This window comes from Manis pentadactyla, chromosome 15 (genome assembly GCF_030020395.1).
Source record: "Manis pentadactyla isolate mManPen7 chromosome 15, mManPen7.hap1, whole genome shotgun sequence".
Lineage (NCBI taxonomy): Eukaryota > Metazoa > Chordata > Mammalia > Pholidota > Manidae > Manis > Manis pentadactyla.
In genome coordinates this window covers 10,123,641-10,263,069 of record NC_080033.1, presented here as the reverse complement: position 1 = coordinate 10,263,069, position 139,429 = coordinate 10,123,641, and the positions used below count along the sequence as shown (strand labels likewise).

At 48.4% G+C, this 139,429-nt stretch overlaps 7 protein-coding genes and 1 pseudogene across 21 annotated transcripts in view; 2 read left to right on the top strand and 6 right to left on the bottom strand.

Moving 5' to 3' along the window:
• The window catches only part of ARHGEF1 (Rho guanine nucleotide exchange factor 1), a 19,907-nt gene extending 11,728 nt beyond the window's left edge, over window positions 1–8,179 (bottom strand). For 3 of the 6 annotated variants that reach the window (XM_057492748.1, XM_057492749.1, XM_057492751.1), the window contains exons 1-8: window positions 7,857–8,008; window positions 4,595–4,739; window positions 3,508–3,549; window positions 3,336–3,419; window positions 2,787–2,900; window positions 808–906; window positions 559–601; window positions 101–347 (exon numbers count right to left, since the gene is read on the bottom strand). In XM_057492748.1, coding sequence (XP_057348731.1) covers window positions 101–347; window positions 559–601; window positions 808–906; window positions 2,787–2,900; window positions 3,336–3,419; window positions 3,508–3,549; window positions 4,595–4,615 — 650 coding nt within the window. In that variant the 5' untranslated portion in view covers window positions 4,616–4,739; window positions 7,857–8,008. Of the gene's footprint in view, window positions 1–100; window positions 348–558; window positions 602–807; window positions 907–2,786; window positions 2,901–3,335; window positions 3,420–3,507; window positions 3,550–4,594; window positions 4,740–7,856 lie in introns of all 6 variants that reach the window. The other 3 variants (XM_057492747.1, XM_057492750.1, XM_036896529.2) reach the window with 2 other exon arrangements.
• Window positions 8,180–9,097: 918 nt separating this feature from the next.
• On the bottom strand, window positions 9,098–12,587 carry CD79A (CD79a molecule). The gene is made up of 5 exons (XM_036896536.2): window positions 12,430–12,587; window positions 10,597–10,905; window positions 10,249–10,367; window positions 9,652–9,720; window positions 9,098–9,497 (listed from the first exon to the last, which is right to left on the bottom strand). Exons 1-5 carry the CDS (start codon window positions 12,503–12,505, stop codon window positions 9,384–9,386), a joined length of 687 nt encoding a protein of 228 aa, XP_036752431.1. The 5' UTR covers window positions 12,506–12,587; the 3' UTR covers window positions 9,098–9,383.
• A 3,014-nt stretch (window positions 12,588–15,601) lies between these two features.
• Window positions 15,602–23,656, bottom strand: RPS19 (ribosomal protein S19). Of its 6 annotated transcripts, XR_005026979.2 has the most exons (7): window positions 23,576–23,652; window positions 23,040–23,110; window positions 22,678–22,778; window positions 17,114–17,297; window positions 16,889–17,014; window positions 16,532–16,586; window positions 15,602–15,666 (listed from the first exon to the last, which is right to left on the bottom strand). XR_005026979.2 is itself a non-coding variant. In XM_057492825.1 (6 exons), the coding sequence occupies exons 2-6, from the start codon at window positions 23,108–23,110 to the stop codon at window positions 16,031–16,033; spliced, it is 624 nt and encodes a 207-aa protein (XP_057348808.1). In that variant the 5' UTR covers window positions 23,576–23,656; the 3' UTR covers window positions 15,602–16,030. The 6 variants fall into 6 exon arrangements, 5 of the variants coding, with proteins under 5 accessions (XP_057348808.1, XP_057348809.1, XP_057348811.1 ...); XM_057492825.1 differs by lacking the exon at window positions 16,889–17,014 and having other exon boundaries at window positions 15,602–16,137; window positions 16,532–16,692; window positions 23,576–23,656; XM_057492826.1 differs by lacking the exon at window positions 16,889–17,014 and having other exon boundaries at window positions 16,532–16,692; window positions 23,576–23,655.
• A 5,850-nt stretch (window positions 23,657–29,506) lies between these two features.
• DMRTC2 (DMRT like family C2) lies at window positions 29,507–39,462 on the bottom strand. The gene is made up of 11 exons (XM_036896557.2): window positions 39,421–39,462; window positions 37,106–37,326; window positions 34,881–36,240; window positions 33,465–33,692; window positions 33,225–33,382; window positions 32,865–32,941; window positions 32,431–32,602; window positions 32,156–32,282; window positions 31,345–31,405; window positions 31,014–31,188; window positions 29,507–30,055 (listed from the first exon to the last, which is right to left on the bottom strand). The coding sequence occupies exons 3-11, from the start codon at window positions 35,123–35,125 to the stop codon at window positions 30,009–30,011; spliced, it is 1,290 nt and encodes a 429-aa protein (XP_036752452.2). The 5' UTR covers window positions 35,126–36,240; window positions 37,106–37,326; window positions 39,421–39,462; the 3' UTR covers window positions 29,507–30,008.
• On the top strand, window positions 36,902–40,698 carry LYPD4 (LY6/PLAUR domain containing 4). Its single transcript, XM_057493348.1, has 5 exons — window positions 36,902–36,916; window positions 38,478–38,607; window positions 39,350–39,463; window positions 39,983–40,228; window positions 40,466–40,698. Exons 1-5 carry the CDS (start codon window positions 36,902–36,904, stop codon window positions 40,696–40,698), a joined length of 738 nt encoding a protein of 245 aa, XP_057349331.1.
• A 17,522-nt stretch (window positions 40,699–58,220) lies between these two features.
• Window positions 58,221–64,362, bottom strand: CEACAM3 (CEA cell adhesion molecule 3). The gene is made up of 8 exons (XM_036896596.2): window positions 64,154–64,362; window positions 63,790–63,964; window positions 62,571–62,930; window positions 60,558–60,678; window positions 59,845–59,897; window positions 59,489–59,520; window positions 59,042–59,083; window positions 58,221–58,775 (listed from the first exon to the last, which is right to left on the bottom strand). The coding sequence occupies exons 1-8, from the start codon at window positions 64,262–64,264 to the stop codon at window positions 58,686–58,688; spliced, it is 984 nt and encodes a 327-aa protein (XP_036752491.2). The 5' UTR covers window positions 64,265–64,362; the 3' UTR covers window positions 58,221–58,685.
• Window positions 64,363–67,119: 2,757 nt separating this feature from the next.
• On the bottom strand, window positions 67,120–96,095 carry CD177 (CD177 molecule). 5 transcript variants are annotated; one of them, XM_057493069.1, is made up of 10 exons: window positions 95,933–96,095; window positions 93,451–93,547; window positions 74,715–74,855; window positions 74,280–74,462; window positions 73,684–73,803; window positions 73,367–73,483; window positions 70,706–70,846; window positions 69,826–70,011; window positions 69,564–69,698; window positions 67,120–69,298 (listed from the first exon to the last, which is right to left on the bottom strand). In XM_057493069.1, the coding sequence occupies exons 3-10, from the start codon at window positions 74,794–74,796 to the stop codon at window positions 69,057–69,059; spliced, it is 1,206 nt and encodes a 401-aa protein (XP_057349052.1). In that variant the 5' UTR covers window positions 74,797–74,855; window positions 93,451–93,547; window positions 95,933–96,095; the 3' UTR covers window positions 67,120–69,056. The 5 variants fall into 5 exon arrangements, with proteins under 5 accessions (XP_057349052.1, XP_057349053.1, XP_057349051.1 ...); XM_057493070.1 differs by lacking the exon at window positions 95,933–96,095 and adding an exon at window positions 93,681–93,992; XM_057493068.1 differs by lacking the exons at window positions 93,451–93,547; window positions 95,933–96,095 and adding an exon at window positions 74,933–75,202 and having other exon boundaries at window positions 73,684–73,764.
• A 3,309-nt stretch (window positions 96,096–99,404) lies between these two features.
• On the top strand, window positions 99,405–138,976 carry LOC130681039 (zinc finger protein 541-like; annotated as a pseudogene).
• Window positions 138,977–139,429: the final 453 nt, after the last annotated feature.

Below are 139,429 nucleotides of genomic sequence, written 5' to 3'. Positions count from 1 at the left end.
ATGAACTAAAGGGCTCGTGCTGGGGGACCCAGACGTCAGGGAAGAGCCCGCATGCTGAGGACAGAATGACCCCTGGGCAGGGGACGCCGTCCCCACTCACTGCATCTCCTCCAGCTGGGTCAGCTGCTGCTCTGCCAAGTGCCGCTCCCGGGCCTCGAAGCCCAGGCGGTCCCGCCCAGCCCAAGCCTCCAGCTGGGCCAGCTCGTGCTCCCAGGGCGTCATGCCCATGAGCCGCTTGGAGCGGAAGTCCTCCAGCTGCCGGCTGAGCACTGCCTGCTGGCTCTGCCACACCTCCTGCACAAACTGCCGCTGGAGGTCCTCAGAGATGAGTTCCGGCCGGGTGCGGTCTGCAGGGACAGCGGCAGGGGCTGGGGCCGGTTCCTTGGGCCTCTGCCATCCAACCACCCTTCCCTGCGCTCCAGTGGCCACACTTCCTGTGGCTGCTATCCCGCTGCCCATGGGAGCATGGGAACGTGGCCTCCCCTGCCCAGGGCTCCCGGGGGACCTGGTCCCCGCTAGAGACCTCACTCTCACCCTGCAGCCCCCTCTACTCCTTACCAAGTTCAAAGGCAACTGTGGCAGGGACAGGCACCCGCAGAAGCTGCTTGGGAGAAAGCAGGGAGTAAAGGGGAGGACCTCAGGCCAGGGCCCGCTGGGGAGGGAGCGGCGGAGGGACAGCGGGCTGGCGCAGGGGCTCCCCAGGCCCGGCCCCCTTCACACTGCCCTCAGTGCGGTGGAAGCTGGGAGGTGCGGTGGCTCTCCAGGGCCAAGGGGCAGGGGGCCTGGGGCCACTCCAAGGTCTCTCACCGCCGTCTTGTCCAGGAAGCTGTGGTAGAAGTCGAGGAAGGCCTTCTTGGCCTCCTTGGTGCCCAGGGAGCCCAGCACGTCCGCGTGCAGGTAGCACAGCTGGGGAGACAGAGGGTAACCAGTCCTGCCACCCACCCAAACCACACACCCCTGGAAAGCCTCCGGGCTCAGATCCTCTGGGAAGTGCTCCCTGGTCTCTACCATCCCCACACCCAGGTGCTTGCCTCCTTGGGGCCACCACGGGCATTTGCCCTTTTTCTGTTCTGTGAAATGGTTCCGTGTGGTTCTGTTTGCTCCGTGCTACGGCTCCCACCACTAGGCCAACCACTGAGGGCTACGCGGACGCAGGATGCTGTTCTGAATCCTTTATATACGTTAGCCTGTTCAATCACAGGGAATGTCGATATCCCATTTTATAGATAAAACCAAGCCCAGGAAGCCTGCACAAGGTCACACAGCCAGTAAGGGGCAGAGCTGGGATTGGGATCCAGGCAGGCCGTCTTGGTCACACTCCACTGACTAGAAATACTGTGAGCAACCTGAGGGGGTGTGTGTGTGGCTCGGATTCCTCTGTCCCAGACAGCCCAGTGCGCAGTGAGGGCTGGGAATAAACAGGTAGGCAGGTGGGGCGCACTCCTTCGTTCATCAGGCAGTCACAGAGGCGGCCTGGGCGCCAGCCCTGGGCTGGACGATTCCAGCAGTGCAGTGGGGACTCCAGCCTGTCGCAGCTCCTGGGGGGGATCTTGTCGGGTGAGGGGCACAGTCTGTGTGCTAAGGCCTTGCCCAAGTGGGGGTGGAACTCTGTTTCTCCACTGTAAACACTTTCAACAAATCTATGCCTGCACCCCCATAAAGTGAAACTCCACAAAAGGCCAGGAGGAGGCAGCTTGCGGGGGCTGCAACTATCTCCCAGCTGCTCCCCCAGCCGATGAGATGAGGGAGAGGCATGGGGACAGATCTGAAAATGCTGGAGGCCACCTGTGTCACCTCAGCCAAGCCGTGGCCCTCACCGGGCCTGTTTCCACATCTATACAGGGACATGGCAGTCAGTACCACCCTGGGCTGAGTTCCAGAATCCCCTAGGCTTAGGAGGAGGACCACGGAGAGGGCCAGGGCATCCATGCCCTAGGGGAGGGGAAGCCAGTTTTCCAGAGAGAAGGCAGTTTCCTGATTTCCTGCCAGTTTCTGAAGCTCTGGTGTCAATCAACTGGCCCTTTGCTCTGCATCCCCCTGCATCCCACCTGGCATTTCTATGTCTCCTTATTTTTCTGGAGGGACCCGCTATGCATTCTAGCACAATGCCCTGGGCCAATCTCCACTCGTGGCCTGTGCTGAGCTGTACTGGGTCTCCGTGGGATGGGACCCTTGTCCACAGAGTCCCCTCCAGCCAGAGTCATGGCTTGCTCCTAAGTCACCTGCTGGGTTCTCTAGACTGTGCAGGTGTTTCTGGACAACACGACTCTCCACCACACCTCCCAGGTATTTTCTGCCTGATACGGGACGTCTCTGGGTCAGTTCCGTTCTCTCTGCCTTGTGGGCTGGCCTGTGGTGGTTTCTTGTTTCTGGGCCGGGGCCTGGTGAGCCGTCTAGATCGGAAGGCTAATGGCTTTCTCCCGAGCACCGGCCCTGAACGACTGACTGGGCACATCTGCTGAGGCCGCACAGAAGAGGATTCCATTTCCAGAGTCCCTGGGAGAGGGTGCCATCACTGATGGGTGACACTGCCATGGACACAGGGATGGGGGCATGGTTTCTGCCAGGCTTCTGGATTCCCCGTTGCTCTCTGTGTGACCCTGCCCTGTGTTCCCTCCCGTCCTGCACTCGCTGCTCCCCGTGTCGCTGTCTAGATCACATAGCAGGCTTTCTGGCTCTAATTCTAGAGCTTGGGCTGTATGTTCTGGATGTTTTCCAGACCCTCCAGGCTCATCCCTGCTGGTGTACCCCGCTGACTGCTGTGCGCTGTCCCAGCCCCCCCTCACCAGGGGTCCCGGCTCAAACTGCAGGGCCACATGCTGCAGGAGGGCCATGAGGTGGGCCGGGCGCCGCTTCACCTGCTCCAGGCTCTGGAACTGGCTGTTCTGCTCCTCTGTGCTCTGAGGGGGAGATGAGAGGGAGACAGTGGGAGCAGATGCGGGGCCCTGGGCTTGACCTCTCTCTTCCCCGGCAGCCGGGACAAGCCAGGTGATGATGGTGCTGGGGCAGATGTCAGGGGCAGTGGGTGAGCCTGAAGGTCATGATCTTGGTGATGCGGACAAAAACAGAGAGCTGGAATGGGGCCCGTGCTGTAACTGGGGGCAGTGGTAAAAAGTGGGGTTTGAGGGCTGTCATGGGGCTTCAAGGATGGGGTGTGGGCTGAGGAAAGGGGGTACAGGAAGAGGAGGGAAAGAGTGGGCAGTGAGGTGAGGCAGGGGACAGCATCTGAGGGCCTGAGAACTGGACCTGGGTAGAAGGGGACACTGAGAATGGGAATTGAGGGCTGGGCCCAGAAAACCAGGGACAGGAGCTTTTCCACCCCGTCTCCCGCTCACCGACTCCAGCTCATTCTCAAAATCCTCATCCTCAGCCCCGATGATACTGACTGGCACCAGGCCGGGCCGGGCGGGCCCTGGGGCCTGTGGAACGGGAGGGATGGCTTCAGCCCACAGCGCTCCCCGCCTTACCGCCCCCCAGGCCCCTCACCCCTGGGCTCCCTCCACTCACCACCCCTCGGGCGAAGTCCTCTGTCTCCATGGGCTCGCAGGGCTGGGGGGACAGGAGGGGCCACGGTCAGGGGGTGGGAGGCGGCACAGGGCAGTTACTCACAGATTCCTGGCCCAGGTGTGAAGGTGAGTAAACAGCCTCCCCCCATCCCGGCCTCCACAGCTCAAAGGGGCCTCTGTGTGGCGACAAAGAGCCCTTCAGAGGCCAGCTAGGGCGGGGAGCCCGAGGACAGGGAGCCTTGTTGTGGGGGAGGCTGGAAGCCCAGGAGCCCGGGTCTGTGACAGAGCTGCGGCTCCGAGGCCTGTACTCTCGGGTCCCTAATGGAGGTGGGGATTGAGGGCTCAGACTCTTGGGTCTGAGGGAGGCTGGGCTGGGGGCCTGAACTCCTGGGTGTGAGTGGGGAGGACGGGCTGGGGGCCTGGCCTCCTGGGTATGAGTGGGGAGGACGGGCTGGGGGCCTGGCCTCCTGGGTGTGAGTGTGGAGGAGGCTGGGGCTGGGTCCTATGAGGCAGGTCTGGAGGCAAGGAGAGCTGGAAAATTAAAGGGGAGGCAGGTGGGAGCTCACTGGGGTATAGGGGGCTCTCCTCTGATCTGTGACAGGCTTGGGGCAGGATGCCACCTCTGAACCCACCAGCCCTACTTCCTGTGACAGGAAATCACAATGACAAATCCCTCAACCTCCAACTCTCTTCACATAAGAAAACAAAACTCTGAACCCTTCTCCATCAGGGACCAGGAGCTCCCGAGTCCAGAAGCTCTTTCCCCCAGGGACGTGCTATCTTTCTGGCTTCCAGTCCCAGCAAAGAAGGGATGGTCCTCAGAGAGCTCAGCCCGGGTGGGTCTGTCTCCTGCTCCCTCTGTCCGTCTGTCTCACAGGCTCTTTCCCCAGCCAGGTCTCCCAGGCCGTCTCTCTCTTGAATCGGCCTTTCTTCTGGTTTCCTCATTATTCTCACTCCCTTGCTTCAGATCTGTCCCACTCTGCTCACCGGCTCTGCCAGCCCCCCCAGCCCCCTGCTCCCTGCTCCCTGTCTGTCCCCTCTGCCTCTGCCTCTCTTCCCATCTGGTTCCTGCAGCCACAGGCCCGCACCTCTCCGAGTCGCTGTCTCATCTCTCTCTCTCCCAGCTTGTCTCCCTCAGAGTCTCCACTTCTCCCTGCGTCTTCCCACCGACATCTTCTGTGTCCTTAATTAGTCTGACTAATGCCATGAGAGCCCGTGTCAGGCGGGAAGGAGCTGTGGAAAGAGGGGTGGGGTGGACCAGAGCGGGGGTCTCTCCCTATAGCCCAAAGCTCTTTATAATCCCAGTCGCTGGAGACCCACCCTTCTTCCTCTTCCACAGGCCTCCCTCAAGCTCAATAAATAGTACCTACGACTTTGATTACGATCATTGAACAACAGTGCTTTCTGGAGTGTCCAAATGCCACCCTATAGGTTCAAGCACCGGAGCTGGCATCGTTTTTATTACTTTCCATAAAGTGTATCTGCCCAACATCCAAGGTTGGGTAGTTTATGATTTGAGCACTGTTTAACATTCACGTAAATAAATTTGCAAGCCAAGGCCGAAAAATAATAGTAATTATTTATTATGAGAGCTAAGCTTACATAGCACTTACAGGGTGCCAGGAATTGCTCTAAGTGCTTCCCACATATTAGCTCACTGAACCCTCATAACCACAAGCACCCCAAAGCTATTGGTATTCCCATCAGAGATGGAAAACCTTCATCAGGCCACCAGCTGCAACTTCTGGGCTGGAAAACTTAACCACGGACATGGAGGGTTCAAGCTCATCCTGCTTAGCGGTGGGAAGTTTGACAGAGCAGGGAGATTCCAGAGGGACAAAGGAGAGGACACATATTATTTGAGCGAATGCTCAGTGCCTGGCAGGCCCCAAATCAGGCACTTGTCATGCATTATCTCCTTTATTCCTCACCACAATAGAAAATAAGAGCTGGCACTTAACGTGTACTACGTGCCATTAAGTATGTGCCAGGCACAGCATTACTACTTTATAAGTATTAACTCATTTAATCCTCATAGTGACCCTATGCGGTTAGAATTATTACCATACCCATTCTACAGAGAAGGAAACTGAGGCACAGCTCAGCTTCAGACCCAGGTAGTCTGGCTGCAAAATTTAGGCATTTAATTACCAGAATGTGCTGTTTCAGACCATGGGGCACTCCAACCCAGCCTTAGAAACTAAAATCTGAACCAAAGCTGAGACACATGAGGATTCCTTATGGTGTCTGGGAAAGTGAGGGGTATGTGGGCACTGTGGCCTGGGCAGGACCTGCAGGTTGGATTCAGCTGCTCCACAGAGCCCTGGGGCTCAGAGAAGATTCTGGCAGGGAAAGTTGAGGGTTGGATGCTTAGGAGATGTGGGAGGAGAGGGGTCCACAAAGGTAGGGGAATTAAAGGCTGAAGCTGTCAGATGTATCTACAGCAACTGACAAGGCATGGGGTTCTGGGGGGTCAGGGCTGGTTTAGAGAGTCCCTAGGGGTGGTGGTCCTAGGGCAAAGTGGGCGTGTGTGGGGGAGTACATAGGTGCCTGGGTTCTATGCAGGGCTCAGGGTCTTTAAGACACTGAGTGGATGACCCTGGTCTCCAAGAACCTCCGGGAGCCTTAAAGAATCTAAAATACAGAGTAGTCAGGGTGAGTCTATAAAGGGCCCTTGGAATGCATAAGGCCCCAGATTCTATTTGACACATGGTGACAAATATGGATCTGCAAGGATCCAGGGATTACATAGGATCGTGATTCCACAGGGGTAGTAGCCAGTCTATAGGACCTCTGGAGATTTAAAAGGGGACTAGAATTCTACAGGGGCATGTGTCATGTGTTGGTCCCGAGAGCCAGAATCTACTGGGGCCCCGGATTCTAGAGGATGCTATTGACCGATGGAGTCCCATATCTTTAAGGAGCCAAGTCTCCCTGGGGAGGGGGAGGTGGGGGCGGGACCGGACATGGTGGGTCTGCAGTCCCTTGAAATATGGAATGTGGCGGGTCTACACGAGCCCCAAATCATACGTGGGACGTGGCGAGTCTACACGGGCCCCAAATTCTACAGGGACGTTGCTATGTACAAGGCCAGGGATGCTGGGGCGGACATGCGGAGTCAGGGCCTGACGCCCGCCAGAGGACGCGTCCCTCACCTGCTCAGAGTCGGAGAAGGCGGCACGGCAGCCACCAGAACCGAAGACTCCGCGCGCCGGCTCCGGGTGCCCCCGCCCCCGCGTCGCTCTAGCTGCCCGAGTAAGTCTTGGCATACAGCTCCACTCCTCCCGCCAGCCGCTCTAGCCCGACTCCAACTAGGCTACTGCCCCAGCGACTCTACTCCTCCCGCCAGCCGCTCTAGCTCTCCACCGCGCCACGCCGGCCAGATAAGGCTGCTCTAGCCTGTTTTGGAGGTCTGGCGTTTCCATATCTCGAGTGCTCCCGTCACTCTCTGGGGCCCCGCCTCCTTCCTCCGCCTTCCCCGCTCCCTCCCCGCCCTCGGTGCGGACCGTTCCAGCCCACTCCGCCCGGGCTCGATCCGAGATTTTCCAGTCCCCGGCATGGGCTCTCCGGCCTATCTTGCTCCCCTAACTCCGGAACCAGCTGAATTCCGAAAGCTCATGTATTAATTTTCACCGCACCCCGCACAGCCCGCCCCCGCCGCTGCACACTTCCCGCTGGGGCTGGAAAACAAAAATTCTGGGTTCCAGCGTACCTTTCCCTGACAAGCTGTATAACCTGGGGGCAATTACTGTACTTCTTCCCGGGCCTCAATCTTCCCGTCTGTACAATGGGAGAAGATCTCAAGCTCTGTACCCTGCAGTCCACCTCTCAGGGTCGAATTAATAGCCCCCCAAAAGAACTTTTTTCTGTACAACTTTCAGCTTCACAGAGGCCTTCAGCTCTGTTACTGTTGTTTTTCTTTTTAGGTGGCCCTAAAGCATGTGGGTTTGGAGAACCGCGCCCGGCGGAAAGCACCTGCGAGTTCAAATCCCAACTCCACACGGTCTCCGTGTGTGAGTGCCCCAGGACGAGTCGGTTCGGCTCCCGAGCCTCAGTTTCCCTACCCGTACAATGGGAGTGATCATCCGTTCTCCGTTAGACTGTTGCGAGGCCCTGACCCCGGCCTCGCAGCCCTCGTCCCCACTTACTGGGCACTCAGCAGGTATTAGTTCTCCTCTCTGTCCCCCCTTTGACAGATGGGAAAACCGAGGCTCAGGGAGGGGCGGCCGCTGGCTCAGCGGGGCCCCAGGAGGCCCCTCCACTGCGGGCAGCGCCCCAGCCCCTCCCGCCTCCTCCTCACTTCCCCTGGCGGCCGAGGGGAGGAGGCGGGCGGGGCCGCGGGTGGTGTACCTGGTGTCCGCGCGGGGAGGTGACCGGCGGGGCGCCCGGGGTCGGGCTCGGCGATCCCGGGCCCTGCGTCCCGGCTCCCGCTTCCTGGCTCTGGCGGGGCAGGAAGTTGGGGCGTTTTTCCGGAGCCCCCGCCCCGCCGCCCCTCCCCGCTTCCTGCCCGCGCCCCGCGCCCGCCCGGCACCTCCGCTTCCTTCCCCTTCTTGCCGCCCGCCCGGCCCCTCCTTTCCCCGTCCGCCCGGGCTCCGCCCCGGCCCCGCCCGACCTCTCCCGGCTTCGTCCGCCTGTCAGTCGGTCGGCAGGGCGCGGGCTCCTCCGCTTCTCGCCTCTGCCCAGTGTCCATCGTCACCTCCCTGCGGGCAGCCCGCCCCGCTTTCTGTCTCTGCGTGTCTCTCGCTCTTCCTCTCTCTGCCTCGCTGCGCGTGTTTCTTCTGTCCGTGTCCCTCTCTCTCTCCCTCCCCTTCTCCGTCTGGGTCTTTCTCTCCCGTTACTGGGTCCTTGCTTCTCTGCCATGTCCGTCCCCGCACCCCGTCACTTTGTCCCCCAAAGCCCTTCTCTTTCCATGTCTGGGTCTCTATATCTGTATCGCCATCTCGGTCATTTCCCCTGTTGCTTTCTCTAGAGTCTCAGGGGTCCACCTCGCCATGCCCACTTTCCTATGGACCCTTCTTTCCTTTCTGTCTCTTCTGCTGTCTCAGTGTCCGTGTCTCTGATTCCCCGTCTCTTCTTGTCTTTCTTCACTTGTATTGTCTCTCCACTACGATCGCTGTGTCTCAGTCTCTCTCCCCCCTCTCTCAGAAACTCCGCATCTCTCTGCCTCTCTGCCGCTGACCCCTGGGTCTCTTCACCAGCCCCAGGTTAGGGCCACAGACTCTCCAAATCCCCTTGCCACAAATCTGCTCTCGGGGAACAGGTGCGGCCTGGCTGTATCAGCCGCACCAGATGGGGACCAGTGTGTTTGTGGGACTTAAATATGCATGAATAAATACAGTTATAAATAAATATGATTGCCTCACCTGACTCCCTCCTGTACCCCATCCCCCAGAGACAAGGCTCATGATGGTCCTCCCCAAGACACTTCCTGTTTCTCTCGGGGGGCCGCTGACTGGCTACCTGGTCTCGCTGTGGGAAGTGGGCAGGGGCTAGGGCCCAGAATCCGCGGTCTGAGGGAGGAGGGGGTCTGGACTCCAGCGTCCCAGGGGAAGGGGGCAGTCCCTATGAGATCCATGACTCCTGCCAAGGTCTGCAATTGGGAGGGATTTATTATCACTAAGTGGCCATGACAGAGCAGGGAGGGGGCGGGGTGACACTAACGAGGCTGCTACAATCAGCTCCCGTAGAGGCAGTGATCAAGGGCTCATTACCCGCTGCGGTGGGGGACTGGGGAGGCCGCAGGCAGAGGACTGTATTAGGGGATGACAGTCTACAGGGAAGAGCAAACACACCCAAGGGGAAAGTTGAGTCAGGGCACTCCCAGGAAAGATTATGAGAAGAAGTCGAGTTTGAGTGGCAGGCAGAGACACGATGCAGTCACGGCTTCTCCAGCTGGACGTCTCCGATGTGGAGGTTGCCCACGTCCTGGTAGGTGCCCTGGAGGCCCCGGGAGATGTCCTCATACATGGAGCAGTCGTCCAGGTTCAGACCCTGGAGTGGAAATACGGTGGAGGCCCTGACACCTGGCTCCTGGCCCCTGGCTGACCCCTGGGGTGGAACTCCGTGAGACGCCCCCTAACCCCCCCCCCCCCCCCCCCGGCTCCTCCAGCGCACCTACCCCTAACCTGTCCCCACCTCCCCTCACCTCATACAGATTTTCATCTTCGTAGTCATCCTGGCCGTCGGGCCCAAACTTCAGGTTCTGCCACCGTTTCTGTTGGGACATGGGAAAGCCTCAGTAAGGGCGATGGGGGAGAGTATGTCTTCAGACCCTCCTGGAAGGAAGAGGGTAAGGGATGTGCCCAGAGCCACATACCAACTAAGTGGCAGTTCTCTCTGGGTCCAAGTCAGTGTCCTTCTGGCTGTTACCACTGTCAGGCTCGCCACAAGGCACAAGAATAGTAAATGGCAATAGTTGCCCTGTGACCTAAAGAGAGGCTGGTGCAGGTCCGAGCCTCTGGGAGGACCCCCAGACCCTGTTTTCCCTGGCCTTGGTCAGTTCTGGAGGGCCCAGGGGAGGATGAGGACAGCCCTCGGATGGGGCATTGAGGACAACCAGGGTGGGGCGGGCGGGGGTGCTGGTGAGGACAACCCCGAGGGGAGGCTGAGCCAGGACCACTTAAAATCCTGTCCCTATTAATTCGTTCACCCGCTACGGCCCCCGAGGTGGGTGCTGTCATTCTCCCAGGTTTCAGGTCGGGACCCTCAGACCCAGAGGGCCCTGCCCCCCCGGGGGGCTCACCCTGAACAGCAGCAGCGTCCCAGGCACTACGGCGCAGAACAGCAGGATGATCCCCTCGGCAGTGATGATGTTGTTCTTGGTGCCCTCCCCCATGTCCAGGAAGGGCCTGGGCGGTGGCTCTGTGAGGAGAGGGTGCTGCTCAGAGCCTGGGCACCTCCTGCCCCCCTGGCCCCACCCACAGCAAGGCCTGAGACCACTTGAAGCTCCCCACTCCGCAGATGAGAAAATTGTCAGTGTGTGGGAGCCACAGAGTGAGGATGCCCACGACACGGGCCCTGGCTGGGTCCCCACTTCCCCGCTGGAAAGGGAGCGTCCCTAGCGCAGAATGGAGCCAGGGCCGGAACTCACCGCGCACGCGGAGGTAGGTGCCGCAGGACTGCTTGGATTCTCCGCCATCCTCCTCGATGAGGCACCTGTACAGGCCCATGTGGCTCTTGTTCACCTGAGGGATGGTCAGCTCGCCATTGGGGCCCTCGCCCACACTCCAGAGCATAGGGGACCACGTGGCATTGCCTTGCAGGATGCGCCACCACGTGACTTTGAGGTGGCTGGCTGGCTTGCTGCTGTTGTGCAAGCACAGGAGGCGGGCCTTGTCTCCCACACTCACCGTCACCGATGGCGGGCCCCCATCTACCCACAGGGCTTGGCACCCGGGGCCTGTGGGGAGGCAGGGAGGTCAGGGACTGTGGGAGGGGACACAGGCCCCAGCCCTGGTCCCCGCAGCTGCAGCACTCCTGGGTGTGTGGGAGGGTATGAGGACGCCCCTGGAGGAGGAGCGAGAGGGGAGAGGATTTCAGAGCTGCGAGCAGGAATGAGGCTGCCTCTGTGGGGCAGAATCAGGATCAGTACATGCAGTGTGGATGAGGGGAGACAGCCCTGGGGGTGGGGACATCCTGGGGGAGAAGAGTAAGACGCCCTGGGTGGGAACACGCTCCTGGTGGTCCCCACTCACCTCTCCAGCACCCCTCTTGACACCCTCCCCACACCCACTCTATGCTTTGGTGGCACTGACCTCACCACATTTGGATATTTGGTTCCCTCATGCTAGAAGTGCCCCTTTCCAGAATCCATCTGGGCATCGGTCCTCCTGCAGGCTTTCCTGGTCCTCTTTCCCAGCCCCAACCCCGGCCAGGCCCTGCACCTGGCACTCTATCTTGTGTAACCATTACATACTCTTAGAAGTAGGTTCTCTCCTTATCCCATTTTGTAGGCCCAGGGAGGACACGTTGGCCGCCCAATGTCAGCAAGGCAGTGGTGGTGGCTCAAAGGTTCAAACCCTCGGCCCTGCTGGGCCTCTTCTGGTCAGTCTTTGGGCCAGCCTTTCCCTGTGACCCTGGCCTGGACCTCCTTCTCTGTGACTTGCATGTGTCCAACTGGGGGTCAGGGATGAGTCTGGTCAGTGGCTGGGCTGGCGGTTGGGGAGGGCCCCAGCAAGGTGGTTGGAGGGAGGGAGTCGGTGGTCCAGCTGGCAACTGGGGAAGCCCAAGCTCTCAGCACTCCCAGGCTAGTCCACATGGCTGGCTCTGCCATTTCCGGGGGCAGGAGGAGGGAGGTGAGGAAGAGAGGAGGAAGAGGTGAGGAAAGGAGCAGCAATCTCAGGGTCAAGGGCTCCAGTCGTGGCTCCAAGGGTAACCTTGCGTGAGGGACAGCCTCTCTGAACTCCGTCAAGCAGGGTGGTTACAGCCCTGCCAGCTGGCATTGTGGGGGTGGCGAGGGCACTGTCAATGAGAGGCCCCCTCCCGCTCCACTAAGAAGAGGCTTCCTGCTCAGGGTGACTGAGATTCAAGGCAGAGAAGGAGAAGGCTTTTCACCCCTCTGAGGCTGAGCCCTACATCCACATCCCCTCCCTGCCCCCAGCTCTGGAGCTCAGTCAAGGGCAGCCTTAGTGCCTTCTTCTGACCTGTGGGGTCTGGGGAGTGGGGAAGGCATCTCTCACCTCTGCCTCCCTTCATGGGGCTGTGGACACCCCCTTGACTTCACTGAGGCCCCTCCAGCCTCCCTTCAGCCTGCTTGGGATAGTCTGACAGACAGATGCCCTTTTAACTGGGCTTCTCCCAGCTCCGCCTCTTGCTGGCTCCTCTCCCCTACCCCTGAGCGTCCTTTCCTCACCTGGGCCCTCTCTCCAGCTACCCCAGTTCGCCGCCCCACCAAATCCCCAGCCCGTGCCTATTAGCCACGCACCCAGGCCAGCAGCGGAGATCAGGAAGAGGAAGACGGAGGCGGGCAGGGTTTGGAGGACTCCAGGACTCTCAGGCATCTTCTCCCAGTGGGTCGGTTAGTCTGGGTTGCCGCGGTCCTGGGGTACCAGATTCCACCTGGCCAGACCCCAAACCCCGCCCCACTTCCTGCCCAGCCCTGCCGGAGATGGGCTCCACTGGCCCCACTGCTGCGCCCTGTGCTGTTGTGCCAGGGGCAGCCCCTGCTGGCCTCCTTCAGGCCCTGGGTGGAGAGGAACTAGCTGCTCTCTGCACCTGTGGTGGCCACAATTCCCTGGGGCGAGGCTGCTGGGCTGGAGGAAGAGGCCAGCTTAAGGCCTGGCTCCTCACTAGCCAGACTGGGAAGGAAGCCAAGGGGAACCAGAGTTGGGGGTGCCTGCTACATGCAGGCGGTCAGGGTGGTGGTTCCGAGCTTGGTTTCGGCCCCTCACTGGCCTTGGACAAATCTTGTCCCTTGTCTGAGCCTCCATGTTGTCACTTCTTGGGGTTGGAAAAGAGGACTTTAGGGGCCGTGCATACATGGCACTGAACACATGGCCTCCCACACAGTAAATGTTACTGTTAATGCTCCCAAGGAAGAAATAAGGTGGGCCAGCCAGCTCCATGACTAGGTACTGGTTTCCTTTTCTGACCCTCAGCATTTTAAATCTGAGAGATGAGGATAAGACTATCTCCCTGGTGTTATGACCTGGGATGATGGTCCCACCACCCAAATGTGTGCCCATGTTCCTCTGAGCATTTTAGGTCAAAGGGGAGAGAAATGAGGTCTGAGGGGGTGGAGGTGGGGGGATGACATGAGGTTGTTGAAATGTTATGGGACCATCACACAGGCAAATGAGGTATGACATATAGGGAAAAATTCATCTCAGGAAGATTTTTGGTACCACAAATCTCAGAAACAGATAAAAAGCCCGTTTGCAGGAGAACGGATGCACGGACTGTGGTAGTTAGCCAACAGGGTCACATGCAGGAGACAGGCGGAGCTCCTGTTGATACAGCTGTCAGAACCGCAAATATGTGAAAGAAAATGTAGCATATCTTGTTGACTTGATTTCAAAAGGCAAGACCACACCTTGCATTTCCACTCACGTCTGTAATGAAGGCGTAAACCCGCACAGGGGAGTGACATCCAATTCCTGAAAGGGGTTCCCTCTCAGGGAAGCAAGGTGGGTCGTAAGTGGGAAGGGTACACATAAGGCCTTGTCTGAGTTTTCTGCCTTGTTTTACTTAAGCCAGATGGCGGGTTCAGGTGTTTGTCACAGTCACGCATGCTGTTAAGCATGCTTGAAGTATTTCCTAATTTACAAAAATGCAACAACTATCACCCCCACAGAGGTGCACGGGCCTCAGGAACTGACGATTCATGGGCTTGAATCTCAGTTCCACCAATGGACTGGTCATTTGAGCCTGTTTCTCCTCCTGTAATCTGGCCACAGCTGCCTTACCACGAGGCCCTAACATTACACCGTGCTTAGCACTGCTCCTAGGATAGCTTTCCTTTTCTGGCCCTGGCCCCCAACCCCTTTCCTCCAGAGACCCAGGTGCTCTGTGGGGCTCCTCGCTGGAGAGCAAGCCATTCACCCTTCTGGCATCATTTCCTCCCCATGACCTCCACCTAGGAAGAGGCTCAGCCCTAGGAATTCACCTCCTTGGCATCCTTCAGCTGCTGAGCTGGCTTCCAGGCCCACGACTACCCCCCAGTGGCTGGAAGCACGGCCACCAGGTTGCCGTCTGAGCACCTCCACCTTGCACACACCCCTGCTGTCAGGTGCCATGAGTGTTTCTTGCATTATTTCATAACAACTCAACCCAAGGCTGTGCCCGTAAGTGTAGCCTTTGGGCCTTGTTTCCCATTACCCTCACTGGGGAAGAGCGCACCTTCGTGGCTGAACCCAGGCTGTCTGGGTTCACATGCTGGCTTTGCCAGATGCGACACATCAGGCAAACCACCCAACCCATGGCGTTCCGCGATTCTCCAAAACACGCTTTTGGTCCCTACTTCACAGGGTGGCTGAGCATATGACACTTTAATGAAATGCCTTGCACTTGGTAGGTTCTAGGCGGTCATTCAGCACAAAATCTTCCAGCACTGACAGCTTCCCCACCTGTGTAGGACTGATTCGATACTTCTCATTTGGAATATCCTGGTCTTAAATTTGGGTAACTGGTGGTCTGCCGCTCTGAACCAAGGTGCCGTGTGCGGGCTACTTCCCTGAGTCCCTCAGGGGTAAACAGCGTTACAGAGCAGCAGCAGGCCCAGAGCGTGCTCAGAGCAGCACAAAACTAGGGGCCGAGTTGGAATCTGAGCCTCATCATTTAGAGTTCAAAGTCCAAGTACGCTTGGCCCTGGAAGATGGGACTGAGCTGCGGCTACCTCGGGGGCCTTGGCCATTCTAGCTGAGGTTCACCATTAGTGTCCCTCAGCCAGGTGGGTCTAGTCATATGGACTGTAAAGGGGCCCTTCCAGGCTTGTCCCTCCAGTGGTCTGCACGTGCCCTTTGGATCTCTCACCCCAACCAGGGATCCAATTGCAAGGCAGAGCTCCCATCCACTGGTACTGAGTCAACTGCTGTGCAGGGGATTCACACAAATGGAGGGTTGAGTGGCAGCGGGCACCCCAATCCCTCTTCAGCACTCCACCCAACTTTGGGGCAGACAAGCAGCTCCATCTGGAAGCAGGACCCAAGGCCATGGAGACCCCTCAAAATGAAGGCTCAGGCAGGCCCCCCCTGCCCGCGTATGAAAGGAGGTGCAGACCAGGCCCTCCCAGGAGGGCTGTCCCAGGCCACCTCCTCCCAGACCAGCATCTGAGCCCTGGCCCCTCCTCCCTGTTCAGCTGGGCCACCACCTGAACAGCAGCTCCTTTCAGTTTCTCATTTTCTGAGAACTGTAAAGGCAGGATGTGGGGGAGGTACTGGGGCCCATGAAGCCCAGCCCCACCCAACCACTGCCCACTGGTACATCTGGCCTCCTTGGGGCAGGACTGCTTCAACTGGGAAGTCTGGGTCTCAGGCTTTGGCAGCTGCAGGGTGCACAGCACCCAGGGATCCCTGGCCCCTTTCACAAGGGGAGGGAAATGTAGGGTTCCTTCCTCATGCCTGCAAATGGACGAGGGCCAATTAAGTGAGACCCAGGACTACGAATGAGGCAATTTATTAACCCAGCATCATTTGTTCTAATGCTTCTTGTTGGCAGCTGCCACCTGTGGGGAAAAAATGGAAGAGTGAATAACCAGCTGTGGGGCCTGTAGTCAGGCATTTCCCTGTAGCCACCCCACTCGCAGGTGCCGGGCATCCAGATTTGTGGTGTCACTTTTCATCTCCTCTCAGCCCAAGGTATCTCATTTTACAGAAGCACCCTCTGGGACTCAAGGAAAGGGGGTGTTGGGAGTGGCACATGCCTCCAACCCTGCCCACTGCCCTGTGTCCACCACACAAATGTCTGCACCAGGCCCTGCTCTGCCCTGGGAGAGCTCACCATCTCCCTCCAGGCCACCCCCGACTCCCAGAGGGCCGACACCTTCCATTCTTTTCTGATACCTAAGTGACTAAACATTCCCAAGGCTCCTAGGAGGCCTGAACCCACCAATGGGTACCCTCCAGGCCCAGGTGGCTCCTGCTGCAGCTCACTGAATCCTCACACCACCCTCCAAAGCAGGCAAGAGTAGATCCCTCTATGGACAGGGAGACGGGCCTCAAGAGAAGAGCTCTGCCCCAGGGTGTCCAGAGAGCCAGTCACTGGGAAGGAACCTGAGTTCTGAGCCCACCCACCTCCCCATCTGATGCTCAGAGTGAAGAGGATGGAGGAACACCACAGCAGTCTGTAAGAAGGCTGACCTGGGAACGGGGGTCGTGTATGCAAAGCATGCCTTGCGTGAGAAGGGGGCCTGGCTGCACCCCAGCTCCAGCATCAAGTCAGGCAGAAGTGTTCTTTCTCCTGACTCTTTGGGAGGCCCTCCTCTGCACCCCCTGCATCCTGCAGCCTGGGCTGTGCCCTCCAGGTGAGGAAATTCTCACCACCCAGGCAGTGTCTGAGGGACAGAGCCCTGGCTCACCCCAAAGCCTCACCTGTCCGGCGATTCTGTCCAGATCTCTCTGTCCCTGAGGTGTCAGTTTGCGGCCCCTGCAGGAGGGAAGGGTCATGCATCCCGTGGTGAGTGCGAGCTCTCTGCCTTGGCCCCACCAAGCTCCTTCTGGACGTGAGCCAGGGTTCCCAGGAAGGTATCTGGCTGCAGGACCACATGACGCCAGCTGGCTCCTACTGAGGCCCCAGTTGGCTGCATTCTAACAAGCTGGGGGCAGGGGTGGGAGCCCCCTGGGAGCTGATGGGGTGTCGTTTGTGCAAGCATTAGATCAAAAGCCCCGAAAAATCAATTGGGAAAAGTTAACGAGCAGGCTAATGAAAGCAGACAGTCGCTAAATTACCTTCCTGGAGCTCAGGGTAGTCAGCCAGAGAGGTTGGGGCGAGGCCCCTCACTGTTCGCTTTCTGCAGAATCCCTTGCCTGCCTGAGGGGCAGGTGCAGACTACGCAGGACAGACGTGGCACCTCTCTGCACGGGGGCAGTAGATGCTCCTACACAACTTCATCATAGACGATCTGCCCAAGACTCCTCCATCATCCCCTCTCCCAGCTTCCCTTCCCTGCTTACCCATCTTGGTCCTTCTCCACCATTTTCAGCCCCTCCAGGGCTTGGAGGACCCGGCGGGCCACACTCTTAGAGCCTCTGCTGAAGTGGCTGGGCATGACGCCATTTCTCTGACGTCCCCCATAGATCTTTGTCATAGAGCCGACCCCAGCGCCGCCCCGGAGGTACAGGTGCCGTGCTGTGGAAGCTGGGTAGGGTGTGAGGGAGACTTGAGGACCCTTCTCAGGCAGAGAAGACTCCTCTCCACAGCTGGGGTGGGCTGTGGGCAGGGCCTCACTCAGGTCACACGTATACAAACCGCAGTGGTAGCTAATTCTTACCATTCTGAGAATATATGCCAAGACCCAGCACCTGACCCCTCCTACTGTCCTGTGGTCGAGCTGCCTTGCATTCGGGTCAGGCCTAGGGGCCTGGCAGGAAGCTCACTGCCCCTGCCACACTGCTATGAGGCTTGGGCCTGAGGTCCTGAGGATAAAGCCCACAAATATTTAAGTCATGACTGTCCATCTCCATGTGCCTGAGGGGCAGGAGTACAGGGACTTTCTGCCACTGGAGAGCAGCAACCCTTTGAGCCCCTCAGCCCCGGAGAACTCGAGGTAATAGTGAGGGCAGAGCTAACACCCCAGGCAATAGTTGTTCCTAACCTGGAATGTGCACTGTCCCCTTTCTTGTCCTTAGCATGGCATGGGCAAGTCCCTGATACGTACGCACCCCACCAGCCTCCTTGGAAATGCTCACACTTCTGTTCAACGGAGACACTTGTCTGCCAGGCCCTGTGCAACCTGCCTCTCACATTCTCTCCTATGAGGCCTTAGGAGCTGGCCTGGTGGTGTGATTGGCAAATCATCCTTCCTCATCTGAGAACCAGGAGTGACAATCTCTTAGATGAGGACTGCTGTGAGGACTCCGTGGTCTGTGTGAGTGCCATTCTTCTTTACAGAAAAGGGGCTCCGGAGGGTACTTGCTGGTCTCATGTCACCCAGCTCTGGGGGACAGCCCCTCCTGACTCTTCTGGTTTTCTACCTCAGGAGGCCACAGAGGTTTGAAAGAATTGGGGCCCAAGGTGCAGAAGTACCAGACTTCAGCCATCACATAACCCTGCCTGGCTGGGAGCACAAAGGCAGAGACTCAGGCTACCGGGAAACCCCCGAGCCCAGCACATTAGGTTCTACTGCTCTTTCGATCTGATGATCAGCCAGGGAATCAAGGATTCACCCCTTCATAACTACTCACTGCTAAGAGCTGGGTGCCAGGTGGTACTGCCCAGGGTAGGTGAGTGCCTCCTCCCCCAAGTGGTCCCTTCCACAGCAGCTCTTCCACACCATTCGTTCCGTTTCCTCCTGCCCTGTCTCCAGATAAGTCACTTATCAGGAAGGGCTCCTGGGGGCCAACACTGCAGCCCAAACCCTCACCTCTCAGGACCACTGTGCAGCCTCCCCCTGGTCTCACTGCCTCTGGCCTCTGCTCACCTTAAACCACTCTCCTTGGTTCTTCCTGTCCCACCTTACCCTTCAACCCATCCCCACACCCTGGCTCTGCCCCTCCTCCAGGTATCAAGCCGCCCACCTTGTACCAGGATGGAGATGCACCTGCTATAAGCTACCCCCACAATCTTTCTATCAGTGGACTGACATCATTGGAAACCTCCACCTTTTCCGACCAGTTCAAATGCCCAACAGCCACCACTGTCCCTTCTGCACCCTGGCCCTTGGGGGGGATCTGCCTTCCCAGTTGGGCTGTACCAAGGGCCCCCATGGCTGGGGAAAGCAGGACAACCTCAGAGAGGAGTTAGATGAACACTCATAAGCACAGACACCCAGGAGAGGCCTTGCACCAGGAATGGGGTGCCCAGCCTGGGTCAGTGCTCAGCCTACTCCCGGCCTGGCTCGGTATGGAAAGGGGTGGCCGGGGCCTGAGCTGTCCGCGAGATGGGGTGCGAATCCCAGTACTGCTCATCAGCTATGACAGTCTACGCACCTCCAGGGACCTGTGTGCTGGTACTAAAGGGGACAGCTTACTTAAATTCTGAGCAGTGACTGGCACGGTATAAGCTCCAGTAGTGCCCAAGTATTAGTTTCTTCAAGGGGAGTGGGTTTACATTTTTCTCTCAATACCTTATGAAGCTGTCTAGTGTGGTGCCACACATTACAAGTTCCTCCCCCACCACCCCAGTTGGCAGTAATTATTTTCCTGGCCATCAGAAGGGACAGGAAGAGTATTAACTACACAATTTGGAAGCTTTAACAGTTGAAATACTGAGTTGTACAAAATACTGACCTCTTTTTTTACCCCCCTCTCCTCAGCCCTGAGGACCCAGGCCCAGCCTCACCCTTTGCACTGGAGCCATAACCACGCAAATCCAGGCCATCCTGACTGGTGTTGGAGGCCTCAATGAGCCACGTGCCACCACAAACAGCGTCTCCATCAGTCCCTCTGAAAGCTGCCTGCTCCTCTCCTGCATCCTTGGGGTGGCCACACACTCCTCCTGGGACACCCTGCTGAGGAGTCACTCCTCACCTTGACTTAAAGGAGGGGCTGTGTCGCCCTACCCCCACTGAGAAAACCTCTCTAATTCTCTGGGCCAAGAGGGGGATGAGGAGGGCCCTGCTGCACTTGTGTACAGGGCACGCCAAGCAAGTATCTGCACAGCTAACTTCTCAACGGCTGGTTTCAAGTTCACATTGGTGGCCCCGTCTTGACCTACTGAGTCATAAGGTGGAGGAAGGAAGCCTCCCAGACAAATTTTGCCCTCAGCCCTTCTCTGACAAACTTCCAAGGAATAAAAATCACTTCCCTGACTTTTGTGACCCCTTATCTTACTCCTGCAAAGGCTCCCAGGCCTCACTGCTTCCACTCGCATGGCACAGTTGGGCACCCAGCCCTGCGCAGGGTCAGACGGACCAGTCTCCCTCCATCCTACCATAAAACGCATTCAGATGTTCCATTTGGGCAGTTGTTCACTGCCAGTCACCTAACAAGACACACTGGAATCTCACTTTCTCCTCAGACAGGGCCTTGAGAACTGAACCCAGGCCACTGTACCACCCCCTTCATAAAGCCTTGTGTCCCTGCCCCGCCCCTCAGAGCAGGTCTCCTCCTGACACAGGTTCTTTCTAGATCTACTTCATCCCTCACCCTAACCCCTCTACGCCACCCTCAGGAGGCCCTGGCCCCGGGATCAGGATCAGGATCTGTCCACTCCTTGCTGGCTCCAGAGTGCCTCCAAAACACCTCCACTCCCTTCACTGCCCAAGCTCAGCCCCCCAGGACAGGCCACTATCCCATGGCACTTTAGCCCTAAAGCCTTTGGGGGGTGCTGAGGGGGAAGAGGCTAAATCCCCATGATCCAGAGAAGTAAAAAGCAAACAGAGCACAGACCTTGGCTCCAGAGTTGGCCTGCCATCCCCTCCTAGGGACACCTCACCTACCCATGCCTCAGCCCCGCCTCTGTAAATGAGTATTTCCTATGACTCAACTTGTTCAGAGTATGAGCTGACCATGAAACCAGGTGAGCACACTCTAGAACAGAGACCGGCAAGCCTTCCTTGTAAAGGACCAGACAGTTAAGTATTAGGCTATGTAGACCATGCGGTCTGTCCCTGCATCCTTGCCTCTGCTGTGGATGTATAAACAGGTGGGGCTGTGTCCCAACAATAACGTACACAAGAGCTTGGTCTAGAACCACGACCCTACTACACCACCAGGGCAGCTGGGAAAGCAAGGCCAGAAAGGAAGCTTTGGAAACAAGAGTAAGGGTGGCCAGCAGGGCATGCAGAGGATGCACACCTGTGTTGGGAGGTTGGGGAAGGGGCATGGTGAGCAGAAAGGGGCCAACTGTAAAGGTGACCAATAGGCTCACCTAATCTATGGGTTTTGATCCCACTTCCAATAATTTTTCCCAACCTAGAAAAATAAGGTTCAAATGTAACAGGGAAAGAGAGCTGGAGTCCCCACCCCGTAAGATGACAAGAGTTGGGTGGACTGTGGCATCACTAGCTGGTATATCCCAAGGATGTTACTTTGTACTTATCTCTAAAATCAGTCCCATTTTAGAGATAAGGAAACAAAAGGTCAGAACCTTTTGACGTCAATCATAAAACAGAAACCACCAGTCCTACTGGGGAGGTTTTTGATTATGTGCAGGATTAAACCAAATACCTATCTTCACCTGACTAAATGGGCCGTTATTATATCCTTTCTCCTTATTTCAGATCCAAAGCTGCCTTGACCTACTGTTTTTGGGGCACTGCCAAGAAACATTCAGAACCAGGTAGCCTTGCTTCCCAAGATGAGTGGATGGGGTGGTGGTCTCATCTAGGTCCCATCACTGTTGGGTGTGCTCTGCTCAGGGAAGCCAGCTTCCCTGCACCAGCCCATTCGTTTTTTTTAAAGCACAGCAGTGGGTGGGCGGATTGATCTGCCACCCACCCTACCTCCCTCAGAGAATTGACCTTTCAGTGTTAAGGGGTCAGAGGCCGCAACAGGGTAATGTTGCCCTTGTGCCCAGTGGAGGGCTTGATATTGAGTGGACCCCATGGACATTCAATGAGTGTACCACCAAGCTACCAAATACTTCATGTTCTGAAGTGCTGGACTACTTGTACCAAAGCCAACTCTTTTCAAAGTCATTCTGGAGTTTTGTCCATTTCCAAACTGCTTCCCACCTACTTCCTATGTAGAGACAAGCTTTGGCAAGGATGGAGCTCCCACTTCACAGACAAAGGATGAAGGCAGCAGAGGCTGAATCTTGACAATCTAGCACTGACCCCATCCATAAGTTAGGCCTTCATGCGGTGACAGCTTGCATAAACGTGCAATGTCAACGATACGGGAGAACTAGGACTGAGCAGTGTTAATCCGCACATAACTCTATCCTTCCAAGTTATTCCTGGAAGACTAATAAGAGGGAAGGCTGGTAAACAGTCACATGGTGACGATAAGGGTTTTTCTTTTAGGTATTTGGGATCTATTGAGATTCAGAGTAAGGAGTGACCTGGCCAGATCCCCAACCACTTAGAACAACTTGCTAGAAACGGAGAAAATGATCTGTGCAATAAAAACAAGACAGCCGACTTTTCTCAAATGATTTCTCTCTAACAAGAATGTTCTCAGACATTTTAACTGTATTAAGCTCATTCGATTCTATCACCCCCCATTTCTACAATCAGCCCCATTTTAGAGATAAGGAAACAAGAGGCACAGACAGATCAAGGCCACACAGCTAAGCGGTAGGGAAGGATGTGAACTCAGGGAATCTAGATTCCATGGACATAGAATGGCAAATGCCTCTTCCTAAAACAAACCACCACTAAGCAAAATTGGAACACTCATTTGTCCATGGGTTTCCCTTCAGGCACAGAGAAGCCATGGGTCTTCACATAAACCTCTTAACAAAGATTCACAGTATGAGATTTTTGAGAATCACACAAAGCATGCAATGACAGTCAGAGGTTTCTCCTCTCTTGCAATCTTGGGGATCAAGAGCTCACAGACCGAACACCAGAGGTATGGCTACACCAGGGGTCACCCAACTCCCCTCTTCCCGGCCAAACGCTCCAGTTCCTCACCAGCTCGTGTGTAGAACCAGTTCTCATCATAGGGAGCCAGCTCTTTATGCTTGGCCAGCTTGACAGTGTCCACCCATTCAGGGACTTTCAGCTTCCCGGACCTGGGACCAAGATAGAAGAGCACAATTCAAGAGTATGCACAAACTCATTCCCCAAATCCCTTCCCCTCAACACAACTGCAGGTTGACAGGAGCCGGGTATGTCCCACAACACAAATACGCTGAAACTCAAACAAACCCAGGCCTCATGCATAAAGAGTGGACTCCACAGAGACCCCAGTCAGATCTCCCCGACTAGATGAGAGAAACGTTGCTGGTCCTGAGGGATCAGGTAAAGACGACAGCCCCCGTTCACACACTCACTTTTTGAGGAAGGCTGCCAGGGCTCGGACGAACTCCTGCTGGTTCACGTCTTTTACAGTAACTCCAGGCATCTGCAAGCCAAGGATCAAGCGTGTGAACACAGGGCTGCTGAAGACGACTGACAGAGGCGGGGGCCCTGCCCCAACACGACCTCAACGGCCGCACGCCCGTTTCTTCCGAAGGCCCCACTTCGACTCCAGGCCCCAAAGGCCCCGGCGCCTGTGGGTCCTGGAGTTCACCAGCACCCACGGTCTCTATGGGTCGCACAAACACAGCTCGTTCGCGTTTGTGGAGACGCTGTAGGGCCCTAGCCCCTGATTCTGAGGGTCCCCAGCATTCCCGCTGCCCACCAGGCCCAGGCTCGGTTCCCAGACCGCGCCGACCGGGCATGCCCGGGCCTGCCGTTCGCACGTGGCCGCGGCCCTAGGGGGAAGGGCGGCCCGCGCAGCAGACCCAGAGCCCCGAGGCATGCGCCCTGGGCTGCGGAGTGGGGCCTGACGCCCCGCGCCCAGCCCGACCGGGAGCGCTTGCCTCACCGTGCGGCCTCCGCGCTGCCAGTCAGGGGAAAGGGAGCAACAGGGTTTCCCGGGCGCACAAGTCGGGCTCAGAGTCTCGCGAGAGTTTCAAGCACTCGCGAGAGCGAGATTAGAAAAGGGAGCACCGCCCTTCGCAGGGCGGAAGTGGCTTCGCCTCAGCCAAGGGGAGGGAGTGTAGTGACGGTGCGGCTGAGAGGCAAACGGGGAAACGAGGGGACGGCGTAGGAGGCCTGTTTCCAACCCGGCCTTCCTCCTCCCGGACCGTAATGGAGAGAGGAGGAAAGAGCGCCCGTCTTGAGCTGGGAGCATCTGGTTTCGTTCCTCCGTGGCTGGAAAAAACACTGGCGGAGACTATGATTGTGGAATTTATGCGGTATTTGGGTGGATAGGAAGAGACCGGGCTCCTGCCAGTTCCCCCAGCGGAACGACCCCTTTTCCGCGTAGAAGTGGCTTTTCTGGCCGGAAGTGGGATATTAAGGGCGGAACTGTGGCGGGAAACCCGGGGGACGTGCAAGGAAGAAATGTGGGCACCACTTTCCCTCTTTTGCATACCTATACTCGCGAGAGCAGAAGGAAAGGAAGCTCCACCCTTCTGAGGGCGGAAATTGCTTCACCATGGCTCAGGTACCCAGTGGGAATGAGGCTCTAGAGACGGGCGGAAAATAAGGGCGGGGACAAAGGAGGAGGAAAGAAGTTGGGAGAAGTTAGTTCAGCTCTGCCTCCTAGTGCCTGAATCTGTTCGCTCAGCCCTTACTTAGCCTTATCTTACCCACTTAGATTTACTTACCTCACTTACTGACCAGTGTAGCTTTAGGCTGTCCATTTACCCTCTCAAGGCTTCAGTTTCCCCATACAAAAAGAAAAGAAAAAAGAATTTAAATGGAGACACCGGTAGCCCTTTTATTTGCACCTAAATTTTAAGTGGCTACTCCTGTACATGGTGCATCACATATTTATTCCATCAACAAATGTTTTTTTGTGTGCTTACCCTGTGCCAGGCACAGGTACACATTATGTAGTGTTACATCCATGATCCAATTTAATCCTTATAAGGTCCAACAACCAGGACCATGAGGGACACATCAATGGCCCGTTAAAATTGTTAACTTGTTGCAAAACGGAAACATTTAAATGTGTGTATCTCTTATATTGGAAACTTTTGGGAGTTTAAGACTTCAGAGCAAATAATATTGTTTTCCACAATTAGATACAGTGTATGCAAAATGCCTTAATTAGTAGTAAGCCAATATGTTATATCAATACCTGTTTAAAAATCTAAAACCATCAGTTGGTTCCTGCTGATTTAACAAAATACCATGGACAAGATGGCATGTAAAGAACAGAAATTTATTTCTGACAGTTCTAGAGGCTGCGGAGTCCAAAATCAAGAAGCCAGCAGATTTAGTGTCTGGTGAGAGTCTGTTTCCTGGTTCATAGACAGCCATGTTTTTGCAGCCACCTCAAGGTGAAAAGGGGCAAGGGAGTTCTCTAGGGCATCTTTCATAAGGGCACTAGGGCTATACCCTCATGACCAAATTACCTTCCAAGGTACCACCTTTGGGGATTAGGTTTCAACCTATGATTTGGGAGAGACACAGACATTCACTCTGTAATACTAACCACGCTTCTAGCACGATAATCCATGTATTTACTTAGGGGCCTTACATTCACATAGAATGTTGTCAAAACCCTTTTTACACTATTTTTGACACCTGAAAATAGTTTTAGTATCTCCAACTGCCCCCTCCCCTTCAACATATGTGTTTGAATATGTACTTGTCTGCATGTGTAATATAAATGTTCATATGCTTGGGCAATTAATATTCACTTTTTATACATTCCTGATATTAATGATGAATCATTTTAGTTTAATTTACTTGAGTCAATTCACTAAATATTTCTTTAAAAAAAAAGGAAAGGAGAGCTCATCAGAGGAACTGTGCACTGCCTCATTGGAACAAAAGAAGAGACAGGGTTAATACCGAATTGGGAAGGGTGAAGATTAGGTAAAACTTACATTAAGCAGTTTTGATGGACTCAAGGCACAGCAGGCCCTATGTAATGGAGTTAACATCATGCCTGGGCTGAAAAGCAAACACAGGGTCCAGTATCTTTGCAAATGACAGGGATAAGTTAATGTACAATGCTATCTCCAGAAATCCTTTCTCTGAAGCTCTGCACCTGGGTTTGAGGTCATGACTGCTTCTCTGTGTTGAAGTGACTTAGACCCTCCAGGTGGGAGTAATATTTCTCATTCTCCCTATTGCTATGATTTCAAAGCGCAAACTTTCCAACAGTCTGTTGTTTTAGATAATATGGTTTCTCAACACTGCATCTTTGGTGTTAATTTTTTTTCTTTGGTGTTAATTTTTATAGGTGTTAGTTTTTATAGGTTTGGAATCTTAACAACTCTTTGAGGTGGTTACAGACCAGACAACTGAGGCCCAGAAAGTCAAGTCCAGGTTGTGGGATTTGAATCCACAACTGACTGATGCTCAACCTCTTTCAGTGACTCTATCAACAGAGACTTTTAAAATGGTTAGAGGCTGTGGTACATCCAAACAATGGAATACTACTCAGTGGTAAAAAGAAAGGTGCTATCAGGCCATAAAAAGACATGGAGGAAACTTAGGCGCATTATTATTAAGCAAAAGAAGCCAATCCGAAAAGGCTATGTTCTGTGTGATTCCAACCGTATAACATTCTGGAAAGAAGCAAACAATGGAAATAGTAAAAAGATCAGTAGTTGCCAGGGTTTGGGCAGGGGAGGCATGAATAGTAGGGCACAGAGAAATCTTAAGGCAGTGAAACTATTCTGTGTTGATACTATAATAGAGGACATGTCATTATACACTTGTCCAAGCCCATACAATATACAACACTATGAGTGAATCCTAATATAATCTATGGACTATGGGTGAAAATGATGTGTAAGTTTATTGACTGTAATAAATGTACGCCTCTGGTGTGGGATGTTGATAGTGGGGAAAGCTGTGCTTCAAGTGGGGGCAGGAGTATTATGGGGGGATTATTTTCCACTCAATTTTACAGTGAACCTAAACCTGCTCTAAAAAAACAACTCTTAAAAAAAGTGGTTTGAGGATGGGAAGTAGTCTGTGTTGTGAAGAAGGGACAGGGAGCGTGAGAATGCATTAACATTGTAAGAAAAAGAAATTCCTAAGGAATCAGAAAAATGTTTTATCAGTCATTTATCCTGAGACCCCAGAGAGTAATTGACCTCAGGCCCTGTCTCCTGAAAGTACTTGGGGTAAGAGACATAGATGGATAGAGATATAGACACAGCTCAGGGTTATCAGGCTTGTTAAGTAGGGGCCAAGGGTTCCTAGGGAACCCTGCCTGAGGGGCTTATTATAGACCTTATTGTAAGTCATGAAAAGGATGAATCTTGCCTTCAGGAAGAGCTCAGGCTCTCATACGGGTCTATGCAGGGCATCAGTTATAGGACTTTGTCTATGTGAACATATGTTTGGGGCTGCAGAGCCCAAGGTGCACAATGGGATAGGGGTACAGAATGAGGCCTGCATGGACCAGGCAATGGGGGTCTGAGTAGAAACTGCCTGGGAGTGGGTGTATCATGTCAGTTTTACATTGCAAAAGGAGTATGGTCAGGAATGGACCAGGTTCATATAGGGCTGAAGTTAAGGAAGTATGGATTCCCAAAGGGCAGAATGTGAAATGAGCTTCTGAAGTAAAACCTGGGTGGCTGTGGAAGAGGAGTCTTGTTTGGAGAGAGGAGCAGGGATGGTGGTTCAAATTTGGAACCTCATTGGCTGTTTCTGCAGACTGTCAACACAGTACAGGAAGGAAGCTTGGAAGGGTATGATTTACCCTTTTGGACCCTGGCAACACCTTTCCTTGCCCTGCAGTGGGAAATGGGAAAGGGGATTGCATATGAAACAGTGCTCACAGTCCATTGGCTGTAATCCAAGGGCTGGTCAGAGACCAGGGGCCCACTGGCTCCCACCCCTGGAGGAGAAGGTTGCTGCACCTAAAGAGGCAGCGACGTAGGAGCATGAGCAATTCTTAAATCTGCCTTTTCCCCCAAGGATGACCTCTGCAGGGCCTCTGCCCCTCTCCCTCAGGCACCAACAGGAAGCCCTAATGATGTGACAGACAAAGTAGGCCAGCTAGTGGTAGGAAGGGCCGTGCAGTGGCTGGGCCTAGCAAGAAGGGGAGGTGGGCTGCAGAGAAATGAGAAGGGCCTATAAAGAGGGGTTGGCCCCCAGCTCCTTCCCCCAGTCTCCATCACTTTATCCTTTCTTCCCTTTCTCATGTCATTCTTTCACCCCAAATTATAATTTCTCTTTTACTCTTTCCAGCTGTGACCTTGGTATACTGGGGACCCTTGGTCAGCCCTGAGTAGCAGGGTCTTAGCCACACCATATGTTGCAATGCTTCCCTTCTCCATGATTATGTGGGCTTGGTTGTCCATCACTGGGAGAGCATGGCACAGCACGGCTTAGGCAGGGCTACCATATATCTAAGATTAAGGGGCAATCATATATCTAAGTTATATCAAAGGGAGGGAAGGAAGGTGTGAAACCAACTTTGGTCCTTTGATTATCTTGCCCTGAGTCCTGAGCAGTGTTGTGGATTTGTTAAATGAGTAGGACAAGCCCACCTTCTCTAGGCCCCAAACAAGAAAAAAAAGTTGTAATTAGATGCCACCGCCATCAATTATCTCAAATAAAAAGAGGGGAGTAGGTAACATCAGGAAAAAGAATCAGTGATCTGGCATGTCTTTTGAGCTTTCTGTCTGCCCCTTCCAAGGGTGGGAATGGGGATGGGGGCCTCCAGGTCTTCATGTCTTTGGAATAGCTCAAGTCTTCCCTATGTTTGGAAGGGTGCAAGGAGAAGGACTCAACAGCAAAGGACTAAGAAACAAATGCAGGTAAGATCTTGTTATTTAATGATGTCTTGAATAGAAAAATATCTTGAGTTTTGAAAAACTCTTGGGACTCATGTCTGTCTTCTGGAGTTCTAATCTTTGATTCTGTGTTTTATAAAAATTACCTACTGATTGGTTTGGGACTGGACAAGTAGAAGGAATCTTCCCCCTATGTCTACCTAGAAATTTTCCCTAAAATACTTGGGCAAGTCACTTTATGTCTTTAAGCTTATTCCTTTATTTGTAAACTGGGAGTAATCATGCATAACTTAGAGTTGCTGTGAGGACATAGAGTGGGTACTCAATAAAAGGTAATAATTGTCTCTAACCTTTTATAAGTCCCTCAAAACTCAGACATATAAACTGCCCGAGTCAGGAAAAACCCTTGATGGAGACTCACTTGATTCTTCCTGCCCTATGGGCCTCAGTTTCCCCATTTGAAAATGTTATGTTAGATTAGCATTAAATTGGCATTCCACTGGCCAAAGCTGGTGTGAAGATACATTTACTATGGCCTACATAGGCTTTAAAGAAGAAAACTAAGCCAATGTTTGAAAATTAAGACATTTTACATGAAAATCTAGTTTTCAAGCTTCTTTTGAAAAATCAGAAGATGTGGCAAGATCAAGCCCCTCCTGCCGGGCAACAATCCCTGAGTGCCGAAAGAAGGCTGCCCCCTTGAAAACTGCAATTTCCAGTTTTCAACTGCACTCTCAGTTTTTCTAGGGTTATCTGACCTTCCTTCCTCATTTAAATGATCTGCTTGGTCCTGTAGGCATTTCAGTTTATGGCCCTCAGGACACCTGGAAACTGTCTATGCCTGGCACAGAGCAGGCACTTAATTACTGAATCAATGAATCTCCCACCAACTCTCTCTAACACTCATTCTTATCTGGCAATAGTTAAGTCCAAGTTTGTATTTATCTGTGGTAGTTACTGAAACTGTCACTTTGAGAAGTAAATTGAACAAGTCTCTTATGTTAGTCAGGATAGGCTAAGTTAGGCTGTGGTAACAAACAACCCCCAAATCTCAGTGGCTTAAAACAACAAAGGTTTATTTCTTGCTTACTCACACAAACCTAGTTCACAGGAATGGAGACAGACACGAGTGCATGAGTATGGACAGAATCACATGACAAATAAATACTCTGGAACATGAACTCATGCAAAAACGCATTTCGACACTGGCTAGCTTAAACTGTACATCTCTCTCTTTGTTGGGGATTTGAAAGACCCAAGGACCCAGAGTGGGTAAGAGAATATCCACCTTTGGCCAAAGAAATGCCCATGTTACAAAAGCAACCAAAGCTAACAAAGTATCTGAAAGCTTAAAAAAAAAAAAAGCTTGAAGTTTGTACTACATTAAATTCCATGCATAAATCCAGAAGTAAAATACCAAATATGTAGTGCCTGTAGGCTGTTACCCCCGACCCCAGTGAGGTCTCAACCTCTGGGCTTCTAGCTTAGGAGGGAGATGGACCCCAGATGCCCAATATTCAGAGCCACGGAGGGAGCAGGTCTGGGTCAGAGAGAGGGGCCCACAGACTGGGATCCTCTTCCTTCAGCAGGACCTATAGGCAGGAAGGAAGAGGGCAGGAATAGGTCACGTTCATTTCTCCCCCCAGAAACCCCTCTTTTCACCCTGTCCAATCCAGGCCTCATCCTGTTCACCTGGATTACAGGAAACACTCCCTCCTCCTGATTTTCCCACCTCCAGTCTCCCCTCCTCCGATCCCTCTCTCACAACTACCATACTTGTCTTTCTAAAGCTCAGAGTCTCTGAATATGTGCCTGCCTAGTTCAGAAATATTCCCTGGCTCCTCTTCATGCACAGTTGCTGGTCTAGACTCCTAAGCCTGGCATGCCAGACCTCCATGAGCAGAAGCCTCTCCAGCCTTATCTCCTTCTGTTGCAGCAGTTCTTCTAGGCTGGTTTCCTCCCCCTGACACACCATGTCCAATCCACCATTTTGGACAGGAGAATTCTCAGGTTTCCCCCGGTCCCTCTGTCCCCACAGGTGTTTTTCTTTCCTCAAGATTCCTCTAGTTCTCTCCAGGTTTGCCACTGAGCTTTTGTGAAGGCATCCAGGTTCCCCAAGTAGAACAGAAGCTCCTTGAAGGCAGTTATCAGATCTTTCCAGGCCAGACCCTAGTTAGTTCTTTAGTTCCTCTCCAGACTTCAGCAGGCAGCTTGGATTCAGGGAGAGCACCTTGTGCTGAAGTCAGGAGACCAGGTTCTGCCACTCTTGCTATGTGCCCCTGGGCAAGTCCCTGCCTCTCTCAGGGCCTCACTTTACTTGACATCAGGGCACTGGACATTTGCTTTAAAGCACAAAACTGATAAAATGACCCACTGAACAACTGTCAACTGCAATCCTAGGGGCTAAGTTGAGAAGCTCAGGGCCTGGGCCTCAGGATGTCCAACCTGCTGCTGAACCTGAACTGCCTCTTTGGTTAGTCCCTGCATCCTCCAGTACCTCCACTTCCCAACCATCCTTATCCCATTCTCTCCTTTCAGGGAATAGGTTACCTGGTGAGTCACAAGGGTGGTGCGGGGAGATCCAGGCAGGGTTGGGGAGCACAGAAGGGGTCAGGAGAGGAGCCTGGGATGAATCTTTCAGCCCCATAAGAGCCTCAGCTGCCTCCTGCTGCAGCTGCCGTTCTGAGAGCTCAGAGGTCCCAGCCAGGTGAGAGGCTCTGGAGACCTGCAAAGGAAAGGTAAAGAAGCAGACTGCGGATTCCCACTTCTGTCCACCCTCCAAGTGCACCCTCAGCCCCTGGTTACTTTGCTACTTCCTATTCTTCCCTTCCCCAGGCTCAACTTCCTCCCAGGGCCCCAGATCCCACTTCTTTCCCAGGACCTGCGGCTGCAGCAGAAGAGAGTCTGGGGTGCCACGGGGTTGGAGTATCAGGGTTGAGCATCTAGAAACAAGGAGAGAAGATGCCAGGGAGATTAAACGCAGGGACGGACATGTACAAGTGAAAAGAGGGGCAGGATTGTGCTATATTCCAATCTGAGAATCTGAATACCTTCTGGATCATTAGGCTTTGTGGCCTTGGGCAAGTCCCTCACCCTGTCTTGGCCTGCTTTGTGTTCTGTAAAGTGCAAATCCTTGCCAGCTTATTCCTCTCAGGGCTACTGAGGATTATGGGAAGTCATTGGTGTCAGTTTTATTAAAAACTGAAAAATCACCCAGAGGGAATGGGATGACTGTTCCTGCCGTTCCAGAGCCTGGTTTCCCTTCCCTTAGTCCCCCAATCCCTACGGAACTGAGGAGCACCTTGGCCCACCTTTAGGAAGCTTTCTCTAATGGCTTCTGGACTCTCTACTCCGCCCCTCCCCATTTCAGCAGGGAATTTGACCCCACCTTTTCTGTTTAAGCAAGTTTAATAGCCACTATTTGTTCAAGGTCAGGGCCTGTGCAACGTGTATTCCATACGTTATTGCTAATTCTCATGACAACCTAAGAGGTAAGTAATAGCATCTCCAATATCCTGACAGAAAAATAGGCTCAGAGAGGTAAAGATACATATATAAAGGTTCACAGCTAGACAATTAGTCTTAGACCCATTAGTCTTAGACCTTTCCTGTTTCTCTGTCACCTACTCTGGTGTCCAGCACAGGGTTAGGCTAGGCACATGTTAAACACATATCCTTCTCTTCCTACTCACATTTGGGGCAGGGCAGGGGGCCCTTGTGATTCTCCAGAAAGAGGAGCCATCAGTATCTGATGAAATCCTGGGCAGGTTGGGAGGGGACCATGAGTAGGCAGTCGGAGAGAGGTACCAGTGTTGACGCCTAATAAAGTGAAAATGCAGAGTATATAGAGTCAGAGGTCATGGTTTCTGTACTCCCTCTTTCTGCCCTGTATCCTCTTCTTCTCTTTCTGATACAGTGGTATGCTGGCATTCAAATATCTGTTGAATGAATATTGAATTCATCTTACCAAGGAAGGGATGATGCAGAGGGATAGCAGTTTCTTGGCATAGCAAGCGGCATACCAGTGGGGGCGGCATGGAAAGGCCTGGAGGGGCCCGAGGGCCTGGAGGCACGGGAGTCCAGGACAAAGGCAAGGCTTCCAGGGGACGGCTGAGTAGCAGCGGCCCCCGGGAGTTCTCCTGCAAGGGCACAGGTTGGAGTCAGGTACAAGGCTGGGGAAGGAAGGGGCATGTTCCAGGATGGGGTTAGAGCCCCCAAACTTCAGAACTTGGAGGGCTGTAAAGTCCTACCCCCTCGTTTTGCACATGGAAGAAAAGTGATTTGCCCAAGATGACATAGCAAGTCAGGGCTGGCCTAGAACCCAGGTGTTGAGGGTACAGAGGAAGGGGTCTGGGCAGGGGCTAGGGAAGAGTCACTCCTCAGGGCCTGGGCTCTCCTCACCTTCCCAGGTGGCGTCAGTGCCGGTGGGGCTGCCCCATGGGGAATCTGAGGCTGGGGCGCTGCGTTCTCCTTTCCAGCTGTTGAGGGGTCAGGGAGAACCTTGGTGAGCCGATTCTCCTCACTCCCATGTCACTCCAGCTGCAGACTGAGTTCTTCTCTTCCCGGACCCTTTTCTACCCCAGATCTCACTGCATCCTCCCAATACTTGATCACACTTTCTAGCTGGTGAGGCTGAGATCAAGAGGGTAGCAACACCTTGTCCACAGTCACATGCCAAGTCAGTGGTGGGACTGGGACTCTTTTCCCTACTTATGCTTTTCCACCCAAACCCCTTCCCCCTCCCTGGCCAGAAACACTCACATGGGACTCCTGGTTGAGTGGCTCCCTTCTTGACACAGCTGGGAGCTTTAGGAGGGGCTGCCCCTCTCTGCACCAGTCCTTGAACCAGGTGCCTCTTTACCTGCGCCTCCTGCTGCCTACGCAAGGCCACCTGGGCAGCCATGACCCTCCGGCGCTCTCTAAAAGAGGGGTCATGAGTCAAAAGGCAGCCACCCTTCAGATGAGGCCCATCCTCCTCCCTTCCCTGGATCTCATACTCACAAGATGAGGACACATTTGTGGCACTTGCAAGCCTGGAAGAGGCAGAGGCGCTTGTGGCCCTTGAGGTGGGCAGTGACACCGTGGTTGCGGCAGCGGGCACATGTTGGAGAGCGACTGATGGCTCTCCTGGGGATGAGCACAGTGCCCTGGGGGGCTCTGGCCTCATCCCCTGTGGCAGAGTCTGAGGGGCAGTGGTGGACAGCAGGCATTTCATCCGTTTCCATGGATCTAGGGGCAGGCGTTGGGGTGAGGCTGGTCTCGTGGGCCCTCACCTGACCAGCCCCTGCCTCTGGGAGGCCACGCCTGCAGGCCTTCACATCGTGATTCTCTCCCACCCATTCCCCCTCTCAGGTGCATCTTCTTCCCAAGAACGCCTTTCCTCTGTCCTTCATGTATTTTCAACTCAAACATTATCCTCTTCTGCTCACCTGTACCTTCCCATGTACAGACCCCAGTTTTTGGTGTTCACATGCACTCTCAGGCCCCCTCAGAGAATTCTACACCCCCTTTTCACCAACATCCCATTCCAACAGTTTCTCTAGGCACCCTCTGCAACAATTATCATCCTTCCCTCCTGCCTAAATCCAGTTCTACAAATATTTTTATGCTCCCCGTTGAGGTCTCAGCCTCGTGTATGCTCTGCAGTTCAATTTCCCCATTGCACCCCTTTTAATCAGAACACTCTCCTGCGTCCCCAGTACTGACATGATTCCCAAGGATTCCTTGCCCCACTTTCAAGAATTACGTTCCTTCACTCAACAAATGTTTGCTGAGCCCAAGACCCAGCCCTGATCTAGGCCAAAGGTGCTCGCTCACGGCCTCACGAATTCCTCTCCTGCACGAATATGCCCTCCAACCCCTCGGGCACACCCTGCAGCTCTGAGCCCAGTGCTTCAGGTGCCCTTGCCCGCTCCCCCCCAACTGAGCTGGGGTATTGCCCATGGCGCCTCCCCGTAGAGCACCACCTCCTCGTGCAGCTGTTTCTGGGGAGCACTCCCTTCCAGCAGCTGCGCCCGCCCTGCTCCAGGGCCCCAGGGAGGGGGCAGGGCAGGGGGGCGCGGCGAGGAGCCTGGGTGGGGGAGGGTCGGGGAGGGGCGTAAGGGGCGCGAGGGGAAGATGGTGGGGGTTGGGGGCGATGGGGGTTCAGCGCCAGAGAGTCCGGGAGAAGCGACAGGGAGTAGCAGGGCCGTGTTCGCGTCGTGCCCGCGGTTACCACAATCTGAGGCAAGCTGAGTCAGACTCAGTCAGGATGAGGTGAAAGACCAGAGTGAGGTAGCGGCGTGAGGAACGGCTCGGCTCGCGCTGGTTTTTCCCACCCCTTCCTACAAGGACCAATGAACTTCAAGCACTGCTTCCCGCCGCTGCGGCAAGCGACCAATGCGCTTCCAGATTCTGCCCTGACGACCTGCCCCTTACCTCCAGCCTGCTTCGCCTTGCGTTGGACTATCAGGCCAGCCAATAGCGCGTCGAGTTGAATCTCGCGCCTCCTTCCCCTCTCCCTGTGGCTTCTTTCCCAGAGAGTTCTTCCCTTTTTGTGGGAGGTGGCCAATGGGACGTCGAGTACTGCTTCCCGGAAGAAGGTGGCGTTGCCTCCCAGGAACGACTGCCCACCCCGCCCCCAGGCATAGGCGGGGACTTGTGTGCGCGTGTGCAGTCTCCATCGGGCCTGCCAAGTGCAGAGGTGCCTCCTGCACTCCTGGCCTCTACTTAGCTCTGTGGCTTGTCTTTGCTGTGGGACACCCATGTTTTCTCTCCCTTCTCTCCTGGTGCCCTAACCCGGATCTACCCTTTTATGTGATTTCCCTGGTTCCTGCCAGGGTCCCAACTTCTCAGGTTGTTCCCCTTTCCGTATCTCTTGTCTGTGTCAGGGCTGATTTTCCCAACGTCCTTTCTTGTTCTCTCAGAGTCTCTGCCAGTCCCTTCTGCCCATTTTTGGACCCGCTTTTGCCACGTGTGTCATTCCTTTATAGCCTGGCCCCTTTCCTCCTTTCTTCCCCTTGCTTCCCTAGTGTTTCTGTCTTTTCAACACTTTCCACACTCTGTGTGCATCCTTCTGGATTTCACCCGATTCTCCAGGCTCCACTCTAATCACCGCCTTCTCTGTGTATTTCTAGTAGATGCATGTCGCAGTTACCCTCCCCATCCTCTCTGTTTGCCCCCTTTTCTCAGAGCGTCCCTCCCTCGCTCATTTTCTGTTTTATCCTCTAAGATTGTAACTTTTTCCCCAAGACGCCCGTCTTTGTGCCCCACTCCTCATTTTCCTGCTGCTCTGGTTGTGCGCTCGCTGCTGGTTCTCCTTTGTCTCCCTGCAAAGTTCCATTCCATCAGTTTGCATCTCTTTCCCTGTATAGTTTCCCTCTGACCATATCTCTATCCTTTTTTTTTTTTTCTTGAGGATTTCATTCCGCTCTTTCCCGTTGTGTCCCCACTTGTGCTTAAATTGTCTGGCCCTGTGGTTTTGCATTCTGGGCTGGTGTATGCCATCTCTGATCGGCCTAACCGCTGTGTGTGATCCTCTGTCAGCCTTCACTTCCCCTTCCTGTGTCCCATCTTTTCTGAGGGTCTTAGCCCCTTTGTTTGCCACAGATTTCTGGGTTACAGAGCCTGTGTCAGGCATTCCAGACAGAAAAGAGTGGCAGAAGTGGCCTCTAGTTGGACTTCTCTGCAGGGGAGCGGCACTAGACAAAGCTGGAAAGGTTATTTGGAGCCAATCTAGGGGCGGCTGCGTGTGTGTTGTGTGAGGCTCCAATGCCAGTTAAAGAGGTTGACCTTGATCCTTTATAGATAGTGGAGAGAGAGAGAGAGACAGGAACCAACGTTTATGGAGAGCTTAGCACTTGCCTGGTGCTTTGTTTATCTTACTAATTTTCAACAAAGACATGATGAACATTGTCAACCCATTTTATAAACGAGTCCAACAAATTGCATAAGATAGTGCAGCTAGGAATTGGAGGGGTAAAGATTCCAACCTTGGTCTACCTTTTAGTCCAAAGCCTATGAACTTTGTACCACTTACATTGTTTTAGTTACTTCTAGTGATCCCCATTCCCCACTTTCATTCCCTAACCTTCTCATATATACTCACTGCAGGTGGCTAATGCCTATCTTTTGCTTTGTATGTGTGCTTGCAAGATGTGCACCATTTTATGTGGATGAGGTTTGAATTTATGCAAGTGATGTGCTATTTATTATTTAAACTAACATTAGCACTGTACTTTAATGATTGATCTATGTACATGTTATATGTACACCTAATCAGTTGCTTCTAACTGCTGCGTGATATTCCATGATGTGCCTCCCCTGCGTGTTGTGCATTCACTAAGTCTCAGGGAGGGTCCTTTACATTGCCTTCAACTCACTGTCACCACAATAATGCTGCATTCTCTTATGTGTTCCTTTGTAGATGATGGTGGAAATCTCTGTTACGTGTACCTAGGATGTACCAGAAATTGGTATGTGTAAACCTAGTTTACTTCAGTATTGCCAGACTCCTCCCTGTAGCACTGCTGTGGGCCTGAGACACTGATCAGAACTCTCAACCCCTCTGTTCCTCAGAGGTTGTTCCTGTTCCTACTCCCCCCACCACCAACAACCCCATGAGCAGCTGTCCAAAAAGGTCCCTGGATCCCCACATTTCCTACCAAATGCTTGTCTTTTTCCAGCTTTCTGATCCTTCACCAGTCTGATAGATGTATAGTTTGACAGACTGCATTTCTCTGATGGTTGCTGAGCTTGAGCATCTCTTCACATGTTGGTCAGCCTCTGGTTTACTCTACTGACAATCACCTCTTCATATGCTTACCCATTTTCCTTACTGGGGTTGTTCTCTTGTCAATTTGCTGGAGATCCTTGGACATTCTTGCTAGTTTAAGACATTGCATATACTCTTTTGAAACCATTTTGGGGGCATTTTCTATTATTTTAGAAATTTATCCATTTGGTCTGGGTATTCAAATTCATAAATGTAGAGTTGTTAATGATACTTTCATTTTTTAAAAAACATCTGATGTCTGTTACTTCCTATTTTTCATTCTGTATTTTATTTGCATCTGTTCTTTCTCTTGATTAGATATGCTGGAGAATATTAATTTTGTCAAAGCATGAATGTTACTTTTTGGTTTTTTTGTTGTTGCTTTCTATTTCATTGATTTCTGCTGTCATCTTTATTTCTATCTTTTTTTGGAGGGAGGATGATTTGCTGCTCTCTATACAATCTTTTGCACTAATTCATGAGCATATATTTTTTAACTCTCCTTGTTTCCTGATACATGTATTTAAAGCATACATTTATTTCCAAATATTGCTTTAGTTGTGGCCCAAATTTTGATGTGTAGTTTAAAAGAAGACTTGATTTTGAAGTGATTATCGGCTCACAGGAAATTGCAAAAGTTGTAACCCGTTCAACCCTCCCTCCCACTTTCCCATAGGGGTATCTTATATAACTGTAATAGAGAAGTACAAAATTGATGTTGGTACAATACACTTAACTAGACTACAGACCTTATTCACTTTTCACCAGATTTTACATGTACTGTGTGTGTCTGTGTGACATGTAGTATGTTCATTATTATTTAGTTCTAAGTATTTTTTAATTTCCTTTTCGAACAAAGGGTTATTTAGTAATATGTTAGTTAATGTCCACACACATTTGTTGTTCTGATCTCGGTTTCTGGCTGGAGAACACCCTTCTTCAGTAATAATAGTGATCCTTTGAAGAAGCCAGCATTTCTGCTCAGCATCATGTCCAATGGGAGAACCTAAGTAGAGTGAGAGTCACTAAATCACCTAAGTAGATTTGAGAAGCTAATGTAGTGGGTTTGGGCTAATTTGGAGGGGAGACTACAGAAATTGGAAAACCTGTGTTCCTGAAGGTCTCAGGGATCCTATGGCACAAAAACTGACAATCAATTTTCTGCTTCAGAAACAGTGACCTAGAGGCAGGAGGACTTGTCAGTGACTGACAAGAGCTGAGCTTGAGACCTAGATTGCAGTTGGTTTCAGACTGACGTCTAGCATCCAGGACCGAGACACAGGACCACGGGACCCCAGCGCTTGAGCCCTGTGCGGCTGATCTGCCTACTAGCGGCCATCTCCATCCTGCCTCGCATGTCTTGTGGGCTGGATGCTTTGGGACCCCCAGAGGGTGGGTAGCTGACTCATAACTAGGGGAAGGGGGGCTGGTTATGTGGGTTCCTCAGGGGACTGGATCTGGGGAGGCGGAGCTCTTAGTTGGCAGATCGGGCTGAGAAGGCAATGTGAGGGGCAGATAACTGGTAGAGCATTCTCTCTTTAGAAAGGGCTGGGGCTCTTTTGTGCTATGAAGCAACCTCCTCACGCTTCTGAGCGGTTTCTCTCCACAACTGGAAGTGGCTTCTGATGAGGAGCATAGTATGTAAGCTGAGGGAGGGCTGTGAGGAAACACTGGTGCTCCTCGAGACAGGTGAAGGGGAGTGACCTTAATAAATGTCATTTTTCTTGCTCTTCCGAGAGCTCCATTCCGGGCATCCAGGGACTCTGAACTCGAGTTCCAGATATTTACCCATTATATCTTTGGGAATAATGTCAAGACCCTGGCAGGAGAGGGGCAGGACCTGGGGCAGCAGGGTGTGGTGTGGGCTCGGTAAGAGGGCGGAACGGAGGTGGGCACATCCCAGCAGGAGGGGGGCATTCTGGGAGAGAGGAAAAGAATGAGACACAAGGGAGAGAAGTGAGGACAGACAGACGGAAAGCGGGGATCTGAGCCCGTGCAGCTGCGGCGGGGCTCCTGGGGGAGGGGCGAAGTCGGTCGTGGGGCGGAGCGAGCGGGAGGAGCAGGGCGGAGGGCAGAGGGTGGACTAAGGGGGCGGCCAACGACACTGATCAGCGCTCTCTAATCTGCTCCTCAGGGACCAGAAGGGCAGTTGTGGGTTTTAAAGGCTGCACCCCAGCCTCGTCTTACTCCCCGCAAGTTTCCTACCTCGTTTCGCCGCCCGGATTGTCCATTGCCTCCTATAGCCGCTGTTGGATTTTTCCCAGAGGAGAGCGCCGCCCCAAATCACTCACAGAAGGCGTCTCTTGATGCAATAAGCAAGAGGAATTTATTTAGAGACCAGCTAGCTGGGGTCCAAGTGTCAGCCCGACGCAGCGGGTCTCAACAAGGACCCTGAGCACTTAGAGTCAGAGGTTTTTATAGCATTTTCAAAAAGGGCAGTATTTTTCCATAAGCACATCACATTGTTTTTCCAAAAAACACATACATTTTGGCTGACGCCACATCCTGGGGGTCGGGTGAGATAAGATCACCCTCGGAATGTTGGCTGACGCCACATCCTAGGGGTCTCTGGTGAGATAAGATAAGCTTGGTATGTATGATTAACTGATTGAGGTTGGCTAACTAAAGGTCACTGCAATTAACGCTGGCTGACTAACTTGTTTTTCAAGGTTCTAATATTTTCCTATTTTCTTCCTTCTAGGTTAGAAAATGGTGTCTAAGCTTTTTAAGATGGCTGTACTTATGCTAACTTTCTATCTTCAATAAGGTTGGATTTTTAGTGAAGGGTTCTACAGCCGCGTCTGCCGGAGGTATCTCTGCAATAACCTCACCAGCTTGGATCCTTTTGTGAATATCAAGGCCAACTCTCTTGTGTCTACAGCATTTCCTTCCGAGAGCTGCCCAACCTGTGTGGGCCTGCGCTCTACGGATTGCCTCCCAAATTTTGTTACCACCGATTCTTGCCCCCACGGTGCCTCTAAGTGTCACAGTTCCACCTTAAAATTTCAGTCAGGTGAGAAGAGAGAATTTATCAAGTGTCTGTTCTGTGCCAGGCGCAGTCTGGTGCCTTCCCATTACGGAGAGAGGCTGGTGGGATCGAGAGAAAGGACTGGGGTTGCAGCGACCAGGTGTATAAATTCCAAGGCAGAAGGAGAAGGATGCCTGGTGTCCAAGTCTTTGGTGGGAGAGCCAGTGATCTGGTCTGCGAGGGGTGTCTAGAAGGAGGGGCAGGGCACTTGAGTCTTGAAAGTGTCCCTGACCCTCCCCCTCTCCCTTAGAGGGTCTCTCAATACCACCTTCCTTCTCATGGGCTGTGCTCGTGAACACCGCAAAGTGTTAGCAGATTTTCGCCATATTGGGAGCATCAGAGTGACTGAGGTCCTCAATGTCTTAGAGAAGGCCCAGGCTGCTGGGGCAGAGCTCTCCAGTCGGCATCCTGCCTTGGGCATCCTCTTAGGCCTTTTGCTCGCCCTCAGGCACTAGCCAGACTGGACACACACCCACATTCCTTCACATAACCAAATAAAGTCATGGAGTTGCCTTTCTGCTTTGTCCTGTGGTCCATGTGGGCTGTGGAGGCATGGAAGGTGTGAGGAGGGCCAAACCCATCCAGGGAGGTGGAGGGGAGGCCCACGCGGCGGGTGGTGTGGGGGATGAAGTGAGCAGGGGGTGGCGAGGAGGCCGCTGCCATAGTGACATGTCATTCCCAGCAACCAGGAGGAACCCATATATTTCTTTTCTCCTCCACTTTCCTTTGGGGACCTGAGTTCTAGCCTGGGTTCAGCCACTGACTCAAGGATACTGGACAAGACCCCTTTTCTGGGATTTAGAATCCTTGCCTTTAAAATGAAGGGCTTTAGCATATGAAGAAAACAAATCCTACCATATGCAAGAACATGGATGGAGCTAGAGGATGTTATGCTCAGTGAAATAAGCCAGGCAGAGAAGGACAAGTACCAAATGATTTCACTCATTTATGGAGTATAACAACGAAGAAAAACTGAAGGGACAAAACAGCAGCAGACTCACAGACTCAAAGAAGGAACTAGCAGTTACCAAAGGGAAAGGGGTGGGGAGGGAGGGAGAAGGGTATTAAAGGGCATTATGATGAACACACATAATGTAGGGGGGTCATGGGGAAGGCAGTATAGCACAGAGAAGACAAGTAGTGACTCTACAGCATCTTACTATGCTGATGGACAGTGACTGTAATGGGGTATGTGGGGGGACTTGATAATAAGGGTGAATGTAGTAACCACAATGTTGCTCATGTGAAACCTTCATAAGATTGCATATCAATGATACCTTAATAAAAATAAAAATAGGAAAATGAAGGGCCTTAGGAATTAGGGCTGAGGCTCAGCAAGGTGATTTTAAAATACTGTTACTTCTCAAAAAACTCAAAATAGAAATACCATTTGACCCAGGAATTCCCTCCTAGGAATTTACCCTAAGAATCCTAAGTGTCCATCAATAGATGAATGGATAAAGAAGATGTGGTACATATACACAATGGAATATTATTCAGCCATAAGAAGAAAACAAATCCTACCATTTGCAACAACATGGATGGAGCTAGAGGGTATTATGCTCAGTGAAATAAGGCAGGTGGAGAAAGACAAGTATTAAATGATTTCACTCATCTGTGGAGTATAAGAACAGAGCAAAAACTGAAGGAACAAAACAGCAGCAGACTCAGAGAACCCAAGAATGGACTAACAGTTACCGAAGGGAAAGGGACTGGGGAGGATGGGTGGGAAGGTGGAAAAAGGGGCATTACAATGAGCAGACATGGAGGGGGGGCACGGGGAGGGCTGTTCAACACAGAGAAGACAAGTAGTGACTCTATAGCATCTTACTATGCTGATGGACTCTGACTGTAATGGGGTATGTGGGGGGTACTTGACCATGGGAGGAGTCTAGTAAACATAATGATGCTCATGTAATTGTAGATTAATGATACAAAAAAATCTTATTTTAAAGAAATAAAATACTGTTACTTACTGAGCTTGGTGGGTGTCAGATACGGTGCTAGTATCTGAACTAGGGTTTCATATCTAGCAGCTCAGTCCTCACAAGACCTCAGTGAGCTAGGTCTCTCTCTGTATTACAAAGAAAAAACTGGCTCTAGAAAGTTGATACCCACCCAGAGTAGAATCCTTCTTGCCTTCCCTGAAGATTGCTGTCCCTTCTGAGGGAATCTTAATTGAGAAATTTGGAGACCTGGGCTGCTTTCCTCTGTCCAGTATTTGTTTCCTTGTGTAGGTTGATGAATAAGGAGGAAGGAGGAAAGAGCGGCGCTGGGGGTGGCTAGCTTTCACCCTAAATTCAGGTTCCCAGCTCCTAGGAGAGGAGGACAGTGTAATTCCTCCCTCTGGACATAAGGGGGCAGCAGATAAACGACCTTGCAACTTCATGCCCTCAAGTTAGGCAGAGGCTCCGAGCTCGTATAGGGGAGGAAGATAGGGGAGGGAGGGTCTAGCTGGGCCATTTACATGTGTGATCTCAGTTTAATTCTCTCCACTCTCCTGTGAAATGGGGAGGCAGCCTTTTACTGTTACCTCATTTGCTCTTACTACAACCTTATTAAATAGATATATCACTTCGGTATCTTCTGAGGCCCCAGACCCCACCTTTGTTAATAGCTCAGGCACGTGGGATCTGACGTACAGGTGCCTACAATTGGCCTCAGAGGTGGGACTGGGCGTGAAGACCTCCATTTCTATGAAGAGGCTTTGGAAAGGTAGCTGGGGAGCCAAAGGTGGCCATGGTGAGTGGAATAGGTTTGGGGGGAGACCAGAGAGCCTGCGGCCAGAGGCTGTTAGGTAATAGTTTTATGGGTGAGTTTTATCAGTGGGTTTCTGTACGTCTGACCAGTTGGGTGAGTAGACAGTTTTAGAGGGCTGAGCAGATGCCTGGGTAGGCCTAGATTCCCTTAATTCCACTGGCCGAGGTGGTAAGGACATCAGTAACCTTCAAGGGAGCTGGGAAGTCAGGGGAGGTGGTAAGCTTAGGTGTCCCAAGTAGATGGCCCCAATCGTGATACCAGAGATAGGACAGAATTACTATGTGCAAATGATTATGCATAACAAAAAATGTTGGATATGGACTGTGATTGAATGAACCCCACAAACATATCACTCAACCTAAGAAATAGGGTATAGGAAGTAACTGCATCTTAACCCTATGTTCCTTCTCATCCCATCTCTTTGCCTCGTCCAATGAAGTACCTACCACCCTACATTTATGTGGCTTGGATTTTTATATGCTTTGATCACATTTGTATACTATGTTTAAAAAATAAATGTTTATCTGTGGCATCTTACTATGCTGATGGACAGTGACTGCAATGGGGTATGGGGAGGGCCTAATAATATGGGTGAATGTAGTAACCACGGTGTTTTTCATGTGAAACCTTCCTAATAGTGTATATCAATGATACATTTATAAAAATATATAAAAATAAAAATTAAAAAATGTTTAGATTTGATTGCTTTTGACCTATGCAAAAATTGTTTATTTCACGTAGTTTTCAGGAACTTATTTTTTAAAAACTCCTTCATGTTTCTATCACTCATCCACGTTCTAGCTATGGTTTTGTTCTTTTCACTGATGTATCACCTCCTATTGCATTATTGTATCACAATGCAATTCTTGTCAATCACCTTGGCTTCTTCTCCTCAGTTTTTTAATACTTAAGGCCATGGCTGCTATGAATATTCCAGTACATGTCCCCTTGTGCTCATGTGTAAGACTTTCTCCTGGGTACATACCCAGGGGTGGAATTGCTGGGCTGTAAGGTTGGTTCTGCTTTGGGAGACAATGCCAAGTTGTTTTTCAAAGCAGTTGTAGTATTTATACATTACTGGTAACAGAGTAAAGAATTCTTGCCGATGCACATCCTTCCAACTTTTCAGACTTAATCAATTTTTGCTATCTGGTTGGCATAAAATGGCATCTCACATGGCCTGCATTTATATCTCCCTGATTACTCAGTAGGTTGAGCTTCTTTTCATACGTGCGTTGGCTGTGCTTCTTTTGTAAAATGCCTATTTATGTTTTGATTTTGGTCTCTTTATGGGGTTGTTTCTTAGTGATAGGTAGGAATTCCTTATGTATGTTAACATATACACTAATCCTTTGTCAGCTCAATGGTTTGTCTTCATTTCTTATGGTATCTTTTGAAGAACAGACTTTTAATGCTGACTTTTTCAATCTTCCAGTTTTATGCTTGAAGGTCCTGTGCCTTGCTTAAGAGATCCTTCTCTACCCCAAATCCAAAAGGTGTTCTCCTTTATTTTCTCCAAAAAAGTTGGCTTTTCACACTTAAATTCTTGATTTATTTAGAGTTGATTTTTATTTATCTCTGAGGTAGGAATCTTTCATATTTTCACATGCTAACTATAGCCCAGCCCCTTTATTGAATAATTCTTTCTTTCCCCATTACTCTGCAATGGTATTTTGGTTATATACCAAGGTTCCATATCTGTATGAGCCTGTTCTGGGCTCCATATTTTCCCCATTGATCTAATCTATTCCTGTGCCAACACTACCCTGTCTTCATTTTTATAGTTTGTAATAAATCTTTATACCTGATAAAGGAAGTTGTTTCTCCTACTCCCAATTTGTTCTTCACCTTTAGGAGAATCTTGGATATTCTTGAACTTGTGCACTTCTACATGAATTCAGGATCAACTTGTCAAGTCCCACAAAAATCTTGTTGGGATTTTAATTGGAATTTCATTGGATAATAGCTGATTTAGGGAAGAGCTTGTATGTTTGTGAAGTTGAGCCCTTGAATCCACAAGCGTGATCATCCCCATTTATTTAAGTCTGCCTTAATATTCTCCAGTAAAGTTTTTTATTTTCTGTATCAGGATCTTTTGTTAATTTATTCCAAAATTATCTATATTGTTTGCTACTATAAATTATATCTTTTAAAAATTACATTTTCTATTTGTTTCTAATCTACTATTCTGATTTTATAGAAGTGCATTTGAGTTTTGTAAAGTATATTGATCTTAAAGCTAGACATCTTGCCAGACTCTTCTATTATTTCTAATAATTTGTTTATAGGCTTTTCAGGGTTTACTGTATAGAAAATACTTGTGAATAATGACAGTTTATCTGTGCACACTGTAATGCTGGGCATCCCCGGGTTACTCTTGACTTTAAATGAAATTCTTCCATTTTCCAATTAACAGTTTGCTGTTTGTTTAATTTTGTCTTTGGCGGGGGTAGATGCCTTTCATTTTTTTCCCAGCTTTATTGAGATATAATTGACATATAATAGTGTAAATTTAAGTTGTACAATGTGATGATTTGATACACATATATTTTGCAAAATGATTCCTACCATAGCATTAGCTAACATTTCCATCACATCATATAGTTACCATTTCTTGTGTCAGTGGGATTATTTAAGATTTACTGTCTTACCACTTTGAAGTATACAGTATAGTATTATTAACTATAATCACCATACTGTACATAAGACCCCCAGACTTTATTTATCTTATTCAGGAGCCCCCCTTATTCATGAAGGATTTGTTCCAAGACCTCCAGTGCCTGAGACTGTGGATAGTACCAAAGTCTATATATATACTATTTTTTTTTCCTATGATAAAGTTCAATTGATAAATTAGGCACAGTAAGAAATTAGCAATAATAATAAAATAGAACTGTTTTAACATTATATCCTGAGAAGTTATGTGAATGTGGTCTTTCTATCAAAATATCTCATTGTGCTGTATTCACTCATCTTGTGGTGATGTAAGATGAGAAAATGCCCACGTGTTGAGATGAAGTGAGGTGAATGACGTAGGCGTTGGGACATAGCTTTAGGCTATCATTGACCACGTATCAGAGGAGGATCATCTGCTTCCGGGCGGCAGTTGACCACAGTAACTGAAACCTCAGGAAGCAAAACCATGGATAAGGGGGGAACTGCTGTAACTATAAGTTTGTACCCTTTGACCAACACCTCCCCATTTCCCCTACTCCTTCACCCCCAACCAAGCCCCTGGTAGCCACCACTCTACTTTCTGTTTCTATATGTTTGGCATTTTTAGATTCCACATATAAGTGATACCAGTATTTGCTTTCTTCGTCTGACTTACTTCACTTAGCACAATGCCCTCAAGGTCCATCCATGGTGTCACAAAGGGCAGGATTTCCTTCTTTCTCATGAGTGAATAATATTCATTGTATATATACAACACATCTTTATCCATTCATCCACTGATGGACACAGGTTGTTTCCTTGTGTGCAACAACTTGGCTATTGTGAATAATGCTGCAATGAACGTGGTATGCAGATACACGAAGATGCTCTTTAGCGGGCTAAGGAAGTTCCTTTCTATTTTTAGTGTAACATAACCTGATGGCAAGTGTTATCAAATGATTTTTCTGTATCTTTTGAGATGATCGTGAGTTTTCCTTTTGGTCTGTTGATGCGGCAAATGATGTGGAATTTAAAAACTTTAAAAATTGATGTGTTACTTATACAGAGAGATGTGTACACATAAGTGTACTGCTTAAGGAGTTTTGAAAAATCGAACACACCCATGTGTCTAGCAGCTAGATCAGGAATCAAAACACGTTGCTAACACCCTAGAAGCTACTGCCCTCTTCCTTTTATAGATTCCAAATGTTAAATTACCTTTGCTTTTCTGCGATAAATAAAACTTAGTCATGGTGTATCATCTTTTTTAATACATAGGAGAGGGGCAGGTGAGGTCGGCAGAAACCAGCAGGCAGCCAGTTGGCCAAGGAGGTGCAGATGCCCTGGCAGCAGGAGCGGTGGCCACAGTGACTCTACCAATAGTTCATTAATATCAAATATCTATTTTGTGTTTAAATTTCTTCAGTTGCCTCATGATACTTAAAAAAATAGTTTGTTTGAATTAGGATCCATTCAAGGTTCATGCCTTGCACTTGGTTGATACATTCTGTAAATCTGTTTAAATCTCTTGCTATTAATTTGTTGAAGAATTGGACATACGCCTTCAGCTCCCTATAGTTTAAATACAGTGGTGTCCTTTAGCATATTTTCTCTCTCTTTTCTTTCTTTACCTGTGGTACTTAGATATGGAGCCATGATTCTCAACCTTGGTTGTACATTAGAATCACTGATCCTAAAATCAGAATCAGGTATTGATATTGTTTTTGTGCAACTCCACAAGTGATTCTGAATTGACCAAGGTCAAGAGCCAGAGATATAGATTAACCAAACTCAAGGCTTGATTCTACAGTAAGATTTCATTGTTGATGGTGTATATTTGGAGCCACACAGAGTTTGGTTGTCTTTGGGATGATTTCTTTGTGGGCAGCTTTTCAACCATTGTTTCAACTAGTTATAGGACTACTCAGGTATTGTATTTACTTGAAGTTAATTTCAGGAAGTTCTAGTAATGTGTTCATTTTGTCTCTTTCCAAACAGTGTAGTCGTTGCTATATCAGTAGCTAAGTCCCCCCACTTTCATTCATAATATTTTACTTGTCCTTTCTATTTTCTTGATCAAAATTTCTGGAAACCTATCAGATTTATTTGCTTTTGCATAGACAATCTTCTGACTTTGTTGAGTCTCTCCATTGTGTTTATTTTCTATTTCATTGATGCCTATTCTTCATCATCCCTCTCTTTTTATCTTTGGGTTTATTCTATTATTCTTTAGATTTTTAAACTTCTTTCGTTGGACACTTAAATCACTGTTTTTCTGTCTTTCTTCTTTCTTAGTATAAGTTTTTGTGGCTATAACTTTCCCTCTAAGTGTTGTCTTTGTCACATACGTAAAGTCAATTTTATTTTTCCTTTTTTTTTATTATTAAGGTATTATTGACAAACATTCCTATGAAGGTATCACATGAAGAACAATGTGGTTACTACAGTCACTAATATCATCAATTTAAATTATTTGATGTGTGAGTTAATCGAAGTGCACTTTAAAATTTCTAAATGTATGGGGGTATAAAACATCTTTTGTTATAGGTTTTAAATTGATTTGTTTTGTGGTCACAGCATGTGGACTCTATTGGTACTATTTATATGAAATTTAATGAAATATGCTTTATAACCTAGTACATTATTAGCTTTTGTAAATATTCTATGTGTAGTTGAGAAGGAATCTGCATATCCTACTTGGTGGGTATGGATTTTCACATATGCTCCATTAGATCAAGTTTGTTGATTGTGCTGTTCAAATATTTTAGACCTTTAATATTTTGCTTGACCTCTAAGTATATAAGAGATGGGAGAGAGGTCAGACTTTACAACAATATTGGATATAGGAAGATGATAGCATCTTTAGAGAACTGAAGGAAAATAACTTTGAACCTAGGTTTTTTTTTTTATATTTAGTCAAACTGATATTAAAACAGGGCAGCATTAAAAAATATTCTCACATAAATACTCTTACTGAAACCTTTAGGAGAACTGCTCAAATAAGAGAAACAAACAGATGCTAAGATAGAAATGTGTGAATAAGGGTGGCCTTAAATTTGTTGTCTTAAAAAGCTAAGACAAAAGAAAAAGTATATTCCCAGCAACTCAGAATGCGAACAAGGTGGAGGTATGGGACACTGAGTTATGAAAATACTAGCTCATGTGACAATTTCTAAATCTCAGTGGCTTAACCCATGTCTATTTCTCACTCATATGATGGAATTGAGATCTGAGGGCCAAATGATGTTCCTGACTGTGGTGATCAAGTGATGCTTCAGGGACTCAGGGTCCTAGTTGTGTCTTCTCCATTTTCAAAATGTGGCTTCCAAAATCATCACAGTGGGAGAGGGTAGCATAGAGGACCATGTGTGACAGGTTTTGTGGAACAGCTGTGTTACCTGGGTTACTTCAGTTTTTTAATAGTATAGTTTTCTATATACACATCTAGATTGCTTTGTGTCCAGATGTTCCATCACATTATCTACCATATCAACTACTGTATGGCCTTCTCCCTGCTGACCTCCCTCCTAGAGTCCTTCATCCTCCTGCTTCAGTCTGGATTAGTTGTTCTCTAGGTCTCTTATGTAGCAGTCACTCTGGAACTACTCTACTGCTTTCTGGTTGGGATCCCTTGTTTTCAGCATCACAAGTCTTTTGTAGGTTTGTTCGTTTGTAAGTTTACTTGCTCATTTTGCTAGTGGAGCACATCCTCCAGTAAATTCCTAGGGAGGTGCAGGAAGCTCCATGTCTCAAATGTCTTCACTACACCCTCACATCTAATTGGTAGTTTGGCTGGACATAGATCTCTAGGATATTTTGACATTATTGGCTCTATTGTCTTCTGACATCTAGGGTTGTTTTAAAAAGCCTTATGCCATTCTGATTTTTTCCTTTCAATGTGATATCTTTCTTCCTCTTGGGAGCTTTTGCAATCTCTTCTTCACCTCTGGAGCACTGGACGTCATCAGGTTGCCATGGTGTAGACCTTTTGAAAATGTCTTTCAATTCTGGGATTTTTTTGTTTGTTTGTTTGTTTTTGTTTTCCGTTGTTGCTAATTTTGTCCCCTCTATTTTCTCATTTTTTTCCTAGAACTACCCTTAGTCAGATGTTGGACTTCATGTCTTTTGTATTTTCTTTACTTTTGCTTGTGTTTATTACTCAAACCTTTTTTTTTTTTTCCCTACTAAGGGTAGGCACTGCCTGTTGACATTCTGTGAAAGAGAGTGTGGAAATGGGTCTGACTTTGTATAGACTTTCTACTTGTCTCTCTATACACCCCCTGACTTTTCTTACCTGGGCCTTTCAAATTCTGAGCCTTTCTGGGTTTGGGGGCTGTGTGATCATTTCTCATTGCTGTCCCTCTCTGACTGCACTCTAGGTTATAGCTTTCCTCTGCTAAATGAGTTACCTGCTCTCTGTTTCCTCAAAGTGTGTCTTTTCCACTGATATCACCTCTTTCATTCTTCTTGTTTTTTTTAAAATTCCTTTTATCATTTTAGTAGTGGTCATGGATAAAAAGTAAATAAAATTGTGTGATCAATTTACTGTCTTTAACCAGAAGAACTATCTTATTCTCTTTAATGACTACATAGTATTCCATTGCAATGCTATAACATTTATTTATTTTCTTCTTAATGACCATGGCAGAGACTGTTTCTGCTTGATGTTTGTTCTCCCCTTCTTCCTTAAAAAACGAATACGCTGATTCTGATATGTGACCATCCAGGACTAAAGCTTCACTTTTAAGCTTCTTTGGAAACTAGACATAGCCTTACAACTAAGCTTTGCTACTGGGATATAAGTGGAAATGCCATATATGATTTATGAGTTATATGCTTAAGGGAGGAATGTGTCTCCCTTTCTTTCCCCTTCCTCCATCCTGTTGGCTGGAATGTGGATGTGATGGCTGGAGTTCACACAGTCATTTTGGGTTGTGAGATGTAAACCATGTATTGAGAATGACAAGGGAACCACAGGAAGGCGTCTAGGACTCTGATATCATAAGTCGCCATAACACCTGTGTTAGTTTCTCGGGCGAGTATAACAAAATACCCTAGGCTGGGTGGCTTAAACAACAGAAACTTATTTTCTCACCATTCGGGGGCCTGGAAGTCCAAGGTCAAGGCATAAGCAGGGCTGGTTTCTCCTGAGGCTTCTCTGGTTGGCTTGCACATGCCTGCCTTCTCCCTGGGTCCTTAAATGGCCTTTCCTCTGTGTGCACATGTTCTTGGAGTCTCTTTCTGTATTTCCTCATTTCCTAGGGACACCAGTCATATTGGATTAGAGCCCACCCTAATGGACTCATTTTAACTTAATTACCTCCATAAAGTCCCTATCCCCAAACATAGTCACACTCTGAATACAAAATTCAACATATTAGTTTTGTTTTGAGGGGCACACAACTCAGTCCATAAAAAACCTACATATCTCTGTTTATATGAGAAAAAAGTAAGCTTCTAACTTGTTTAAGCCACAGTTATTGTTATTATTATTATTTGTTGTATGTATTGGCTAATCCTAAGCAATACAACGATCACTTAGATTGTTTTGCTTTTGGGGGCTGAAAGCCGTTAGGAAGAATTGTGTGTGTGTGTGTAGGGGCAGGAAATGGCTTCATATTCTCATTTATATTTTTCTCTAGAGGTAGGCTATACATTTGGATCTGAGCTGTCTAGCAAAGCTAGACACCTTCTTTTTTTTTTTTTTTTTTTTACCAGCTTTATAGCTTTACAGCTTTTCATCTGTCCCAGAGAAACACAGGTGGTCCTGGAATTGAGATCTGAGGGCAATTTCCCCATAAAGTGGCATTGTAAAGGTCTGTGGGGGGCATCCCTGATCACATTCTTACCATCAATGTTCCAATGGCTCTTCATGCGGTGTCTCTCATTGTTGGCAGATTGCAAAACTGGGCTGAAAATGTCAAGAGAAAAATGTCAGAATGGACTTACATGGCCTAAAGATGTTCCTTTACAAGTGAAAAGGGGGAACTCTTACCCCTTTAAACTTGGTATCACATGGGGAGGAGTAACAACAAAACAATGATGGCAGTAATAATACTGACAAATATTGAGCCTGACTCTGTACCTGGCACTGCTCTGGGCACTTTAATTTTCTTAATTCTCACAGAGACACCAAGGGCTAAGTCCTGAAATCTCCCTCATCTCTCAGAAGATGAGACCAAGGGGGACTTACTCATGAGTTATGTATCCACAGCTCTTTTTGGGACCCCTGAGCATCAGTCCATGAACTTGTTTTCCCAGGTTGCTGCTTTGTAACCATCTCCACTTGCCTCCCACCCCACAGACCTTTGCAAAGGCCTGGGCCTGCCCTTCTGTAGTGCTGTAGGCAAGCGGTGACTCGATGGACTGTTCCTGCCTCAAGGTTCTCCTAAGTTTGGTAATTTTTAAATGTGTGTTATTAGGCAGCTTATTTACTTATTTATTTATATATATTAAGAATTGATATATAATCTTATATTAGTTTCAAGTATACAACATAGTGGTTCAACAGTTACCCATATTATTAAATCCTCATCCCCACTAATACAGCTACTATCTGTCAAAATAGGAAGATTTTACAGAATCATTGGTTATATTCTCCATGCTGAACTACCATCCTTGTGACCAACCTATATTATGATTGCAGGTTTTTGTGCCCCTTTATAACTGTCAACCTCACCACCCACCCACCCCAATCCTTCCCCCATGGTACCCACCAGTCCCTTCTCTGTGTCTAAGAGTCTGCTGCTGTTTGGTTCATTCTGTTTTGTTTTGTATTTATATTCCACAAATAAATGAAATCATATGGTATTTGTTTTACTCTGCCTGGCTTATTTCACTGAGCACAATACCTTCTACATACATCCATGTTGTTGCAAATGGCAGTATTTCTTTTTTATGGCTGAATAATATTCCATTGTGTATACGCACCACATCTTCTTTATCCATTCATCTGTAGATGGACACTTAGGTTGCTTCCATATCTTGGTTATTGTAAATAATGCAGCAGTTAGGCAGCTTCTTTAAGGAATGAATCGATCAAATTCATTTATGGAAACATAAAAAGGTAGTTGAGTAGTGTGGTCAGAAAAATAATGATTCCCAAATGATGTCTTAATTCCCAGAACCTGTGATTATGATACTTTACATGGCAGAAGGGAATCTGCAGATCTGACTGGGTTAAGGACCTTGAGATGGGGAGATAATCCTGGATTACCCAGGAGGCCCAGTCTAATCACATGAGTCCTGAAAATCAGGGAACCTTTCCCTGTTGTGTTCAGAAGGAGCAATAACGATGGAGGAAGTGTCACACAGATACTATTTTACTGGCTTTGAAGATGGAAGAAGGGGGCCATAAGCCAAGGAATGTGGGCAGCCTCTGCAAGCTATAAAAAGCAAAGAAATGCTCCCCCCACCTTGCGCTTCCAGTGAGGAACACAGCCTTGCTGACACCTGGATTTTGGCTCAGTGAGACCACGTCAGATTTCTGGCCTCCAGAACAGTAAGATGATGAATTTGCGTTGCTTAAGCTACTAAGTCTGTGGAGATTTCTTACAACAACGATAGTAACTAAGACAAGGAGATGACCTGGTCTTCCCATTCTGGAACAAGTTTGCTCCCTCTAAACAGACACATTCATCCCTGCTCCTCTCCTCCAAATACAACTAAATTCCTGGGAATTATCCAACAAACATTGGTAAAAGAATCCTGAAAGCTGGAAAGAAAAAGGCAGCCAGGTAGTGAATTCCTTGGGTTTTCTTTTTTATCTCCCATGTAACCCCAGTGACGTGCAGAAGCCTGAAAACTGGAACTGCCAGAGACATAGAGAGGCAACCCCCAAAGCCTAGTCCTTTTGGCCAAAAGACTAGGGGCGGCCTACCAGAGACCTAGCAGACAGCCCCCCAACCTCTGCCCCACAACTGAGGCACCTGTGGGATGGAGGTCGATTTGGTGCAGCTGCAGCAAGAAGTTGGGCTGTCCCAGCCCCCACCTGACAACTGGGCAACTGGAAGTGGTTTGACCCAACTACCGGGGCCCCAGGTTGGAGCCCTGTCTCTCTCTGTCCTCCTTCTAGTGGCACAAGGAAACGCAGGCCTAACAACTGCTCCCCCACTTCCCTGGTGGCAAAAAGTGGCCCAGGCAGCCAAGGGAGACCCTTTCTCTGCAGGGAACAAACAGGGATTGAGTGGGAGTTACAGCGGTGCCAGAGAGCAAAGCAGGCCAGGATAGCAGTACCTGGGCTCCGAAACTACACTGTCATGGGAATGAAAGCCTGCAAACGTAGGCCAGAATCCACTGGCACGCTGAACTGAAATAGGGCGACTGCCTGCTGAAACTGAAGATTTGATACGATCACGTCTACTAGCACAACAACAAAAGGTCCAGGATGCAATAAAAAAATATATCACTTGTCATACCAAGAACCAGTAAAAACCACGATTTGAATGAGAAAAGATAATCGACTGAATCCAATTCCAAGAGGAATCAGATGTTGGAATTATCCGACAAGAATTTTATAAGGCAATCAGTATAAAAATGCTTCAGTAATTGATTATGGATTCTTTTGAAAAAGACTGAAATCCACAGTAAGAAAATAAAACTTATAAAAAAGAACCAAATAGAAATTACAGAACTGAAAAACACAACTGATGCCAAAAAACCTTATAGACGGACTGAATACTATAATATAGATAGACAAGAATCAGTGAACTTGGGGACAGATCAATAGAATCTACTACTTCTAAAAAATAGAAAATAGATGGAAAGAAAATGAACAAAGTCCCAGGGATCTGTGGGACAATGACACAATGGCCTAATATTTGTACCACCTGAGTGCCAGAATTAGAGGGGAAAAAACATGGACCCAAAAAATATTTTAAGAAGTAATGTCTTCAGAAACTCAATGAACCCAAAACAGGGTAAACCTAAACAAATTCCACTAAGACGTATAGCAAACCCTTGAAAACTAAAGACAAAGGAAACAAATCTTACAACAGCCAGAGAAACAATGTATTACCTACTAAGGAACACTAACTCAAATGACAGGAGATTTTGTATCTGAAAACATGGAGGACAGAGGGAAGTGGCACATTTTTCAAATGCTGAAAGGAAAGAACTGTCCGCTACGAACACTAGAATACAAATACTGTATCTGGTAAAATTACCCTTCAGAACTGAAAAGGAAATACGGAAATTCTCTGATGAAGGAAAACTGTGAGAATTCATTGCTAGCTGACCTCTCCTTAAAGAGTGGCCAAAGGAAAGAATGTCCAATTCATCCTTTTGTTGCTTATGTTTGATGTCCTATCTAAATCTAACCAATACTAAAATAATCAAAGTCAAACAGAGTATGTTCCCTGACAGCAATAATCAAACAGAAAGACAACTGGAAAATCTCCAAAACAGCATGTATCTAAATAATCTAAGAGTCAAAGAGGAAATCTCAAAGGAAATAGCAAAAACACCAAAATTAAGTTAAGTACACTAAGTTAAAAAAGCAAAAACCAAATGAGAAACACCCAAACTTTGTGAGATGCAGCTTATGCAGTGCCCAAAGGGGAATTTTTTATTTTGAGAGGGCATCTCTCATATTTATTGATCAAATGGTTGTTAACAACAATAAAATTCTGTATAGGGGACTCAATGCACAATCATTAATCCACCACAAGCCTAATTCTCATCAGTCTCCAATCTTCTGAAGCATAATGAACAAGTTCTTACATGGTGAACAAGTTCTTACATAGTGAATAAGTTCTTACATGGTGAACAGTGCAAGGGCAGTCATCACAGAAACTTTCGGTTTTGATCACGCATTATGAACTATAAACAATCAGGTCAAATATGAATATTCATTTGATTTTTATACTTGATTTATATGTGAATCCCACATTTCTCCCTTATTATTATTATTATTATTATTAATAAAATGCTGAAGTGGTAGGTAGATGCAAGATAAAGGTAGAAAACATAGTTTTGTGCTGTAAGAGGGCAAATGTAGATGATCAGGTGTGTGCCTGTAGACTAAGTATTAATCCAAGCTAGACAAGGGCAACAAAACATCCACGGATGCAGAAGATTTCTCTCAAAACAGGGGGGGTGAGGTTCTAAGCCTCACCTCTGTTGATCCCCAATTTCCCCCCTGCGACTGTGCCTGTCTTAGGTTGTTCCTCCCTTGAGGAATCTTACCCAAAGAGGAATTTTTAACCCTAAATTCTTTCAATTTAGAAAAAAAGGAAATAGCTCAAAATCAACAACCAAAGTCCCTATCATAAGAAAGTAAATAACACCAAAATGAACGCAACTGAGAACAGGAAAGAAATAAAGGTAACAGCAGCAAGGTGACCTTTACAAAGGCACCTCGCATGGACACACTGGACCTGAGACCCCAGAAAGGGCAGGGCTGGGTCTGTATAGTCAGACTGGTTCTGTGGGTAGAACATAAACAGGAATGAAGAAGATGGGGTGGCTGTGAAGGCCCCAGTCTTTTCTCTTCTCCTGGGGTTAAAGTCAAGTGGAGCCCTTTGGTTTGGGGAGATTGGTCCTCACACCACCCTGTCCCTTGAGAGGTAAACGGGCTCAGTGGGGAGACAGCAGATGGGAAGGGCCTCTTACACCAGGTGCGGGGCTCAGCCTGGAGGAGCTGGAGGGCGACCTTTCTTTGTTGCTTATGTCTGATGTCCTACCTAAAATCTAATCAATACTAAAATAATCAAAATCAAACAGAGTATGTTCCCTGACAGCAATAATCAAATAAAAAAACATAACAGAAAGAAAACAGGAAAATCTTTTTTGGGGGATGCTTATGCAACTGGCTGCTTGGGGGTCTAGGCTGGGTCTCAGGGACCAGAGTGCTAGGTCAGGGGCTGCTCCATGTGAGTAACAGGTGTGTTTCCAAGGTCAGGACCGAGGGCCAGAAGCTCATCACAAACCCTTCCTTGCCGTAGATAAGACAGTGGACTGACTCTCAGGGGCAGAGAGATTTCCTGAGAGGCCCCAGCAGGTCCTCAGCCTCCCCAAGGCCTTACTACGGTGCAGCGATCAGCCATGCGGGAGTTGTAGTGGACGTGCAGAGATTCCTGATTTACAAATCAGAGCACAATCGGGTTCTCCCTGTAACACAGTCTGCCTCCTGGTGTCTGGTGTCCCATAGAAATGGGCGGCCTTTCCAGCAGCCCCTCCCAGGGTGTCCTCCCTGCTGCAGCCATGGAATGACAAAGCTGCGGCGCTGTCCATGGTGCTGACAATCCCGCTACCCAATGGCTCAGGGGACCCGATGGTCCAGTGGGGATCAAGGCACTCTTTCACCTTAGCAGATGAGGACTAATGACAAGCAAGAGGTGCACAGGGCTTCAGGGAGCGTGGACTGGCTCTGTCTCCACCCCTCGAGGGCAGTCAGGGGCTATGGGCATCACCGCAGGAACTGCCCCACAGTCGGGGTGACCAAGTCCAGGCTGCCCAGGAGCAGTTAGGCCAGCAAGATGATGAGCATGGACTTGAGAGGAGCAGAGGACAGAACATGGGCCCTCAGTGACATGCACAGCCTGGTCCCCCACATGTGTGAACATGTTGCACAATATTACACACTGAATTCAGGCCAGTGATTGGCAGGTTGCGGTGGTTTACCCAGTGGGCCTGATATAGTTACAAGGATCCTTTCCTGTAGGTGAGGGAGGGAGATGGCAGTGGGAGAGCCAGTAGGAGACGTGGGATGGAAGCAGATCACAGCCTTCAGGCCGCTGCACTGCTGCTCTGAAGAGGGAGGAAGAGGCCCCAGCCCAGGAATGCAGCTTACAGGCCAAGGAAATGACTCCAGAGAGAATGCAGCTCGGGGGACATCTCCATTTGTGCTGAACCGCACATGAAGTTTGTCGTGATTTGTTTCAGTGGCAATAGGAAATCAACAAGACGTGTCGCTCTGCCTAACCCAACACCCGGTGCATCGGGATAAGGAGCATCTGAGCTAAATGGGGATGTGACACTTTGTAGGTCATTTCCTTACCTCTCCCCTTATGCAAGGACGCTCGGGCAATGGGAGAACCTCCTTGGAGACTGTGGGTTCTGCGCCTTGGTGCTCAGACCCTACATGGGAGCAGCACCCGCCCCAGGTCCTCAGGGAAGGACTGGGAACTGCTGGCCCGGATGTGTGGTAGGGGCTGCAGCTGAGGCCTGGTGGGAGGAGGCCCATGGCCCAGGTGGAGGAGGGAAACTGGCCCTGTGCCGGGAAGCCCAGGAGGGTTAGTGGGGGAGCCCTCCCTCTGGGACATGGGCCCACATATGTGGTTGGAGGCATGTCTCAGTGAGGTCCACGTCAGGGAGGAAAGGGGAAGCGGATGGGAAGCAGAGCTGGGAGCACCATGCTCAGGGCAAAGAGAAGCTGCCAAGGGGAAGTGTGCAAAGGTGTGGGTCCTGCCCATGGCTGCTGCCCGTGGCGGCTCCTCTTCCTGCGGACATCAGATGGCCCCCTGTTCTGTGTACCTGAGACCCAGTGCGTGTCTGCAAAGGGGCAAACACTGGGAGGGGGCCACAGCCCGGGGTCCTGAGCAGGCTGCAGATGGGGGGATGCACCCCTGGCTGGGTCAGCTCTTGTGATCTCTTCCTTTCCTGTTAGTATGGCCCTGCCCCATATGCACCCCTCACCCTCCTCCTTCCCAGGAACAGAGATAAAATTACCCCTGTGTGACTCAGGAGAGAAGGGACCAAAGTTTCAGGTGAATTTCTGCTAGACATGTTCCCATTCAGAGCAAAAGACAAAAGAGGTGAAGGGTCCTCTTTATTCACACCCTCTCAGGTGGTGGAGGAGGGTCAGGTCACTGTCCCTGGAAGCTCCCCCACTTCCTGGGGGGATGGGAGCCTTTGTCTGGCCCACCCAGGAATCAGGGCAGCCCTTCGGGGTCTGCAGAAATCAGGAGGGTCGGGAACCTGGCCTCGGGTCCCTGAATATGCCCAGGCTCAGAGCTGATTTTCTGGTTCAGGCTCCAGCTTGTGACCCTAGCCAGGGAGTGGGGTCAGGCGGACCCTGCCACAGCTCTTAAAGAGCAGCTGATGGAGGAAACGAAGAAGCCGCATCTGCTTTATGGTCAATGCGGCAGTAAATGTTCGTGTCGGGGTGTGACAAACACTGTAAAAGAAGAAGAGGCCAAACACTCACCAGGAACCTTCGCAGAACCTGTGCAGCACCTGCCAGGCCCTGCGTCCACCTGGGGCTGCTCTAGGCAGGACCGGGCTGGGCCAGGGGGTTTGACCCCAGAGCCCTCCCTCCTCCCATCACCTTCTGTTTCCCTTTCTGCCGTCATTTTCTGAACCTGGTAGATCAGCAGGGGGTGGCCTGGGGGCATCTGGGACCCTTGGGGCTGTGGGACCAGAGCATTCATTGCCCACACTCACCTCATAGATGGGAACAGCTGCCCTGGCATCAGGTAGTGGGGCCTGGAGTGGGTGGAGAGCAGGCAAAGCAGACAGGGACGGAGCATCATTTCTTTTCAGCAGTGACCAAATCTGCTTCCACTGGAGCCAAATCCTAGCCTGTCACCCCATACACCAGCTGCAGTCCACACCGAGCTCCACCCTGACCTTGTTGACCTGGGACCCCTGACTGAAGGCCCTGGTAGACTCCAGGGTTCTGTTCATGCTGACTGAGGGGACCAGTGGGGCTCAGGACAGGGTGGGGTGTGGTCGCCCCCTGACAAGGGGGCCATGTTGATGGGATGGTGCCCATCTTGTCCTGGCTGCTCCGGGGGTGGGTTCACTGCTGTGCTTTAGGTTGGCTGAACCCCTCCCCAGACTGTGCAGCCAGGACCTCGGGTGAAGGGCTATGGTGGGGGATGGGCTTACCTGTGAGGTGGAGCTGCTGGAGGGACTTCGGCCTGGGAGCAGAGACAGGAGTTGGCATCCAGGGGTGTGGGGAAGCCGAGGCCCACCCTCCCAGGAATGGCTGGAATCTTCAGCTCCCACAGTACCAGGGGACAAGAGCGCCTCTCAGAGTGAGACCCTCTGGACACGGAAGGGTCCAGTGACAGCCGGATGGTGACCTGGGACCCAGAATGCACAGGTCCAGGCTGGCTGGCCCTCAGGGTCACTTGTGTAGAAGCCCCAGATAAAGGGTCAGAGCCCTGGGGGTGCCTGGTGGGACTGGACACTGTGCTGCAGGGCCCGGGCTCCCAGCTGCTCAGGGCTGAATGGACACTCACCAGGGGTGGGTGCTGGAGGGCCAAACTCTTTGTGTAAACACTGGCGACTGGCCCTAGAAAAGGTCATGCTGTTAGGTGAGGGGCTCTGGGAGAGGCCACAGCTTTGGTGTCAGAACAAGGGACACGGAGGGACTCTTTCCCATCAGGGGGCAGAGGCCTCCTTTCCCCTGCAATGCTAAGAGCGGCTGGCCCAGTAGGGGGGCTCCCAGCAAACGCCTCAGGAGCCACACGGGTGTCGGCCCAGAGGGGAGATGTGCAGGCCAGAAGAGGATTCGGAGAGGGCTGGCGGAGAGGGCCCAGGACCCGGGAATGGAACCAAGCCACAAGGCTGACTGGGTGGAAGGGTCACGGCCCCGAGGGAGAGCAGGGGCCACCCTGTGCGCAGGACCCTCAGGCCTGCTGGATCCCGTTGAAGGTGGTGCCCCTATGTGACTAGGCCTGTCCCATCAGGCCAGCACTGCTGCAGGGTTGTGGAGGGAACTAGAACCACCCTGAGGGGTGGATCCTTAAATGGGCCTCAAGTCAGGGTGAGGGAGCTGGTGGGAGGTGCCCCAGGTCAACATCTGGTGAGGGAGGGGTGGGTGGAGTCAGAGGAATGTCCACAGGGGGTCTGGAGACAGGAGAACCAGCCCAGCGTCCCAGGATGGGGTCCCCTTCTTGCCATCCTGGGGTAGCTGGCGGGATGGGATCAGCTTGGGGAGATGCCATCCTACCTTCCAGTCTTCTTGAGGAACAGGAAACACCCTAGGGCAGCTGCCAGTGCCACCCCGACCAAGACCCCAATCACAGTGCCGGGGATAGTCCATGGGGAGGACTCCGAGGCTTTCTCATTTGCTGAAAGAAGAGAAATTGTATTAAGTCCTCAGTAGTTTGCAAGGAAACTGGAGGGATCTTGGAGGGCAGTAGCCTGGTTATGGAGGAAGGAAATGCCACTGAGTCTGTGTGTGGCTAGGGTGTTGTCACCACATCTTCCCCATAACCCCTGCTGAGTTGCATCATTTTCTGTGTCTCCACTGAAACCTTGGACTCACTCTAACCCTTCACAGTCCAGTCCCCTGTCTTGTTCACTTTCCTTTGAAGGCCTCTTTTCCTCTTATGTTGCGCACTCCCCCGTTCCTTCTTTTCCATCACTGTCCACTGTGTGGAGGGCAGGCGACTGAGTGGGAGTGACCTGGGGCCTGGGGCCACGCTCCTTCCACAGAATCTCAGCCATTCACAGCCGCAGGGAGCTTTGTAAAGGTATCCCGGATCATGGCCCTGACCGTGGGAACACGGCTGTGGGTTTTATTCAGGTGATGATCTGCAAGGAGAGGACTGCTCCTCCCTGACCCCCTGGTCACCCCAGGGGGAGCCCTGACATCTCTGTAGTACTATTACCAGGAGCCCCATCTCAGTCCACATGTGACACACATGGTGAGGTATTTTTTTCCCCAGTGAACTCTTGGGTGACTCTTTTGCGGCTTTTGTGACATGAATACTTCAGGCCCTGATCCTTGTACACAGTTCTGTGTGTGTTGGAAAAGGCAGATTTGCCAGCCCTGTTCATCTCTGGGGCAGGGCAGCTTTACGTACAATAGGGAAGGCATTTACTTCAGGTTAAATAATTTATTAGGGAATGAGGATGCCCTGCCTAGTAACCTTAGGAAATCAACCATTTCCAGTCTAAAGGAAACTCTAGTTCTGAAGAGGACTTTTACTTCCATGTCTTGAATTGAATATTGCAGTGAAGGAAATCTCTAGAAAGGCATGGTTGCAGTTTTAACAAAATCTTGGCATTCTTAGGAATAGAAGGAAACTACTGCAACATAATAACGGCCTCATGTGACAGGCCTGCACCCAGCACCACACTCAAAAGTGGGGCACTGAGAGTTTCTCCTCTAAGATCAGGAAGAAGACAAGGATGTCACTTTCAGTGTCCCATTTGCATAGTAGAAAAGCCCCAGCCATAACAATCAGGCAAGAAGGAGAAATGGATGCATCCAAATCAGAAAGGAGGAAATACAGTTATGTACATATGTTTGCAGATGGCATGAACTTATATGTAGACAACCCCAAGGATTCCACAAATCTGGTAGAACTAACAAACGAATTTGGCCAAGTTGCAAGACACAAAATCAACATACAAAAATCAGGTGTGTTTCTCCACACAAAAATGAACTATCCAAAATGGATATTAAGAAAACAATTGAAATTACAATAACTTTGCAAGGAATAAAATACTTAGGAATAAATTTAACCAATGAGGTAACAGACGTGTATAGGGAAATCTAGCAATCATGTGGAAAGAAATTTACAAAACCACAGATAAATGGAAAGACATCCCATGTTCACGAATAGGAAGACTCACCATAGTTAAGATGACAATACCACCAAAGAGACACACAGATTCAATGCAATCCTTTCCAACATTCCAATGAAATATTTTGTAGAGAAAGAAATTTCCAAAAACTCACATAGAATCTCAAGGGATCTCAAATAACCAGTTCCAGACTCAGGCCCCATAGAGGCAGGTGGGGCATTCTGTCCTGCTGTTCGATAATGACTGACCAGACACACTGACCCCGTGAATGGCACTGCAGGGACTAGGAATCCAGAAATGAATGAGGGGGGCAGGCAGGGAGCAGGGGGTGGTGAGTACGTGAGGGAAAGCTCTACCAGTCAATCTACTGATTGTGAAGTACAGTTCACCCCACCCAACACCCAGAGGTCAGAGAGGAATCACTCACGGTAGACACCAAGCTGGACAGCTGCTGTTGTACTCTTTAAAAGACTTCCGTGTAAGGCTTGTAGGGTGTAGTATCCTGTGTCCTCCTGGGTGACATTCTGGAACAACAGCGATCCATTGGGGTATATTGTCTCTCGGCCGCTGTATGTGATCCCTGGGGTAACTGCTTGTGTGTTTATTACATATGATACAATTGTAGAGTTGAAATTTACACGGTTCCCTTTGTACCAGACATAGCCTAGAAGACTCTCAGGAGGATTGTGAGCAAGCAGACGAACATCCTGCCCTTGGACAGCATTGGGCGGCACTGACTCCACAGTGAGCTGGGCAGTTGTGGGCAGGTTCCAGGTTAAGAGTGAGACTAGGAGGGAAGAAGGAGAGATTCATCAATATGGAGACCTATTATTGGGATAGAAAGATGAGACCCTGGTTCCTGAGCAGGGCTCTTCATCCCTCAGCCTTGGTATGTGTGTGTGTGTCTCCTACTGGTCAAGGTCAGGAGCACGACCACCATGACTTCAGCCCCTCGGCCCCTCTGTTTCCAATGCTCTTCCCAGTGTCTGTCCGGTTGGGTCCCACACACACTGAGGGCATCCTTGGGAGACACCTGCCCTGACCACCTCCTCTGAAGACCCTCCGTCTCCACTTTCTGACCGGCCCCTGCTCTGTTCCCTCCACGGTCTTGTCTGCCCCTGACAGCACATCCTAGATCTCCCTGCGTGTCTGCCTCCCTCCCCGTAGAACGTGAGCCCCAGGCGGCAGGGCCCGCCTGATCTGGCTGCACCCAGCGGGGGAACAGGGTGCAGGTACCCAGGCGGCAATGAATCAATGTTCCCAGGCCCTCCGTGTCCCTCCTGGCGTTTATATGACAAAATCTGAGGTTGGTGAGAAAGGGCGATATTTATTAGCCTTTGGTTATGGTTTTATTTTTATTTTAGTGTCACCTCCCATTATTTTTCTTCTCAGTTTTCCTAATTCAATACTCAGAGATGAATAACCTGTAAACCTCACAGCAGTTGAGATTTCCCTGCCTCTCACCACTTCCGGACCATGAACCCTCCTGCTGCTGAGCCGCAGCCCCGCCCGCCCCTGTGCCCCTGTCCCCGCCGCTCAGGCGCAGAGGGAAGCCGCTGCCCCTCTCGGAGCCCTGTCCGCCCCCGGAGACCCCAGCCGCTGTCTCCCATCCCGCCGCCCTCTCCCCGGGAATCGTCCCTTCTCACCTGCCAGCAGGAGCCCCTGCCAGGGGACCGGCCCTCGGGGGGCAGGGGCTGCGGGGGGCGCCAGGGTGTCCACTGCCGGTCTGTCCCCGCCTCTGTGAGAAGAGCTTCTGCTCCGGAGCCGCTCGGACCACTGCCGTCCCCAAGTGCCGGCTCTGCCTGCCTTCCTCCCTCTGTCCTCCTGGGGTGGAGCGCTTCGCGGGGTCACGTGGGCCGGGGGCGGGGTCTAGCCTGAGACCCTCCCTCTCCCCGCCCACACACACACACACACTCTCTCTCACACTCACACAAGCACGCCCTTGATGGATAAGCACAAGCCTGTGGCGTTGGTTTGGGCGCACAGTCAGCCTCCCCTCAGTCCTCACACCTCCACATCAGGCTTTTCCTTCCAGAGCAGGAGCCTGGGGGCTACATCAAGACTTCTTGTCACAGGATGTTCCCGCTGTGCATCGGAATCATCCGTGCGACTTGAAAACATTTCCAGATGCCCAGGTGACAGCCTTAGAAATGCTGCCTTAGGAGCTGCTCAGGTGACGTGGATGCTGAGCGGGGCTGAGGCCCTGTGATGTGCGCCGCGGGACAGCATGTCCCCTTCTCCTGCGCTCAGGGAGGCTGTGCAGACCCCGTTCCAATGCAGATTCTGACTCGGCAGGTGCTGGGGGGACCCGAGTCTGTGTCTTAATAACCACCAGAGGATGCTGGTCACATTGATAACCACACTGTGGATAACAAGGTTGATGGAGACCCCCTCCCCCTGAGAGGACAGCTCGCCCACCCACCCCGGTGTGACCTCTGCTGTGTCCTGACCTTGGTTCTGTCCACACCATACACACAGCCCCAGGAGTCCCCAAACCCAAGGGATTATTTCCCTTTGAACACAGAAATAGAGCTGGTTACCAAGGTCTTCCCACTGATCTTAAATGCTCTGGGAGACGCCCAGCAGGCAGGTCACAGAGAGGAATGCAGGGAGAGAAAGGGGCCAGCTGGGTGATGAGAGGGGAGAGGTCCCACCCTCTGTGCCTGGGCGTCAGCAGTCTGGCCTCTGACCCCGGGCACAGGCCCAGGACCCGGTGTCTGAGGAGTGCAGGTCCTGGGTGTGAGGAGGGAGGTCCCCTGCGTGTGGTGGGAAGAGATGACAGTTGCGGGAGTTGGGTGGCTGGGGGCTCACTGTTCCTGGGGGTGAGGACCGAGGGTGACCCTGCCTCTCCGTGGCTATTGGCTGAGCCGTGGCTCTAGAGCCTGTCGTGTGCTCCCGGGACATGCTGGGCAGCCCGCGTCCTCTGCCTGGTGGACTTCCCTGAGGTCACTCACCCTGCCTTCCCCATGGGTGGTACCAGGTGAGGTAGGGAGCTGCACAGCGTCCCCTACGACGGAAGGGTGCTCCCAGGTTGTTACAAGGACCTGGCTGGACAGAACAGGCCTGTGGGAGGGTCGTGCAGGTTCTGTTAGGAAAAGGGATGTAAATGAGGCTCTTTGTCCACCTCTTTCATCAAAGCCAGATTCCTGTGTCGTCTTGGATTCCGATGCTGCCCCCTGGAGGGTACGAGGAGACCTGCTGCCAATGTCGGGGCTGCACCAAGGAGGCTGACCAGGCTCAAAGGGATGAGGCAGCCCTGAGTGCTGGGCAGAGATGGGCCACGACCCCTGGAGGAGGGGCTGGTCAGCCGGGTCCTGGTCACTGTGGGTCCCCAGGCTGCCCAACTCCACCCCAGTCAGGCTGAGTCCAGGGAAAGGACAGGATTTGTGCAGAGAACTGACCCACTGTTGGGTGACCAACCCCACAGGGGACTGTGCTGCCTCAGGAGAGACTCTCTGTCCCTGAGATTTAAAAGGAGGGCCTGGTGGGGTGTCTCTTGAAACCCTTGGGGGAGGGCACTGGCCTGGGGGACTGGGCCCCAGAATGCCCTGTGGTCCCTCAACAGAGCCCTGGGAGGCTCTGTCACCTGCTCTAGGCCTCCTCCAGGGCCCAGGGCTGGAGCAGCTCCTCCTGGAGACTCCGACATGGGGTCCTGGGGCTCCTCTGTTAGGGGAAGGGAGGTTCCCGAGGGTACCCCCAGCCCTTGTAAGGTGGAAGCAAATGCAGACCCTGGGTTCTCCCGTCCCATCCTGCAAGGGACGTTCCTCTCATTCCCCAGGATCCTCAGGGGACCACAGCTGGTGTCCCCACAGACAGGGACCCCCAGGATGGGGCGTGGCCTTTGTGGTCAGGGTGGGGCTCTGACCTCCCGTGGTGGTAACTCCCCCTGGGGTGGAGGGCCTGAGTTTGTGGGAGGTCAGTCACTCCAAGGAAGAGGTGGGGAGGGGGGCCCATTTTCTGGGAATGAATGTGCATTGAGCCCTCACTGTTGTGCAGCCCCCATCCTTCCTTGACTCTACAAGAGATAAAGACCCTTCCCTAGGACATGGGCAGGCACCTGCTGGCCTCCTCCCAGGCTGGGGTCAGGGCTCCTGGGTCTCAGGGAACATGGTCTCTCCCCAGGTGTCACACAGGTGGTGACATGCTTCTAGTATATGGTTTCTCTCATCCATTTAATGGTTATTTACTGAGCATCTGTGACATGTCAGGCCCTGGGAACTCCAGAGAACAGGACACACCTGGGCCCTACACTCATGGAATCACAGAACTGAGGAGTTAATTATAATGGGGAGAAGGGCCATGGAGGAAAGTGTCTGGAGCATCCGGAGCATGGAATGGAGTCTCACCTGATCTGGAGGTGCATGGAGCACCCCTGAGAAAGGGACCTTCTGGCAAGACTAGGAATGTGAGTGGACATTTGCCCCTTGAAGGAGGGAAGCTGTGGAGGGAGGAGCTGCCCGCAGAGGGACCCGTCTTCGGGTGGGCAGATGCCTGGCTGGATGGAGGGGCTGACAGCGTCCGGTGTGGGAGCTTGGAGAGCAAGAGGACTGTGGGCTCAGTGAGGCTGGCACGGGTCAGGCCTGCTCTGACGAGTTTGTTTTCCTTTTTATACATCCTTGAGGTGTTCACGTTAGGGTCTTTATTTCAGATCATTTTCTTTTTAAATGTAGGCATTTATTGGTACACATTTCCCTCGTAATAGTGCTTTTGCCCAGTCCCATAAGTCTGGGTATGTTGTCTTTTTGTTTTCATTAGTATAAAGGTATTTTCTAATTTTCTTTCCATGCTGCGGTGGAGGGGTTGTTTTCACAAAGACAGCTTCTATGATATTCTGATACAAATTCTTTGTACGTAAGTGTGCATTTTTGTACAGTATATAGCTAGGGATGGAATTGCTGGGTCATTAAGGTATGTGTATCCTCAGCTTTATTAAACAGTGACAAATTTTGTCCAAAAGTTAAATCATGCTTACTCTATTCTCTTTTTTAAATTTATTTTTATTAAGGTATCATTGATATACACTCTTATGAAGGTTTCACAAGAAAAATAATATGGTTATTACATTCACCCTTATTATCAAGTCCCCCCATACCCCATTTCAGTCACTGTCCATCAGTGTAGGAAGATGCCAGAGTCCCTATTTGTCTTCTCTGTGCTATGCTGTCTTCCCCGTGACCCCACACACACCATGTGCACCAATCATGATACCCCACAATCCCCTTCTCCCTCCCTTCCCACCCATCCTCCCCCACCTCTCCCCTTTAGCAACCAAGTCCATTCTTTTTTAATATTTTCTGGCTTCTGCCTTGGGGAGGTAGAAAACTCCCCAAATATAGCAGAGTCCTTTACATGCTGGGCAGCTAGAACACGAACTGTGCCCATCATGAGAATCTCCCCTGGGCCCTCCAGGTGGCGATGTCCAACAGGGAGCGGGACATCCAGGCCTGGAGCTCAGGAGCCAGGTCCTGCTAAGAGCTGGAGACTTGAGAGGCACGTGCTTACGGAAGAGCAGTCATGAACGGGGAGCGGGGGGCTTGTGGGCAGTGAGAGGAAGGAGCCGGCACAGACCCTGGGGAACAGCCACATTTAAAGGCTGGTGAAGCAGCTGAAAACAGGAGTGACGGGCAGGATGATGTCTTCCAAATTCACCAGGTTGGGGGTGCCAGGAGAATGTGATTAAAAGGAAAGGCGCCTCTCAACCCCCAAACCCTCCACACAGGTAGAAGAGGGAATCAAAGGCAGTTGTATGACTGACTGAGCATTAAAGCCAGAATGGGATGAGCATCACAGGCGATCCACTAAGAACTACAAAGACAGAAAGAAAGCTGACCCCTTATGTGGCCAGGCAGACAGAAGCCATTACACACACGCTCTCAAGATAAACAACAGCTAGTCCTCAAGTAAGAGGATTGGACAGCACCATCTGTCACCCGTACTTCATCCTAAATTCACCTGGTAATGGGGTGGCCGCCTGTGTCAGCTAATTGGCTTTCTCCAAAGGAAAAGTGAACTTCTCATATTTTGATGGAGATAGTTTTGCAACTTGGAGGGAGGGGCCCGCCTGACTCAGGCTCCTGCCCCCCCCACCCTGGGAGACAGGGGCGGGACCTTCCTTGCCATTACATTTCAAAGCTGGCAAGAGGCTATTTAAAATTTTTAGAAGATTTCCATACACCTCTCAGAGATAAAGAAGTTCAATGATACATTTTTCTATAGAAAATGCTCTGAAATAAAGGGGGATCTCTTTCCCTTTTTGTGCCAGGGAAGATGAAGTTTTCTTTCCTTTTTGATTTGCATTTACCCTTAGGGGGCTGATGCCAGGAAAGAAGTACGGTGTTGGGTCAAATGCCGCAACACCAGCCTGAGGAGCACCGGGCAAGTGTAGCAATGGAAGAGGATGTTGGTGACTTTGGTAAGAGGGATGTTCGAGAAGGGGGCGATGGAAAGCGGGAAAGGAAGGGTGAGTGGAAGGTGAAAAAATAGAAGCAAAGAAATGTATCCAGACAGCTGAAGATATGTGACTGAGAAGGGAGGAGGCGGTGGGAGGAAGAATAAGCCAGGAAGTGAGTTTCTTTTTTAAAGTGGCTTGGGAGGACTTGTAGGAAGGGGGACAGAGCCAGTGCCGAGGGGAAGGCTGGCGACCTGACCCACTCTTAGATCTCTGGGTGCCCTGCCCTCCCCTCACGTAGAGAAACCCTGTGTTGGGGGAAAGGATGGTGTGTTATCAGACACAGGTGGCCACTGCTCGAATGTCCATAGGGCAAGTTCAATGTTCCCAAGCCCCTCCCTAAGTGGTTATCAGGTCATAAAGTGTGTGGGGATAATAATTCATGGAGAGGACTGGGAAATTCAGCATCCAAGGCTGTTCCGTTATGAGTTCAAGGGAGGGTTGGTTGCGGAGGTGTGGCAGGGGCTAAGAATCATCGGGAAATAGGGTCAGCACGGAGGGTTCCCCATACCAAAGGGCTAAAAATAGCCCAAGGCCAACCGCCCAAGCCAGATAGAGGGGAGGGGCAGCTCTGGCTTGGGGGAGCGTTTCATTCCCATCAGAACTCTCGTATACAGAGAAGACCCCAATATCCCAGGTATGGTTCAACAAGGAGCCGGAAGGCTGGGTCATGCAGCCCTGAACGTTCACTGTGTAGGACGCCCCACCTAGAGAGTGAACACTGAGTCAGAGAGGACTCAAAGTGGGCCACTGAACCTCCTATGGCCTGGGAGTCCCAGACGCTCCCCCTCCAGCCTCAGACCAGGAGACCAGACTCTCAGTCCCCTCCTCCCTGAGACCTAGACATTTGGGTTCCCAGCCCCCTCCACCCACAAACCCACGAGCCAGGGCCTCATGCACCCTCGCACCTCAGGACCAGTGAATCCAGGACCCCAACACCTTTATCTTTGGAACCTGCCCTTTGGTACTCACCTCCGCTGAGACGAATGTAGCCACTGTAACATTGAGTGGTGCCCTTAGGACAGGTGATATTTTTAGAATTTTCTGCGCAGGTCCCAGAGACCTCCACACAGGCAGGACACTGTAGGTCTCCTGGGGCAGGCACAGCTGGGGAGCAGAGAGAAAGCTGGGGGTGCACAGCTCTGTAGCCACCTACCCTGAGCCTTGGAGTCTCTGTGACTCTGGGGCCCATCGCTCTGTCCTTGGCCCCAGCCGTCCCTCTGGGATCCCATACCTGGATGGGGGAGGGAATTCAGCAGGACGCTGGTGCTGTTGGCCCTGTTGCAACCATCAGAGGAGCAGAACTGGGCGTAGGAGGCAATGAGCACGCCGGGCGGCCCCGAGTGTATGGAGATAGTGGGGGCAGGCTCCGTCCAGTCCAAGCTGCAGCCTTTGCTCCCCAGGATGAGTGACGTGTGTCCTGAGGGTGAGACAGCGAAAGCTTGGCTGGGAGGGAGGCTGAGCCCCAGGTTCTTCATCACCAGCAGGCAGGCAGAGGGTGGGCTCAGCATCCCTGATTACAAGAGAGTGTCTGAGTGTGGGGTCCAGGCTGGGGCCAGTGCCTGAGTCCTCTGCGAGCTCTGCCACCTCTCACAGTGTCGCTCAAATGTCACCTTCGGAGTGAGCCCCCCCGAGCACCCAGTTTCAAATCACAGCCTTAATCTCACTCTCCCTTTTCCCTCGCTGCTGCGTTTCTCTCCATAGCTCTCACCTGCCCATCCATATCTTACGTCTTTGTTCTTTGTTGTTTTCTGCTATCCTCTGTGCTTAAAGCTGCAACGAGGCAGGCACAGTGGGATCTGAAGTGCCTACAACATGCCCTCCATATATTAGGTGCTCAGTAAACCTTGAGTGAAGGTTTACTTCACCGAGGTTACTCTGGTGGGTGGCTCTGTGCTCAGCCCTTCCCCTGGACCGGCCCCTATATCCTCACCATCATCCAGCCAGGCAGGAGGTATTCTTGCCATCACCTCGCCCTGTTTTCAGACTGGGAAACTGAGGCACAGAAAGAGCAAGAGTTGGGCTTAGAACTCCTGGCCTAAGGGGAATCGGGCAGGAAATGCATGGGACAGAATCCAGGGTGGGGAGACCCCAGGCTTGTCGAGCAAACTCACCTACATCTATGAGCAGAAGCGTCTCCTGACACACCTCCACAATATCACAGGTCTGTTGCCTCTGCGTGGGCCATTTGACAGGTTCATGAGACAGGTTGTGATGAGTCCACTGCATGTTTCCCTGGTGACAGGTCAGTAAACCTGAGGAGGAGGAATACCAGGGCCTGTTCCAGCCAAGGGCCCAGCCATGTCTGTCCTTCCTGGTGTCATGCTTGGGAAGGTGATCACATCCTTGGGTTGCAGTCCTGGTGACCTGGCCCCAGTGTCCCCGAATCTCACATTGATAAAACATCGGAAGGCAGAGTTCCACTCCCATCCTTTAGGCTGTTTTTGTTCAAACACCCGCAGAGAACTTTACCTGATGCTGCTGGAGGAAGGCTGCTTCTGCCTTTGGGATGAGAGAAACTGTGGCTCTTTCTGAGCCTGAGTCTGACTAACTTGGCTCCCCTTCCCGGACATCAAGGTCCTCACCAATGAGGACAATGAGGAAGGTAGCCTGATGCCATGTATCTTTTAATGGTAAACACTATATTCCTAACGAAAGTACTCCATTGCCACATGTGCACTGGGCACTTCCTTGGTGCCCAGCTGTCCCGCTCCCTGGCTTAGCCCATATAAGCCTCCCAAGGGGCTCACTTCACCTGGACTCCATCATTCCTCACAGCCACTCCCATCGTCGTGCCCATTTTCAAGATGGGAAACAGAGGCAGAGGACGGTTACGGTGCTTGCCCAATGCCCCACCACTAGTCTCTGGCAGAGCTGGGCTCAGAACTGGCATTCTGGTTCCTGGGGTGAGTGATGGGCAGACGGGCGGATGACCAGCCTCGGCTTCCTCGGCCCCTGTGGGCCTCAGGAGCACAGTCGCAAACCCGTGAGCCGGGACCTTGTGAAGGCCCCCCCATGAGCCCCAGGCAGGCGTGCCCCGGTGCAGAAGCTCCTCACCGAGATGTACCAGCTGCAGACGTGTGACCTTCTCAACAGCCCCATGAAGGTGGCCACTCATTTCCCCACTTCACAGACCACAAACTGGCCCGAGCCTGGGGCGCGCTCCCCAGCCCCCATCTTCCCCATTTGGGCCACAACACCTCCTTCTTGCACTTGCTCATGGAAACTGCTGGAGCTCTGGACAGTCCCTTTCCCTCACACCCCACGTTGCACCCATCAGCAGATCCTTGGCTTAAACTGCAACATACTTCTGGAACGACTTAGGAACTAAGTCCGCGGCTTCCTCCAGGGTCCCAAACCCCTTGGATCTAAGGTGCTTCCTCCCGAGTCTCCCTGTGGGTCTCCCACCCTCTCCCACCTCCCCAAGCTCTGTCCTCCACAAAGCAGCAGCCAGAAGGATCCTCAGAAAAGGTAAGGCGATTCACGTCTCTCTGCTCAGAAACCTCCAGTAGCTCCCCATCCCGCTCAGAATAAAAATTTTAAGTCCTTAAATGACCCCTAGGCCCTCCTTGCTTGGGCACCACTACCTCTCCATCCACACCCTGCTCTGCTCTCCTGGTGACACTGCTGGAGCCACTCTGGCCTCTGCACTCTTCCTTGAACACACAGCAGGCACTCGCTCACCCCAGGGCCTCTGCATATACTGCCCTGCCCCCAGCTGTCTGGATCATCCCATCCTCCCTGAACTCAGAGAGGTAATGATCCCCAGAGCCCATTCAGTAAGAGCCCAGCCAGGAACCGCATCTTTCCAATCCAGACACTGGCTTTTTTGGGAGGCTGTGCTCTCCCAAACTTTCACCCCACTGCTCTCCTGGAACTGCTGCCCACATCCACAGGAGGACAGTCAAGGCTGCCCACGATCCAGGCCTCGGTGCTTCCTCAATGGGCTCCCGCCTTGGCCTGTTTTGGGCAATCTGAGCTCTTGCACCGGGCCTTCCCCGACCCCATTTCCTTGGCAGGAGCTGTTCTCCCATCCCCCGGAATGGCTGCCTCTTCATTTGCCGGGGTTTGGGGTGGTATGGGGTATGTGTTATGTGCCTGGTACGCTTGTCTGCTGAGTAGAGTGTGTGTATGGCCTGTGAGCAGTTGTGTGTGTGTGGTGTATGTGGTAGATGTTTGTTGTGTGGGTATGGCATGGTGTACAAGGTATTGGGGGCCCTCCCGGTGTCCCCATTTGGCTGCTGCTTTCCCTGTCACAGTGAGGCCCTTGATTCTCTCTCTGGTCTTCTATTCTATCCCCAGGAGCAGCCAGTTCCCTGGGTGGGGATGAAGCTGTGGTGGGGGCAGGTGAAGGGAAGTGGAGGCCCGGAGTTACCCAAGTCAGGGGTGAGGAGAGGCAGGACCAGCAGCATGGAGGGATTCCCAGTCTGAAGCCAGGAGCAAGAGCTCCTGGACTCGCTCGGGCACCAAAGGGTGGGGCATCTGGCCCCCTCTGCCCCTCTGCCCTCCTCCCTGCTCCCGCTGCCCTCCCACTGGGACCCTGGGCTCCGTCCTATTTATCTGTCCCCTGGGCCACACGCCTCACCCTGCCCCTCAGCTGGACACCTGCACTGGCACCCCTGGAGAAGTGCCCACCAGGAGCATCCTGCCCTTTGCCTACGTGTCTAAGTGACGTGTGGCTGCTGGCCTCGGGATGGGTTTGAGGGCAGGCCTTCTCCAGGGGCCTGAGCCTGGCTGCACTGGGGTCACGGCCCGGCTTCTTGTCAGGTCCTCACCTCTAGGAATGCAGTTCTCAATCATTACCAAGGGCCCGATATGCTGAGTCCCTTTAAACAAGTTGCAGCCTTCTTGAGGCACGCATCCCTGGATGCTGACACTGGTTCCGATGCCCCCTGGGGAAGGAGGAGAGAGGGAAAGAGGGAGCCGCTGCCCCTGGGACCATCTAATCCTCCGCAGGGGCCGCAGCACCTGGAGCCAGGCCTGCCCTCCCCCAGGCCCCAGGTTCAGCGGTCCCCCTCCCCAAGGCCCATCTTGGTCCCCAGAACCCTTCCCCTGCCCGTTAGTGCCCGCAAGGACCTGAATCCTGGCTGACCTCCGATAAACACCAGTTCCCCACTGTAGCAGTGTGTGGTCCCGGCTGGGCAGGTCTCCTCTCTGGTAGACCTACAGCTTGCTGGGGACAAGCAGACTGGACACCTCATGGACGCTGGGACTGGGGGTGAGACAGGACGGGAGGGCTGAGGGCTCTGGATCGGGGTCGGGGGCCTTTTCCCCACCTGCCTTTTGCTGGCCCAAGAATCAGCTTCCCTCTTTCACCCCAGAGTGCCCACCTTGGGCTCCTGTCCTGCCGGCCTCAAGCTGGGCATTAAGGATGGCTGGCTGGGGAGGGGCAGAGAGGGAGGGGACAGGAGGCCTGGGGAGGGGCACCTGGGACTCATAGCACATGAGTGAACCAAACCCAAAGGCAAGAGAATGGGCGCAGACACCAGGGCCGTGGGTGGAGTCTGAGCAGCTGGTGGGACATCAGGGTGTCAGCACTGGTGGGGGCTCAGGACTGACAGGAGCTGCACTCAGGGAGGGAGTCTGGGCAGCGAGGGCGGGATGGAGGCAGGGGCGCAAGGACCTCAACCCTCAGCCCAGGTGCTGCCTCCCTGACGGCCCCCTCCCCTCCCCCTGCTCCCTGGGCACCTGTGGGGGAGGGCAGATCCCAGAGAGGGAGGGTGGTGGGGAGGTCATTGCAGGCATCCTGGCGGCACACGCGGGTGTAGGAGATGACAGACACGCCAGGGCCCGGGTTGTGCTTGGTGATGCGGGCCTCGTGATCCGTGGCCTGGGTGCAGCCCTTGGTGAGCACTATGTACACCAGAGGTCCTGGATGGGGAGAGGGGGACATGCCACTGGGACTAGCCCTCGTGTGGCCTGGAGGGAGGCTCTGCATCCTGGCCTGGGCTGAGAGGCTGGAGAGGAGGAGGAGGCAGCTGGGCACCCACAGGGGGGCCCCTGCTGGGGAGGCAGACAGCTCTGGGAATGAGGACAGGGGTCTCGAGTCCTGCGCAGAAGACAGGTGAGACCGGGCAGGGCGGCAGAGGGGACCCTGGCGTGGGGCCCGAGCGGCCTTCTCACCATTCTCGATGAGCACCAGCGTGTCCTGACAACCTTCATCTCCCTCACAGACTCTCTCGCCAGCTGTCCACTGGAGGGGCATTCGGGACGTATATTCCAGAGCCTCGAATGTCCCCCATTGACAGATCAGGGCCTGCACTCCTGAGATGGGAAGGGCAGATCCATCTTAGCGCATCCTGCAGGGAAATGCCCTCCCTAAGGAGGGGGTCCTCACTCACCAGGCCACATGAGGACGGCACCCAGGAGGGCCAGCAGGGCAGGGCTCATGGTCAGGGCTGCTGGGAACTCTCCAACCTGCTCTTTCTCCCAGGAAACCAAACCCTTTATATCTAGCCTCACCCAGGGCAGCCCAGGAAAGGGTGGGGAAGGGAGGCCTTGCTAAAGGAGGCCTGGGCCCACCCTCTGAGTCTCAAGGGCTTAAAGGCCAAGAAATCTGGGCCCTCCCCCCTTCTCCTACCCAGGAGCCCAGCCCCCAGCCCCTCCACAGACAGAAAATGTGGCCTCCGGGCCCCCAGCCCCACAGCTCCGGCTGCCCAGCCCACCTTCCTCCTGAGCCTGCCATCAGTTACAGCGGGGTTTGAGAGGGCAGTTTCCTCATCCCTCATAGGAACCTGGCCACCTTCTGGCCCCAGGTGGGGAAGTGGCCCAACCGCCTGTGAGGACACTGTGCGGTGGGCATTGGCCTCTTCCTGTGTTCCTGCTCCCCTAACCTCTGCCCGCCGGAGTCCTACTTCTCCTTCTTTATCTTTCCTGCCTATATTGCTCACCTTTTCTTTGGGTTTTCAGGAACTACTCTCGGGCTCTTTCCTCTGCCCTCCCAGCACAACTAGGACCAGGGTCTCTACTTGCCTCCACCCAGGAGGGGGCTGGAGGCTGACTAAATACTTATGCAAGACTTGGGCTATTCCTTGACCAAGCCAAGTGTCTTTGCCAGAAGGAGATGGAACAGCGTATGCGAGAAAACCAGATTTTCAGAGAAGAGCATCAGCAAACCCAGCCTCCTGTCTTGGCCTATTTCTGTGGCGTAAATACTCCTACACTGTCTCGTCTTAAGCTACCAATAGTTCTACAAGCAGCCTGGAAATGTCCTAAGTATTTAACAATCGGCCTTTGCAAACCAGGGCAAAGCAGCTCTAGCTCACTGGGTAGGGGAGAGACAGGGCAGGATCTGGGGCACTTGTCAGTGACGGCAAAGGCTGGATGTGGGGGTTGCAGGAAGACAGGGAGAGGAAAGGGCGAGGAGAGGGGGGAGAACAGTAGTAAATAGTAATGAACAGGTATTGAAATGTTTTTTTGACAACTCCATGCTTTCTATTTTTGTGTTTGCAAGTTTAAAATTTGCCACATAAAAACATGTTTCTCTTCTTCACTGTATCTATACTAACCAATGTGAATTTAGTGTGGTCAGTAACTATATATTGAATGAATGAATGAATGCGGAGGAAAAGACGACCACAGAGCCCTCAGTAAGTCTGTACACTGTTGCTGTGTGAATGGCGCCCTCCAGAGGTCTGGGTGGCCTTGAGCTTGTCCCTGGTGGAGGAAGGGAAAGGATGGGAACATAGGCACATAGGGTCCTAGGCAGTCAATGAAGCATCTTGTTTTAGTCAATAAATGTTCCCTGAAGCTGGACTTCGTGCCAGGCACTGTCCTAGGTGGAAAGATACAGGAAGACCCTCAAGAATGAGGCCACTGCTTCTGTTGGGCTCACAGCATACTGAAAGAGACCAACACTAATCAAATACATGAGCACAAAAGACAGTGGCTGGGTTCTGGGTGGAGAGTGAGAACCAGCTGATGGGACAGTGACTGAGCTGGGATCAGGGAGCACCACCCTGAGGTGACATCCGAGCTGAGAGCAGAATGACAACGTAGAGCTTGACCTGGAAAGGCATGTGGGAAGAGCATTCTAGCCAGAGGGAAGAGCAGGAAGAGAGTCCCTGAGGTAAGATCAAGTTTGGCTTCTGTGAGGACTAGAGAGAAGGTAGGTAACTAGACTGTAGTGGAGAAGAGGAGAGTGAGTGATTGACGGTGAGTGGAAAGGCAGGCCGGGTCCAGCAGTGTAAGGACCAAGTCAGGACATTAAGGCAATCTTCCTGGTGTTCTGGCGTATTTCTAGTGGCAAATGCAGAGAGGCTGGGTGAGAGGCTGTTTAGCAAAAATTCCAACAGTCCTTGTTGTGTAAGACTGTTTCCTACCAGGCCGGATTCTGTGGCTCCCTGATTGCATAGCCCTGGGTCATTCACTTCCCTTCTGTGGACTTCTTCACCCTCTTCTGTAAAGCAGGCATGATGACTATCTGCACTTTTTGGACTATGGTGATTATATGTATGTAACCTAAAGTACGTTCTCAACAAATGATATAAATGGGATATTCTGAGCCCTCACTCTGTCCCAAGTCCAGACACTTAGTGTATTTCAACTCAATCATGACAACTACAGGGAGATCCTATTGGATCAACTGGCCAATTAGCCCAATTTTATAGGTAAAGAAACTGAGCCCCAGAGGAGTTAAATAACTTGCCCAAGGTCACACAAAGTGGCAGATATAACTGCCCAACAAAGATTCATGCTGTCTTCAGGATGCAGTTATTACTAAGAGGAAACTGCCCAGCCCCCCCTGCCTCCAGGTAGACCATGTGACCACTTTCCACCAATGGAATGTGGGTGGGTGGAATCTGTCCAGCCAAGCTCTGCACTTCCCAGCCCCCACTTGCCTCTAGGTAGACCATGTGAAGAGTTCCCTCCAACCAGAAGTGGGCAGAAATGACAGGGTGGAGCAGAATGAGGGTCCCCCAGGCCAGGCAAGGACTTTGGCTCTACTCTTGAGTTGGGGAGCCAGTGAAGGTGGAAAGAGAGAAAAGGGACATGAGTGACCTGTGTTTTGTCTGGATCCCAGTGGCTGCTAGGTTGAGAGCAAGGATGTCTTATACTTCATTCCCTGTTAAAATACTTGGAGTAGCTTTGAATTCTGTCTAGTGTATTTTCCACCCCTTAGAATCAGTGGGGGTTGGAGAATTGGAAGGTGGGCACTGCTTTCTTCCACCCAACAGATTAGAGTCAGAAAAAACCAATTATTTTGAGGCAGCCATTCTTCAAACAGAATCAAGTATTTATTGAGCACCCAGGTGTGCCAGGCAAAGGCTTGTTGGGCATTTTGCCTGAATTTAATTTTTGTGGTCATATGCCAGTGATGCAGGTATTTATGCCAAATGACCAAGACCATGACCCTTGGAATCCCTGCCACATACTAAATACCCTTCTGAGCACTCAGCTTTCCCATTGCAAGATGGGGATAAAAATTCCCATCTCCTAGGGTCATTGTCAGGGTCAAGTGAGGTAATGAAAGGAAAGCATATTATGTGGAGTGTATTATGCACAGAGCAGGCCTTGCTTGATATAAGGGAAGTGGGTTTGATTTGAAGGCTGTTAGTATCAGCCACCAACTTCTTGAGCACGCTGCATGTATCACTGTGTGTGCGTTCTCTCATTCTCATTCAGACTTCCTACTTATTTCCAGAGGACTTTGAATATTTACAGTACAGACCCATGTGGCATGATAAGGATGTACACAGAGTATATGGGAACTCAGAAAAACGGCAACCAAACAAGGGTTGATCCAGTCTGGAAACACCTGAGGTGGCTTTCTGGAGGCAGTGACATTGGAAATGTTGTTGGCAGAACTACAAGGGGAAAAACCTGGATGAGAGAGGATGCTTGGTAGATTTAGAGGATAGAGAAGAATGGGTAGTGTGGAAACTCATAAGGAAAAAGGGAGTGCACAGAAAAGGAAGTGCACATGATCCTTTATGTTCAACCCCACCCTTACCAGGAGAAACGCATACTACAACCACACAGAGAATGTTTCATTAATCAGCTTGGCAGAAATTGAAGTGTGCTAGCCCCTCATGTACTGAATCTACGGAGAAACAGTGGCTCTTCTGCACAGCAGGTTAACAGTACATATCGGTAAAATCCCTGGGGAGGGTAATTTGGCAGTTCCCATCAAAATCAAAACTGTACTTACATTCTGATAACCAGTCCACTTCTGGGAATTGAAAGCATATGAAATTACATCCGTGCAAGGCTAGTCACCTCAGAACTGTTGGTATGGTCAAACACTGAAATGTTTGTGAACAGGCAGCTGGTTAAATTAGCCACTGTCTGTATCATGGACTCCTTTGTGGCTATTAAGGAATGAGAGATCTCTCTATCTTCAGATACAGAAATACTTCCAGGATATGCTATAAAGTGGGGAAACAAGAGGCGGGGCAGTGTATTGTGTGCTATGTTTTTCATAAGTAAAGGGGAAAATGAGAAAATAATTCTTTAATGGCCAATAAGCATATGAAAAGATGATCAACATCACAAGTCATTAGGGAATTTTTATTGGTTTCCAGACCCAGTTCCAATGTTGATGGGGGTGTGTTCCCCAACACACACACCAGGCGATTCTCAGACACTAGTAGGATGTCCAAGATTCCAACTCAGTTTCGACACATAAGACAAATGTTGCATGATTCCTGTTACATGAAGTACCTAAGGTAGCTAAATTCAAAGAGATGGAAAGTAGAAAGGTGGTTGCCAGGGGCTGGTGTGGGGTTATTGATTAAAGGGAACAGAGTCTTCAGATGACAAAGTTTTGGAGCTGGACGGTGACAGGGGTTGCACAATGATGTGAATGTACTTAATGCCACCAAACTAAAAAATGGCTAAGGTGCTAAATTTTATGTTATGTATGTTTTACGACAGTTTTTAAAATTCTTATTTGACTTGCATAAAGAAACTATAGAAAGCTTTGTAATTTGCTAATAGCAGAAATCACCACTGGGGGCCCAGGCAGATAGGAAACGGGATGAAACAGAGACTTTCGTGCTTTCACACATATATCATTTTTGAGCTATGTAAGTATAACATCTCTTCAAAAAATTAAGTTGAAAACAGTAATGTAATATAACTGAAGAATGGGGTTAGGAGGGCCAAATCATGCAGAGCCCTGTGTGCTTTGGATAGGGTCCAGTGGACTTGGGGAACTCTGGAAAGGTAACCAGATTGGAGAAGGACCTGAGAAAGATCATCTCAGCCAAAGGGAAAAGAAGGGACTGGAGGCTAGTGGGCACCGGTGGTGACAGGGTGGCCAGGGGAAGGCCATTGCCTAAATTCAAAGAATTGATGGTGGTCAGAACTTGGGTAGCAGTAAAAGAGATTTTAGGGTACAGGAGGGCCAGGAATGGATGCTGAGAGCAAGAAAAGTGGGGTGACTGGGTGCACAGGGAGCCTTTCCCTAAGAGGGACAACCAGGGACAGGAGCTGATTTGGGAGTAAATAATCCAACTCACTCCAGCTGGTAGAAGCAGAAAAGGAATTTACTGAAGGACACTGTAGAGAGATCACAGAACTCCCAGGGAATCAGAGAAGCAGGCTCGAAGGTCGTGTGGCCCAGGACAACTCCCAGGTGATGGGCCAGGGACAGCCTGGGTCAAGCTCTTTTGACCACTGTCAGGCCCAGAAACTGCAACGCACACTGCACTGCTGAAGCTGGCCCTGGAGTCCAGAAGCTTCTGCACCACCACCACCACTCACCCTCGCTCAGACCAACCAAGGTCGTGTGCCCTCTGCTTTGTGGTGCTGTTTGCTTACAAGCCTGTGTCTTGCGGGTGCCTCTGACTGGACAGGCCTGGGTCCCATGTCTATGTGATTCCTGTAAGGGATCCTGGGAGAAGTTTTCTGGCTTTTGCCCTGGAGAGGCAGAAAACTCCCCAGATACAGCAAAGGCATTGAAGACATGCTGGGCAGCCAGAACATGAACTGTGGCCACCACAAGATTTTCCAATGGACATCCCAGTGGAGATGTCCAACGGGGAGCTGGACATCCAAGCCTGGAGCTCAGGAGCCAGGTCCTGCTTAGAGTTAACAGATTTGAGAGGCATGTGCTATGGAAGAGAAGTCATGAAAGGAGAGTGGAGGGCTTATGAACATGGGGGTGGAGCCAGCACTGGGCCACAACCACATTAAAAGGCTGGTGAAGCAGCCTAAAACAGAAGAGCGGCTAGCAAAATGATGTCTTACAAATTCACCAGGTTGGGGGTGTCAGGAGAATGTAATTAAAAGGAAAGGCGCCTCTCAACCCCCAAACCCTCCACACAGGTAGAAGAGGGAATCAAAGGCAGTTGTATGACTGACTGAGCATTAAAGCCAGAATGGGATGAGCATCACAGGCAATCCACTAAGAACTGCAAAGACAGAAAGAAAGCTGACCCCTTATGTGGCCAGGCAGATATAAGCCATTACACAAATGTTACACAACAGCTAGTCAAATAAGAGGACTGGACGGCAACACTTGTCACACAGTTTATCCTAAATTCACCTGGTAATGGGGTGGCCGGCTGTGTCAGCTAATTGGCTTTCTCCAAAGGAAAAATGAACTTCTCATATCTTGATGGAGATAGTTTTGCAACTTGGAGGGAGGGGCCCGCCTGACTCAGGCTCCTGCCCACCCTCACACACACCTGGGTGATGGGGGCGGGACCTTCCTTGCCATTACATTTCAAAGCTGGCAAGAGGCTATTTAAATTTTTTAGAAGATTTCCATACGCCTCTCAGAGATAAAGAAGTTCAATGATACATTTTTCTATAGAAAATGCTCTGAAATAAAGGGGGATCTCTTTCCCTTTTTGTGCCAGGGAAGATGAAGTTTTCTTTCCTTTTTGATTTGCATTTACCCTTAGGGGGCTGATGCCAGGAAAGAAGTACAGTGTTGGGTCAAATGCCCCAACACCAGCCTGAGCAGCACCGGGCAAGTGTAGCAATGGAAGAGGATGTTGGTGACTTTGGTAAGAGGGATGTTCGAGAAGGGGGCGATGGAAAGCGGGTAAGGAAGGGTGAGTGGAAGGTGAAAACATAGAAGCAAAGAAATGTATCCAGGCAGCTGAAGATATGTGACTGAGAAGGGGGGAGGCGGTGGGAGGAAGAATAAGCCAGGAAGTGAGTTTTTTTTTCTTCAAAAAGCTGCTTGGTAGGACTTGTAGGAAGGGTGACAGAGTCATGCAGAGGAAGTGTAACCTAATAGGGGTCCACTGCCAAACTTGCACAACAACCCAACATGGGGCATTGGCTTTTGCAAAAGGAAAAACCTTTTTTGCAAGGTGGTGGAATAAGAAGACAGGAGGCAAAGTCCAAATTCATCTCCCCACTCATTAGCAAAAGAGGCTTTTTAAGGGGCATGGTAAAGTGGGATTGTTTGAGAGTCCTACTCAGGTTTCTCCATCCCACAGTGATTTATCCTCTGATCCCCCTGCTGGCCATTTTTAATGTATTAGGTAATTACTGGAATTAGTTGCATGCTGATTTGGGACACAGTTCCTCATAAAAAAGGCCAATGACTGGGCAAATGGGTTTATCCTGGGCATGTTCTAGTTGGCTCCACCTGGATCTAGCAGGTGTCTGGTGAGAGCCTGATGGGCTTGGAGGCTTCCAGTTGTTCTCTGGAAAATAAGGGTTGTCCGTGACTGTTACCCTGCAAGGCATAGTTTCAGGGGAAGTGGAAGGCTGGCAGGGCACAGGCTGCCTCACACACTGTTACTCCGAGCAGCACTATCTCTGGGGGTGAATGGATGCTTGCAGAATGACTACTTTAGGTTCTTTAGAGTTCAAGTCTGCAGTGCAAATAACAGTCAAGGCTTTAGGGTTAGGGGTCAGGGCTCAGCCTGGTCAGGGTAAGGAACTGGTTATGAGAAGATCTTTATGGTCAGAATGTGGGCTTCGTGTGGGGTCAGAGTTAAGGATCGCCTGATTCTAGGATCAGATCAGAGGTCAACATCCAGGGGAGAAGCTGATTTTCAGTTGCCCTAAACCTGGACTTCATCCTGTCTCTACTTACTTTTTCTCCTTTATTTTCTAGCCAATCTGCTTTTGCTACTATACTTCATTCCTCTCTCTCTCTGTCTCTCCTCCTCTTTTTTCTTCCCCTACTCTTATCTTTGTAACTCATTCTGGCGGAATTTAAACACCTTTTTAAAAAGTTATTATTAAAATGTCATTAATAAACAATCTTATGTTGGTTTCAAATGTACACCACAGGGGTTCATCAGCCCCTGAGATAAATTTATATTTTGATTGCAAATTATTATGCCTCTTTATTCCCCTCCCTTTCCTACTTGATAACCACTAGTCACTTCTCAGTGTCTATGAGTCAAATGCTGGTTTGCTCCTTCTGTTTTGCTTTGTTTTTGTATTTCACAAAGAAGTGAAAGCACGTGGTTTTTGGTTTCTCCACCTGGCTTTTTTCACTGAACATAATACCCTCTAGATCCATCCATGCTGTTGAAAATGGCAGGATTTCTTTTTTATGGCTGAACAACATTCCATTGTGTATATGTACCACCTCTTCTTTATCCATTCATCTATTGATGGACACTTAGGTTGCTTTCATACCTTGGCTATTGCAGATATCATGGTGATAAACCTAAGGGTGCATATATCTTTTTGAGTCAGTCTTTGGGTAAATTCCTAGGAGTACTAACAATTGGCCTTTGCAAACCAGGGCAAAGCAGCTCTAGCTCACTGGGTAGGGGAGAGACAGGGCAGGATCCGGGGCACTTGTCAGTGACGGCAAAGGCTGGATGTGGGGGTTGCAGGAAGACAGGGAGAGGAAAGGGAGAAGAGCGAGGGGGGAGAACAGTAGTAGAGTAAATAGTAATGAACAGGTATTGAAATCATGTGTTTTTTTGACAACTCCATGCTTTCTATTTTTATTTGTGTTTGCAAGTTTAAAATTTGCCACATAAAAACATGTTTCTCTTCTCCACTGTATCTATACTACTAACCCATGTGAATTTAGTGCAGTCAGTAACTATATATTGAATGAATGAATGAATGCGGAGGAAAAGACGACCACAGAGCCCTCAGTAAGTCTGTACACTGTTGCTGTGTGAATGGCGCCCTCCAGAGGTCTGGGTGGCCTTGAGCTTGTCCCTGGTGGAGGAAGGGAAAGGATGGGAACATAGGCACATAGGGTCCTAGGCAGTCAATGAAGCATCTTGTTTTAGTCAACAAATGTTCCCTGAAGCTGGACTTTGTGCCAGGCACTGTCCTAGGTGCAGAGATACAGGAAGACCCTCAAGAATGAGGCCACTGCTTCTGTTGAGCTCACAGCGTAGTGAGAGAGACCAACACTAATCAAATACATGAGCAAAAAATACAGCGCTGGGTTCTGGGTGGACAGTAGAACCAGCTGATGGGACAGTAAGTGACTGAGCTGGGATCATGGAGGGTCTCCCTCAGGAGGTGACATTTGAGCTGAGTGAAGAATGAAGACTGCCCTGGAAAGATATGTGGAAAGAGCATTCTAGGTAGAAGGAAGAGAAGGTACAGAGACCATGTAGTAAGACCAAGTTTGGCTTCTGTGAGGATTAGAAAGAAAGCAGTTAGCTAGACTGTAGTGGAGAAGAGGATACTGATAGATGATGAGAGTGGAAAGGCAGGCCGGGGCCCAGCAGTCAGGACATTAACTTCCCCTCCTTGAACTCCATCATCGTCTTCTGTAAAGTAGGTGTGATGATTATCCACAACTCATCAGCTGTGAGGAGGATTAAGATCTGTAATGCAAAGTGTGTTCTCATTGAATGAGAAAAACAGTGAATATTCTCAGCCCTTAAAATGTTCTAACCCTAACAGGAGCCTCACAATTGGACGGAAGCGTCCCAGCACAATCAGCCCAGAAGCTGGGAATCCCGGGGAACTCCGGGAGCCCTAAATCCCTGGGTGGCAGCGCAGCTCTGAGGCACCTCAGGGCGATAAACAGCCTCCCGCCCACTCCCCACAGATGCAGCGCAGCTCCGCTATAGTGGAGCAGCAGCCTGAGAGCGGCCACGCCCACAGCAGCAGGCCTCATCTCTGTGCAGCTGCCCAGCACAAGTGGTTAGGTGTTGCCATTCTCCCAGGAGAGGAAGGCCACAAACTAGCAAGGAGGGACGTTCTCCCAGCTGACACATGTGCCAGCTCCCCACAACTACCTCCCGCTATTGCCATGAAAAGGCAGAAGAATTTGATCCAGACCAGACTAACAGAGACAACCCCTGAGAAGGAGCTACGGGAGATAGACCTAACCAATCTTCCTGAAAAAGAATTCAAAATAAAGATCATAACCATGCTGATGGAGCTGCAGAGAAAAATGCAAGAGCTAACGGACAAAGTAGGGAAGTAGATTACAGAAATAAAAATCTCTGGAAGGACTTAAAAGCAGAATGGACAAGATGCAAGAGGCCGTTAATGGAAAAGAAACCAAAGAACAGGAATGCAGAGAAGCTGACGCAGAGATAAAAGGATCTCCAGAAATGAAACAATTTTAAGAGAACGGTGTGACCGATCAAAATGGAATAATATGCACATTATAGGGGTACCAGAAGAAGAAAGAGAAAAAGGGGTAGAAAGTGTATTTGAAGAAATAATTGCTGAAAACTTGCCCAAACTGGGGGAGGAAATAGTCACTCAGACCACGGAAGCACACAGAACTCCCAACAGAAGGGACCCAAGGAGGACAACACCAAGACACATAATAATTAAAATGGCAAAGATCAAGGACAAGTTTTAAAGGCAGCTATAGAGAGGAAAAAGGTCACCTACAAAGGAAAACCCATCAGGCTATCATCAGACTTCTCAACAGAAACCTCACAGGCCAGAAGAGAATGGCATGATATGTTTAATGCAATGAAACAGAAGGGCCTTGAACCAAGAATACTGTATCTAGCACAATTATCATTTAAATATGAAGGAGGGATTAAACAATTCCCAGACAAGCAAAAGTTGAGGGAATTTGCCTCCCACAAACCACCTCTACAGGGTATTTTAGAGGGACTGCTCTAGATGGGAGCACTCATAAATAGATGTCACCAGAGAAAATAAAATCACAGCAAAGAAAGCAGACCAAATACTAACTAAAGGCAAAAAATTAAATCAACAACCCACAAAAGCAGTCAAAGGAAACACAAAAGAGTACAGAATAAAACACCCAATATATAAAGAATGGAGGAGGAGGAATAACAAGGGAGAGAAATAAAGAACCATCAGGCAGTGTTTATAATAGCTCAATAAGCGAGTTAAGTTAGACAGTAAGATAGTATAGAAGCTAACCTTGAACCTTTGGTAACCAGAAATGTATAGCCTGCAATGGCAATAAGTACATATCTTTCAATAATCACCCTAAATGTAAATGGACTGAATGCACCAATCAAGACACAGAGTAACAGAATGGTTAAAAAAGCAAGACCCATCTATATGCTGCTTACAAGAGACTCACCTCAAACCCAAAGACATGCACAGACTAAAAGTCAAGGGATGGAAAAACATATTTCACACAAACAACAGGGAGAAAAAAGCAGGTGTTGCAGTACTAGTATCAGACAAAATAGACTTCAAAACAAAGAAAGTAACAAGAGATAAAGAAGGACATTACACAATGATAAAGGGGTCAGTCCAACAAGAGGATATAACCATTCTAAATATATATGCACCCAACACAGGAGCACCAGCATATGTGAAATAAATACTAATAGAATTAAAGGAGGAAATAGAATGCAATGCATTCATTTTAGGAGACTTCAACACACCACTCATTCCAAAGGATAGATCCACCAGACAGAAAATAAGTAAGGACACAGAGGCACTGAACAACACACTACAACAGATGGACCTAATAGACATTTATAGAACTCTACATCCAAAAGCAACAGGATACACATTCTTCTCAAGTGCACATGGAACATTCTCCAGAATAGACCACATACTAGGCCACAAAAAGAGCCTCAGTAAATTCAAAAAGATTGAAATTCTACCAACCAACTTTTCAGACCACAAAGGTACAGAACTAGAAATAAATTGTACAAAGAAAGCAAAAAGGCTCACAAACACATGGAGGCTTAACAACATGCTCCTAAATAATCAATGGATCAGTGACCAAATAAAAATGGAGATCCAGCAATATATGGAAATAAATAACAACAACAACACAAACCCCAACTTCTGTGGGATGCAGCGAAAGCAGTCTTAAGAGGAAAGTATACGGCAATCCAGGCATATTTAAAGAAGGAAGAACAATCCCAAATGAGTAGCCTAACGTCACAATTACTGAAATTGGAAAAAGATGAACAAATGAGGCCTAAAGTCAGCAGAAGGGGTACATAATAAAGATCAGAGAATAAATAAATAAAATTGAGAAGAATAAGACAATAGAAAAAAAATCAATGAAACCAAGAGCTGGTTCTTTGAGAAAATAAACAAAATAGAAAAGCCTCTAGCCAGAATTATTAAGAGAAAAAGAGAATCAACACACACAACAGAATCAGAAATGAGAAAGGAAAAATCACAATGGACCCCACAGAAATACAAAGAATTATTAGAGAATACTATGAAAACCTATATGCTAATAAGCTGGAAAACGTAGAAGAAATGGACAACTTCCTAGAAAAATACAACCTTCCAAGACTGAACAAGGAAGAAACAGAAAATCTGAACAGACCAACTACCAGCAACGAAATTGAATCAGTCAAAAAACTACCCAAGAACAAAACCCCCGGGCCAGATGGATTTACCTCGGAATTTTATCAGACATACAGAGAAGACATAATATCCATTCTCCTTAAAGTTTTCCAAAAAATAGAAGACGAGGGAATACTCCCAAACTCATTCTATGAAGCCAACATCACCCTAATACCAAAACCAGGCAAAGGCCCCACCAAAAAAGAAAATTACAGACCAATATCCCTGATGAATGTAAATACAAAAATGCTCAACAAAGTATTAGCAAAGCGAATTCAAAAATACATCAAAAGGATCACACACCATGACCAAGTGGGATTCATCCCAGGGATGCAAGGATGGTACAACACTTGAAAACCCATCAACATCATCCACCACATAAACAAAAAGGACAAAAACCACATGATCATCTCCATAGATGCTGAAAAAGCATCTGACAAAATTCAACATCCATTCATGATAAAAACTCTCAACAAAATGGGCATAGAGGGGAAGTACCTCAACATAATAAAGGCCATATATGATAAACCCACAGCCAACAACATACTAAACAGCGAGAAGCTGAAAGCCTTTCCTCTGAGATCGGGAACAAGACAGGGATGCCCACTCTCCCCACTGTTATTCAACATAGTACTGGAGGTCCTAGCCACGGCAATCAGACAAAACAAAGAAATACAAGGAATCCAGATTGGTAAAGAAGAAGTCAAACTGTCACTATTTGCAGATGATATGATATCGTACATAAAAAACCCTGAAGACTCCACTCCAAAACCACTAGAATATCGGAATTCAGCAAAGTTGCAGGATACAAAATTAACACACAGAAATCTGTGGTTTTCCTATACCTATAACAATGAACTAATAGAAAGAGAAATTAGGAAGACAATTCCATTCACAACTGCATCAAAAAGAATAAAATATCTAGGAATAAACCTAACTAAGGAAGTGAAAGACCTATACCCTGAAAACTATAAAACACTCTTAAGAGAAATTAAAGAGGACACTAAAAAATGGAAACTCATCCCATGCTCTTGGCTAGGAAGAATTAATATCATCAAAATGGCCATCCTGCCCAAAGCAATATACCGATTTGATGCAATCCCTATCAAATTACCAACAGCATTCTTCAGTGAACTGGAGCAAATAGTGGAAAAATTTATAAGGAAACACCAAAGACCCCAAATAGCCAAAGCAATCCTGAGAAGGAAGAATGAAGTGGGGGGTAGCTTGCTCTCCAACCTCAAGTTCTACTACAAAGCCACAGTAATCAAGACAATTTGGTACTGGCACAAGAACAGGGCCACAGACCAGTGGAACAGAATAGAGACTCCAAACATTAACCCAAACATATATGGTCAATTAATATATGATAAAGGAGCCATGGACATACAATGGGGAAATGACAGTCTCTTCAACAGATGATGCCAGCAAAACTGGACAGCTACATGTAAGAGAATGAAACTGGATCACTGTCTAACCCCATACAAACAAAAGTAAATTTGAAATGGATCAAAGACTGGAATGTAAGTCATGAAACCATAAAACTCTTAGAAAAAAACATAGGCAAAAATCTCTTGGACATAAACATGAGTGACTTCTGCTTGAACATACTTCCCGGGCAAGGGAAACAAAAGCAAAAATGAACAAGTGGGACTATATCAAGCTGAGAAGCTTCAGTACAACAAAGGACACCATCAATAGAACAAAAAGGCATCCTACAGTATGGGAGAATATATTCATAAACGACAGATCCGATAAAGGGTTGACATCCAAAATATATAAAGAGCTCATGCACCTCAACAAACAAAAAGCAAATAATCCAATTAAAAAATGGGCAGAGGAGCTGAACAGACAGTTCTCCAAAGAAGAAATTCAGATGACCAACAGACACATGAAAAGATGCTCCACATCGCTAGTTATCAGAGAAATGCAAATTAAAACCACAATGAGATATCACCTCACACCAGTAAGAATCACCACCATCCAAAAGACAAACAAATGTTGGCCAGGTTGTGGAGAAAGGGGAACTCTCCTACACTGCTGGTGGGAATGTAAATTAGTTCAACCAGTATGGAAAGCAGTATGGAGGTTCCTCAAAAAACTCGAAATAGAAATACCATTTGACCCAGGAATCCCACTTACAGGGATCTACCCTAAGAATGCAGCACTCCAGTTTGAAAAAAACAGATGCACCCCTATGTTTATAGCTGCACTATTTACAATAGCCAAGAAATGGAGGCAACCTAGGTGTCCATCAGTAGATGAATGGATAAAGAAGATGTGGTATACATACACAATGGAATATTACTTAGCCATAAGAAGAAAACAAATCCTACCGTTTGCAACAACATGGATGGAGCTAGAGGGTATTATGCTCAGTGAAATAAGCCAGGCGGAGAAAGGTAAGTACCAAATGATTTCACTCATATGTGGAATATAAGAACAAAGGAAAAACTGAAGGAACAAAACAGCAGCAGAAACAGAGAACCCAAGAAAGGTCTAACAGTTCCCAAAGGGAAAGGGACTGGGGAGGATAGGTGGGGAGGGAGGGAGAGGTGGGGGGAAGAACAGAGTGCATTACAATTAGCATGTATAATGTGGGGTGGGGCATGGGGAGGGCTGTGCAACACAGAGAAGACAAGTAGTGAACCTACAGCATCTTACCATGCTGATGGACAGTGACTAATGGGGTATGTGGGGGGGACTTGGTGAAGGGGGTAGTAAACACAATGTTCTTCATGTAATTGTAGATTAATGATGCCAAAAAAAGAAAAGTAGGAACCTAAACATTGTGATGACAGCAAGAGCAGAGGCTTAAAGGCTTTAACACATCTATCATGCTGGGTGTTACCCAATGCTTTACATGTACTAACATGTTATCAGCATTAATAGTTCATCTGAGGAAGTTCTGTGCCCATCTTATGTTACAGAGGGAAAACAGTGTCACAGACACTGTAAGAAACTGGTCTCTGGTCCAACAGCTAAGAAACAACACAGCAAGTGCCTGAACTCAGATGGTCGACCTTTACAATTAAACAAAGAATCAAACAGCTAAGTAACAGAGCACTAAAGTACACGGACAGAGGGTCCTCTACAAGGAAACTGGAAATAACTTCAAGGTTAACTACTTGGGACTGCATAAAAGGATATTATACATGCACACATACGCATTCAAAAAGTACATTAACAGGACAGTGGAAGAAATAGGTAGAAGGCCAAGGAACATACTGAAGATATAATTTCCATTGCTAAAAATATAAACTTGTTTACCATAAGATGTCTTTTAAAACAACAATGGTCTTACACATCTATGTTCTTGTACATGTACCTACAAATACACCAATTACCTGCTGTGGGAAAAGATGTCTCTCGACTAATTTTTGAATTGTTTTTTTTTCATCATCATTTTTATGTGTATGTATTTCACCATCTTTGGGACAATGAAAATAAACCATTGGTACTTATTTCAGTTTGTCAGCATCATTCAATAGGAGGACAAGGGGAAAGTACAAGGAAAAAAATCGACAATACTTCATTCCCTATAAAATACCCATATACAAAAATATAATTTTATCCACTCAAATTTAAATATGTAGCCATTAAACAAAGCCAAATAGACTGTTTACTGCACTAATAATGACTCGAGCTTTGGAAGTTATCAGCTTTACACATTACATTACAGCTCATTACTAAAAAAAAAAAAGACCACAAAAATGAACACTAGAAACAACTACTGAATAATTGAAAAATCATGAAGAAAGGATATTGGGGAAAAAAACTGTTATTACACTAGAAATTTCAACAAACGCCGTGATCACTACAACACTGGATGCATTTCTTCTGAAATTATGGTGGAGAAAAGGGCACTGCCTAGGGCTCCTGCCATTCACCCCTGTCCAGGCAAACTATAGATGCACGAATCTCAGGACAGGGAGAGACTCAAAAGGAAAGAGGGAAAGATCCTCGATGCCACCGGGATGCTCCAGACAGCAGCAGCAGTAGCTATATCAGAACACAGGAAAGAGGCCAGACAGGAAATGTCACAAGAGACAAAGGACAGTATAATGGCAAGAGGGACAATTCCTAGGAAGATGCAGCCACTATAAACGTGCCTGCACTCTCACACCGATGAAGCAAACACTGAAGGAAGGGACAGAGAAACAGACAGCATCACAGAAATAGTATGAGAGTCAACACCCCAGTGTTAATATGGACAGAACAACCAGCCAGACGAGCAAGGAGGAGCCCAAGGACTCACACAGCTCCACAGCCCGACGGGCCCGACAGCCGGGAAGGACACCCCCCCGCAGCCGCAGGGCACCTTCTACGCAAGCACACGTGGGACATTCTGCAGGACAGGCCACATGTTATGACACAAAACAAACCAGAAATGTCTAAAGATTGAAATAACAGTATGTATTTTCTCTATCCACAGTGAAGCTAGAAACAAATAGCAGAGGGAAAACAAGACAACTCGACAACATGTGGAAATAATACACCTCATGTTTAGACAATAAATGGGTCAAAGAAGAAATCACATGGATTTTTAAAACTATCACGATTAAAAACGGAAATACAACACAGCAAACTTGGGGGATGTAATGACGGCAGCACTGAGGAGGATGCCTGCAGTGGTTAAGTCTTACATTACAGAAAAGGAGTGGTCTCCAATCAGAAATAGGATTTATACCTCAAGAAATCAGAAAAATTACAAACTGCACCAAAATTTAGCAGAAGGAATAAGATCAGAGCAGGGAGAAATGAAACAGAATAGGAAAACTACCTAAAAATCAAGAGACCAAGAACAGGTTTTCTGAAAGATTTAGAAATTGACAAACATTTAGCTAGACTGAGAGAGAGACAGAGAGAGAAAACGAGCCCTCAAATCAAAAATGAAAGGGGGACACTGCAACAGGTGTCACAGAAATGTTGCAAATGGTCTATAAGAAAGTACTATGAACAATTATATGCCAAGAAATTACATATCCTAGAAAATACAGGTACATTCAGAGAACATACAACCTTGCAGACCGCATCACCAAGTAATAAAGAAAATGTGAACAGTTACCACGAGAGAGAGTCAAGCAGTCATCAGAAACCTCCAACACACACCCAGGACCAGAAGGCTTCCCCAGGAGCCTATCAAATACTTACAGAAGAATAAACATGAATCCTGCTATAAATCTTCAGGAACACTTGTATGGAATCGCATGATTCTGACACCAAACCCAGAAAAAGACACAGGAAGAAAAGTAGAGACCGATATTCCTGAAGAACATCAATGCAGAAATCCTTAACATACGAGCAAATGAAACTCAACAGCACATTAAAACCAGTACAGACCACCGCAAGTAGAATTATTCCTGTACGGCTAGGAATATTCAACAGACAAAAACCACTCAATGTTAATGCACTCCATTAACAGGAAGGAAGGGAAAAGAAACACACAATCATCTCAGTTAATGGGAAAAAGTCGTTGACAACGTTTGACAAACTCTGAAAATAAATAAACACTGAAGGAACCAGGAATAGTAAACACAAGGCCCCTATATGAAAGGCACACACAGAATGGCACACGCAACAGTGAGACCGGAAGCTTTCCTTCAGGCTCGGGGAGCGGCCCAGGATGCACCTGGCCTGGAGTACCAGACAAAGTGCTGAACTACCCGAAGTCTCAGCCAGGTCATTACCACGCACACGACCAGGAGCCATCTGTGCTGGAAAGGTGTACGCCATAGTTTAAAATGCATGATAGAATCCCACACCCTCTATCTCTGATGGTGTTTCCCAATCATTAAGATTTTGAGCCAGTGACTCACGTGTCCAGCTTCAAATATATTAAAAATCAGGCAGAAAAGATTGCCCCTCTTTGGTCTCCTTTCCCACAACTTACCACATATTTATGAACATTAGTACGCGGCTTCCCCCTGCAGCCTCTTTCATCTGGGCTAGAGAGAGCTGACGGTGCATCCAGGTGCAGCCCCGGACGCGTCCCTGCTGCCCACCCAACCTGACGCCCCGTCCCCCGCACAAGCCCCATGTCACTGGGTCAGCTGACATGGAACCGAAGTGGGGATGAGAGGTGCTGAGGGGTGAGTGGAGTGACCAGGGGTCACACCGTCAGGGTCAGAGCTCAGGGAGACCCAGGAAGGGCCCTTCAGGAAGGACAGACAGAAGGTCACCCAAAGGGTAGGGGCTTTACCTGAGGAACAGCCATTCCCAGCTCCTTCTCTGCCGTCCTCCTCCTCTTTTTCCAGACTTTGGCCTCAGGGAACGTGAGTCTTTCTTAGAAGCCAATCCTGAATGCGGAAAACATGCCGTTTAATGCTTAAGAGTCATCATCGCATTCCCTTCCTTTGCCACAACCACATGGGGGGACCTCCCAGTGTGGTAAGGACGGTCCCTGCTGCCCACTGCTCAGGAGGGACTCACGGACAATAACCTCCTTAGGCCACCCAGTGAGTTCCTCCACCAGCTCTTCAGATCCCGCCTTCCTGGGAAGCCCTCGCACACTCTGCACCAAAAACCTACACATCAATAAAGGTGAAATTAAAAAGAAATCTGCTCAGAGATTACAACTGACTCTCTTTCAATATTTTGCACACATATAGCTATGTTTTTGCAATTCTGTATTTTAAAAATATTTTACAATTATTTCCTGGAAACGGAGTTACATGTTACTATCGGTGTGAAAACCTTTATATAGTGTCACCTGACCAGAGGTTCTCCTTCTTCTCCTTCCAGGAGGTGAGACGGGACCAGCCTTAATGTACATCATCTGTGTGCAGCAGTGAGCACCAGGGCGCTGAGCCTCCTCTCCTGAGTCTGGGGGTGGCTGCAGGGAGAGCTGTCAGGCCTCCATGGGGTGTGATCAAGACCGGGTCTGTGACCTGAAGAGGGGTGTGGGGACAGCCAGGGTCCCCACTGTGCAGTGTGTGCAATAATGTTTGCTTTTAAAGATGGGAGAATACAGGGCATAGAAGACCTGTGTTTGTTTTGGAGGCACATACCACCATTTGTGGCTGCTGACCAAGTAACTTACCACAAGTCAGGATTACACATCCAGGTTCTCACCCTGATACCAACACTTAATTCCTTTCCAGAAAGTCATTGTGAAATGTTTTTAAAATGCAGAATTGTGAAAAAGCGACTACAGGTGTGCACAACACTGAATGAGTAAGTTGTAGAAATAAGTTCTGAGCATACTTCCTTTCCATTTCAGCTTTACACACGGGCGCGGTTTTGTTTTGTTTTTGGTTTTGTTTTGAGAATATTGCTGCACCAGACATAGTTGGGCTCTGTTGCACAGAGCTTCCAAGTCAATCTGGCACATCTTCAACACTGCAGAAAAAAGACGAGAGACCAGAGGGGAACAACTACTCTGAGGTCACAGCTCACTATGCTAAGAAATCACATAAAAGGGATGAAAACTGAGTATTACAAAACTGGTTAAATTAGTCTTTGACTCTTAAAACATCACTGACATCCCTACCAACTACATCAAACAGTCTAAAATTATTAACTGGTCACCAAAGAACACGTCCAAGACAGAAGATACAGGGGACAAGGCCTGCAGGCCTGACTTAAACCACAAACAAGTTTAAAAAGGAAACGATGTCTAAGTTTTTCAAGTCTAAGTCATTTTGATGTCAAAAGTAAATGTTAGAATATATCATCCTGATAAAAGAATGACATGAGTTCATTAAAGGCCACCAAAACTTAATTTGAGAATCATAAGGAAGTAGAAAATGAAAGAACTAACATTTATCTCAAACTACCAAATTATGAATTAAATGTTAAGTGTCTATATATAGATGCACATATATAAAATTCCACTATAGAGAAACTAAAAAACAAAGCAGTCATTTTACTGTACCCTTAAAAAGAGCACCGTACAGTGACAGTCGTTTCGTCCACACTTGTCTTTCCCAACCTCTAACCCACACCAGGAAAACGGAAGGGGGTGACCCACCACTGACCAAGTCAGGTCACTGCCCTCAGGCTAAAAGTTGCAAATTTAAGCTATTTTCTGACATACAATATAAATTGCCCAAGCCTATTAGAAGTTTTGCAATTCTCAGTCTCATCTCTACCACTGAAACGAATTTCAGATGTATTTTTAAAGCCACCAATGTATCACAACTGAATCACTGAGCAATCACCAGATCCAGAGCGTCACCACCACCGCCCCGTCAGCCTCCACCCCTGCCTCTCTAATGTTGTGTTACCATCTTTTATTTTGTATATCCACCTCCCTATTTCTTTTTCTCTTTGATTTTGTGTTTTTCCGCTGGGTTGCTTCTCATTCAGTTGCCCTCCCCTTTGCTGCCGTCTCTCCCTTCGGTGCCTTCTCTCACGCCTGTTCCGCCCCCACTGCAACTGGTCCCCCTCCTGCTGCCCCTTCTCCCCAGCCTTCCTCACGGTCACCACTCTTCCCGCATTCCCACCTTCCTGCCACCCTCCGCCCGCCCTCTTACACTCTCTGTGCAGTCACACTCCTGCCCTCCCGCCCGGTCACGCGCCCTCCGTCCCCTCCGTCCCCTCCGGCGGCTCGGCTTCCCTCCTCCGCCCTCCGGGCCGCCCCGGTCCTCTCGGGCCCTGCACCACGCCGCCCTGGGCCATGGCTCCCAGCCCGCACCCTCCCCGGACTCCCGCCCCGAGCGCCTCCCTCCCCGGGGACTCACCTCCACCCGGAGGTCCCGCTGGCCTGTAAGCCTCCCCGGCTCCGCCGCCTGCTCCTTCCCGGGCTCGCCCGTCCTCTCCATGCGCCTGCTCTCTCGCAGCCTCCCGGCCTCCGCACTCGTCCCGCTTCTGTCCCCGCCGCTCCCCAGCGCCGTCGCCCGCGAGCCCAGGGGCGCGGAGGCACTGGGTGCCGGCCTCCCGGGAGAGCAGGTTCGCCCGTCGGCGGAATCCGGGGGTCGAGCCCGGACGTCCCAGGCGTCCCGGCTCGCCTCCCGCATCGCGCTCCGGGGAAGAGGCGCCTCGCAGGGGCGGCCTGGGGGGCAGAGGGCCCGGCCTGAGGCCGCGGGGAGGCGGTTAGGGGCGGCAGGCGGCCGGAGGGGCCAGCAGGGAACCGGTGGGCGTGGTGAGCCTCCTCCTGGAGCTGGGCGGCCGGCGCTGCGCTTCGGGGGCCGCACAGCCCGTGGTGGAGCGTCACCAGGCGCGGGAGGCCCGAGACGACAAGGAAGGGCTTCAGGCAGGGAAACGACAGAAAAGGTGCTCGAAGCGAGGCCAGGGGCGGGGCCCAGCCTCACGGGGACTGTGAACCGCGAGGGGTGCGCGAGGGGTGCGCGCGGACGCTCGCAGCGACGTCGGAGGTAGCACGGTGGTGGGCGGGGAACAGACCGGAGGGACCCCGGACCGCGCGTGGCGGACGGAGGGCGGGGGGACTCACGCTCTTCCGGGCCTCCGCCGCCTCGCGCTAGGAGCTTGCAAGTCTGAGGCGACCTGCGCGCGGCAGGAAGAGGCGGGCGACCTGGGGGCGGGGCGTGCGCGGGGACGGACTGCGCATGACGGCGGGCGGGTGAGGTCGAGCCCTGAGCTGGGCTGGGTCAGCCCCGCCCCCTGCTGGCAGGTCCCTTGTTCACTAGCTTTTTCTCCTTTTTCCGTGAAGGGCTGCATCCTACCTATCTCGATGTTTCAGACAGTTCAAGATAAAATGTTGCAGAGTTGTGAGGACCATTGTCGCTGGGAAAGATGTTTCCTTCCTCACAGTGAAAACAGTTGAAGTGAAAAGCTTTTTCCAGCGGGATGGACCCAAGTTCTACCAGTGAAGCTGAAGCAACTGACAATCCGGGAACCAGGACCTTGGGGTGGGGGGGGCGTAGAGGACCGTGGGGCCATGGTTGGATCCAGGAACCTCCCTGCAATTAAAATCAATTTAAGCAATGCAATTAAACCCTGGAATTGTGTGTGGGGGGCATGCAAACTAGAATGTGAAACGAAAAGTCTACCTGGGGGGAATGGGGTTCTTCACACTGACACCCCAGTAACCACATTTGCACTTCTCCATTCGTCCTGGAGTCAGAGCTCAACCCTCCGCTGAGTTCAAAGACTTTCCCAGACAGGAGACCTGGCGAGGAGGGCGGAGGCATGTGCTGATGCAGATCGCCAGGCCTTGTGAGACAGGGAGCGTGGGTGTAGTCAGAGTAGGGGGAGGGCCTCCGGAAAAAGCAAGGCGGGATGTTGGCAGTCAGAGCAGTGTAACTGACAGGGAACGCCTTACAAGGACAGCGGTCGGGCCCCAGGTGGCTCTCTTCTGCTGCTCTTCTTCGCAAAGACAACAGAAACTCCCTTAACTTCCCCAGAGCTTCACTCCCGGCTCTGCCAGACACTTACTCCCCCTTGCTTGCTCTTTGCTGTGCGCGTAGAAATGTTGCAGAAATGTTGCAGCTACGAAAGCAGAAAGATATGTATTGTTCCCCTTGCCTTTGTTCAGGGCTCAGACCTTGGGGGATTACTCCCCTCTGAGCCCGCAGGTGTATGAGCCCGCAGGTGTAAAATAAACCCTGAACACCAAGATATCCCAGGGCCGCTTGGTTCTTCCGTTGGTGATCCAGTCCAGGTTTCTCCAGGCCCAGCTTAATTCATCTTTACCTATATGCTTTTTTTTCCTCCTTCCGTCCCTAATTAAGTAGTTCTGTAACCTAGGCAACTAATTTAGCATGCAGGCCCAGCCTTAAACAACATAGTAAAAGGCAGGAAAGATTCCATCTTAAAGATTGTATTTTAATACCCAGGAAGTTAAAACTGTAGGATTCTTAACTTACTCTTTAGCAAACAGAGAACACCTCATCCCACCTTGGGGGCTGGGAAGGAAGCTGTTTACTCTGCTCCCAGACCCAGACACCGGTATTCCAGGGAGAAATCAGAGCAGGAAATTCCGTGTTAAGTTAATTCTAAGTATTCACAGACCACTTAACAAGTCTGCACCCCTATCCCTTAGTCACCCCGGGCTCCTTCCGGCTGGGTCTCAGGCCCAGAGGCTGAGCACTCTGGCTCCGAAAGTTGAGCCCCCTCCGCTCCCCACAACCTGGCCTGTTGGATTCTTGGATCCCACCTCTGCAGAGTCCCAGATAATGGTGATTTCTTAACTTGCCCTCTCATGAGGCAGTGTGATCCATCTGGAAGACCAATCTGAGGGGTAGAAAAATCTTCCATGATTCATGCATACCGGAGACAGTTACTGAGTGTCTGTGAGCCCAGCAGTGAGCCTGCAGAGTCCTGGTACCCAGGGCCTTAGGTTCTGGAGATTTGAGATCAGTTTTCCTTGCTTCCTGGACCCCAAGCTGTCTCTGTCCCAGATAGGATCTTCTGCAGACAGCCATTCCTCTGCAAGACAGAAGCAATCTGCTCCTTCCTTCACAAGCTGGCCCTCGGGACATTTGAAGACCTCCACTCTGCCACCTGCACACCCCCAGTCTGGTCCTCAGGTGACATGACTTGTTAAAATACCTTTTATCACTTTACCAAGGGACACAGAAAGCATGGAGACATATTCCAGTACAGAAGAAGAAAATAAAATTGGCTCATAATCCTATCAGTCTATTCAATTCTCTCTGTTCTCTTTAAAATTTATTTTTCTTTTTTAAAGACTAGGATAATTTTGTTTGGTAACAGGCTGCTCTTTTCTCAGTATTAAGGCATGAATGTCCTTTCATGTCATCAGATAGTTTTCTACAGTTTTACCTTAAATGCTTATGTCTTAGACCATTTAAACCATGAAGGTGTTACCTACATGCTCTCTGATCAGGTAGCAGGCTGTTCTAACAGGAAAGGGAATGATGCGGGTAATTCCTTGCAGTTAACTCCTCATAAAAGTGTACATTATTTCCTTTAAAAACCCAAAGGTAAAAGTGGCTGGGAGAAAGGATTTATACTTCTGTAAGTTTGGATGATGTATTTCTGGATTGCCCTTGTGAGAGAGCCATGATGTCATAAGGCCCCTGCAGCCACGGCAACCTGGTTCTTAGAATCCTTCCAGGCCACAACTGACCACAGTTTGGCCTCTGACTGGGCACTGTACTGCACTGTGGCCAGACCAGGGTCCTTTCTCTCCCCACCCCCGGTCTACGTCTTGTTTTCTCTGTGAATTAAGGTACTGGAGATGGAGAAAGTGTTCCTGGGCCTCTCTTCCCGCGTCTGCTGTGGTTCTAAGAGTCGGGGAGCGCTTTAGCCGAGCTCTTCCATGTCCCCAGGTGTCTCTAACCTGGGCTTTCTCCTTCTGTTTGTTTAGACCTGAGGCTGGCCATGCTTCAGGTGCCTAGAGATGGTGATGAAGGAGGCAGGGCCACCTCCGGGAGCGCAGGGAAAGAAGAGCAGCATCACACTTCGCCTCAGAAGCTGCTTCTGGATTGTAGCCTCTGCGGGAAGGTGTTCAGCCGCACCAGCTCTCTTAGCAAGCACTACCTGACGCACAGCCAGGATCGGAAACACGTTTGCGGAATCTGCAGCAAGGCCTTTAAGCGCAAGGACCACCTGTATGTAGGAGTCTGGTCACCAACATCTGTGCAGGGGCCTGGGGAGGAGGGGGCATGTTCCTAGGTCATTCTCATCACCTCCCAGATGAGCCTGACACACCCTGTTGGTGTTGGGTCCCTGTGACCCGTGTTTAGACGAGGACTCCGTGTCTGGGGACAGGTCTGCCACTGCCCTGAACAGGTCACCCTTGCCAGCTCCCAAAGTCACACCAATGAGAAAATCATTGCCTTGATTTGCAGACAGGACGTCCCAAGGCAATTTTGTCATGGAGGGAATCGGGTTAACTTTATAGAGAAATATTTGGAGACAGTGATAGGTGCCTGAGGAGAACCAGCCCGTGTTTATTTGAGGAACATGTACTGGGACTCCACAGGGCATGAGAGATTCCAAAATCCCTGTGCCTAGAATGGGGCAATGGCACATTAACTCTTGTCTCTCTTTTTTAACTCCTGATTTTTTTTTTTTTAACTCTTGATTTTAAAAGAAAGCCCACTAGGAGTCTGGAGCAGAATTCCTTTTGTTCCTAATGTCTGGTAAATGATAAGTTTTTCTTGCTAGTGAGGAAGGACAGACAGACTTCCTCAAACCAAGAGACTGGCAAGTGGGAGTCGGCAGTCCATTGCATTTTATATGCTCCTGGCCTTCCCAGAGGGCTTTGACTGACCCACCTTCCCACTTATCCTCTCGCCAAGCCCCCCCGCCAGGGAAAGGCAGCGATTTGCTCATGTCACAGACCGATTAACAGGGGAGCTGGAGATTGGGTCTCTGCCACTCTCCTCCGATGGAGGCCAGGGCCGCCCTTTGGAGAAGGGCTCTGTCATTTATCAGACATGCCCCCATGTGCCGCATTATTAGGACTGTCCAGAGTAGGGCTGCTGGGAACGCGGAGGGTATTTACTCATCTGTTTATGTTATTAATGTAGATATAAGTATGACATAAACATAGGACATATTTGTATTCATTTATTTTATAGGAGGCACATTTGACTGTTTTCTAGAATGTTTTGATTGGGCATCTGTAAATTGTATTTTTCCTGTGGGGGGTTTCACTCAGCTGTCTCCTTATAGGAATTCTATGGTAGGGGAAAGACTCCTTTGTTAAAGGCAGGATGCTCCCCAAATGAGTTTTCCTCAAATGTATTCTGCAAAATTGGTTCTTGAGGGCACTAAGAGGAACTATTTCAAATAACAGTTCTGTGGGCAACTATGTTTCAGAGACATGGCAGGTTAAGCAGATGACCCTCTGTCTATCTACCTGCTATGTGGCTGTTACATTTGCTCCCGTGAACCTCCAAGAAGCACATGGTGCTCTGTTGGGACTGACTTGCCAGCGGAGCCCACGTCCTCGGGGAGCCACTCTGGAGGGCTGGTGTTCCTGGGGAACCCATTCTGGGGAACTCTGGCCTGGCTTCTGTTGATTTTTCTGTCAGATAAGGGGCTTGCTTAATGGTGAGGGAGAGGGGCACCCCTTCCAGATGCTTTGACCGTAGCTGGGGGCTGAGTACAGGCTCTGAACTGTGGTTCTGAGCTCCACTGCCTCTTGGGAGCACTGTTGAGGGAGTCAGGCTCAGGACCCTGCAGTGGGAGGCTGAGCCCCAGTGACCTCTGACTCCCTTCTCGTGTGTGACTCCAGGACTAGGCACATGCTCACCCACCAGAAGACCAAGCCCTTTGCGTGCAGGGAGCAGGGCTGCAGCAAGAGCTACTGTGATGACCGCTCCCTGCGCCGGCACTACGAGGTCCAGCACGGCTTGTGCGTCCTGAAGGAGGCCCCCCCTGAGGAAGAAGCCTGTGGGGACTCCTCTCCTGCCCACGAGGTGGCCGGCCAGCCTGCTGCGGATGGCCTGTGGTCCCTGGTGCCTCCAGAAGCCAGGTCCCCACGCCCCCTTTTGCTCAACCGAGAGCCCCTGCGCTCTATTGTAAGCAGCATGGTCCACCAGGAGATCTCTTCTCTTGGCCCAGTCCTGGCCGGGCCCTCAGATGACAGGGAAGGGAAAAACACAGCCTGTCCCTCCCCACCCTCACTGGGGCCCTACCCCTGCACCCCAGCGGCCCCAGGGACCCTGGGCACTGATGTTCCTGAGGAGTGTCATCCCCTGTGGAAGGAGCCCGCCACTGGGTTCACAGCCATTCACTCCAGGGTAGCAGAGGATGGTGGTCCACACCCAGCTGAGCTGGAGCGGCCACCCCAGCAACTGCCCACCCTGGAGAGCTGGCAGGAGGGTGGGACCCTGCCGGCTGGCCTGCCTCTGTTCCAAGGCCAGGCAGCACCTGCCAGTGTTGAGCCTTCAAACCACAACTTCCAGTGGCTCCAGAACCTGCCAGGCTGCCCCGAGAGCGAAGGGAATGATGCGTTTGCCATCCAGAAGCCCACTTCCGTGTCCCCTCAGGAGGGCTCCGAGTCTGGGCCCAGGCCCAGCAGCACCTCCCTGATGGGGGAGCCCTCGCCCAGCGGTGGCCCCAGTCTGGAGGATGCACTGCCCCTCCCCCCCACAGACCTGAAGCCACCTGGGGAGGCCTCAGATGGCCCTGGATATGCCAGTGAGGAAGGGGACACCAGGGCTTCCAAGAAGAGCAATTCTGACAGCCACTCCTGCTCACAGCAGCACGTGGAGGAGCCCGGCCTCCAGGAGGCCCTGAAGCCGAGTGAGCTGTCGTCTGACAACATGACGCCGCTCTTTGGGCAGTTGTTCCTGAAGTCGCAGGAGTGTCTGGTGAGTCAAGGGCAGATGCAGGTATTCCAGATGATCACCAAGTCCCAGGTGTTCATCTCTGGCTCCCAGGTGGCTGTGGCCTCCTCCCAGCAAGCTGTGCCTGAGGGCAAGCAGGCTGCGCTGAAGCCACTGCAGGGGCCGCGGCCACACCAGCCCCCACCACTGGCACCCACAGTTGACTCCTTCCATCCTGGCCCTGCAAACCCAGAGCCAGAGGGATCCCCGCCCCACAAGAGAAAAACCACGCCCGTCTTCCCCAGAGAGGCCTTGCCCGGCAGCAATAGATGGGACACGAAGGGAGGACCAAAAGTGGCCCCTGTACCATGGGAAACCCCTGGGAATGCAGATGTCTCCTCTCTGGCCAAGCAGCTGAGATCTGGCCCTTAGACCTGGGGGACATCCTCCCCACAGGGGGCCCATGGCAGACCCAGCTAGGTGGGGACAATCCTTGCTGGAGCCCAGCTCCCAGGGAAGCAGGCCCAGGTGGAGAATGGCCTGGCCTTGGGGGCCATGAAAGGTGCAAAGGGCCCAGCCTGCTCCCAGGGCAGAGGCCGCAGGCTCTTCTCTGGCAACATGTGGGCCCAGTATTTCTTGGACTTCCAGAAGGAGAAGGTGAAAATGGATACGCGCTGTGAGGCCTCTCCCAGCCAGGTGGCCATGACCTCCTTCTCATCGGCCGGGCCTTCAGTGGACATCCCACAGGACTCAAAGTCCAAGCTGACGATATCCAACAGGATCCAGGTACCTGATTTTATGCTGTGAGATGAGAGACTCACTCATCACTTGTTTCCGAATTTCTGAGTGTCTAGACATTTTATTTAGTGCCCGTGAGTCCTCAGACCCAGTTTTACAGAGGGGAAGTGAAGGTTCAGAGACATCATGACCCCCCACCAACCTTCCCCGTAAAAAAGCCAGGATGAAGGCTTTGCAAAGTCGCTGGGACGCCCCGTGTCACCTTTCCTCACTGAGTTTTTTCTGCTTGTTTTCCTCTTGTCCTTCTCTTCCTTCTGGGTTTGCCCCTCAAACTCTTCAGAGGATATAAAGGTAGAGTTCCTTCCCCCTCAGTATTCCTGCATGAGATGCCATTTATGGCTGAGGGGAAGGGGTGCCCGCATGTGTCAGCACTTGTGCAGCATTAGCCTGGTTCCTTCCCAGGTGGTGGCCACGAGGACCTGGGCACCAGGCGGTCAGCCGCTTCTCTTTGCGATGTGCTCAGGTCTAGCACCCGACAGCTGTATCCTCTTCGTTTTTAAGCAGCTTTAATATTCATATGCCATCTAATTGACCATTTTAAATCACACCATCTGGTGATCTTTAGTAGTACTAACAAAGGTTGTGCACCATTACCACTTTTTTTTTTTTTTTTTTTAGATAATTATTTTTTATTGAAGGGTAGTTGACACACAGTATTACATTACATTAGTTTCAGGTGTACAACACAGTGATTCAACATTTATATACATGATAATTCTAAGTACCAGCTATCACCATAACAAGTTGTTACAATATTTTGACTATATTCCTTATGCTATACATTACATCCCGGTTGCTTATTTATTTTACAATTGGAAGTGTGTACTTTTTCTTGGTTGTTGTTGTTAGGGCATCTCTCATATTTATTGATCAAATGGTTGTTAACAACAATAAAATTCTGTATAGGGGAGTCAATGCTCAATGCACAATCATTAATCCACCCCAAGCCTAATTTTCGTCAGTCTCCAATCTTCTGAAGCATAACGAACAAGTTCTTACATGGAGAACAAATTCTTACATAGTGAATAAGTTACATGGTGAACAGTACAAGGGCAGTCATCACAGAAACTTTTGGTTTTGCTCATGCATTATGAACTATAAACAGTCAGTTCAAATATGAATACACATTTGATTTTTATACTTGATTTATATGTGGATACCACATTTCTCTCTTTATTATTTTTAATAAGATGCTGAAGTGGTAGGTAGATACAACATAAAGGTAGAAAACATAGTTTAGTGTTGTAAGAGAGCAAATGTAGATGATCAGGTGTGTGCCTGTAGACTATGTGTTAATCCAAGCTAGACAAGGGCAATAAAACATCCACATATGCAGAAGATTTCTCTCAGAACAGGGGGGGTGAGGTTCTAAGCCTCACCTCTGTTGATCCCCAATTTCTCACCTGATGACCCCCCTGCGACTGTGCCTGTCTTAGGTTGTTCCTCCCTTGAGGAATCTTACCCGTCTCTGGCTAACCAGTCATCTTCCGGGGCCATACAGGGAAATGTTAAGTTGGTAAGTGAGAGAGAAGCCTTATTGTTTGAAATGGTTAGCTTTTTATTTCTTTGCATATTTATGCCCTGTGGCTTCTATGCCCAGCATTTGTCTTGAGGTATCTTTACCACTTGGAGGAGTTATGATACTCGGTAAATTTGATATGAGGCACGAATTCTATTTAAGAATTCGTTGTAATTAGGAAGAAAGAAGAAAAGCTATAGAAGTAGCAGGCGGGAGAAAACATGGGAAGATTGATTATTTCTTTGACATATCTTATTGTAGAGTAACTTCAGCATGTATAGATTTTAAGCTACTACTTAAATTGCACACACACATTAACATAATAGGAGTATAGTTACATAACCAAAGCATACCTGTAATTACCAGCCATCTCCAGTGAAACCAAGAAAACCAGTTAGGCACCCTAGGCATTTGTGAAAACTTATCAATGATATGATGGTTATTATCTAACTGAATTTGAATAGTTTGAGAAAAATCAGACAAATTAAAACAACCCATTCCTGGGCACTGTTCACATCCCATATGTTCTTTTAACAGTAAATAGTCTGTAGTTGTAAGATTTTGGAGCGCTACAATTTGCACTTCTCCTAATTCTTGGTTGAGTTCCAACAGTATAGATCCAATCAAATTTGTATTTTTTTTTTTTTTTTAATAATTATTTTTTATTGAAGGGTAGTTGACATACAGTATTACATTACATGAGTTTCAAGTGTACAACACAGTGGTAGAACATTTATATACATAATTCTAGGTTCCAGCTATCACCCTACCAGGCTGTTACAATATCTTGACTATATTCCTTATGCTATACATTACATCCCGGTTACTAATTTATTTTACCATTGGAAGTCTGTCCTTTTTTTTTTTTTTTTTTTTTGTGAGGGCATCTCTCATATTTATTGATCAAATGGTTGTTAACGACAATAAAATTCTGTATAGGGGAGTCAATGCTCAATGCACAATCATTATTCCACCCCAAGCCTAATTTTTGTCAGTCTCCAATCTTCTGAGGCATAACAAACAAGTTTTTACATGTAGAACAAATTCTTACATAATGAATAAGTTACATAGTGAACAGTACAAGGGCAGTCATCACAGAAACTTTCGGTTTTGCTCATGCATTATGAACTATAAACAGTCAGTTCAAATATGAATACTCATTTGGTTTTTATACTTGATTTATATGTGGATACCACATTTCTCTCTTTATTATTATTATTTTTAATAAAATGCTGAAGTGGTAGGTAGATACAAGATAAAGGTAGAAAACATAGTTTAGTGTTGTAAGAGAGCACATGTAGATGATCAGGTGTGTGCCTGTAGACTATGTGTTAATCCAAGCTAGACCAGGGCAATAAAACATCCACGTATGCAGAAGATTTCTCTCAGAACGGGGGGGTGAGGTTCTAAGCCTCACCTCTGTTGATCCCCAATTTCTCACCTGATGGCCCCCCTGCAACTGTGCCTGTCTTAGGTTGTTCCTCCCTTGAGGAATCTTACCCGTCTCTGGCTAACCAGTCATCTTCCGGGGCCATACAGGGAAATGTGAAGTTGGTAAGTGAGAGAGAAGCCTTATTGTTTGAAAAAGTTAGCTTTTTACTTCTTTGCATATTTATGCCCTGTGGCTTCTATGCCCAGCATTTGTCTTGAGGTATCTTTACCACTTGGAAGAATTATGATACTCGGTAAATTTGATATGAGGCACGAATTCTATTTAAGGGTTGTAATTAGGAAGGAAGAAGAAAACCTATAGAAGTAGCAGGCGGAAGAAAACATGGGAAGATTGATTATTTCTTTGATATATCTTCTTGTAGAGTAACTTCAGCATGTATAGGTTTTAAGCTACTACTTAAATTGCACACACACATTAACATAATAGGAGTATAGTTACATAACCAAAGCATATCTGTAATTACTAGCCATCTGCAGTGAAACCAAGAAAACCAGTTAGGCACCTTAGGCATTTGTGAAAACTTATCTATGATATGGTGGATATTGTCCAAATGAACTTGAACAGTCTGAGAGAAATCAGACAAATTAAAACAACCCATTCCTGGGGACTGTTCACATGCCATATGTTCTTTTAACAATAAATAGTTTGTAGTTGTAAGACTTTGGAGCGCTACAATTTGCACTTCTCCAAATTCTTGGTTGAGTTCCAACAGTATAGATCCAGTCCAATTTTGTTGTTTTACTGTATGCACAGGCCAGCTTAGATATCTCCTTCCTCATTCCCATGGCAAGTCCAGGAACTGGTGGGATGAGTGCATCTACAGCTGTAGCAGTGCGTGGATCTTTGTTGGGGTTTTTTGATGATCATCTTCTGGCATGAGTCTTCCAGAGAGTGCAGATGTTGGAAGTTCTTTTTCATATCGTATCTTAGTTCATTTTCGGGGTAGCCCAATTAGGCTTTGATCCTCTGTATAAACACAAACAGACCCTTTGCCTACACTTTTATATGCCCTTTATACCCTTGTGTAGAACTCGTTGGAGGTTACCACACAGGAACTGCCCTTTTTTTTTTGCTATCACTAATCTACACTTACATGATGAATATTATGTTTACTAGGCTCTCCCCTGTACCAGGTCTCCCCTATAAACCCCTTTACAGTCACTGTCCATCAGCATAGCAAAATGTTGTAGAATCACTACTTGCCTTCTCTGTGTTGTACAGCCCTCCCTTTTCTCCTACCCCCCCATGCATGTTAATCTTAATACCCCCCTACTTCTCCCCCCCTTATCCCTCCCTACCCACCCATCCTCTCCAGTCCCTTTCCCTTTGGTACCTGTTAGTCCATTATTGAGTTCTGTGATTCTGCTGCTGTTTTGTTCCTTCAGTTTTTCCTTTGTTCTTATATTCCACAGATAAGTGAAATCATTTGGTATTTCTCTTTCTCCGCTTGGCTTGTTTCACTGAGCATAATACCCTCCAGCTCCATCCATGTTGCTGCAAATGATTGGATTTGCCCTTTTCTTATAGCTGAGTAGTATTCCATTGTGTATATGTACCACATCTTCTTTATCCATTCATCTATCGATGGACATTTAGGTTGCTTCCAATTCTTGGCTATTGTAAATAGTGCTGCAATAAACATAGGGGTGCATCTGTCTTTCTCAAACTTGATTGCTGCATTCTTAGGGTAAATTCCTAGGAGTGCAATTCCTGGGTCAAATGGTAAGTCTGTTTTGAGCATTTTGATGTACCTCCATACTGCTTTCCACAATGGTTAAACTAACTTACATTCCCACCAGCAGTGTAGGAGGGTTCCCCTTTCTCCACAGCCTCGCCAACATTTGTTGTTGTTTGTCTTTTGGATGGCAGCCATCCTTACTGGTGTGAGGTGATACCTCATTGTAGTTTTAATTTGCATTTCTCTGATAATTAGCGATGTGGAGCATCTTTTCATGTGTCTGTTGGCCATCTGTATTTCTTTTTTGGAGAACTGTCTGTTCAGTTCCTCTGCCCATTTTTTAATTGGGTTATTTGTTTTTTGTTTGTTGAGGCGTGAGAGCTCCTTATATATTCTGGACGTCAAGCCTTTATCGGATGTGTCATTTTCAAATATATTCTCCCATACTGTAGGGATCCTTCTTGTTCTATTGATGGTGTCTTTTGCTGTACAGAAGCTTTTCAGCTTAATATAGTCCCACTTACTCATTTTTGCTGTTGTTTTCCTTGCCCGGGGAGATATGTTCAAGAAGAGGTCACTCATGTTTATGTCTAAGAGGTTTTCGCCTATGTTTTCTTCCAAGAGTTTAATGGTTTCATGGCTTACATTCAGGTCTTTGATCCATTTTGAGTTTACTTTTGTATATGGGGTTAGACAATGGTCCAGTTTCATTCTCCTACATGTAGCTGTCCAGTTTTGCCAGCACCACCTGTTGAAGAGACTGTCATTTCGCCATTGTATGTCCATGGCTCCTTTATCAAATATTAATTGACCATATATGTCTGGGTTAATGTCTGGATTCTCTAGTCTGTTCCATTGGTCTGTGGCTCTGCTCTTGTGCCAGTACCAAATTGTCTTGATTACTATGGCTTTATAGTAGAGCTTGAAGTTGGGGAGTGAGATCCCCCCTACTTTATTCTTCTTTCTCAGGATTGCTTTGGCTATTCGGGGTCTTTGATGTTTCCATATGAATTTTTGAATTATTTGTTCCAGTTCATTGAAGAATGTTGCTGGTAGTTTCATGGGATTGCATCAAATCTGTATATTGCTTTGGGCAGGATGGCCATTTTGACGATATTAATTCTTCCTAGCCACGAGCATGGGATGAGTTTCCATCTGTTAGTGTCCCCTTTAATTTCTCTTAAGAGTGACTTGTAGTTTTCAGAGTATAAGTCTTTCACTTCTTTGGTTAGGTTTATTCCTAGGTATTTTATTTTTTTTGATGCAATTGTGAATGGAGTTGTTTTCCTGATTTCTCTTTCTGTTGGTTCATTGTTAGTATATAGGAAAGCCACAGATTTCTGTGTGTTGATTTTGTATCCTGCAACTTTGCTGTATTCCGATATCAGTTCTAGTAGTTTTGGGGTGGAGTCTTTAGGGTTTTTTATGTACAGTATCATGTCATCTGCAAATAGTGACAGTTTAACTTCTTCTTTACCAATCTGGATTCCTTGTATTTCTTTATTTTGTCTGATTGCCGTGGCTAGGACCTCCAGTACTATGTTAAATAACAGTGGAGAGAGTGGGCATCCCTGTCTAGTTCCCGATCTCAGAGGAAATGCTTTCAGCTTCTCGCTGTTCAATATAATGTTGGCTGTGGGTTTATCATAGATGGCCTTTATTATGTTGAGGTACTTGCCCTCTATTCCCATTTTGCTGAGAGTTTTTAACATGAATGGATGTTGAACTTTGTCAAATGCTTTTTCAGCATCTATGGAGATGATCATGTGGTTTTTGTCTTTCTTTTTGTTGATGTGGTGGATGATGTTGATGGACTTTCGAATGTTGTACCATCCTTGCATCCCTGGAATGAATCCCACTTGGTCATGGTGTATGATCCTTTTGATGTATTTTTGAATTCGGTTTGCTAATATTTTGTTGAGTATTTTTGCATCTACGTTCATCAGGGATATTGGTCTGTAGTTTTCTTTTTTGGTGGGGTCTTTGCCTGGTTTTGGTATTAGGGTGATGTTAGCTTCATAGAATGAGTTTGGGAGTATCCCCTCCTCCTCTATTTTTTGGAAAACTTTAAGGAGAATGGGTATTATGTCTTCCCTGTATGTCTGATAAAATTCCGAGGTAAATCCATCTGGCCCGGGGGTTTTGTTCTTTGGTAGTTTTTTGATTACCTCTTCAATTTCGTTGCTGGTAATTGGTCTGTTTAGATTTTCTGTTTCTTCCTGGGTCAATCTTGGAAGGTTATATTTTTCTAGGAAGTTGTCCATTTCTCCTAGGTTTCCCAGCTTGTTAGCATATAGGTTTTCATAGTATTCTCCAATAATTCTTTGCATTTCCGTGGGGTCCGTCGTGATTTTTCCTTTCTCGTTTCTGATACTGTTGATTTGTGTTGATTCTCTTTTCTTCTTAATAAGTCTGGCTAGAGGCTTATCTATTTTGTTTATTTTCTCGAAGAACCAGCTCTTGGTTTCATTGATTTTTGCTATTGTTTTATTCTTCTCAATTTTATTTATTTCTTCTCTGATCTTTATTATGTCCCTCCTTCTGCTGACCTTAGGCCTCATCTGTTCTTCTTTTTCCAATTTCGATAATTGTGACATTAGACCATTCATTTGGGATTGCTCTTCCTTTTTTAAATATGCTTGGATTGCTATATACTTTCCTCTTAAGACTGCTTTTGCTGTGTCCCACAGAAGTTGGGGCTTAGTGTTGTTGTTGTCATTTGTTTCCATATATTGCTGGATCTCCATTTTGATTTGGTCATTGATCCATTGATTATTTAGGAGCGTGTTGTTAAGCCTCCATGTGTTTGTGAGCCTCTTTGCTTTCTTTGTACAGTTTATTTCTAGTTTTATGCCTTTGTGGTCTGAAAAGTTGGTTGGTAGGATTTCAATCTTTTGGAATTTTCTGAGGCTCTTTTTGTGGCCTAGTATGTGGTCTATTCTGGAGAATGTTCCATGTGCACTTGAGAAGAATGTATATCCCGCTGCTTTTGGATGTAGAGTTCTATAGATGTCTATTAGGTCCATCTGCTCTACTGTGTTGTTCAGTGCTTCCGTGTCCTTACTTATTTTCTGCCCAGTGGATCTATCCTTTGGGGTGAGTGGTGTGTTGAAGTCTCCTAGAATGAATGCATTGCAGTCTATATCCCCCTTTAGTTCTGTTAGTATTTGTTTCACATATGCTGGTGCTCCTGTGTTGGGTGCATATATATTTAGAATGGTTATATCCTCTTGTTTGACTGAGCCCTTTATCATTATGTAGTGTCCTTCTTTATCTCTTGTTACTTTCTTTGTTTTGAAGTCTATTTTGTCTGATATTAGTACTGCAACCCCTGCTTTCTTCTCACTGTTGTTTGCTTGAAATATGTTTTTCCATCCCTTGACTTTTAGTCTGTACATGTCTTTGGGTTTGAGGTGAGTTTCTTGTAAGCAGCATATAGATGGGTCTTGCTTTTTTATCCATTCTGTTACTCTGTGTCTTTTTTTTTTTTTTTTTTTTTTTTTTAATAATTATTTTTTATTGAAGGGTAGTTGACACACAGTATTACATTACATGAGTTTCAAGTGTACAACACAGTGGTAGAACATTTATATACATAATTCTAGGTTCCAGCTATCACCCTACCAGGCTGTTACAATATCTTGACTATATTCCTTATGCTATACATTACATCCCGGTTACTTATTTATTTTACCATTGGAAGTCTGTCCTTTTTTTTTTTTTTTTTTTGTGAGGGCATCTCTCATATTTATTGATCAAATGGTTGTTAACGACAATAAAATTCTGCATAGGGGAGTCAATGCTCAATGCACAATCATTATTCCACCCCAAGCCTAATTTTTGTCAGTCTCCAATCTTCTGAGGCATAACAAACAAGTTTTTACATGTAGAACAAATTCTTACATAATGAATAAGTTACATAGTGAACAGTACAAGGGCAGTCATCACAGAAACTTTCGGTTTTGCTCATGCATTATGAACTATAAACAGTCAGTTCAAATATGAATACTCATTTGGTTTTTATACTTGATTTATATGTGGATACCACATTTCTCTCTTTATTATTATTATTTTTAATAAAATGCTGAAGTGGTAGGTAGATACAAGATAAAGGTAGAAAACATAGTTTAGTGTTGTAAGAGAGCACATGTAGATGATCAGGTGTGTGCCTGTAGACTAAGTGTTAATCCAAGCTAGACCAGGGCAATAAAACATCCACGTATGCAGAAGATTTCTCTCAGAACGGGGGGGTGAGGTTCTAAGCCTCACCTCTGTTGATCCCCAATTTCTCACCTGATGGCCCCCCTGCGACTGTGCCTGTCTTAGGTTGTTCCTCCCTTGAGGAATCTTACCCGTCTCTGGCTAACCAGTCATCTTCCGGGGCCATACAGGGAAATGTGAAGTTGGTAAGTGAGAGAGAAGCCTTATTGTTTGAAAAAGTTAGCTTTTTACTTCTTTGCATATTTATGCCCTGTGGCTTCTATGCCCAGCATTTGTCTTGAGGTATCTTTACCACTTGGAAGAATTATGATACTCGGTAAATTTGATATGAGGCACGAATTCTATTTAAGGGTTGTAATTAGGAAGGAAGAAGAAAAGCTATAGAAGTAGCAGGCGGAAGAAAACATGGGAAGATTGATTATTTCTTTGATATATCTTCTTGTAGAGTAACTTCAGCATGTATAGGTTTTAAGCTACTACTTAAATTGCACACACACATTAACATAATAGGAGTATAGTTACCTAACCAAAGCATATCTGTAATTACCAGCCATCTGCAGTGAAACCAAGAAAACCAGTTAGGCACCTTAGGCATTTGTGAAAACTTATCTATGTTATGGTGGATATTGTCCAAATGAACTTGAACAGTCTGAGAGAAATCAGACAAATTAAAACAACCCATTCCTGGGGACTGTTCACATGCCATATGTTCTTTTAACAATAAATAGTTTGTAGTTGTAAGACTTTGGAGCGCTACAATTTGCACTTCTCCAAATTCTTGGTTGAGTTCCAACAGTATAGATCCAGTCCAATTTTGTTGTTTTACTGTATGCACAGGCCAGCTTAGATATCTCCTTCCTCATTCCCATGGCAAGTCCAGGAACTGGTGGGATGAGTGCATCTACAGCTGTAGCAGTGCGTGGATCTTTGTTGGGGTTTTTTGCTGATCATCTTCTGGCATGAGTCTTCCAGAGGGTGCAGATGTTGGAAGTTCTTTTTCATATCGTATCTTAGTTCATTTTCGGGGTAGCCCAATTAGGCTTTGATCCTCTGTATAAACACAAACAGACCCTTTGCCTACACTTTTATATGCCCTTTATACCCTTGTGTAGAACTCGTTGGAGGTTACCACACAGGAACTGCCCGTTTTTTTTTTTTTTTTTTTTCTATCACTAATCTACACTTACATGACGAATATTATGTTTACTAGGCTCTCCCCTATACCAGGTCTCCCCTATAAACCCCTTTACAGTCACTGTCCATCAGCATAGCAAAATGTTGTAGAATCACTACTTGCCTTCTCTGTGTTGTACAGCCCTCCCTTTTCTCCTACCCCCCCATGCATGTTAATCTTAATACCCCCCTACTTCTCCCCCCCTTATCCCTCCCTACCCACCCATCCTCCCCAGTCCCTTTCCCTTTGGTACCTGTTAGTCCATTCTTGAGTTCTGTGATTCTGCTGCTGTTTTGTTCCTTCAGTTTTTCCTTTCTTCTTATATTCCACAGATAAGTGAAATCATTTGGTATTTCTCTTTCTCCGCTTGGCTTGTTTCACTGAGCATAATACCCTCCAGCTCCATCCATGTTGCTGCAAATGATTGGATTTGCCCTTTTCTTATAGCTGAGTAGTATTCCATTGTGTATATGTACCACATCTTCTTTATCCATTCATCTATTGATGGACATTTAGGTTGCTTCCAATTCTTGGCTATTGTAAATAGTGCTGCAATAAACATAGGGGTGCATCTGTCTTTCTCAAACTTGATTGCTGCATTCTTAGGGTAAATTCCTAGGAGTGCAATTCCTGGGTCAAATGGTAAGTCTGTTTTGAGCATTTTGATGTACCTCCATACTGCTTTCCACAATGGTTGAACTAACTTACATTCCCACCAGCAGTGTAGGAGGGTTCCCCTTTCTCCACAGCCTCGCCAACATTTGTTGTTGTTTGTCTTTTGGATGGCAGCCATCCTTACTGGTGTGAGGTGATACCTCATTGTAGTTTTAATTTGCATTTCTCTGATAATTAGCGATGTGGAGCATCTTTTCATGTGTCTGTTGGCCATCTGTATTTCTTTTTTGGAGAACTGTCTTTTCAGTTCCTCTGCCCATTTTTTAATTGGGTTATTTGTTTTTTGTTTGTTGAGGCGTGAGAGCTCCTTATATATTCTGGACGTCAAGCCTTTATCGGATGTGTCATTTTCAAATATATTCTCCCATACTGTAGGGATCCTTCTTGTTCTATTGATGGTGTCTTTTGCTGTACAGAAGCTTTTCAGCTTAATATAGTCCCACTTACTCATTTTTGCTGTTGTTTTCCTTGCCCGGGGAGATATGTTCAAGAAGAGGTCACTCATGTTTATGTCTAAGAGGTTTTCGCCTATGTTTTCTTCCAAGAGTTTAATGGTTTCATGGCTTACATTCAGGTCTTTGATCCATTTTGAGTTTACTTTTGTATATGGGGTTAGACAATGGTCCAGTTTCATTCTCCTACATGTAGCTGTCCAGTTTTGCCAGCACCACCTGTTGAAGAGACTGTCATTTCGCCATTGTATGTCCATGGCTCCTTTATCAAATATTAATTGACCATATATGTCTGGGTTAATGTCTGGATTCTCTAGTCTGTTCCATTGGTCTGTGGCTCTGCTCTTGTGCCAGTACCAAATTGTCTTGATTACTATGGCTTTATAGTAGAGCTTGAAGTTGGGGAGTGAGATCCCCCCTACTTTATTCTTTTTTCTCAGGATTGCTTTGGCTATTCGGGGTCTTTGGTGTTTCCATATGAATTTTTGAATTATTTGTTCCAGTTCATTGAAGAATGTTGCTGGTAGTTTCATAGGGATTGCATCAAATCTGTATATTGCTTTGGGCAGGATGGCCATTTTGACGATATTAATTCTTCCTAGCCACGAGCATGGGATGAGTTTCCATCTGTTAGTGTCACCTTTAATTTCTCTTAAGAGTGACTTGTAGTTTTCAGAGTATAAATCTTTCACTTCTTTGGTTAGGTTTATTCCTAGGTATTTTATTTTTTTGGATGCAATTGTGAATGGAGTTGTTTTCCTGATTTCTCTCTCTGTTGGTTCATTGTTAGTATATAGGAAAGCCACAGATTTCTGTGTGTTGATTTTGTATCCTGCAACTTTGCTGTATTCCGATATCAGTTCTAGTAGTTTTGGGGTGGAGTCTTTAGGGTTTTTTATGTACAGTATCATGTCATCTGCAAATAGTGACAGTTTAACTTCTTCTTTACCAATCTGGATTCCTTGTATTTCTTTATTTTGTCTGATTGCCGTGGCTAGGACCTCCAGTACTATGTTAAATAACAGTGGAGAGAGTGGGCATCCCTGTCTAGTTCCCGATCTCAGAGGAAATGCTTTCAGCTTCTCGCTGTTCAATATAATGTTGGCTGTGGGTTTATCATAGATGGCCTTTATTATGTTGAGGTACTTGCCCTCTATTCCCATTTTGCTGAGAGTTTTTAACATGAATGGATGTTGAACTTTGTCAAATGCTTTTTCAGCATCTATTGAGATGATCATGTGGTTTTTGTCTTTCTTTTTGTTGATGTGGTGGATGATGTTGATGGACTTTCGAATGTTGTACCATCCTTGCATCCCTGGAATGAATCCCACTTGGTCATGGTGTATGATCCTTTTGATGTATTTTTGAATTCGGTTTGCTAATATTTTGTTGAGTATTTTTGCATCTACGTTCATCAGGGATATTGGTCTGTAGTTTTCTTTTTTGGTGGGGTCTTTGCCTGGTTTTGGTATTAGGGTGATGTTAGCTTCATAGAATGAGTTTGGGAGTATCCCCTCCTCCTCTATTTTTTGGAAGACTTTAAGGAGAATGGGTATTATGTCTTCCCTGTATGTCTGATAAAATTCCGAGGTAAATCCATCTGGCCCGGGGGTTTTGTTCTTTGGTAGTTTTTTGATTACCTCTTCAGTTTCGTTGCTGGTAATTGGTCTGTTTAGATTTTCTGTTTCTTCCTGGGTCAATCTTGGAAGGTTATATTTTTCTAGGAAGTTGTCCATTTCTCCTAGGTTTCCCAGCTTGTTAGCATATAGGTTTTCATAGTATTCTCCAATAATTCTTTGCATTTCCGTGGGGTCCGTCGTGATTTTTCCTTTCTCGTTTCTGATACTGTTGATTTGTGTTGACTCTCTTTTCTTCTTAATAAGTCTGGCTAGAGGCTTATCTATTTTGTTTATTTTCTCGAAGAACCAGCTCTTGGTTTCATTGATTTTTGCTATTGTTTTATTCTTCTCAATTTTATTTATTTCTTCTCTGATCTTTATTATGTCCCTCCTTCTGCTGACCTTAGGCCTCATCTGTTCTTCTTTTTCCAATTTCGATAATTGTGACATTAGACCATTCATTTGGGATTGCTCTTCTTTTTTTAAATATGCTTGGATTGCTATATACTTTCCTCTTAAGACTGCTTTTGCTGTGTCCCACAGAAGTTGGGGCTTAGTGTTGTTGTTGTCATTTGTTTCCATATATTGCTGGATCTCCATTTTGATTTGGTCATTGATCCATTGATTATTTAGGAGCATGTTGTTAAGCCTCCATGTGTTCGTGAGCCTCTTTGCTTTCTTTGTACAGTTTATTTCTAGTTTTATGCCTTTGTGGTCTGAAAAGTTGGTTGGTAGGATTTCAATCTTTTGGAATTTTCTGAGGCTCTTTTTGTGGCCTAGTATGTGGTCTATTCTGGAGAATGTTCCATGTGCACTTGAGAAGAATGTATATCCCGCTGCTTTTGGATGTAGAGTTCTATAGATGTCTATTAGGTCCATCTGCTCTACTGTGTTGTTCAGTGCTTCCATGTCCTTACTTATTTTCTGCCCAGTGGATCTATCCTTTGGGGTGAGTGGTGTGTTGAAGTCTCCTAGAATGAATGCATTGCAGTCTATATCCCCCTTTAGTTCTGTTAGTATTTGTTTCACATATGCTGGTGCTCCTGTGTTGGGTGCATATATATTTAGAATGGTTATATCCTCTTGTTTGACTGAGCCCTTTATCATTATGTAGTGTCCTTCTTTATCTCTTGTTACTTTCTTTGTTTTGAAGTCTATTTTGTCTGATATTAGTACTGCAACCCCTGCTTTCTTCTCACTGTTGTTTGCTTGAAATATGTTTTTCCATCCCTTGACTTTTAGTCTGTACATGTCTTTGGGTTTGAGGTGAGTTTCTTGTAAGCAGCATATAGATGGGTCTTGCTTTTTTATCCATTCTGTTACTCTGTGTCTTTTGATTGGTGCATTCAACCCATTAACATTTAGGGTGACTATTGAAAGATATGTACTTATTGCCATTGCAGGCTTTAAATTCGTGGTTACCAAAGGTTCAAGGTTAGCCTCTTTAGTATGTTACTGCCTAACTTAGCTCGCTTATTGAGCTGTTATATACACTGTCTGGAGATTCTTTTCTTCTCTCCCTTCTTGTTCCTCCTCCTCGATTCTTCATATGTTGGGTGTTTTGTGCTGTGCTCCTTCTAGGAGTGCTCCCATCTAGAGCAGTCCCTGTAAGATGTTCTGTAGAGGTGGTTTGTGGAAAGCAAATTCCCTCAGCTTTTGTTTGTCTGGGAATTGTTTAATCCCACCGTCATATTTGAATGATAGTCGTGCTGGATACAGTATCCTTGGTTCAAGGCCCTTCTGTTTCATTGTATTAAATATATCATGCCATTCTCTTCTGGCCTGTAGGGTTTCTGTTGAGAAATCTGACGTTAGCCTGATGGGTTTCCCTTTATAGGTGACCTTTTTCTCTCTAGCTGCCTTTAACACTCTTTCCTTGTCCTTGATCTTTGCCATTTTAATTATTATGTGTCTTGGTGTTGCCCTTCTTGGATCCTTTCTGTTGGGGGTTCTGTGTATTTCCGTGGTCTGTTTGATTACTTCCTCCCCCAGTGTGGGGAAGTTTTCAGCAATTATTTCTTCTAAGATACTTTCCATCTCTTTGCCTCTCTCTTCTTCTTCTGGGACCCCTATAATACGGATATTGCTCCTTTTAGATTGGTCACACAGTTCTCTTAATATTGTTTCATTCCTGGAGATCCTTTTGTCTCTCTCTATGTCAGCTTCCATGCGTTCCTGTTCTCTGATTTCAATTCCATCAATGGCCTCTTGCATTCTATCCATTCTGCTTATAAACCCTTCCAGAGTTTGTTTCATTTCTGCGATCTCCTTTCTGGCATCTGTGATCTCTTTCCGGACTTCATCCCATTTTTCTTGCGTATTTCTCTGCATCTCTGTCAGCATGTTTATGATTCTTATTTTGAATTCTTTGTCAGGAAGACTGGTTAGGTCTGTCTCCTTCTCTGGTGTTGTCTCTGTGATCTTTGTCTGCCTGTAGCTTTGCCTTTTCATGGTGATAGGAATAGTCTGCAGAACTGGGACGAGTGACGGCTGGAAGGACTTCCTTTCTTGTTGGTTTGTGGCCCTCCTCCCCTTCGTGAGGCGCTGGGTTCTCTCAGGTGTGGATGTGGTCTGGATATTGTCCTGTGTCCTCTGGTCTTTATTCTAGGAAGGGTTGTCTTTGTTATATTTTCATAGATATATGTTGTTTTGGGAGGAGATTTCCGCTGCTCTACTCACACCGCCATCTTCCGCCCCATCTCCCTACTCTGTGTCTTTTGATTGGTGCATTCAACCCATTAACATTTAGGGTGACTATTGAAAGATATGTACTTATTGCCATTGTAGGCTTTAAATTCGTGGTTACCAAAGGTTCAAGGTTAGCCTCTTTAGTATCTTACTGCCTAACTTAGCTCGCTTATTGAGCTGTTATATACACTGTCTGGAGATTCTTTTCTTCTCTCCCTTCTTGTTCCTCCTCCTCGATTCTTCATATGTTGGGTGTTTTGTGCTGTGCTCCTTCTAGGAGTGCTCCCATCTAGAGCAGTCCCTGTAAGATGTTCTGTAGAGGTGGTTTGTGGAAAGCAAATTCCCTCAGCTTTTGTTTGTCTGGGAATTGTTTAATCCCACCGTCATATTTGAATGATAGTCGTGCTGGATACAGTATCCTTGGTTCAAGGCCCTTCTGTTTCATTGTATTAAATATATCATGCCATTCTCTTCTGGCCTGTAGGGTTTCTGTTGAGAAATCTGACGTTAGCCTGATGGGTTTCCCTTTATAGGTGACCTTTTTCTCTCTAGCTGCCTTTAACACTCTTTCCTTGTCCTTGATCTTTGCCATTTTAATTATTATGTGTCTTGGTGTTGCCCTTCTTGGATCCTTTCTGTTGGGGGTTCTGTGTATTTCCGTGGTCTGTTTGATTACTTCCTCCCCCAGTGTGGGGAAGTTTTCAGCAATTATTTCTTCTAAGATACTTTCCATCTCTTTGTCTCTCTCTTCTTCTTCTGGGACCCCTATAATACGGATATTGCTCCTTTTAGATTGGTCACACAGTTCTCTTAATATTGTTTCATTCCTGGAGATCCTTTTGTCTCTCTCTATGTCAGCTTCTATGCGTTCCTGTTCTCTGGTTTCAATTCCATCAATGGCCTCTTGCATTCTATCCATTCTGCTTATAAACCCTTCCAGAGTTTGTTTCATTTCTGCGATCTCCTTTCTGGCATCTGTGATCTCCTTCCGGACTTCATCCCATTTCTCTTGCGTATTTCTCTGCATCTCTGTCAGCATGTTTATGATTCTTATTTTGAATTCTTTGTCAGGAAGACTGGTTAGGTCTGTCTCCTTCTCTGGTGTTGTCTCTGTGGTCTTTGTCTGCCTGTAGCTTTGCCTTTTCATGGTGATAGGAATAGTCTGCAGAACTGGGACGAGTGACGGCTGGAAGGACTTCCTTTCTTGTTGGTTTGTGGCCCTCCTCTCCTGGGAGAACCGCGGCCTCTAGTGGCTTGTGCTGCGCAGCTGCGCGCAGACAGGGTTTCTGCTTCCTGCCCGGCTGCTATGGAGTTAATCTCCGCTGTTGCTGTGGGCGTGGCCTGGCTCGAGCAGCTACTCCAAAATGGTGGAGTCGCGTTGGAGCAGGAGCTGCTGGGAGGCTATTTATCTCCGTAAGGGGCCTCCCTGCTCCCTGCAGCCCAGGGGTTAGGGTGCCCAGAGATCCCGGATTCCCTACCTCTGGATTAAGTGACCCGCCCTGCCCCTTTAAGACTTCCAAAAAGCACCCGCCAAAACAAAACAACGACCACAAAAAAAAACAAGAAAAAAAAATTTTTTTAATTAAAAAAAAAAAAATTTTTAATTAAAAAAAAAAAAAGGTGGTCGTTCGTTTTTCTTTATTCTCCGGTGCCAGCCTCAGGCCTCTGCTCACCGGTCTTTCTGCCCTGTTTCCCTAATATTGGGGTCCCTGTCCCTTTAAGACTTCCAAAAAGCGCTCGCCAAAACAAAGCAGCAAAAAAGCAAAAAAAAAAAAAAAATGGTCGCGCGCTTTTCTTATGTCCTCTGTCGCCCAGCCTCCAGTGCCTGCTCACTGTTCTTGCTGCCCTGTTTTCCCAGTATCGAGGGCCCTGCACTCTGGCCCGGATGGCTGGGGCTGGGTGTTCGGCAGCCCTGGGCTCCGTCTCCCTCCCGCTCTGCCTGCTCTTCTCCCGCCGGGAGCTCGGGGGAGGGGCGCTCGGCTCCCGCGGGGCCGGGGCTTGTATCTTACCCCCTTCGCGAGGCGCTGGGTTCTCTCAGGTGTGGATGTGGTCTGGATATTGTCCTGTGTCCTCTGGTCTTTATTCTAGGAAGGGTTGTCTTTGTTATATTTTCATAGATATATGTTGTTTTGGGAGGAGATTTCCGCTGCTCTACTCACGCCGCCATCTTCCGCCCCCTCAAATTTGTTGTTTTACTGTATGCACAGGCCAGCTTAGATATCTCCTTCATTCCCATGGCAAGTCCAGGAGCTGGTGGGATGAGTGCATCTACAGCTGTAGCAGTGCGTGGATCTTTGTTGGGGTTTTTTGATGATCATCTTCTGGCATGAGTCTTCCCGAGAGTGCTGATGTTGGAAGTTCTCTTTCATATCGTTTCTTAGTTCATTTTCGGGGTAGCCAAATTAGGCTTTGATCCTCTGTATAAACACAAACAGACCCTTTGCCTACACTTTTATATGTCCTTTATATCATTGTGTAGAACTCATTAGAGGTCCCCACATAGGAACTGCATTTTTTTTTTTTTTACCATTACCACTTTTTCCACAACATTTTTCATCACCCCAGAAATTAACCCCACACCCTAAGTTGTCCCCCCAGGTCTCCCCATAACCTCCCAGCCCCTGGCACTGTGAATCTACCTCTGTCTCTATGGATTTGCCTACTCTGGACACTTCATATAATTGAAATCATACACTGTGGCCTTTAATGTCTGCCTTCTTCCACTCAGCATAATGTTTTCAAAGTTCATTCATGTTGTAGCATATGCCACGCTTGGCTCCTTTTTATGTATGAATAATACTCCATTGTGTGGATACATCGCATTTTGTTTATTCATCAGTTGATGGCCATTTGGGTTGTTTCCACTTCTTGGCCATCGTGAATAGTGCTTCTGTGAGCATTCATACAAGTTTTTGTGGGGACATACATTTTCATTTCTCTTGGGAATGACCTAGGGGTGGGATTATCAGTTCATGGGGTAGCTCTGTGCTTAACCATCTGAGAAGCTGCCAGGCTTTTCCAAAGCAGTTGCGCCATTTCACATCCCCATCCTCGGTGGACGAGGGCTCCGATTTCTCCACAGCCTCATCAGCACTTGCTATTGTCCAATTTTTTTTTTACCATAGCCATTCTAGTGGATGTGAGGTGCTGCCTCATCATGGTCTGACTCACATGGCTCTAACGGCTGATGGTACTGAGCATCTTTTCATGTGCTTATCGGCCATTCATGTCTTCTTCGGTTTGGTGTCTGTTCATATCCTTTGCCCATTTTTGAACTGGGTTATTTGACTTTTGTTAGGCTGTAAGAGTTCTTTATGTATTGTACATACAAGGCCCTTATGAGATGTATAACGTGTAATGACTTTCTCCCATTCTGTGGGTTCTTACTTTCTTGATGGTGTCCCTTGATGCAGGGAAGTTTTAAGTTTTGATAAGTCCAGTTTGTTCTCTTTCTGTGTCATCCAAGAAAGCATGGCTTAATCCAAGGTCATGGAGTCACACCTGTGTTTTCTTCTCGGCACCTTGTAGTTTTAGTTCTTGCATTTGCCTCATTTTTGATATGTTGGCTTAGATGTATTTTCATCTTCAGGATGGAAATACCTACCAACTCCCTGATCCAGTGAAGGAGGAGAGCATGGCAGCAGGCAGATGGTAAGTTCAGAAGCCCCTCCCTGCTGGGCCTGGGGGCTCATCCCCTCGGGAGTCCTCTCGGGCCTTTTATGTGCTGGCCTTGGGCAGGTGAGCTCTGGATGCTTCAGCCCTGAAGAGGTACATGCCAGGCCACGAAGGAAGGGGGTATCGTCTCCATTTCTGGGGATTCATCAAGAGTTGTCAGTGGATCAGACTTAAAAGAAAAAAAAGAAAAAAACAGAGAATACAGGGGTGGAGTCCCTTTCCCCAGTTCTTCCCCCCTGCCGTGTCTCTCCACAGTAACCAGCAAAATGGAGGCCCTGCAGACTGGGCAGAGCCAAGGAGCATGTATGTCTGCAAGAATTGCAGCCAGATGTTTTATACAGAGGAAAGGTTGATCAGCCATTTGTGTTTTCCCAACGACCAGTGGCTGCCACCTCGAGGGAACCAGGACCAGCAGGTGAAGGGGCGCGCGCAGTAGGTTCTGTGCTCACAGGGCGCTCACAGGCTTTGGGACAGGGAGTCAGTGGCTGGGTGTCATGGTCTCAGGATGGAGGCACCCTCCCAGGGAAGCCTGGGCAGGGACCAGGGGTCAGGCTGCACTGCTCTTGGGGGGAGGCCAGTGCTTGAGCCTGGAGCAGCCTCTCTGCCGCCTGCCTACAGTTCCTCTTACGCTGCCATCTCTTCCTGTGTTTAGGTGTCAGGCACAGAGTTTTTCAAGCCTCTGAGTCAGGCGCTGAGGGTGGAGGTGGAGGCACAGAGCACCCCAGGAGCCGTGAAGCCCCCAGACGGCATGAGCACAGCTCCTCTGGGGATGCCTCTGGGCCCAGTGAGCCGGCCCCCGGGGAGCACAGCCAAGGTGGGTGCTGGTCGGTCCACTTTCTTCCCACTGCTTCCTGCACAACCTGCCAGTGGAAGCCACAGGCAGAGCCCAAACTAAGGGCCACAAAAAATCTCTCCAGAACAGCTTGGTTTGCACATTCATTCATTCATTCACCTTCTGTGCCGGCGCTGTGGGGACAGTACTGGGGACACCTTGGTGACAGGGATGGCCCCAGCCAGGCCTCCTGGGGCTCCCAGTCCATGCGAGTAGATGTACCCATGCCAGGCAGTGAGGACTCAGACTGGGCTGGGCTGGGAGGGGGAGCAGAGGGACTGAGGGGACACCAGAGACCCCACCTGAGGAGGTCAAGGGGAACTTCCTGGAGGAGGGGGTCAGAGCTGAGACCTGGAGGGTGAGGAGCAGTAAGACTGGCAGAAAGAGGGGAGATTGTGTGCAGGTGGGTAAGAGATGTAAGTTCATGGGATCAGCCATTGCAGCCTGGACTGGAGGGTCCCAACTGGAGAAGCCCCCTCCAGGCCGGGTGACAGGGTTCATAGATCCCCTTGTCCATATCATGGAGCTGCGGTCATTTTTCATTTTGTCATGCTGTTGCACTGCATCTCTGGCCCCATCTCTAAGTGCCAGTCATTGTACCAACTTGACGCTGGCCTCATACATCTCCAAAACCCTTTGTATCAGGGCCTCTCCTTGGGGGGGTGGGCACATGAGGAAGCTTCCGGCATCATCCATCCAGGCTGAGAATCCGGGGTCTGGCTCGGGCATGTTGGCCACGCTCAGCTCCCTTGCTGAGCCTGGCTCGGACAGGGGTGTTGGGTGTTACGTTTCCCTCTGGCTCCGTGGGCAGTGCCCTTGCTGGTGCTCGCACCCCCTTGAAGACTGAACTGTGCACATGTGGCCCCAAGTCACCCCCCTGTGGCTTTGAATTCTCTTCTCCAGGGACAGGACGGAGACCAGGAGGAGAGAGATGGGAAGGAGACCAGCCAGCCCAGAAAGCGTCCCCAGCCCAAGGCATCGTTTCTGCCTCTCGCCCCTTCTGCCTCTGGGGGGCTGGGCCCTGAAGAAGGCCACCAGAGATGCCTGCAGTCTCTGGTGTTCCTGGTGGACCACTCCCTGCAGGGACTGTGCCCGCGCTCTCCTGATACACCACCCCTGGTGCTCAGCCCCATTCGGGAGGGGTCTGGGCTGGATTCCAGCACTCTCTGTTCCATGTCCACTCAGGCTGGTCCTGACAAACTCATCAGCAGCAAGCTTGGTGAGTGAGGCTGGGGCCTGTCATCTCTGACCATCACATGGCAGGCCTGCGATGGGTCAGATCCACCTCGATGTGTAGCATTTGGTCCAGGCGTTCTCTCTGGCCTGCGGCTGTGTATGGCCTGGGTGACCCATGGCTGCTCAGAGGTATCCCAGGACCATGTGGAACCAGCAGCCTTTTAGGTGCTGAGAATTTTACAGGCAGAAGGAAAATAAAGAGACCATTTAGCCTGACCACCCTTCTGCCTGTCCTTTTGAAAAATTTTGTTAGCAGCTTTATTGGTACATAATTCACATACCATATGAATCACCCATTAAAGTATACAATGTGTTTTAGTAAATTCAGAGTTGTGCATCCATCACAGTATGTAATTTTAGAGCAATTTCATCACCCCAGGAGCAGCACTGTATTCATTTGCAGTCACACACACCCCACAGCCCCCGTCTCCCCAGCCCTGGGCAACCATTAATCACCTCTAATCATCATGGATGCACCTACTCTGGACATTGCATGTAATTGGAATTCTACAGTATGTGACATTTGGTGTTTAGTTTATTCATTTAGCATAATGTTCTCAAAGTTCATCCATGTTACAGCGTATACAGTGCTTCAATCCTTTTTATGGCTGAATAATATTCTGTTGTGTGGTTACACAGCATTTTATCCATTTATAGCTGATGGGTATTTGGGCTGTTTCCATCTTTTAATGGTTGTGAATAATGCTGTTATGAACATTCACATACAAGTTTTTGTTGGACAAAGGTTTTCATTTCTCTTGAGCTTATGCCTAGGAGTGGAATTGCTGGGTCACAGGGTAACTATGTTTAACAGTTGAAGGAACTGCCAGACTGTTTTCCAAAACGGCTGAAACATGGGAATAAATTTCCATGCACATGGCACGCAAGTTCCGATTTTCCACATCCTTATCAACAATCCTAACCTTTTTCAATTATAACTCTCCTAGTGGGCATAAGATACCTCATTGTGGTTTTGATGTGTATTTCTCCAATGGCTAATGATGTTGATATCTTCCCATGTGCTTATTGTCCATTTGTGTATTTTCTCAGAAATGTCTATTCAGATCCTTTGCCCCTTTTTAAAATCGAGTTATTATCTTTGTATTACTGAGTTGTAAGAGATCCCTTTATATTCTGTATGCAAGTCCATTATTAGATACATGATTTGGGAAGTCTCTCCTGTATCATGACTTGTATTTTCATTTTATTTATGGCATTTGTGGTACAAGAGTTTTTATTTTTTGTCACTTGTGCTTTTGGTGTTGTATCTACGGTTTTGCCTGACCAAAAGTCACTTTAAGTCAGTTAAGAAAAGCGAAGAAATATGCAATTATGCTGACTTTTAGTCCTTTTTCTTCTAAGAGCTTTATAATTTTAACTTTTACATTTAGGTCTTGGATCAATTTTAACTTACCTTTTCTATATTATGTGAGATAGGAGTCTAAATTCATTCTTTTGTGTGGTGATATCAGTTGTTGCGGCACCGCTTGTTAAAGAGATTATTCTTTCCCCCATTGAGCTGGTGTGGCACCTTTGTGGAAATCAACTGACCATAGTGATTTTAGATTTTTCTTCTTTTTTAATACAGACAGTTACAGCTATAAGTTCCCTTGGAGCATTGCATTAGCCACATTCCATAAGTTTTAGTATGTTATGTTCTTCCTTCCTTTATCTCAAAATATTTCCTAATTTCTGTTTTGATTTCTTCTTAAATACACTGATTATTGAGGAGTGTGTTGTTTTATTTCCACATATTTGTGAATTTTCCAAATGGTCTCCTTTTATTGATTTCTAATTTAATTCTACTGCAGTCAGAGAACATGCTTTGTATTAAGTTGGTCCTTTCAAATTTATTGAGACATGTTTTATGAGCTACAAAAGTTCTGTCCTGAAGAATGTTCCGTGTGCACTTGAGAAGAATATATTCTACTGATGTTGGGTGGAATGCACCAAAAATGTTCCTATGTCTTGTTTCATTCTGTGTGGTTGTCCTATCCATTACTGCAAGTACTGAAATCTCCAACTATTGTTTTGAATTGTGTATGTCATACTCAATTGTGTCAGTTTCTGCTTCATGTATTTTTGGACTCTGTTTTTAGGTGCATGTATGCTTATAATTGTCATAACATCCTGATGGAGTGATTGTTTTTCTCATGATATGACTACAATGTTATTTATCATCACTGCAATAATTTTATCATAATCTCTATGTTTTTTGTTTTAAAGTGTAATTAGCCTAACAGTACCATTCTGCCTCTTTTAAGGTTGTTTACTTGGTATATATTTTCTGACCTTGTATTTTCAAACTGCTTGTGTTTTTTTAAAATAAACCATGTTTCCTATAGATAATATTAGTTGGATCATACATTTTTTATCTAATGTGACAAACTCTGCATTTTGATTGGTTTATTCAGTCTGGTGTCATTTAATGTTACATTGATATAGGGAGGTTTACATTTGCCTTTATGCATTTCCTTTTCTGAATGTACCTTGCCTTTTTCTCCTTATGTTCCTCTATTCTGGCTTACTTATGTATTAAGTATTTTCTATCGTAACATTTTAATTCCTTTAGCTTTTCATGTTTTTCTTAATCCTTCCTTAGTGGTTCCTCTACAATGTAAAATTACATCTTAATGTCATCAGAATCTCTTCAGATGTATAATAACTTACAGTGAAATACAGAGACACTACTCCTATGGAGCTCAATCTCTCCTAACCATTTGGCTTTTATTATTTATATATGTATATTATATATGTATGTGTGTGGGTGTATAAACCCAGCAATACATTAATTCTTACATTATACGAATTTGTATTATGGAACCAAAACTGAGAGAATAAAGGAAAGCAAGCATTCTTTATACAGTTTGTTATATAACATTTTTAGTTACCATTTCTCATCTCTTCATTTATTCCTGTGGATTTGAGTTACTGTATGGAGTGTTATTTCTTTACTCCAATGCGTCTCCCATTTGTTGTGCTGTTGTTGTCATATATATGTTTATAAATTACAGGCCTATAACAGTAGTGTTTTATGCAATTACTTTTTAAGACAATTAAGAAAAGAGAAAAAATATGCAATTATACTGACTTTTATAATTACCTATAGAAGTACATTTACCAGTGTTTTTTGTTTGGATTCAGATTACTATCTCATGTCATTTTATTTTTCAGTCTGAAGAACTTCCTGTAGTATTTATTTACATTGTGGAGGTGTAATTCACATGTCATACAATTCATCCCCTTAAAATACACAATAGGGTGGTGGTTGGTATATTCACAGAGCTGTGCCACCATTGCTACCATCAATTTTCGGATATTTTCATCATGTCCCAAGGGAGCCCTGTCCCCAGCCGTAGGTAACCACGAATCTACTTTCTGTCCTGTAGGCTCGGCTCTTCTGGACATTTCCTATTAGTGAGAATCATACAATGTGTGATTCCTTGTGTTTTCTTCCAGTTAGCATGAAAACTTAGGGTTTCACCCATGTTGTGTATATCAGAATTTCATATCTTTTCATGGCTGAATAATTATCTCCCTTGAATGTTCCTTGTAAGACATGTCTGCTAACAACAAGTTTCCTCAGTTTTTATTTACCTAAGGATGTCTGTTTTCACCTTAATTTGTGAAAGGTAATTTGCTGGATATAAGATTCTTGGTTGAGTTTTTACTTCCAGCAATGAGAACATATTGTCCCCACTGCCTTCCAACTGGTATCATGTCCGATGAGAAGTCAGCTGTTAATCTTACTGGAGTGTACATGTATATCACGTTATTTTTCTCTTTTTGCCTTCAAAATCTTTATCTTTGGCTTTCAGTATTTTGCCTACGATGCGTCCAGATGGAGAGCCCTTTGTGTTTATGCTACTTGGAATTTATAGAGTTTCTTGGATGTATGTATTGTTTTTTGGTCACATTTTGGGCATTTTCTGCTATTAAATACTTTAAATATTTTTCTGTTCCTTTCTCCACTCCTCCTTGTATTCCCATTACACGTGTTGCTGCACTTATTGATGCCCCACATTACTCTGTGGCTCTTCGTTTTCCTTCATTCATTTATTTTTCTCTCTGTTCTTCAAAATCCATCATCTCCATGGATCTCGCTTTAAGTTGGCTGCTGGTTACCTCTGCCAGCTCCAATCTGCATTTTGGTTATGGATCTTAACTCCAAGATTTCCATTTGTTTCTTTAAAAAAACAATTTCTACCTCTTAATAGTTTTCTCTCTTTGTTGAGCATTTTTCATTTTACCTTCCTTTAGCTCTTTAGGCATGAGAGCTGGGAGGAGAGGGACCCCCTGTGTCCCTGGCTGCCCCTCCCTGGAGTAGAGCCCTCCAAGTAGAGGTTCTGATACACAGTGCATGGGGTTGGTAGGTAAGGGAGCAAGTCATGGCTCAGGTGCCACAAACTCACTATTCTTACTGACATTTACTCAGTTGTCCTGAATGAATATTTCTTAAAATGCTGTATACCTTCAGGATAACTTCTGGAGACTTTAACTGCTTTAAAAATAATTTTTACCTGTTACTTTGTTGATTTACAATTAGTCTTTCTAGAACTCCTAGTCCTCTTCCACATGATCTTTTTAACAATTTTTGTTGTGGCTAGAAGAGTTAACGTAAGACCTAATGTCTAACAGATGTTTTAAGAGTTCAATATAGTATTGTTGGCAGTGCCGCACAGCAGATCTCTAGAGTTTATTCATCTTCCTTAACTGAGACTTTATACACCTTGTTTAGTAACTCCCCATTTCCCACGACCCTAACCCTGGCCAACACCATTCCACCCTTTCGTTATATGGATTTGACTACTTTAGATACTACATGTTAAGTGTATTCATGCAGTATTTCTCTTTCTGTGACTGGCTTATTTCATTTAATGTTCTCAAGGGGTTCATCTATGTTGTTGCATATTGCAAAATTCCCTTTTTTCGAGGCTAAATAGGATTCCATTGTATGTATAAACCACATATTCTTTACCCATTCATATGTCGATGGGCATCTTGGGAGTTTCCACATCTTAGCTATTGTGAATCACGTTGCAGTGAACCTGGGAGTGCAGGTGTCTCGTTGAGAGACCGATTTTAGTCCTTTTGGGTCAATACCCACAAGTGGGGTTGCTGGATCAAACGGTAGTTCTGTTGTTAGTGTTCTGAGGGAGCTCCCGTCCTTGCAAGCTTGGAAACCCTGCTTTCAGCTGCTCTACAAAAGCAGGTAGAAGGGGCCCCTGCATCCCTTCCAGTCAGTGTTCTTGAAGCTTTCTGTTGCGTGTTTTCTAGATCAACTGGATGACTCCTCTGGCAACCATGTTATCACGGATGACACCAAGCCCCACATTCGAATGTGAGTTTGAACAGACTTAGAAGCTGGGGGTCCTACCAAACTGGGGATATTCTTACCCTCCTTGTGTGCCCTCAGAGCTCCTTCCTCACAGGGGTGTTAGCTCCTCTCTGGGAGAGAAGTGGTAGATTTCTCTGGGTGTATGTGGGATGTTCCTCCAATATTCATTCTGTCTGGGCATCCCATAGTTGGGCCCACGGGGACAAATGCCCAGGACCCTGGGGTTATAGGTAGAACTGGTGAAGGCACATGTGAGGCTTGAGTATCCACAGAATGTGACTAGAGGGATGTAGCCATGGATGTAGAAGCATGCCAGGCATCAGCATACACCTCCCCTGTCCTGGACCCCTATAGGGGAACCTGAGGGAGAAGCCTGGTGGTAAAGAAAATGGGAGGAAGGGAGTGTAGCTGGACGGTATCTAGAACACTTGTCCATGTCTGTCAGGGGTGACGAATACTCAGCAGATGCATCTGGGAGATGACAGGTTTCCACAGAGCAGGGCTGTGGCCTGAGAGCAGGGCACGTCACACATCTCCATCTTATTTCCCAATTTAGTCACATGTGTATGTCTCGTGTGTGGCCTCATTTCAGACGCATCAGGAGAGGAAAGAAGTTTCAAGCCGAGATCCCGGAGCTCCAGGAGCGCCCTACACCCGAGACCATTGCACATGGAGCTTCACCGGTCTGGAAACCATCGGACGATGTGACGGGCGATCCAGAAACACCGGATAGAGGTGGCTGAGACATGGGGGCCAAATTCCCAAGGGTACCCCCCCTTCCCTCATCTCCAAGGAGTTCCTCCTCCCAGTTCTCACCTGGACCAAGAAGCAGTATCCCTGGGTGGGGTAGCAGGCTGTGGGACCGGGACTTCTCCTCCTGCCCCCCATTCTTCTCATGCAGTAACCATCCAGGTCATCCTGAGCAGGTCCCAGGAGTAGGGTTTCTGCCTTCCTCCCTGTCCCTCCCATCACTTACAGTGAAATACGGAAACATTACTACTATACAGCTCTATTTCTCCGAACCCTATTGCTCTTATTATTCATATATGTACTTTATATATGTATGTTTATGTGAGTGTGTGTGTATATAAACCCAGCAAAACATCAATTCTTATATTATACAATTTTGTTTTATGTAACAAAAACTGAGAGAATCAGGGGATGCAAGCATTATTTATACAGTTTGTTATATAACATTTTTAGTTCCCATTTCTCATCTCTTCATTTATTACTGTGGATTTGAGTTACTGTATGCAGTGCTATTTCTTTACTCCAATGCATCTCCCCTTTCTTGTGCTCTTGTTGTCATATATATGTTTATAAATTACAGGCCTGTAACAGTAGTGTTTTATGCAATTACTTTTTAGTTCAATTAAGAAAAGAGAAAAAGTATGCATTTAGACTGAGGTTTATAATTACCTATATAAGTATCTTTAGCAGTGTTTTTTGTTTCTTTGTTTGGATTCAGATTACCATCTCATGTCATATTCTCTTTCAGTCTGAAGAACTTCCTGTAGTATTTATTTTCATTGTGGATGTGTAATTCACATGTCATACAATTCATTCCCTTAAAATAAACTATACATTGTTAGTTGGTATTTCACTGAGCTGTGTGTTCAACCGTTGCTACCATCAATTTTTGGATATTTTCATCATGTCCAAGGGAGCCCTGTACTCAGTAGTCACTCTTGTCCCTCCCCTCTCGACCCTGTCCCCAGCTGTAGGGAACCACAAATCTACTTTCTGTCCTGTAGGCTTGGCTCTTCTAGACATTTCATATAAGTGGGAATCATACAATGTGTGCTTCTTTGTGTTTTCTTCCAGTTAGCATGAAAACTTAGGGTTTCACCCATGTTGTGTATATCAGAACTTCATTACCTTTCATGGCTGAATAATTCTCTCCCTTTAATGTTCCTTGTAAGATATGTGTGCTAGCAACAAGTTTCCTCAGTTTTTATTTACCTAAGGATGTCTTTTTCCACCTTCATTTGTGAAAGGTAATTTGCTGGATATAAGATTCTTGGTTGAGTTTTTACTTCCAGCAATGAGATCATGTTGTCCCACTGCCTTCCAACTGCTGTCATGTCCGATGAGAAGTCAGCTGTTAATCTTACTGGAGTGTACATGTATATCACGTTATTTTTCTCTTTTTGTTTTCAAGCTCTTTATCTTTGGCTTTCAGTATTTTGCCTATGATGTGCCCAGATGGAGAGCTCTTTGTGTTTACGCTACTTGGAGTTTATAGAGTTTCTTGGATGTATGTACTGTTTTTTGGTCACATTTTGCACACTTTCTGCCACTAAATACTTTAAATATTTTTCTGTTCCTTTCTCCACTCCTCCTTGTATTCCCATTGCATGTGTTGCTGCACTTATTGATGTCCCACATTTTCTGTGGCTCTTCGTTTTCTTTCATTCATTTATTTTTCTCTGTATTTTTTTTTATTCTTTACTCTTTGTATTTTCAGAAGTCCTAGTCCTCTTCCACATGATCTTTTTAACAATTATTGTTGTGACAAGAAGAGTGAACATAAGACCTACCCTCTAACGAATCTTTTAAGTGTTCAATATAGTATTGTTGGCAGTGCCATACAGCAGATCTCTAGAGTTTATTCATCTTGCTTAACTGAGACTTTACATTCCTTGGTTAGTAACACCCCATTTCCCACAACCCAAAACCTGGACATCACCATTCCTCTCTTTTTATATGGATTTGACTATTTAGATACTACATGTTAAGTGCATTCATGCAGTATTTCTCTTTCTGTGACTGGCTTATTTCATTTAATGTTCTCAAGGGTTCATCCATGTTGTTGCATATTGCAAAATGTCCTTTTTTCAATGCTAAATAGGATTCATTGTATGTATAAACCACATATTCTTTACCCATTCATATGTCGATGGGCATCTTGGGAGTTTCCACATCTTAGCTATTGTGAATCACGTTGCAGTGACCATGGGAGTGCAGGTGTCTCTTTGAGACCCCGATTTCTGTCCTTCTGGGTCAATTCCCACACTGGGGGTTGCTGGATCATACGGTAGTTCTATTGTTAGTGTTCTGAGGGAGCTCCCGACCTTGCAAGCTTGGAAACCCTGCTTTCAGCTGCTCTACAAAGGCAGGCAGAAGGGGCCCCTGCATCCCTTCCAGTCCGTGTTCTTGAAGCTTTCTGTTGCGTGTTTTCTAGATCTAGTGAATGACGCTTCTGGCATCTGCGCATTCGAGGATGACACGGAGCTCAGCACTGAACCGTGAGTTGGAACAGACTTAGATCCTGGGGGTCCTACCAAAGTGGGGATATTCTTACCCTCCTTGTGTTCCCCCAGAGTTCCTTCCTCACAGGGGCGTTAGCTGCTCTCTGGGAGAGAAGTGGTAGATTTCTCTGGGTGTATGTGGGAAGTTCCTCCAATGTTCCTTCTTTCTGGGCATCCCATAGTTGGGCCCACGGGGACAAATGCCCAGGACCCTGGGGTTATAGGTAGAACTGGTGATGGCACATGTGAGGCTTGAGTATCCATGGAATGGGACTAGGGGGATGTGGCCATGGGTTTAGAAGCATGCCAGGCATCAGCATACACCTCCCCTGTCCTGGACCCCAAGAGGGGCCCCTGAGGGAGAAGCCTGGTGGTAAAGAAAATTGGAGGAAGGAAGTGTAGCTGGACGGTATCTAGAACACTTGTCCATGTCTGTCAGGGGTGACGAATACTCAGCAGATGCATCTGGGAGATGCCAGGTTTCCACAGAACAGGGTTGTGGCCTGAGAGCAGGGCACGTCACACATGTCCGTCTTATTTCCCATCTTAGTCACATGTGTTTGTCTCGTGTGTGGCCTCATATCAGACACATCAGGATAGGAGGCAAGTTTCAGGCCGAGATCCCGGAGCTCCTGGAGCACCCTCCTGCTGAGACCGGTGAAGATGGAGCTTCTCTCGTCTGGAAGCCATGGGACGATATGACAAGCAATCCAGAAGCACAGGATAGAGGTGGCTGAGACATGGGGGCCAAATTCCCAAGGGTAACCCCCCTTCCCTCATGTCCAAGGAGTTCCTCCACCCAGGTCTCACCTGGACCAAGAAGCAGTATCCCTGGGTGGGGTAGCAGGCTGTGGGACCAAGACTTCTCCTCCCGCCCCTCATTCTCCTCATGCAGTAAAAAGCCAGGCCATCCTGAGCAGGTGCCAGGAGCAGGGTTCCTGCCCTTCCCCCCCGTCCTTCCCTTCGCCTGCTTTTCAGGGACCTGTGAGGGAGACAGGGACAAGGAGCCCCTCCCTGTGTTTTTGGGGACATGTCCTCCCCGGTATTCACTGACTCCCTGTGTCTCCCATCTCTCGCGCTTGGCTGGGGACGTTTGCTGGGAACAGTGACTGAACTCTGCAACTTGGCCTGCTCTAGCACGATGCCAGGAGGGGGCACCAACCTGGAGCTCGCTCTGCACTGCCTGCACGAAGCCCAGGGTGACGTCCCGGTGAGCTAGAGGCAGGGGTGGGATTGGTGGGTCCCTGGGAAGACCCTGCCCTGCTGAGGCTGGGGATCTGGTGCATGTAACATGCCATCTGTGGGCTTTGCTGCTCATGAAAACTGAGAAAGGCCACCCATCCTTTTCCGTAGTGGCTGTGGGGTTGATCTCCTTGTCAGTTGTAGGGCAAGTGTGTAGATGGGGCTCAGTTAGTCAGTTATTTACCTGGAGCAGCAGCACAGCACCAGGTTCCTCCGAGATCGCAGGGGCATGGGGGGTGGAGCCGAGTAGACTGACTCAGGTCCTGCACTGATCTGGTTTATTGATGGAGCTTTATCTTTTTAATTAAAAACCCATGTACGAAAACCCCTGATGCAACAAAAATATCTGCTTCCTCCAAGGACCCGCTTGACCATCCTGAAGTTTAGAAAATAAAAAGTCCCACTCTGAGTAGTGGGAAGGGAGGTCAAGTCACCTGAGTTAGGGCCCCAGGAGTCAGTGTTGGCAACTGTACTTTTCCTCAGGTTGCAAGGCAGTGGGCGGCGCAGAGTAGGTGCTCAGCCAAGGAACCAGCACATGTTTGTTGGCCCTCATGAGTGCCGTGGCCCTGGGGCACGGCTGGCTTTGGGGCCCCACTCGGTCTAATGCTCTGCCTCCACCATTTTTGAAATTAACAAATTTTCTAAAAGGGGCCTGCGTTTTCATTCTGTGCTGGGCCCTGCAGGTTCCACGGCCAGTCCCGATCGGGTTTACACTGGTGAGCGAGACAAAATCCTTCTCTGTGGGGCTTACATTTTAATTTGAGGACAGTCAAAGGGAAATCTGTTTTCAAAAATTGTTAGTGGTTAGTGCTATGAAGAAAATACAATGGGGCGTGGCACAGGCAGGGCTCCTCCAAATGCCAGTCTTTGACAAAGGAAGGAGCTGGTGCCGGAATAAATCCGCACACTGCTTCCTTCATCAAGAAAACCCTACTGAGAAAAACCCCAGCTGCACTCAGCAGTATGCGTAGTGACGGAGCCGGCATGTCCACTGCAGTTCACAGGCCGCGGCCAGTCCACGGCCCCACCACGCGCTGAGTAGCCGTGGAGCGTGGGAGGCTTTAGGAGGGCCTGTCAGTGCTTTTCAAATGAATGAAGGGATGAAGGCAGGCCTCCACCTCACCTTCCCTCCCTCAGAAAGTAGCCTGCTTTCCTTCCTGCTCCAGGTGGCCCTAGAGACCCTCCTACTGAGCGGACCCCAGAAGCCTCCGACTCACCCTCTCGCCAACTATCACTACGCAGGTACTGGAGCGAGGCTGCGGGGGTGGGTGTGCCCGGCTAGTACCCGGAACCAGTTGGTCTCGGCGGCAGGCTCTGCTTGTGCCCCTGGGCGTGCTCTTGGGGCCCTCCTTCTCCTGCCTTTCCAGAAGGGCCTTTCCTCTCCAGGGGACCTCAGGGGGTGCCTCTCTCTCCTGGCTGGGTCCTCCCTTCCCCCTTCCAGTGGTTCCCTCACCGTCTGTGCCCAGCCAGGAAAGGGATCCCCTGGCCAGGGAGAGGTGAAGGCGGGCTCAGATGCAGTGGCTGAGCACCCCAGCCTGGGAGTCAGGCAACTGGGGGTCCCTGCCTCCCGTTGGCAAGTCTGTTAACCAATGGAAGCCTTGTTATTGCATCTGTAAAGTGGGGATAGTACTGATCCCAACCTGCTAAGGTTTTTCTAAGGATTGTATGAGATAAAACAGAATTCTTGGCACATCATTGGTACTCGGTAATGACAGCTTTAAAAAGGGCAGGCTGCATTTCAGCCACGGCTGTTGCCGCAGAACTGTCCTTCTCCCTCCTGTTTCTCCGATAGGTTCAGACGTCTGGACCCCCACAGAGAAGGAGCTGTTTAATAAGGCATTCCAGGCTCATAAGAACAACTTTTCCTTGATACACCAGATGGTAAGGTGTACGTGGGTGGGCTGGTGTAGACAAGGCCTCATCTCACACCGCTGAGCCGAGCTAGAGCTGGAGGGCCTATCTGGGTGACACGCTGTTCACACTGTAAACTGCTTGTAGTTTATAAGGCCACTGATGTGAACAACTCCAGAGAGTACAGAAATGCAGTCACGTGCTCAAAGCCCTCCACACCCATCACCGTCGTCCTACTTCTGAATGATGACCTCTGACTTTGGTTGGGCACCTCAGGCATTTGCCCGTACAGATCTTACATGCACATACACATGTATTTAGAAAAGGATGCAAACATACTACACTTAATGTCTGCTGATGTTTTTTGTTCTTTTAACTTGATACACACAAAACTGCACGTAACCAAAATGTAAGTTTTGATGTTTATACCCACAAAACCATCACCATGATCAAAATAAGAAACACATTCATCACCCCCAAAAGGTTCCTCCTGCCCCCGTGATAAATCCCTTTTTCCTACCACCCCTGTCCCTAATCACCTCCTTATCTTCTTTCTGTCACTATAAGTTAGTTTGCATTTTCCAGTGTTTTCTATCTATCCTGCAGCACGTGCACTGCTTGTCTGCCTTGTGTGGCTTCTTACACTCAGCATCACTATTTTGAGGTCCATCCATGTTACTGTGTGGACCCTTTTTCTTGCTGAGGAGTATTCCATTGTGTGGATGTAACACAGTTCGTTTAATCATTCACCTACTGAGGGACATCTGCGTGGTTTCCAGGTATCTGCAATTATAAAAAAAGCTGCTGTGAACATTCACATTCAAATCTCTACATGACCAAGTTGTGTTGGTGGCGGGGCGGGTGGTAAATACTTAGGAAAGGAATGAGTGGATCACATGATAGGTGTACACTGAACTTTTTCAAGAAAGTGCCTTTTCATCTACTTCTTCCAGGTGGTTCTTTACCCAGTTTTGGGTCACCTCATACGCACATGCTGGTCAGCACATTGCTGAACGCTCGAGGGGAGCGCCCCCCAGATCTGTGGAAGTTTCGTCTGTGCAGCTCTCTTCCCTGTCCTGCCTTCTCCTGTGAACTCTCACCGCCTTGTTCTCCCAGAATCCCCCTTTCCATCTCAGCTCAGGAAGCCCACCGGGCTCTGCCCGGACCCCTCTCCCCAGACCATGGCCTGGAAACTCTCTCAGGGTGTAGTGTGTAGGGACAGTGGGGGCTTCTTTTCTGTCTCTCAGAAAGACTTGTTCTTGGCTTGCCTAGTGTCTCACCAAACATCATTTCAGACATTTTGACTGTTTCTTCTCATTGTTTTCAGTGGGAAGCTCAGTGTATCTCCTGCTGCTCCATCTTGTGTGTAAGCAGAAGTCCAAGTTCTTTTTTTTCTTCTAACGTAGTGATATTTCTTAGGCAGAGGATTTACTACTCTGGCTCCTAGTCTTTGAAGATATACAGAGCTGAAAAAATTTCACATGGAGAAAGTATTTTCTGAAGTGAGCCCCACATCTTAAATGACCAATTTAATTTTCCTGAGAAATAGCTTTCCTAGAGCAATTAAACTTTCCTGTTCTGCTTTGTTTTTACAGAAGTTATTATTAATGGGGTCCATTCTTAGTGGGGGGAGAGCACATGTTGGAGTCTGAATGCCCAAGTATCCGACTGTGCCCTCAAAACCCCCTCCTCCTCTCGTGGGCTGCCTACCTCTGCACTGCAGGGCGCTGCCTGGCTGTTGCAAAGGCTTTGTGGTACCTGCTGATGAGGGCATCCTGCTGCAGGGAGTCCCAGGTGGTAAATGCATAGCCATTAGGCCTGACGTCACAGTGAGCACCTGTGTAGGGAGCCCTCGTGTACATCTTCCCATAGGGAAGGCCTCCCGGGATTGACTTGGGGCTCAGAGAGCGTGCAGAGCTTGGACGGTGCTGGCTACGGTGGCTTTACCCTGAGCAGGACTCTGTGCTTCTGTGCTTCTTGTAGCCCAGGGGCGTGCCAAGCCCAAGGGGAGAGACATTCCAGGAGAGCTTTCAGAAAGTGCCTAGCCCCACGGCGAGGGGGCGTGTGTGGCCGTGCCCAAAGCCCGCTGCTGTTTTCTTTCACCAGGTCCAGACAAAGACCGTGGCCCAGTGTGTTGAGTACTACTACACCTGGAAAAAGAGGGTCAGGTTTACTACCTCTTCTCGGGCCCCAGGACTGAAAAAGAGGGTCAAAAGAAAGCTGGCCGAGGCAGACCCAACAGAAGCAAAGGTAGGGGATTCTGGGGCAAGGGGGTCTCACTGGAGTTCAGTGCTGGTCTGAAGACCTACTGACCACCCAGGTTGGGGTGGGGAAGGGGCCCCTACAGAGGAAAGCATCACCCTCAGAAGGGTGGAAGGTCGGCACCCTGATGTCATTTCTGCCCCTTCTGCAGGCCACTTGCAACCCTAAGAAGAGACCCAACCACCATCCAACCCCTGAGTTGAAGACAGAGACGGAGAGTGGCAGGGGAGAATCCGTCATCACCGCCAGCCCAAGTGCTGCTCCCAAGCGGACCCCTGAGCCTCCGGAGCGCGTCCAGGGCCAAGGCGCTTTTCCCTGTGGGGAATGTGAGAGGTGGGCACCAGCCCTGTCCCCAGATGCACCCGCACAGCCTGCCCTCTGTCCCCGTGGCCCTCAGCCCACCTTCCCCCTGCTCTGACCCGTGTCCTCTGCTGACTCTGCAGGGTGTTTGAGAAGATAAAGAGTCGAAATGCCCACATGAAGCGGCACCGGCTTCAGGACCCCGTGGAAAGAACTGACGGGGAGGAGAGGCCAGCGAAGGCCCTTAAGCTTGAAGAGGAGGAGAAGGAGGAGGAAGGGGAGACGGGGGCTGACATGGGCCCCTTACAGTGGTGATTTGGGCCGTGAACCGGGGCCAGGCAGCGTGTCATCGGGATGAGGACCTCGGGCCGTCACCTCTCCCTTTAGCCTCCCCGAGGTGTTCAGGGCATCCCTCTGCCTCCACCCCCACCCCCCAACCCCCTGACCAGCTCAGCTTGTCCACCTTAGACCGATGGGCACCGTGACGGAGCAGCACGCAGCATGGTTTCTATACACACACCATTTACGCTGCATCTGATTTTTCCTGCTCTTCCAAGTGTGTCCCAGGGTCACGTGTCACAGGCTTCCTAGTCTGTTTCTCCAGTGATCCTTTTGATTATATCTCAGACCCAGCCTTCCATCACAACCGCGGAGGTTATTTAAGAACTATTGGATGGTTTACTCCACAGGAACACATGAGTTTCAAAGCCTCACTCACTTGTTTCAGTAAAATGAAAAGGGCAGCTCCTTTTACACGTGAACCTGCTC

Bases quoted from the DNA above. Each gene is read 5' to 3' on its own strand.
- RPS19 (XM_057492825.1), bottom strand. From the start codon at position 23,110: ATGCCTGGAGTTACTGTAAAAGACGTGAACCAGCAGGAGTTCGTCCGA. The intron at 22,779-23,039 runs GTGAGTGTGTGA...TCTTGGTCCCAG, and splicing joins CTGGCAGCCTTCCTCAAAAA to GTCCGGGAAGCTGAAAGTCC. The intron at 17,298-22,677 runs GTGAGGAACTGG...CACCCTACCCAG, and splicing joins CTGGTTCTACACACGAGCTG to CTTCCACAGCACGGCACCTG.
- CEACAM3 (XM_036896596.2), bottom strand. From the start codon at position 64,264: ATGTTTTCAAGTCGCACGGATGATTCCGATGCACAGCGGGAACATCCT. The intron at 59,898-60,557 runs GTAGGATGGCAT...GACCTTTTCTAG, and splicing joins TTCCTCAAGAAGACTGGAAG to GGCCAGTCGCCAGTGTTTAC. The intron at 59,084-59,488 runs GTAAGCCCATCC...CACCCACTCCAG, and splicing joins CCAGCAGCTCCACCTCACAG to GCCCCACTACCTGATGCCAG.
- CD177 (XM_057493067.1), bottom strand. From the start codon at position 74,981: ATGAGCCCTGCCCTGCTGGCCCTCCTGGGTGCCGTCCTCATGTGGCCT. The intron at 70,847-73,366 runs GTGAGGACCTGA...CCTCCTCCTCAG, and splicing joins TGAGAACTGCATTCCTAGAG to GTTTACTGACCTGTCACCAG. The intron at 70,012-70,705 runs GTGAGTTTGCTC...TCTCACCCTCAG, and splicing joins GCTTCTGCTCATAGATGTAG to GACACACGTCACTCATCCTG.
- CD79A (XM_036896536.2), bottom strand. From the start codon at position 12,505: ATGCCTGAGAGTCCTGGAGTCCTCCAAACCCTGCCCGCCTCCGTCTTC. The intron at 10,368-10,596 runs GTGAGTTCCGGC...CTCTCCTCACAG, and splicing joins CACCTACCTCCGCGTGCGCG to AGCCACCGCCCAGGCCCTTC. The intron at 9,721-10,248 runs GTGAGCCCCCCG...ATGTCCCAACAG, and splicing joins GGACGCTGCTGCTGTTCAGG to AAACGGTGGCAGAACCTGAA.
- DMRTC2 (XM_036896557.2), bottom strand. From the start codon at position 35,125: ATGGAGACTGCACACGCGCACACAAGTCCCCGCCTATGCCTGGGGGCG. The intron at 32,942-33,224 runs GTGAGTGTTTCT...ACCCCTCAACAG, and splicing joins CACTCAACCAGGAGTCCCAT to CTGGAAAGGAGAACGCAGCG. The intron at 30,056-31,013 runs GTAACCTATTCC...TCCTGCCTATAG, and splicing joins CCACCCTTGTGACTCACCAG to GTCCTGCTGAAGGAAGAGGA.
- LYPD4 (XM_057493348.1), top strand. The intron at 38,608-39,349 runs GTGGGTAGCTGA...TCTGCTCCTCAG, and splicing joins TGCTTTGGGACCCCCAGAGG to GGACCAGAAGGGCAGTTGTG. The intron at 39,464-39,982 runs GTTGGATTTTTC...ATCTTCAATAAG, and splicing joins CATTGCCTCCTATAGCCGCT to GTTGGATTTTTAGTGAAGGG.